Source organism: Gossypium raimondii, chromosome 11, assembly GCF_025698545.1.
Source record: "Gossypium raimondii isolate GPD5lz chromosome 11, ASM2569854v1, whole genome shotgun sequence".
NCBI classification, from domain to species: Eukaryota; Viridiplantae; Streptophyta; class Magnoliopsida; order Malvales; family Malvaceae; genus Gossypium; species Gossypium raimondii.
In genome coordinates, this window is record NC_068575.1 from 62,497,341 (window position 1) to 62,640,261 (window position 142,921).

The window sequence follows — 142,921 nt, forward strand, 5'->3', positions numbered from 1 at the left end:
GTTTTTGAGCCTCCTCGACAAGTATCCTTTGATAGTGTCCACTTAAATTGCTTCCTTGGATTTACCCATTTCTAGTAACTATATTAAGAAGCAAATATAAACAAGTAAAAGAAATTATGTATACCAATAATCAACTGAAAACATATGTAACTCACATAGAAGCTATGCATTTTGTGGAAGTGATAGTAACGTAATTTCATCCCAACAAAATAATATAAAGTGATTACGTTTTTCCCATTACGACTACAAAATCTGTTTTGAATTTTAAGTGATACAAACGAACGAAGATGTTCCATCTAATGCCGGTACACAATCATTACAAAGATAAGCCTTACATTAAGCAATCTAATGGGGAGTATCAAAACAATTCTAAAATACAAGTGAAATGTCTCAATTGATTTGAAAAAATTGCAACCTTATATTATGGCTAAGTAAGTACTTGCTCTCTACCTTCACCAACCTAGTTTATCAGTATAAAATGCTCTTATGAAAACTCTATCTTTCACATGCGTAAATTTTATACTAAATTAGCTCAACAGATAAGCCTCCATTTATTCGCATTCAATTTTCATTCTCCATCTAATTATCCGCTCGGTTTAATTAAAATATTATTACAAGATCTAAAAAAAAAAGTGAATATATATTATATAAAAATTGGTTCAATTACTAACTCGATCGATTTATGGATTGATCAAATTTTTTCTAGATTAATATATCGACCGGTTCTCAATCCAATAGACCAATCTAATCTTGTTTCAACCAACCTTGGTCTTTTTAATATATTATTATTATTTTTAATTTTTAATTAATATTAAAAATTTTCGTTTTGAGTTAGAGGTGTAGATAAGACATTAGTACTTATAAACTATTTGAGTTTGACTCGAAAAAAATTCGAGCTCAATTCGGTAATTATCGAGTCAGCTCGAGCTATTAATCAAGTTGAATTCGAGCTTAATAATAATTGACTTAAACGGCTTGTAAGCCTTATCAAGCATTTCATTTTTTTTATTATCAAACCATGTTATTACCCTGAATATATATTATTAATCGTAAGCTTAATTATCAAGTCTAATTTAAGCATGAGTACAGAAATTGGTAAAAACGTTTAATCGGGCTTGAGCTCAAGTAGCTCAATTACATCTCAAGCCGAACTCGAGCTTAAATACAAAATGTTTGGTTGAGCTTAAGCCAAATATCAAACTTCAAATTCTAAGTCAAGCTTGAGTTTGGTAGTATTTGGACTCGACTCGTCCCAATACACCCATTTAGAATTTAGTAAGTCTAATTATTAACACTATTAAAATTATACGTCTAATTTATTTATTTTTGAATTTAAAAATATAAATTTATCTGTTAAACTATAAAATTATTTTTATTCTTACATAATTATCAAATAAATATTTTAATATTCCAAGATGTGAGAATAAATAAAATTCGTTAGAGAAATAAAACACAGAACTTTTATTATAAAATAATAATAACAACAAAAAGTAAAAGAAACTAGTAACTTTAAAAGCCACTAAACACATGTTCTCTTTCGTTAAAATCAATATTTTATTTATGAACTATTTCTTTCGTTTAAAATAATATTTAAATTTTAAACTTAATCTCTAAAACTCAACATTACTTTTTAAATTTAAATTTCAGTAACATGTAATGATATGAGATTTTAATATTATATTTTAAAATTTTTATATAAAATTAAAAATATATTAATTTTCAAACCATGACAAAACACAATTTTAAAGTATTACGTCATAATATTTTAACAGAGTTTAAATTTAAAAGAATTATTAAATTTCGAGATTAATATAAACAAAAATTAAAATAAAATTAAGAAAAAGATTAAAATATGCTTACCATCTTCATAAATTTAAAATTTAATCCTTATATTTTTAATTTTAAAATTTTAGTTTATCTCCTTTTATATTTTAAAATTAACAAAATTAAAATTATTTTATTAATTTTTTAGCATAACATTTTAAAATTAAGAAATACTCATAGCAATATAATGGAAATATAATATTATAATAAATAAAAAATTAAATTTGATATATTCACATAAGAAAACCATCAACTTATTTTATCTTTTTAATTTATTAGCCGCAGTCTCAGGGTGGGCTCAGCAGTCCACCCATACTACCCCTACTTAGCTAAGTAGTAGCTCGGCTCAGCTCAGCTCAGCTATCTGTCAGCTTTTATTAATACATTTACTAGGTGGCCTATGATTTGGCCACGTGGCTTTCAGTTTGTTGATGATGTGATGGATGGTGGTCTTAGTGCCTCGGTTACCTCAACGTCTCCACCTCCCTCAAAGATAATATATATGTACCTAAAAACGGTCATTAAGATTTTATCTTTTTTCTTGAATTGTTTCGCAATGCAAGAGATAGGAACAATAATTTTAAAAAATTGTAATTATTTATATCTTTATTTTAAAATAATTATTCAATCATTGTAACAATTCAATTCAATAAAATTTGTCAAAAACGAAAGTCTGAATTACCATTATACGCAATTGATTTTTTATAAAATTAATATATATTTTTAATTTATAGAAATTAAATTTTCGAGATTTATGATTGTACTTTTTAATACTTTTCTTTAATGACAAATACTAAGGCCTCAAGTGAAAACTTTTCAATTCAACCCTTTTATAAATAATACAATTATAAGGTAATATATGATGAAATAATATTTTAATCTCTTAAAAATCACGAAATCATGAGTTAATACATAATATATTTATATTTTAACTTTTAAAAACTTCAGTCCTCTAAAAATTTATAAATTATTTATTTCCTAATTTTGTGTTCTTATTCTTTGAAAGCAGGGGACAATCTTTTATGCAGAGGGAGCTTTGGAAACAGACAAAACAGGATCAGACGGCTGGGGATATATCTTAGATTTTGAACCATAAGTCAGAAAGTGGGACCCAATCCCAATAAAGATTAAAAAAATTAATTAATATAACTAATATTTAATGGAGCATATATATATTTTTTATTTTTTAAATTAAGAATTTAATTTCGGGTTGAGTCTACTTATAAATGAAATGTTTTATGTTGGTCTAAATTTGATTTAATTTGGAATATTTAAAATTTTGTTAAAACATGTAATTGGATTTGTTTGTTTTAAGTTTTCTCATATTAATTTTTAAATATATTTTAACTTAATATTTAATATTTTAGATTGTTTTTATTTATCAAAATTTTTAATTTTGACAATTTAAATATTTGTTTAATATTTACATAGTTTTGTATTATTATATATTTATTTTTATGTGATATAAATTACAAAATATATAAAATAGATTACACAACTATAATATGGGTCAAGATTGATTTGAGTTTCACATTTTATCTCAATCCATCCATATTTTAAACAGACCTTCAACTTAAGTAAATATGCAAGCCATAAATCGTTAAAATTCAAATTCAATTATCAACCTTGTTAAAATTCTTCAATTGAATTAATATTTATTGCTACATCATTTTAATGGTTATATGAATGTCGGATGTTTTTTTTAATTTTAAAATATTACTCTAACATATATAAAAACATCAAAATCGTAAACCCTGGATGAACTCTTTAGGAAACAACATTTTATTTCACCACACGTAAATTTTATTAAATAAATAAATTGAACACTTTAAAAATAGTGATATAATGTAGAAAATTTTAAAAAGCAATTTGTTCACCATCTATTTACTCAACTAAATAAGGGAATAAGAAATGAATGGAGTCAATGTTAGGAGGGCGATAATGATAAAATATAGTGAGGACCATAATCGAATTAATGTGAACCAACAACTTCGTTGTATTATTCATCATACATAAAGTAAAATTCAGTAATTTTTGAACCCTAAATTCAATCATTGTAAAATTATTGAACTCTATTCATTTTGAAAATATAGAAGAAGGTAAAAGTCCCCCCCCCCCCTTCTTGGACCGACCTAACTTTCTTTCTTTCTTTTTTTTAGCTCATTTGTGTAGGGATCTTAAATGCACTTTCCAACATTTTATCTCTGTGTTTAGTTTCAGAATTTATTTCTTGTAAGTTGTAACATAAGACAGATTCCACATACATATTTACCCTCTAATTCATATTTTCTTGTTTTGTTTTCAGGCCAATTCGGCGTTGCATTCATGCTTCATAACGTTCCAATATTCAAATCGCATTTTATTTATATAAAATGTTCCAATATTCAAAATCAAAATTTTATATATATATAAACACAAATTTAATGTTCATGTTTGAATTGCACACTGAACCAATGTTCATATAGAAATGTGATATTTATCTTTATTTTTAAATTTTAATTATTGTTTGATAAAATAAATATTAATGGTTTGATTTTTATATCAATTTATATAAAATTGTTAGGTAAATTAGTTAAAATTAAGTACCAAATATATGTTGTTTAATGAAAACAACTATTGATATTTGAAAGTTTATTTTGTTATATGTAAGGAGTTCTATCACTATCAAATTACCTTCGCTTTGAACTATCTTTACCATTCTAGCTCCATCTAGTTTTTGGAGAGATACTATTTTACTTAGATTTAGAGAACACGTAAGTCAATTAGCCATAATAAGTAGGTTATACTGATATGATAATACTCGATTGTCATTGAGACACCTTGCGACCTAGATAATGGCGTATTATGCACCTAACATTAATGATCTTAGAAGGGACAAGTTAACCCACGTAGAGACAACCATGTGTCCCACATGATCAACTTATATATACTCTCTCACCTCAAAAAATAGCATGCCCACTCATTTCTTACTCCATACTCTCACTTAACTCATTACTTTCACGATCCTTTTTATTTCCTCTCGTCTCCTCATGGTCTAGTTATCCGTTGTTATTATCACTAATAAGATTAAAGCTATAAATTTTTTTGAGAGGTTGGAATTACATTATATGTTTTTATAATAATTAAAATGTAATTTAACTGTTGTATTAATTAATATATTTACAATTTTTCAGAGAACTAAATAAAAATTATCATTTTGGAGGCTATGTACTAACTTACAATTTAATACATTTTAAAAGTAAAAACTATATCCTAATCCTCGACCATTAATATAATACGCTTGTTGACCCTTTACCAATATCAATATATCTTTTTTATTAGTAATTTAAATATCTCAATTTTTATATAACATGATAAAAATATTATAATTAAAATAATAACATGGACTCATACACGCTCAAGCTGAGTTTGAGGTGTTGTATTTTGTGACTTCACTCATATTCAATATAATTAAAAAAGCATTATGTGTTAGTATTAAATTAAATAGCCACAATGTGATCAAAAGAAAAAGATGGTTAAAATTATATCATAAGTTTTATATTTTTTATAAATTTGAAATTTAATTTATTATTTTTTATTTTTGAATTTCAAATTTTAGGTCCAACTATTAAAATTATTTTGTTAAATTCAAGTTAATTATAATGTCATTAATATTTTTATTTGAAAATGTCGGAACAAGTTTAAATAAAAATTAACAATATTAGTAACTGAACTTAAATTTTGAAATCCGAAAAGTAAGAGGATTAAATGCATGAAAATATAAGTACCGAGATGTATTTACAAATTTTTAAAAAGTACAGGGATCAATGTTATATTTTAACCAAAAGAAATTGGTTTAATTGCCACGTACCCACGGTTAGAAGACATTATCCAAACGTCGAAAATCCAAAAAAATAATAAAAAAAACTCGGAATAAAATCCCATTCCGTTAAATCAAACTTGGTCTGAGAGACTCAGTAGTAAATTTTTATTATCAGAAGTGAAGTCGCCAAACGTCCCTTCACCGCCGTTTACAACGTCTTTTATAGTTTCTTGTGTCTGTCACAGTCTGTTTTGAGATAGACAGACACAGACAGATACAGCTTGAGATAGATAAAGAGAGAGAGAAACACAAAGTGTGTTTTGTGTATTGTACTCTGTTTTTGTTTTCTCTCTCTTAATAACATCTCTGTTTCCTTGCAGTTCACGGCTTCACGCTAAAAGCCTGTTCTTTCTTCCTTCCCTCTGTCTGCGTAATAAACCCAACCCTTTTTTTTTTAAAGCTTTTTTCTTTGGTTTGTCAAAACAAAGTACCAACCTTTCGTTTTCTTTGTCTCTTGGCTCATCGTCGTCGTTATTGGATTTTGTTTTACCGCGTTGTCGGGTGAGGTTTTGAGAAATGGAGGAAGGGGTGTTGCTGAAGAAGATAATGAGAAGGCAGGAGCTTTTAGTAATGGTGATAGCGTTTCTTCTTCTTTTTCTTCTTTGTTCTCATGCTTCTTCACTCAATGACGAAGGTACTCTTTTTTATTTTTCCTTTTCTGGGTGGTTTAGTTAGTGAATGTAGCTATTGAGCTTGTTACAATGTGTTTTTGAGCTGAAATCATTTGGGGTAATTGTTTTCCTTGTAGGAAAACATTTTTCACTGTTATAGCTTGTGTGTTTAAGCTCAAGAGCACGTAAGAAGTGCTGTAAATTAATATTCCTTGCATTTTGGAAGCATTAAGCTCGGAATTCGATTTCCTTCTTTCTTGGTCCGAGTGTTTTCTCAACTTTCATGGTCATTAACATTACCTGTTATGGGGACAGAGGAGATAGTCTGTTTTTAGCCACTAAGTCGTTTTACATTGGAGAAGTGTATTGACTTCTTTACATTTCCAGCTCTTGTTACTGTTGTGCACCAGTACTTGATATATAGAGTATAAATGGTGGGTGTAGGGAAGGCGTTGATGTCGATAAAGGCATCCTTTAGCAATGTGGCAAATGTACTGCTCGACTGGGATGATGTTAACAATTTTGACTTTTGTTCTTGGCGTGGTGTTTTCTGTGACAATTCTAGCCTTGCTGTGGTTTCCCTGTGAGTTTTTTCTTTATTTGTTATACTATTTCTGGGTTACCATGCTATGTGTTTGAACTGATGTTGATATTGGTGCTTTTTTTATGTTTGGTTTAAGGAATTTGTCAAATTTGATTCTTGGCGGGGAGATTTCACCGGCCATTGGTGATTTAAGGAGCTTGCAGTCCTTGTATGTCTTTTTTAAGTTTTTTTTTTCAATTCTAGGTGTTCATTAGCTTGTTGATAACCCTGTGTTTTTCTATCATGGCAGAGACTTGATGGGGAACAAATTGACTGGACAAGTTCCAGATGAGATTGGAAACTGTGGTTCGCTTGTTTATCTGTATGTCTTGGTTTGTTCGGTTGTGTGTTTATGGTGTTTGTTTGGTTATGTCTGATTTTTATCATATAATGCAGGGACTTATCTGACAATCTTTTGTATGGTGACATACCTTTCTCCATATCCAGGCTCAAGCGGCTAGAATTTTTGTATGTATACATTGCTGCTTGCTTGTCGGTCTTTTTTTTTTCCGGATAATGCTTTAGGTTGTTTGTAGCAATGTAATTGTGATCCTTCCGTTTAGGAATTTGAAGAACAATCAGCTAACAGGTCCTATTCCTTCGACCTTAACCCAGATTCCGAACCTGAAAACTCTGTGAGTTAATTACGTTCTATCACATTGTTCGATAATCTCGGAAGCTTTGTTAAGATGAAAGCTTGCTATAAGTTTTTTTATGTGAGTTTGAACTTTCAGTGATCTAGCAAGAAACCAGCTTAAGGGAGAGATACCGAGGCTAATCTACTGGAATGAAGTCTTGCAGTATCTGTAAGTTTTAGTTCCGTGATTATTGAGATATTTTTTTGTTGGATGCCTTACATAACTGCAAAGTCTAAATCCGAGGTTCTTTTGAACTATTGCTTGTATTCATGTGGTATTGGTTGCTTTATACAGTGGCTTGCGCGGCAATATGTTGATTGGAACTCTTTCACCTGATATATGTCAATTGACTGGCCTATGGTATTTGTAAGTACCGAACATCCATGGTCTATTTATTATTCTTTTTTTTTGTTTTTCTTGTAACTTGCAAAAGTCTAATTGCTTTCAGCGATGTTCGGGGAAACAATTTAAGCGGTAGCATCCCGGACAGCATTGGTAATTGTACAAGCTTTGAAATCTTGTAAGTTGAATGGGTACCTCTATCTTTTTGTGCTGGTTTATTATGATTTACTGGCATTATTGGTTTATTATTAAGTTACTTTAATTTTTAAACCTACATTATTGGCAACTTTAGGGACATTTCCTATAATCGGATTACCGGGGAGATACCGTACAATATTGGTTTCCTTCAAGTTGCAACTTTGTAAGTTTATTCGAGGCATATTTATTATCTTGTTCAGGGTCTTGCAAATTATGTATAGTTTATCCACACAAGTCTAATATTCTCATGATAGGTCACTTCAAGGAAATAAGCTTACTGGGAACATCCCGGAGGTCATTGGTTTAATGCAGGCCCTTGCTGTACTGTAAGTATTTTGTTTTTCCAAAATCTGAGTAGAATCTTGTTGACCAAAAATTTCCGATTTAGACATGCTATACCAAGTAGCTTATGTATGTTCTGATCTTTTCTTTTGTTCCAGGGACTTGAGTGAGAATGAACTAGTCGGGCATATTCCACCAATACTCGGAAATTTATCGTTCACTGGAAAATTGTGCGTTTCTATAGCCTAATGAACTTATTGTTTTTCTGCTTTCTGTACACTGAATTGTTGGTATCCCGAGGCAGGTACCTTCATGGAAACAAGCTGACCGGTCCAATTCCACCAGAGCTGGGCAATATGTCAAAACTTAGTTACTTGTGAGTTGCCGTACCTTGTAAATTTCAGCAGTTGTTTAAGTGGTAGCATTCACTTATCCAAGATGTTTATTGGACTTTCACAATGTTAATCGTTATGCAGACAATTAAATGACAACCAACTCGTTGGTTCTATCCCTGCCGAGCTCGGGAAGCTGGAGCAGTTGTTTGAATTGTAGGTTTTTATCACTTTACCTCATTTATTTATTTCTTGCTATTATCCATCTAATTTACCACTGCTTTCTCAGGAATCTTGCCAACAATCATTTAGAAGGACCCATTCCGCATAACATCAGCTCCTGCACTGCTCTGAATAAGTTGTAAGTTACCATTTGAATGTTCAAAGTCTTTATGTGCATTTCATTAAAATGTTAAAAACTGATTCAGCTGAACAAATTTTCATGCAGCAATGTGCATGGTAATCGCCTAAATGGGTCTATTCCACCAGGCTTCCAGAATTTAGAGAGCTTAACCTATTTGTAAGTTTTATAATTGGGTTAAATCCCAAAATATTTGTTCATTTGTCATCAAAGAATGTCTTATTAACATATTGATCATCTTTGGGTGTTTAGAAATCTATCCTTGAACAATTTCAAAGGCTGGGTACCTATCGAACTTGGACATATCATTAATCTTGATACTTTGTAAGTGAATTAGCCTTTTACCCCCGCCCCCCCAAAAAAAAAAAAAAAAGTTTAGGTTTCTGTTCTATATTGAACTTCTTTGTGGGACGGTCGTGTTTGCAGGGATCTATCCGGAAACAACTTTTCAGGCCCTCTACCTGCTTCCATAGGTGAACTGGAGCATCTTCTTACACTGTGAGCTACTCCGATGTATTATTTTTCCAATCCATGTTATTTTCTTACTAGTACGGTTCTTTAGTTTATTTTTACATTTGCAGGAACTTGAGTGATAACAAACTTGATGGACAACTACCTGCTGAGTTTGGGAATCTCAGAAGCATACAAATCATGTAAGAAGGTTTTGTGACTTTAAGACCGGTTTCACAACCTATTTGATACTCTGAATAAACTTATCCGCATTTCCCTTTGTAGTGATCTCTCATTCAATAGTATAACTGGCAACATTCCTGTAGAGTTTGGTCAGCTGCAAAATATTGTCTCTCTGTAAGTTTGTTCCTTGTGCTTGATGGAGGTATTTATGTTCAGTGTTCTAGTTTTAAAGCTAATGCCATTAAGTCATTTTCCGAAATCACAGAATACTAAAGAACAACAAGTTGCAAGGTGAAATCCCTGAGCAGCTTACGAATTGTTTCAGTCTTACTAACCTGTAAGATTGTGTTCTGTTTTTCTTCTAATTTAGTTCATTCTACGTTATTTCGGGATTGTTTCTGAATATGTTTAACTACTCCCCCAGGAATGTGTCGTACAATAACTTATCCGGCGTCGTACCTCCGACAAGGAACTTCTCCCGGTTTTCATCCGATAGGTACGCGAGTTTACTCTTTTTTTTCGTTTTAAAAGCCCTCTCAGATTAGTTTATTAATTCGTTTATATATGGCTGTCAGCTTCCTAGGAAACCCAATGCTCTGTGGAGATTGGTTGGGATCAATCTGTGGCCCATCTATGCCAAAGTCTAGAGGTATCAACTTGTGATGTCATTGAGCTCATTTGAATATCCTTAACACTTCCTCTTGCTTTATGTTCTCGAGCAGTTTTCTCCCGAGCTGCTGTTGTTTGTATGACTTTGGGCTTCATCACTTTGGTGGCTATGACCGTTCTTGCGATTTATAAGTCGAACCAACAGAAGCAAGTGATGAAGGGTCCTATGAAATCTGTTGCGCATCCGCCGAAGCTGGTTGTTCTTCACATGGATATGGCTATTCATACGTTTGATGATATAATGAGATTCACTGATAATTTGAGTGATAAGTATATCATAGGCTATGGTGCTTCTAGCACGGTATACAAATGTACTTTGAAAAATTCCCGTCCAATTGCAATTAAGAGACTCTACACCCATTTCCCAAACAACTTGAGGGAGTTCGAGACTGAACTCGAAACCATTGGCAGTATAAGACATAGGAACATTGTCAGCTTGCATGGCTACTCATTATCTCCGTACGGGAACCTTCTGTTCTATGACTATATGGAGAATGGCTCATTGTGGGATCTTTTACATGGTTTGTTGACATGCCTTTAGCTTTTCTTTGATCTTGAATATTTGTACTGTTTAGCAATTTCTGATTCATGTCAATTAATGCGCTGCAGGGCTGTCCAAAAAGGTGAAGCTTGACTGGGAAACAAGGTTGAAGATTGCTGTTGGAGCAGCACAAGGGCTTGCTTATCTTCACCATGATTGCAGCCCTCGAATTATTCACAGGGATGTCAAGTCCTCGAATATTCTTCTAGACGAGAATTTTGAGGCTCATCTGTCTGATTTTGGGATTGCCAAGTGCATACCAACAACAAAGACACACACCTCTACTTATGTTCTGGGAACCATTGGCTATATTGACCCAGAATATGCCCGTACCTCACGTCTTAATGAAAAATCAGATGTTTATAGTTTCGGCATTGTTCTTCTGGAGCTTTTGACCGGGAAAAAGGCTGTGGACAATGAATCGAATTTACATCAACTGGTGAGTTTAACTTGAAGCTTTACCCCACTGTCAAAACACGGGCCAGGGGCAAGCCTTTTAATATTTTTGGTGTTCATTGTTATTTAGATACTGTCAAAGGCTGATGATAATACGGTGATGGAAGCGGTTGATCCAGAAGTCTCAGTTACATGCATGAACTTGACTCATGTCCGAAAGACATTCCAACTTGCTTTGTTGTGCACTAAGCGACACCCGTCTGAGAGACCAACCATGCATGAGGTTGCCAGGGCTTTGGTCTCCCTTCTTCCATCGGCTCCAGCGCCTAAGCTCTGTTCAGCTCCAACAAAACCAGTCGACTATGCTCGGTTTATCATAGACAAAGGACTGCAGCGGTCACAAAAGGAGCAACAACAAAGGCAGCAAGTCCCACAGGAGACCAACTCTTCTGATGCTCAATGGTTTGCTCGTTTCCGAGAAGTCATTTCTATGAACACCCTTTAAAGCTATCTGTCTTGAGAGGATTCCCACTTTTGTTTGTTTCGAGGGGCAATTTCCGTCTCCAGATCATCTGAAAGTATATAAACATAGGGGCGACTGAGCAACTGAGTTTTGCCTTTTTGTTAGAAACCCTCTTTTGCTTTGGATGCGGCCAAATCGGAGCCAGTGATATATTATAATCAAGAAACTGGGTTAGATATTTAAATTTGTACTTAGTAACTGTATTTCAGGTATTACAATGTTCCAAGTATTTTTATAAACAAATTTAGGCAACTTTTCATCATCTATTGACATTACTCTTTTAAATTCAAGCTGATTGCATTGATCAGAAGAATATGCTGGCATGCAAGGTTGAATCTCTAACATTGACGTCTCCCATGAAGCTGTTAGAATGTTAGTTGCATGGCTGCTTGCACCATTAGTCAACGAGGAAGCTATGAGACGGTTGGCCAAGAGTAGCCATTTGGAAACCAAATGTTCTGAGATCAATTTCGAAGACCACTAGTTCATCGGTGGGAAACAATCAAATTGCATTACATTGAAGTTATATGGTTTATAAACAAAAGACGAGAGGTGGCAGGGATATTAGAAATAGTAAATTGGAATAATGTAGAGGTATTTATGTATTGAAAAGAAGAGAGGTTGAAGGGGTATTGAGCCATATTACATATCGCATTATGTTCGGATCTGGTCCATGTCATCTGTCTGAACATCCTCACCCAAATTGGACATTGATTTGTGAGTTTCCAACTCTTTTAACAGATTTTAAGAAAATAATAATATAATTAAATTCCTTCGGGTTTTTAAGAACCAAATACAGATTTGTCAAACTTTTTAACGACATTCCTCACTACCAATAGCAATGTGGTCACGATGCTAAAAACAGCTTATTTACAACTTGCCATCCCTTCTTGAAACTCTTAACCCTCTCACCCCCATGATGTGAATATTTATTTATGTTTTGTTGCGTGCATTGTATTGATTCACATATAAAAAAAATAAAAAGAATCCCTTCGTCCCACTACTTCCGGCAGGGGGCAGCCAGTGGTGGCCGTTAGCAATCAAACGTATGTCCCATAGAATTGGTCCAAAGATATATTTGCCGGTTGGCTGGTTTTTAAATTGTAGCATATGAAATCACCCCAAAAATAATTAATAAAGTAAGAAAAAAAGAAATTCATGGAATGGGAGGTGGGGGATAATGTGTATCTGCTCGTCACATCTCTCTCTTTTTTAATTAACACATAGATATTATTATAATCTAAATTATATTTGTGAAAGTACTTGAAAATGTTTGAGTTGATACAATGCTTAGAATTATCCATAATTCATCCTAATCCTTAAATAGAAGAATAAACGCACTTTAACACGCTTAAACTCACAACCAAACTAGTACTCAATCGGCATGTTTTAATTAATTTTTATCATATTCTTATTTAAAATGTTTAATTTAAATGATGAGGGGCCAAAAGGGGAGACAAAAGGTGGGAACATTTACGAGAAAACTGAATCTTAATTAGCCATATGTGAAAGTATGAGCTGTACAATCAACAAAGTACATACATATAGATTTTATATATTTGCACCAATTAAAAAAATACAAAGAGACATGAACAAAATGGTCCATGGAGATGGCAAACAGAATAATGGAGGAGTACTTTTTCTTTATAGTTTAAGCTAAGCTAGATCCTTTGTGATAATTTAAAAAATTCCAACTAGTCTTCCCCATATTTTATTGCTACATTAATAAAATAAACCCAACTAGCTTTATAAAGTACATTAGAGCTTCAATAATAATATTTATTAATCAATAACGAATTGTTCCTAAATGCTTTACCAATATTTGTGGAATTACAAATGCACAAAAAAATATAGATATATAAAGTTTGCCTAAAGTTGAAGAATCTAGCGTGTGCATATACTATTCACATTTTCAATCATTAAATATAAAGATTTTGAAAAACATATTTTTAGTATATGAAGTGCCGAAATTATAAAGAATATTTCATGATTTATCATTAATAATGAATTGAAATAGCATTATGCAGAAGAAAGCAAATGTAATAAATAGTCAAACTAGTGTACAAGGTAATGAATCTATATCGGTCCCAATAATAACAACAAAACAAAACTGAGTTAAAAATGAATGGAATATTTTCACATGCACTATAAGCCATCGATGAAAAGCCATGCAAATTTTCACTCAAATTCATCTCTATAATATTATATATTATCAATTATACCATTTACAGAGGAACCCTTAGAAAGATCTGAAAACCCCCCATTGACATAAAATTTTGCAGAAATTTTCTCAAGTTAAAATTCCCAGAAAGGGAAAATTATCAACTTTGCACATTAAAGTTGCTACATTCGAACAATGCTTTTGCTGTCATTTCCCTTTCGAATCTCCAAATGTAGTTCAAGCCGACCAGCAGCTCAGTTATGGCTGCTTCGGTCTTGTCTTTGTTGGCGAAGAACAGTGTTTGTAATAAAAGAACATTTGTTTTAGGCAACAAGTTTTGTTGTTCGAAGCTTCTTTCACTTTGCCATTTGATCATGTTGTGTGCTAATGGTGATAACCAACCCAAGATCCTTCCTAAAGCTGTTCTCCATTCTCCGGCGAGGATTGGGTCACCGGCTGAAAACCCGACTCCTTTTAACCTACCCCTTAAAGATGACCGGATGCTGTTCGGTAACATGGAGTAAAGATCATCTCTTGCATCAACGCCTACCAGTTGTGGTGACTTGATCATTTTTTCAATGATGATGATCAAGTTAGCATAGTGTAAAGCTAAAGCTGCCGCACCTAACGTGCTCGCCGGAGGCTTGAGGAGCTTTGTGTTCGACTCGAAAAACCCGAACCTCGAATCTTTGTTTTCTTCTTCGGAAGGAATTTTTAATGGACCTGACATGAATCCGTTAGGGTTTTCAGTTGGATGAACAGTTGCAGAAGCTGATAGACTTCGCGGTAATAACGAAGGACCAATCCCAAAAATAAGTTTGATCCTTGCTAAGATAGTGAAAATTGATCTCACCGCCATGGAAACAACCATATCAAAGCTTCGATTCCATAAAGATCTCTCTTTTAAATACTTAACTTCTTGTCTTTGCCAGAAAAGCTTTTGCTGCAAATCAATAATCTTTTGCTCTTTAATCGAAGAAGAAGAACAAGAAGAAGATTCGTATTCTTTTAAACACTTCCTCAAATTGTTCTCCACCGTCGATAGTTCCTCCATTTCTTTATACAAAGTGGCCGTGATCGTCACATACCTATCCATCTTCTTGTTTTTAGCTTCCATTTCTTTAGAACTCAAAACCCAACTATGGGTATCATGACCCGAGTTAGCGAACTCATCGAACCACCGATCAAAACACTGAAGACCCGAGTCTTGACACCGCTTGCTTATCCTCGAAATATACTTAGCCACCAGCCTAACATTCTCGGCGATCTCCGCACAAGCCAGCCCCAACAGGAAAGACTCGTCGTTCGACACGATCTTACGGACTCCTTCGAGAGATACCGATTCATCGCGAAGACGAATTACGTTCTTATCGGAAAGTGAATTCCAAAGGTGAAGAAGCTTCGACATAAGGCCGGCGATTTCAAAAGATAAAACTCCGACGGTGGATTTAACATGCTTTGAAGCTTTTGAGTTCTTTGGAATTGAAATCTTGGCAGTGTTAGAAATCGTTTTCTTCACTTTTATTAACCAAGTTTCAAGAGCCATGGGGATCAAATTGAAAGAAATGAAAAAAAAGCAAAGCTAAACCCTTTGAAGATAATGAAATTTTTCAAAGAGAACTAATTGAAGGAGTGGTGTTTGCAGCGAGATATAAAGGATATACTGGAAAGAGATGAAAGCTTCTTTTTTTTTCAGATATGAGGCTCGTGGGATGTTGAGGCCATTATACAAATAGCAAAAAGAGTTTAATTATTTTAATTAATAATCATAAAATAAATATGCACTGACAGGTGACAGCGCGTGATAAATGAACTAATGAGCATTTTATTTGTCTTAATAGGGTTTGAATTTCACTCGCTTTGGATGCGCGTGGAAGGATTAAACAAGACTACAAGTGTGTCAATATTTTTCTTAATATATTTATGTAAATAAATTATAATTACAAAAATAGAACTAAATTGTAAATTGATTAAATTATTTGAAAGTTTTTTATTTAAGTTATTAATTGCCAAAATTTTGATAAACGAGTTTTAAGCAATAATTCAATAATCGAGTACAAGAACATATTTTAGATTCAAGTCGATCTAATAGTCAATGTCAAATATCAAAGAAGGAATCTATCATATTCGTAATATTCAAAACTATTTCATTAAAAGAGTTGAATTGTAGATGGGAAATGAAATGAAAGGTTTTGAGTAGTGTAACAGAAAAGATCATACAATAATGATTTTAACATCTCAATGTCTTAAATAGATATTTTTTAATTTTTTAATGTAAATTTATTAATAATTTAGTGATGCGTGGATTTTGGTAAAAATTAAGAAGCATTATCTGGTGTGTTTGGAAGCAAAGAAACACTTGCTGTTGGGGTTTTAATTTAATTTTCCTTTTGGAATTCTTATAACATCGTCTTCTTCTTATTAGTGGCTTTGTTTTTGTGCACGTTACTGAGCTCATCAATCTTTCCTACTCTTTTCATCTCTCTTTTTTTAAGACACTACTTTTGAGATTTTTCTAATATTACTAATTCTTCGCTTTAATCATTTACAAACCTTTTCTTTTTCTTTGCATGGGAATGCTATGCCATGAGCATCCTAAGTGAAAAGACAAATTTTAATGAAAATAACCAAGAAAATAAGAGAGGAAATTATCTCCTCTCTTTTTGAGTTTTAACCTAAGCTAAAAGTTAACAAATTCGACTTATTGTGAATTAATTTTTAACAAATTCTTTAAAATCAATACAAAATAAAAATTGGGGCAAAAAATTAACTTGTAATTGAAATATTTTTAAAACTTCTAATTATTTAAATAATTATTATGAAATTAGTGATTGAATCAATTAAACAAAAACCAATCTTATTAACGGTCCGATTTTTAGAACATTATTTACTGCTTGAGATTGCTACCTTTTACAATGTTTTTAAGATATACACTAGAAACAAGTATAACAGTTTTAACTAAACTCTCAAAAGATCAATCACTCTTCTTGATCAATCTAATCATGTTTTTAAAAATACTTATATAATCAAATCTTTATAAAATCTCAATTTAGAGATTAAAATAGATAATTCAAATACCAAGATAACCAAAAAAAAAACTAAAATGAACTTAATTACAAAATTTAAGAGTAAAAAATTATATTATCTAATATATATAAACAAGATCCCCACTTACTCATTCAATCACATGGGATGGTGAAAATATTTTGGGTGAGTGTGGGGGTCATCACTCATCAAATACAAGCGAAGACAGCCTGAGATTTGACAATCGCCATTTCTAAAATTCGTGTGACAAGCACTTCTTTCTTTCTTTTTTACTTTGGAAGGGGGCGATCCATTGCCTTTGCTTTTGGGTACAAATGGAAAGGCAGTGAAGACTGGCCTTTGTTTAGTTGTCGGAGATGAATAGGCAACCCTCCTACATTTTCATGCCTCGTTTAATGTGCCTCTTATAACTATAACCCCATCACTTCCCACTTGCTTTTTTTCTTTCTTTATTCTATATACTAAATCAACCCTTCATCTCTCTCTATCACCTCTCACATTCCAACTTGTGCTTCTTTATTTCTATTTTACTTACCCTTTAATTAGTGCTCTAGAAATATGAATTTTTTGGCTTAATATCAAATTTAATCCTCAATATTTACATTTTTTCAGTTTGATCCTTAATATTTTTTGAGTTAAATTACTTCTTTTAATGAAACTATTGGCATCCCATATGTACTTCATGCTAAAGTGTCATTATTTGTCTTATAGAACGCATTAATAAATAATTCTAAATTTATAAAAATATTTAAAAAAATTCATAAAATTTAAAAATATAACGTGGAGTATATGTGAATTGCCATGCGAGCTGTCATGTTTAAAAATTTAACGTTTCAGTCAATATTTTCAATAAAAAACAATTCGACTAATTCTGAAAGATTAATCGTCAAATTCAACTCATTTTAAAAGGTTGAGGGTTAATTTAAGTTTAAAAATAAGAGTTAAATTTAGTTTTTAAAGGCTAAATTTGTCATTACATTTTTAAAATGATTTTGAGTAAAATTACTTTGTATTTGGGTGGAATTACCGACTTAATTTAAAATGAAAATTAATTTAATAATCCTTGTTAAATATTGATAAACATCAATTAATGGTTATGATTAATCACCACATGATGAAATTCTTTAAAAGAATCATCGATATGTGGAAGGATAATTGGGAAAGGAAGCCTCCCAATTTTATTAACATGCTAAAATACAGACATTAATGGCTAAATGCCAAAAATCCAAATCCAATGAAATTAACCAAAATCTTTCTCTATCTCGAATACACATTTTAATATGGATATTATCCAAACATCTATTTCGTTATTCTAAACTAGATTTTGTCCCCATTACATTTATGCTTGTTTCTTTAATTTTCATTAACTAAATAAATATATATTTTATGCTAAGATTGAGAGGTTTAGATTTCAAAATAAAATCAGAAAATGGAATTGATATGTCTTTTAGATGAATGCAATGAACCGAATTATCTATACTTACATTCACTACCGACTTATAATTTTGACCATGGGATTTTATGGACTGTATATAATAATACATCAGCATCTAGCTGTTGTACAATATTGACTCTATTCACATATATATTTATGTTTTGCTAATTTAAAACTGATTTTGTTATAAATATATACAATTAACACTTAATCTAAACTTATAAATTGTTTCATAATGTATATTCTTTAGAATTTTGTATTTCATGAATCAAAGAATTGTGTTTGTTTAAGTACATTCAAACTCACATTTTATGCATGTTATAATAATTATGGTATCAATTGAATTAACACTCAATTAGCATACATATATTGTAAAATTTTAATGCACAATATATCATGCACGCACATTAATTATTCCTCTATTCCTAAATGTATCATAGAAGCTTTTGTACTAAAAAAGGATAAATTAGTTCTTATAAGTTGAATCAAAGAGTAAATGAGTCTTTTGTTAAAAATTGCATCCATTTCTATTATTGAGAACTGGTTCTTGTACCAACATAAGGTACACATAACATGCTATATGTAATTGTCTAGTTATTCTGTTAATCACACTAATTTTTAACAGTAAGAATTGATGAATATTTTAACTAAACTAACTACTTTTGCCTCTCTATATTCAATATTCTAAAAATCTTTCTACATAATCTCACCTTAAACGACATCACCTAAAAGAGAAATTGCTTTAGCTATACTAAGGGTGAGTTTGGATGGGTGGTGCTTTTACCTGTGGTTAGTGTAAAAACAGCGGTGACAGTGAGATTAGATACTGTAGTGATACTGTAACGTGAGATAAAAAGTAGACTAAACGCACCGCACCCAATCGCCCATCCAAACCCACTATAAGACACAATAGACAAGACTAAAAAGGAATTTATTAGGAAAAAAATCTTGAAATATCACTTTATCGAATTGAATCCAGCTAGTACCTCATTTGTTTAATTAAAAAAACATTTTTTTTTTGGTTAAATCACATGACATGAAGCTATCGCTATATAAAGTTTTGAAGTGGAAATTGTGTGCTAAAAAAGAGTTTCCTTTTAAAAAAATTGTAAAAGCTTTATTTTATTGAACCATGCGTGCTAATGTGGAGTCACGCCATGCCATGGGCAGCAGCATGCTGGCTAAGGCCGAGCTCCCCGTGCTGCCACACGGTCCGGCTGTCGCTCAACATTAAATCATGAATGAATATATAAAAGGCTTAGACCGAGGACCTGTTGTTATGGTGTGTGACTGTGAATGTGATGCCATCAGCATCATCCATATACATGAAGCGTGGCTCATGATTCCACTTAACCCATATAATTAATGCATCATTTAATGGAGACATTGCTCTGAAAGGTAAGGTTTTAATCGATGTCTTAAGCCAATTAATAGCATGCACGAGATTAATTAATAACCAAGTTGGGTCATTGAGATTGTTAAAGGATAATTTTTTATGGAAGTTATAATAACATCAACAGTTTTAATCATAGTTAAATATTATTTTATATTAGGAGAGTTGTAATGCAGAAAAAAATTAATCCATAAATTCGAATTTGAATAATCAAAGGATTTAAAGCCGTATATTATAACTGTGGGCACAATGCATTACTAAAAATATTCCGAAAGGGAAATAACCTACTTTGCAAAAATTTAGGTAAGAAGAAACAAAGAATAATAATGTACAACTCTTGAAGCATATAGTGCCCGATTCTTGTCCAATAATTTTAAAGATGGTGTGGAAAGAGAGATTGAAAGGGATTGCACTACAATTGTTGCATCTTTTCTCATTCATTTTTATCCATGCTCACCCAAACTAAATTTTCATGCGCACAAACCCAGGAATCTCAACAATTATTTAAATGATAGGAGATAAGTCTTTAGTTCTAAATTTATAATTACCTAACATGGAAGATTTCCATATCAATGGACTCACCCAACCGGTGGAGTGGATCCAGGACCGACATGAAGACTTTCTTAATTGGAAGCAAATGAAAGGCTCTGTTTGGCTTCTTGTTTATGTGGACCAAATTAGAGGTGTGCATTTACTAAGATCCCACTATCAAATAAAATAAAGAGGAAAAATATTATGAAAAAAGAAAAAGCAAAAATAGAAAAAGGTTTTAGAGTAATAATAATATTGGGTAATGAAAAAAAACAAAGGCTTCTTATTGATCAGAAATGAAGGAGCACTGTTCCACTTTTGCTCAACATTCCTTAAAGAAAATGGTCCCATTGCCCTACAAATTTACCAACAATCTCTTTACATTAAGATGATGTTTTCTTTCTCTCTTTATTTTTTAGAATCAATGTATCTTCCATCTCTGTTCATGAAAATTAGTTTTTTTTTTCTAGATTTGTAGTTTAACAACGTTTTTCAAACAAGCATGAATTTAGAAAACTTTTAAGAGGGGTGAGAATTAAATTATAAATTTTTGAGAGGTTAAAATATAATTTTTATCATATATTAATTTATAATTTCCTTATTTTTTAAAAGGACTAAACATTTTTTTTAAGAGAACCAAAATACAAGTTTATGGTTTATAAATTTATAAGGAGAAAAATTAGAATTGCCCATTTTGAGGGCTTGACTGCCTACTTTACATTCATCCATGTATCCAAAGTCCTCACCAATGTTGTTGGAGCTGAATTGCACCGTGAACTGATGAGTGTACCGATTTGGACTAAAATATTAAATCAAGGTTTTGAGCAAAGCACTTACCTCCATTGAACCAAGAATTGGAACTAGCTAAGTTGGTAAAAAAACGATTGAACTGAACTTTTTTTTACTTTTTAGACTCAATTATTTGCTAAAATCTGATCTAAACCAATAAAACTCAAAAAAAAAAAAACCCAAATAAAAAAAACACTCTAAAAAAGTTAAATATATTAAAATTGTTATTTATTTATATTTATATTTATTTAGATTTTTATTGACTTTTTCTTTTCTTTTTTTAAATTTGGACAGTTGAATTGATGGTTCAACTAATTGAACAAATTGGATCAAGATTAGTGGTCTAACTAGTTCAATTATTGGTTCCTTTTTAAAAATATTGGTTCTACTCTTATAATATACCATGCCATTACTTCCAACACTTGTTTATTTCCAACGATTTTGAACTAGATTGATCGGTCGGATTGGTTGAGGTACTAATTGGACCAAGAATCGATTGAAATATCGATCAAGAGAATGATATTGAATTGGTTGGACTAGGAACCAATACAATTTGGTTGAACTTAATTTTTTTTTATTTTTAAAATTGATTAGAGCGATTAAACCGATGAACTGATGACATGAATGATTCAAATTCTAGGGTTTTGGTATGGATTGCCTTTGCTTTGGTTTCGCCTTAATCAATGAACTATGTGCACGTGTGTAATTATGATTGTAGGTACGTGGTAGACCTAATTATTCACCCACACGCACGTGCATGCGCCCATCTACCATCATGCTAATTTGGTAACCTAATGATGCAGTAAAATAATAGTAATAACATTAAAAAAAAGGTAGGTTATTCCAACCCTAAATTTGGTTCCATATTTCTTCTTAAAAGTAATTACTAATTATTACAAATCAATAAAAAGATGCAGTAAAATTTAAATACAGAAAATTATCATAATATTGTACAGAGACGGATTTAGGGCTGGCAGGGGCCCCGACCCCCCTAAAATGGAAAATTGTTGTTTCGAACTTTTAGAAAATTTTAAAATTTTAAATTAGTAAAGATAAAACTACACTTTAGCTCCCTTAAAATTATGAAAATTTAATTTAATCCTTTAAGAATTATAAATATATAGACTATCAAAATTTAAAATTTTATTTCGGCCCTTAAAAGAATTTTTAATTTCGCTCGTGATATTGTAGATATAATGTAATGTGTTTAGTTATGAGTGGTTAAAACAACTTAATTTAAGGTATCATAGTCATCATGTGATATATATATATATATATATGCATATGTTTCCTGTTACATAATTATTTCAGATTCTCTAAGGAAGACAACCTTTAATTATTACATCATGTCCTCGTGAATTCAAAATGAAATATACTTTTGGGGGCATTAATTAACCCAAAAATGATGTCTTTTTTTTAATCTCATTAATACATTCTTTTTATATGTTGGACTGTCCAATTAGTATTACCTTTTGTTTATGGAATGGATTTGAATCAAGAGACACCATTTTTGGATTTTTTATAGTATCATGATTTTCTAGCAAATGTTATTGGCACAATGATTGTAGCTAAGACACGACATAGACATGAAAATAAAATAAAGAATGTATAAATAATTTGAAATTTATATAAATATGATTATGATATTACATGATAAAGCATAAAAGTTAGATATGTTAAATTAAAAATGATTACAAACAAAACATAAAACTTGTGTAGATAATCGACCCAAATCTGTGGCTCAACATTTTTAGTATAATCCTTTTATAAAATATGCAAATACGATATTGGGGCAAATTAGAAAGTGAAATGCACAAATTGGACCCCATTAAAGTATATGGAAGGTAATTGGGTCATCTTGGCCTGCAAATATTGGATCATACGGCCGTAACGAGCATATGATATGGACCATAAGGCTTCATTTTATTTTAACTTTATAAACAAAAACAATAAATTTTACAGAAATTATTTTATTTTTTAATTTTTAATTTTATTAATTGATCTTAAAATGCAAATTAATGACCTATAAATTTATAAGTTTTATTAACAATTAATTTTAGGCATAATAATAAATTTATTTTGTTAATGTTTATTTTTGTGTCACTTTAGTTTTATTTTTTTATTTCAACATTTAATCTTTCAAATTTAATTAAAATATTGTATTTTTAACGAAAAGATTATTGGATCATTAACAATTTAATGACATTGACTTAATAACCCATGTGACAATATATGTGTAGTTGATACAAGTACCAAATTAGAAAAGTCTTTGTTATATGTAATATTATATATTGAAATGAAAATGAAGTAAAAACAACGTTTTCCAATCCCTTATCCCATGACTTTTTCTCACCTTATTCCCAAGGTGCAAGGTCCTCACTCCTCACCACTAGTCTTAATGGCATAATTATAATTTTAGTGCCGCCTAAGTGTAAATTGTTCAATTTAATTATTTTTAGTTTTGGTTTAAATGGAACAATTTTAATTTTGGCCCTTCTAAAAAATTTAAAATTCAATTTAAGTTATTTTAATTTTTTTTTACCTTTGGCCCCTCCAATTCTTTTAATTTTTTCTCCAAAAATGTTATTGGCATCGAAATTGGTGGTGACGCAAGCTTTCGTCCCTACAAATTGAAAAATTAAGTTCCGTTGATATAAAAAGTAATTTGCAATTTCCGTCGAAGAAAAGTCTCCACTCAAAATCTGATTTAACCTTTTTTTTGGTTAATAATACAAAAGTTTTTCTGACAAAATGTAATTCATCTCTAAAACTAAAAGAATCTTTTCTTGACTTTTGAGTAAAAAAAATATCTAAGTTGGCTGTGACAGTAGAACTATTCAAAGATTGGGTTACTCGTTTAAATTTGAAAGTTCTTTCGAAATTGGAGAAGATTTAAGTAAAAATATTAAGATTTAAAAATGGATTTGGATAAAATTTAGGCTGTTTAAAATATGAATTAAGTTTAGATTCTAATATTCAAAGCTCGGCTCGTTTTCAAGTTTATGATATATATATATATATATATTCAAATATGAAAATATATATTAAGTCATAGATTTAATAAAAGGAAAAACAAATATAATGGTAGTAAACTAAAATTGTAATTAAACAAAAGTTATAGTATGAGGAGATTTGAGCAAAATTTAAAGTTTATAGTTTGAATAGAATCGAGATGATATTTGATGTATGAACATCTCGGTAGAGAGGAAGGAAATGAATTGATTTGCGGGCTTATGATTCATACTGCAATATCTTTTGATTATTATCATTATCACAATTTGCATGTGTTGGTTGAAGGTTGGATACATACAGAATTGCCCTTATTTTAGTCAAACTTTATAATAAATCTTATTAAATAATTCTGTCTAACATATTTCTGTGATACGTGTTTTTTTCTTAATATATAAGAAATTTAAAAAATGAGAATATTTGTTAGTAATATATATGTGCAATTTGAAGGTGGATATTAGTACGATTCTCTTCATTTTATTCTTTGAATATTTTTCTTTCGTACCATAAATTCACGATAATAACCTTAAATTCTTCTTACATATCATTGTATCACTTTTGTTCCTTTTTTAGGGTAGGAAAAAATCAAAAGTTTAAGGCCGACTACAAGAAAATCTTCCAAGTTGTCTTTGATTTCCCTCAAATGGTGTTCCACCATCTCCTCTCATTTTTATCAACCTACGAAAAGTCTTGTATGAATCATTCTTAGTCTCGTGCTATTATAAATGGAAATATAACAAAATTACATATAAACTTTGATACAATTTGTAATGTTATACATCAAATTTAATTTGGAGCATTTGTATACATCAAATTTTAATTTTGATTCAATTTTCACATTTTACTAACCCCGTTATCTATGTGCTACAATTTTCCGTTAAATCATGTTAGAGTATAAGAATACATTAGTTTGTTAATAATTTGTTATACAGACTGGCATATTGTTAGTAGAGTGGTTAGCAGCAGTTAGTCACTCCCAAGTATATAAATTCTATTCTTGTACTGATCCAGGCAAGTTAATAATACGAATGTACAGTGCATTCTTTCTATATCCAAATTGTTCTCTATTATTCATCTAAATACAATTACTAATATGGTATCAGTTGCCTGATTTCCTGGAGGTCAATCTAGTTACTGATCCATGCCAATCCCACTAATTCTATCACTGCTGACCGTGGCAGTCCATCACTCTCTGGATATCGGTTGGTTCAGGCATTTCCTCGTCATGATACGGTAAAGTTAGATGAAGGAAATTTTGTGCAATGGCAACATCATATCCGATTAATAATTGAAGGGTATGAACTGCTAGGTTTTTTAGAAGGGACGTTACCTACTCCGTCTCGATTTGTCTCTTCTCTAGATAGAGTTTGGGCTTTGAATCTCGATGCTTCTTTGTTTGTTCAGCAAGATAAGCTTCTTGCTTCTTGGTTACTTTCCACGATTAGTCCTTCTTTATTATCTTGTTTTACAGTTGCCAAATCAGCATGTGAGGTTTGGAACATTACGAATCACCTCTTCGCCGCTGCCACTAGAGCCAAGCTTTCGCGTATAAAACATGAACTCCACTCGATCAAGAAATGTGTGATGTCTATCAAAGAATATGTTACTAAAATACATAATACCTGCGTGTTACTTGAGGCGTCTAGATTTATGGTGCCGAAGGTAGAGAAGGTGGAAATTATCCTTGCTGGCCTTTCGTCATATTATGATGTCGTTCTACCCTTGGTATCATTCTCGTCTAACATTCTTTCATTACAGAAGCTGATTGATGTGCTTTTAGGGTTTGAAAGTTGTTAAACTCGCACGGTGAACGACGTACCTTTTTATGCACATTTGGTAAAGGCCACTCCAATGACACCAATGGAGGACTCCATGTGTGGTGGCCGTCCTCCTTCTACTGCTCGTGGGTGCAGTTCTCATTTGCTCTGACCATGACGCCTGCATCTTCTGTTTGTGCTGGTCAAGGGTCGCGCGAAGGCGTTTTGGTGAGCCTAGCTGGTGTCTGTCGACTCGCGGTGGTCCAGACCCATTCGGTGTGCCTAGGCCATATGCTGGTTCTTCGGTGGCAACTCCAACGCATTTTTTTTATGGTTCTTTGTGGGGCAGATGGCCACACTTGCAAAATAATTTCCTCCATGTTTCCACTCAGCCGAATGCTAGGGTTTCTAGCCCTTTTGTCTCTAATTGTGATAATGGGACAGGCCATGTGTTTGGACCCGCTACTGGATCAGGCCCACATTATGACCACATTGGTGGTTCTTCCTTGCCGCAAGACTTGGGTCAGCAAGTTGGGCCAAATGATGTTGGTGCTTTAGGCCGATTGCTTCAGGCTAAGATTTTGGGTCGTATGATCATGGTAGGCCAGCCAGTGCATCCGCTAGTCTTGGACAGGGCGTTGGGCCAAATGCTAATTTTGTTGGACTTGAGACCAATAGTAATGTTTTAGTCCCAAATAATGGGACATGTGTGCCGTGGTGAACAAAACTGAGGGCGTGTGTTTATGATTTTGATTCCTTGCCGTGCGTTGGGTTGCCTCATATTCCTGATGTTCATATCTGCCGCTGCTCCTTCTGTCCACAATACTGGGCTCCAGACTCGCAATGATGGTGACGATGTTTTCGCATTATGGCACCACAGACTTGGTCATTCGTCTGCCTCGATTGTTAAACTTGTTCTCAATAAGTGTCAAGTTGTTTCAGATAAATATGCCTTGATAATATTTGTATTGCATGTCAAAAGGGAAAGTATCCTGAAATACTTTTTTTAAGTTCTTCTACTGAATATATGAATTTTTTTAATTTGGTTGTCTCTGACTTATGGAGACTGACGTCAGTTGTATGTGGTAATAATCTGTATTATGTTTCATTTATCGACATGAATAGCCGCTTTACTTGGGTTTGTCTCATTCATAGTAAATCTCAGCAGTTGAGTGCTTTCTTCAGTTTCAAAAAATGGTCAAAACTCAGTTTGGGAAAAATATTAAAAGATTTCAAAGTGATTGGGGTGGCGAGTATCATGCATTCACATCAGTTCTGGTTAGTCTTGGGATACTTTATCGCCTATCCTGCCCACATACATCTGAGCAGAACGTCATTGCTGAGTGGAAACATACATACATTGTTGAGACCAATCTTACACTCTTAGCCCAATCCAGCCTATAGATTACTGGGGTTATGCTTTTTATAGTGCCGTTCATATCATAAATCGTCTACCTACTCCAGTCTTGAAAGGTCAGTCTCCCTATCAGGTTTTTCATGGTAGTAAACCTACATATGATCATTTTAGGGTGTTTGGGTACTGTTGTTTTCTCTATCTACGTCCTTTTATGCGTCACAAGTTAGATTTTCGTTTTCAGTCATATACGTTTTTAGGGTATAGTTCGCAACATAAAGGCTATCACTGTCTCACGCTAGATGGTAATGTAATTGTCTCCCATCATGTTGTTTTTTATGAATGTCGGTTCTTATTTTCTTCACCTATTACGGACATTGTTCAATCTAGTCCATATGTTTCCACATGTTCCTCTTGTCCAGCCTGCTTCTTTTCACCCTCCTGCATCGATCGAAAGATCCGCTACTGTTTCGTCTTCTCCTCCTAACTGTAGTTTTATACAGTCTATATTGGATGGTTCGTCGGCCGAGTTAGGGTCTGCACTTGAGGTGCTTTGGGCCTTAACCTCGTGGGATGAGGGTGGCCCGTCTACTCTAAGCATAGTTCCTTTGGCTCCTCTATCTGTTCTTCTGGGGAATACTCATACTATGATTACTAGATCTGTTTGTTGAAGCTGTTGACTATGAGCCACGCACGATTGAGGAAGTGTTCGCTGATCAGGAGTGGAGACTAGCAGTCTAAGCTGAGTTTGATACTCTAATGGCTAACTCCAATTAGGAACTTATTTCACTCCCTCAAGGTTAGAAAGTGATTGGGTGTAAGTGGCTCTTCAAAGTAAAAAAAAATCCTGATGGGACTGTTGCTCGATGTAAGGATCGATTGGTGGTAAAAGGGTGTTCATAGGTTTTCGAGTGTGACTTCAAGGAGACATTTAGTCTAGTGGTCAAACCAGCTACTATTCGAACAATATTGTCGGTTGCTGTCTCTCGTGGTTGGAAACTTCGTCAAGTCAATGTCAACAATGCTTTTTTAAATAGTGATCTCACCGACGAAGTGTTCATGCAACAGCCTCTAGGTTATGTTCAGTCTGGTCTGGTTGGTGAGCACTTGGTGTGTCAGACTCGTCTGACAAAAGGTATTATACCGGTTGCAACAAGCTCCGCACGCCTGGTTTGATAAATTGAAACGTTTTCTTATTTCTACTGATTTTTTCGTGTCCAAATCCGATGCATCTCTATTTGTTCGAGTAACAACCGAGTCCGTCATTTATGTTTTGGTCTATGTAGATGATATTATTGTTGTGGAAAGTACGGTTGACAGTATAAATAATTTTATTCAGCAATTACATAACGAGCTTTCTCTTAAGGACATGGGAGACCTTCACTATTTCTTAGGCATTGAAGTCACTCGGTCTTCCACTAGAAGTCTCTACTTATGCCAGCGCAAGTACATCAAGGGTCTACTTGACAAAAGTTCCTTGACTAATGCAAAGAGTGTTCACACACTGATAATTAGTTCGTCTGCATTGTCTAAAGATGAGGAAGATCGTCTTGTTGATCCTACAGAATATTAAAGCCTTGTCGATGCACTTCAATATGTGGCCTTAACCAGGCCTGATATTGCCTATGCCGTGAATTGTGTATGTCAATTCATGCATGCACCTACTACAATTCACTTGGTTGCCTTAAAAAAAATCTTGAGGTATTTACATGGTACTATTGATCATGGGCTAATTTTTAGTCCATCCGACAGAATGTCTTTAGTTGGTTATGCTAATGCCAGCTGGGGATTAGATTTTGATGATTGTCGATCTATGACAGGATATTGTGTGTATTTTGGTAATACGCCTATTTCATGGTGTTTTAAAAAACAACAAGTTGTTTCTCAATCAACTGCTGAGGTTGAATATCGGATTCTAGCTGTAGCTACCAGTGATATTACATGGTTAGTCTCTCTACTAACGGAATTACAAATACATTCTGCCGATCCACCTGCTGTTTGGTGTAACAATTCTAGTGCAGTAGCAGTTGCTGCCAATTTGGTCTTACACACATGTTGAGCTTGATCTATTTTTTGTTTGCGAAAGGTGGTTGATGGTTCGCTCGTTGTAGGTGAGGTACCAGCCTGTGACCAGGTTGCTGACATTCTCATAAAGCCCTTATCTGTCTCTATTTTTAATCGATTTCGTAGTTTGCTTCAAGTCTTACCTATTGAGAAGCTGGGTGAATCTTAGAGTATAAGAATATGTTAGTTTGTTAATAATCTGTTTTATAGACTGGCATATTGTTAGTAGAGTGGTTAGCAGCAGTTAGTCACTCCCAAGTATATAAATTCTATTCTTGTACTGATTCAGGCAAGTTAATAATACTAGAATATTTAGTGCATTCTTTTTATATCCAAATTGTTCTCTATTATTCATCTAAATACAGTTACTAGCAAATCATGTGTAAATTATTGGCATGATATTTTATTAAATTAAAAAATTTAAATTATTTTCACCTAGGTTAAAAAAAGATTTCCTATGAAAATGAAGATCTAAGTGGAAATATTTAAATATGTTTATTTGTTCTTTGAACCTAATAAAATGTCATGATTTAACGAAAATGTGTGCCACATAGATAACATGGTTAGTGAAATATGAAAAGAGAACCAAAATTACAGTTTGATATATAGAAATGCATCACATTAAAGTTGATGTATAACATTGTACATTGTACCTAAGTTCATGTATAATTTTAGTATTTATCCGTATTATAAATTTTGTTCATATTCTCTAATTGATCATTTAGGCATTATACTTTTCAAATGTTAAAATTTTAGTCTCTAAGTGACACAATAATTGTTAAACTCATTAACTAAAATAATATTACTTTTTGTGAGTATTATGTGGAAATAGTAAATTGAAATATTAGAGTTTAATACAATTGTGGATTGTTTTCCTTAAATTAAGTTGTTGGAGATAGACTTAGACTTTTATGATGTTATTCATGTTGACATATTGTGTTTTAAGTTGAATGGTCACTCTAATTGTGTTTTTAATGTTGACTAATTTACTGTTGTGTACTAAATGTAATGACAAACGAACATAAAGTTATTATATACGTCTATTAAATAAATTATCTCTAATCTTTCTTAAGACTAAAAGGTAGATGTCACTCTCTAAATTTTAAGAGAGACTTTCAATACACTAAGTCTAGCACATGGGCAAAAAAAAAAATTAAAAATCTTATTTAACTAATAATTTTTCTAAAGAAATCTTGATTATTGATATAATTGTGATATTGAATCATGTATTTGAAAAGATTGTCCAAAACTTGAATAATAAAATAAGATGCTGAAAAAAAGCATGCAGACCCATGCGTAGAGGCTACAGTCTTTAGTAATTTTAGCAGCCTTTGTTTACTAACATAGTATTCGTACGTATAACCATATTTATACTTGAAAATTAATAAAAAGAAAAGTTGAGCGCGACATAGTATCACTGTGGATAGTTTGAATGAAACCATTGACTGGTATGCATTAAATTTGATTCAACTTTTATAATGTCATGCTGAATTTTTGTGGCTTAAGTTGAATGGCGGTTACTATAATTGTGATATTTTTCTTGACTAATTTGTTGTTATTGACTGTTTACTTTTCCTCCACTTCATTTGATGACATATACAAATTAATTGTATTGTTTAAATCAATTGAACCTTTTCATTGTTGTGATCACAACCTTTCATTACAATTGTTTCATCGGAATTCATTTTCACTATTTTAATGTGACAAATTAGAGAATAAAGTATGTTGGTGCAAGTAAAAAGATATGAAGTAAAAAATAAGGTTAATAAACTTTAGAATGCCAGTGATTTGATTTATCATGTCTGCAACAATTTTTTGAATACTAATTTTGTTTTATAAAAGTTATTCCTTAATTGTTGTAGTTTTACTTCTTGTAATTTTTATAATCGATATTAAGGATTTTTCTATTACTTTTTACATTAACATTAAAAAGTGATTTATTTTCTTTAATTTATTTATTCTATATTTACATTAATTTACTTAAAAAATAAGCTTGGTGTAACAGCCCGCCCGACGGAGACTTAATATCACGTTATTGTTTGGCGTATAAGTTGGTTAAGTCAAGAGTAGAATTGAGTAAGTAAAGTATTTATTTTGGCGGAGTAGTATACTCTATGGGATTCGCCAACTGGCGAACTCTATGTATCTGCAAACTCTAGGGTTTGGCAGAATCTTCTGTTAAGTATTCACCCACCCCAGATGTTTTGGGAGAACTTGTTAAGTTCACAATTTGATCCATTAATAACTGGCCTTTTTGATTCTTTTGAACAACTCGATGAATTTAGTACATCTTTTTAAGAGGACCCAATGACCATAGATCAAACCTATCCAATTTTTACAGTGCGATGGTTGGTTGTTCACGGACTAGCTGTACCTACTGTTTCTTTTTTGGGGTCAATATCAGCAATGCAATTCATCCAATGATAAACCTAATTCGAATTAATTATAGAGCTATGACACAATCAAACCCGAACGAACAAAATGTTGAATTGAAAAGTACCAGTCTCTACTGGGGGTTATTACTCATTTTTGTACTTGCTGTTTTATTTTCCAATTATTTCTTCAATTAAGAAAAAAAAAAGTAGTAGAATACTAAATAATAGTAGGAATTCTCTAGTTTTATTTCTATATTTAGTGCATATTATGATGACTTAGTTAGTCATTTTGGGGTTTGTTTGATTCCTTGTTAGAACTGAACTAGAATACTATAAAGGATTGGACTTAAAACTTGTTAAGTGCATTTAATGACAGGAATCAATGGTGCTAGTGAAATTATCTGATTTTCCCACTAAACCTTGTCTACGTTGCATGAGTATATAAACTTTAGTGTAGAGAGCTTCATTGAAGAGGGTTCGCAGAGTCTAGCTAACACCTACGTTTGTACCAGTTTACTGGTAATTTCTGGTACACCCTTAGGTTATGATTGAAGAAATTCACGTGTTTATTGTATTGCATGCTTAGACCTTAGAACTATTTGTGAGGAAGGAAATTTCTTGATTCTGGGTTATTTGATACTGAGTCTTGCATGCATGCATGCTCGTCCAATGGCCTTATCATAAGTGTGTTACCCTTATAAAATATCTTTAATCTCTTTGGTTCTCCCAATATGAACCTATTTTTAAAAAAAGCAATTAAACCTTTTTTTTACACATAATTGGATATTTGAACAGTTAAAATACATATAAAAACCCCTAAATATGCATAAAAAAATTTGAAGGTTTGAACTGGTTTAATTTAACTCAAAAACTCGTTTCCTTGGCCAAACCCAATTTTTAAACGACTCTAAATATGATGTTTTTTAATTTGTCATGAATGAAATTTCATTTTGATAGAGCCTAATCTTCAAACATAACTTTCAACAATTTGATAATGACATGCACATTATAAGTAAGGAATTAAAGTTAGTCGAATGAAGAAAGAAATCTAAAAAACTTAGATCCTAACCTTGATATCCCAAGTTTTAATAAAAATCTCTTTTAAATTTATTCTAATTAATTTATACACAATAACACTACAAAATCAGTAAATAAAACACAAAAGAAATCGTCTGCAAATTAGCTAACTCTTCAAAAACGAACAAGGGACAAAGTCTACAGACCCTTTTTTTTTTTTTTTGAACATAGGTCTAGAAGCCCTTGAAACCCTAATTTTTCAACATCTTATAGCAGTGTACAATGTGATTATATATATAATACTTTTTTTTGGTAGACAAATTGGACGGGAATTGGCTGAAGATCAAGGGGGATTTCAAATTTTTGTTTAAAGATAGTAAAAATGTAATTTTACTATTTTATAATTTTTAAAAGATTAAATTAAATTTTTATCATTTTTAATGGGATTAAAGTGTAATTTTAACTTTACTATTTTAAAATTTTAAAAAGTCTAAATTTTCATTTTTTTTATTTTAGGAAGACGAATCCCTGCCAGCGCCTTAGCTATGCCCATGCTAAAGAGGTTTAAGGATGCTATTATTTTAAATATAAAATATTTATTTTTATATAATAAAGATTTAAAATTAATTATAAATTAAATAAAAAATAGATTTCGAAGTAAAAGTTTTTTAACTTATATTCTCTATTAATCGTGCAATGCATCCGTTGTAAGTCTATATCCAACTTCTCAAATTTTCTTGGATCGGGTTTGGTATGGCAGAAGGAGAAAGTCAATATTAAATATTAATGAGGTTGTAGAAAACTAATTAATGTCAATTTAAATTGTATATTTTTTTATTATCTATACATGTAGTCGCTCTATATATATATCACTCCATTTTCCCTACATTTGATCATCGAAAACAAATATGTCTAACTTATACAATAACCTAGCAGTTCTTGGTTGCGAAGGCTGGTCATGGGGTTGCATCCATGCCCATGGATTTGCTCCTCTTATGGCGGCGGCGCTGGCAATTTTCTGCTGTGCATGGTGGTGGTGGTGGGTTATGAAAATTCAAAAAATAAATCCGCCTCTACCACCTGGTCCTCTAGGCTTGCCTATAATAGGAAATCTTCCCTTCATCCAACCCGAATTGCACCGTTACTTTTTAGACCTGTCTCGAATCTATGGTCCCATCTTCAAACTTCGCTTGGGGAGAATGATTGTAATAGGCATAAACTCAACTTCACTTGCCAACGAGGTCCTTAAAGACCAGGATGCCATCTTCGCTAACCGTGATAGTCCAGCAGCCGCCGTAGCCGGCACTTTTGGTGGTCTCGACATTGCATGGAGATCCAATGGCCCCGACTACAACCGACTGCGTAAGCTTGTTATGCGTGAAATCATGAGCAAACAAGGCTTAGATGCTTGCTACATGCTTCGTCGACGTGAGGTACGACGAATGGTGAAGGAGATTCACGAAAAAGTCGGTTCCATAGTTAACATTGATGAACAATTATCAGCAACTGCTCTACGAGTGATGATGAGTACGCTATGGGGTGATGATCCATCAAACTTGATTGGAGAGGAACGACAAAGCAAGGATTTGTTTGAGTTGAGGAAACGGTTGGATGAGTTTGTAAGAACATTTGCTGCACCGAATCTTTCTGATCTTTTCCCAGTTCTTGCCCCATTTGATATACAAGGAATTGAATCCAAAGCAAAGAATCTTTTGTCGTGGTTTTATGGGGTTTTTGAATCGGTGATAAATAACAGAATAAACATTGGAGATGATGGAAAAGAAAAGAAAAAAGTTAGCAAGGATTTTATGCAGCAACTGTTAGACCTACATCAGCGAGGAAATGATAAAAGCTCTTTATCCATCACCGAAGTGAAAGCTTTGCTCCTGGTAAGTAACTTTAATTAGTATCACAAAACTACCGATATTTCCATTTTACAATATTAATCTTCATATCTCATAGGATATGATGGTCGGAGGTACGGATACAATACCAACTACTGCAGAATGGGCAATGACCGAATTGTTACGTCATCCAGATAAAATGGCAAAACTCGTTGCGGAATTAGATATGGTGGTTGGAAACCAGACTGTGGTGGAAGAATGTCATATACCCAAACTGATCTATTTGGATGCTGTCATAAAGGAAACACTTCGTCTTCACCCGGTTGTTCCATTGCTATTGCCTCACGTGCCCAGTGAAACCTCCATTATTGGTGGATATACTATCCCTAAAGATTGCAGGGTTTTCATTAATGCATGGGCCATGCAAAGGGATCCTAAGTTGTGGGACGATCCTCTTCGGTTTCAGCCTGAGAGATTCTTGGAATCCGACATGAGCTATCGAGGCAACAATTTCAGGTATTTTCCATTTGGGTCAGGAAGAAGGATTTGTGTTGGGGTTTCAATGGCGGAGAAAATGGTGGCGCTGCTCGTGGGCTCTTTGGTGCACTCATTTCAATGGGGATTATTGGAGGGGACCAAGCCTGGTTTAGAAGACAAATTTGGGATTGTTTTGAAGAAAGCAGAATCCCTTGTTGCCATACCCATTGCACGACTTCCTAATTTAGAGCAATACCAATGAATGTGTTCGGTTTTACATACCCATAAACTAAATATGATATGCTATGTGACTATGTACGTGGGTGAAAAAAATGTAAGAGATAAATAAGATTTTGGTTCAAATAGTAAAGTTGAGCCATTAGACATTATATATGGTGTGTGTTAGATTTAAATTGTATCGCATGTAAAATGTTATATAAACATTTTTAAAAATAAAAATATTTTTACAATGATATTTGTTAGTTTTTTAACTTTTTAATTAGTTCATGAAATCATGGGCGGTTTGATTCAATTACTGAATGAATCAGTAGATGTATAAGATCTATTTTTATATATTTATTGAAGTATCAATTAAAGACTTAGTATGAATATGTTCTAAATGAAATATATATACTAGTGTTATGAGCCACGGATCAAAGCCTGTGACGAATGTACACGGAATGTTTCATAGAAGTTAATTGAATAAATGAGACTCATTTGATCCACTTAAACTTGCCCGATTCATGAAACTTATGCAAAAGTTAATCTACTTGCAGCCTTGATGGTCCAATGGTACGTTAGAGTTACTATAATTAATATTTATAGTTATAATAGCTACGGTTGTAGATAGGCTTAACACTAGATATGCCTTTTACAGTATCAAGATATTCTAGCAAATATTATTGTAAGCTGAAGTAATACAAGACGCAACATAATAAAAATCGTATGTACCTGAAATGAAAATAAAATAAAACAATATGAATATATAAATATTTTAAGTTTCATTATAAATATAAAATATTCTAAATACGATTATGTTACGACATGATAAAAGATTATAAATTGAACAGTATAGGCGGCTTGAAATTTCATCATTTTAATAGTCTTTATATTTATAATTTTTAAAATATTAAATCAAATTATAAAGGGCCTAAATTAAAAATCTAGCATTTTAGGGTCTCTTAGTGGCTTCGCCACTGGTACCATGTTGGCTTATAGTTTTCAAGTTCAAGTACCATTTAGGTTCGAAAAGAAAAAGTTCAGGTATCAAATAAATATAAATTGTTAAATTTAGATACATTTACATATATTAACCCTTCCTATGTGGTTGAAATGTAATTTTGTTTTTCAACCACAAAATACTCATGAAAAAATTATATTTAAATAGTAATTAAAAGGAGAGTAAATTATATTAGGCATTTTTAAGCATATACAAATTTTATTGTATCAATTTAACATTGATGAAGCATAATTAAAGAAAATAGGAATGCTGAACAATTGGAAAAATCATCACCATCAAATTTCAATTCAAAAAAGGTACAATCCTAAATTTCTTTTCTTTGACATGTCACTGTATTTACACAATGGGAGAAGAATTTTAATTGATTTGGTTGGGTTTCAACAAATCTTTGTATATTTTCTCTTAATATTGGGGTTGTATTGCGTATAATATCTGAATCATGGAAGGTAGGTAAAATGTGAGTAAATCCAGAGCAACGCCATGGATTAGTTTGGCGGCTCATCAACCGCAAAGGTCTTTCAACTTTTGATGATCACCAGATAGCTCAGCCTTTGGAAGAAAAATATAGTTTGGAAATTGATTTTTGCATTTTTTATTTTAAAAAATATTTAACGTTTTTGTCTCCTAACTCCTTATAAATAAAATGATTTTTAAATTAAAATTGGTTTTATTTGTGAAAACATGGGAGAATGAAAAAGCAAAAACTTGGTTTTAATCTCAACCTTACATCATTAATTCTTTTATTATGGATTATTATTTTAACTCTACATTAATATTTTGCTTTAAAAATCTTTAATTACGGAATAAAAATTTTACGCCAAATAATATATTTTTTAAAAATATTGGGTTGAAATGCAAATTTGGTTTTTCAACCACGTGGAAAATCTTGTACATTAAGAGCATGTTTGGTTGGGTGTATTGGATTAGCCAATACACCCCTAATCTGTGGCCCCACCGATTACTGTGTTTCGTTGGCTGTATTGCCCTAATACGGGCCTATTACGTTCCGCACGAATTCCCCGTTTTCCCTTATGCAGCGCCGATTTGTAATCCCTTCCAAAAGAAAGGATTACCTAATCGGTCCTCTTTTACCCTCCCAAGCCTCTCCCGATCTCCACCCACCCTCTCCCTCCCAGCATCGACAGAAGCTGCCAGCGAACCAAAGCTCCAGCCCGTCCCGACTTCCATCTTCGCATATTTCTCTGCTAAACAGTCTCAGATCTCCGGAGGCATTGAAGCGGCAAGCGAGTAATCTCCAGCTGGTCATCATTTCTCATTTTGGCATCTTTCCTCTCTGCATGCATTAGTGGGTGTTGTTGCAATTTTTTTTTTATAAATACGATTGCGATTGTTTCAGTTTCTTGGTAAATCGGCATAGGGTTTCTTGCTGGTTATGATTTTTTTTCATTATTTGTTTGCCTGCATTATTTGCTGGTTATGGTTTCGTTTCAACACTAACCGATTTCCCTTTTCTCATTACTGGTTCTTTGTTCTAACACTTCTTCATCGCAGTCGTCCCGATTTGCTCATTACAGGTTAGCTTTCCATTTGTATTCATGGTTTTGTTTTTATGTTTTCCCCGATTGCAGGTTTGTATTGCTGTAGCAGCTTTTGTTGTTTCTGTTTTGTATGGTTCTGTTTTGTATGTTTGTATTGCTCATCACAGCTTTTGTATGATATGAACTGAGGAATCATATTTGTATGATACATCCATTGACTTGTCTGGTGAGTGAAAGAATAGAAAACTTAAAAAATTTCCCTTTTTGAATCTGATTTGATTGGCTTGTTGGTCCTTTCTGTGGACCAAATATCGTAGTGGTACACTATTTGCATGTTAAGAAGGGCAAAGTTTTAGTGATTGGATGATGTATGGAAGATGGTTGGAGAATGGAAATAATATGAGCAATTGGATAGACTTCTGTGATTAGCAACAAAGGTCTCCTTTTCAACTACAGGATAACACTTTGAGAAAATTAATAAAGGTTTTATTGCAAGAGACATTCTACTCTAGGTCTATATATCTCTGTAAACCTCCTGGACTAAAAAGAAAAGGGGAGAAGGGGATTAGTTGGTTGGGGCTTTTCTTGTTCTATATGATATTAGATTCATGATATGTTCTATCTTGTTTTTCTCACATTTTGCACGATCTTTTAATCTAATTCATCTCGAGATTTATGGATGATGGGTCAAATGGTGGTGGCTTGTAAAAGTCTGCATTAGTTTTATTTACTTTGCCTTGATCCAAACGTATCTTTGCATCAAAAGTTCTGCATTAGTTGATGGCAAGGAAAAAATGCTGGTTGTTAGTTATTTATTTCCAAAACCGAAATTAAGCACAACCTAATTTAGGCAAAAGGAATGTTGGAAGTCTGGTGATGTTTTCTTTGGGCTCTTGGTAACCAATTTTTTGTAAACTAAGGCATCTTCAATGTAGTAGCTATTATCAGTTTCGTTTTGACTAGGTGGTCGAAGTTGGTTGATCTGGCTAAGTAGAATAGTGGCCTCTAACGCTAACTATGAGATAATTTCCTTCTTTGGGGATGAGACAACTATTCCACGAAGATTGATGCTGTACTTTGATAACGATGTATGCATAAGTTAAGTTGAAGGGATTGGAAGGAGTGAATTACAAGGTTGTCAAGATCATCGAAGATATCCAATCCATATGAGATATTTAGGATTAGTTTGGACCAAGTTAATTCATGACTAACACAAACCAAACTGAATTATGCTAGTGGATAAATCATTGGTTTTCTAAGAACTCATTGTTAATATATTCCAAGGTTCTTCATCCTAAGCATGGGTTATGAATCTTCTTAAAATAATTCCACCACTTTCGAACCACTCGTGTTGTCTGCTAATATGATGTTAAAGAAAGCTACTAATGTCTTGAATGTTGCTCTTTCTTTTAGATTTGTGGTTGCAAGCGATTCGTGTTTGCACTGTTGTTTAGGGGCTCTTGGGAGTGTCATATTGGGCATCCTTTGTCATGTCGTTTTTATTTCTATTTTTGTTTCTCTTGTTTCTCCTTATGTCCGACCTTGTTTCCATTCTTGTTTATTGATGGATATTTTCTTCCATAATGGTTGTTTCCTTTTCTGTGGTTTTCCTTGTTTCGAAAAGACCAGGTTCGTAGTCTGGAATTAGTGATTCACCTAGAGGAATTTCAGACTTCCCATCGTATTATTTCATCCTTCACCTCTTCTTCTTCTCACGGTCCCCATTCCTTATGCATTTGACTTGCTTTTCCTCGGATGATGTCCCCAAAAACAATAACGGGCCTTCATCGGCTCACGATGGATTTCTTAATGAGCTTCGTCACGTGCAATTCAAATGGCAATACCGACAACCGACTCTTGATAAAGTGTGATAATGGCGATGTGGACTTATGAAGAACTTCATGAACTTTGCACTCAAGTATGTATGTGTTCATTAGTTACGAAATCAAATGCTACTTATTTGGGCGATCGTGTTATTCGATGTAAAGCATGGTCCGCATTTGTTTATGTCATGGTCCTTGGACATGTAATTTAGATGAAAACGTTATGAAATCATCACTATATGATGTTATATTATTACTCGGAACTCTAATGTGGTGTTTTATTCTCTTTCCTTTTATGAGACAGTAGTAGGGAGGGTATTTTGTTGCTTGGACCAGTATGGATTTTGATGAATGCAAATCTCGTCTATAAATTTGAGTCATTGTTCTTTTAAGACGATCATTCATATTTGTGTTTTAGGGAGGAATGATCGCTAAAGTGAATCGAGTTGTATTGTTAATTCAAAACTTAAAGTCTGCGATGCCTTTTTACTCTTTTGTTCAACCTAAAGGTTTGACATGATGATGGGAATTGATATTTGCTTTTCTAACATCGCCTCAATTAAGCATCTAAAAGATTCATTTTTCAAATTGTAGAACAATTATGAATTGGAAAATTTTGTATGAGAGCATTATATTCAGACATGAATAATATATAAGAATATTAATTATTCTTATATAAGAATATCACAAGCAATAACAATCATTTATTATGATTTGAGTAAATTCATATAAGAATATTAATTATTAAGAATTTTATTAAATTATATATTTTAATTATAATATATTTAATAATAATTATGTTAATTTATATTTTATAGTATCATATATTATGATTTGAGTAAATTCATATAAGAATATTGATTATTAAGAATTTTATTAAATTATATCTTTTAATTATAATATATTTAATAATAATTATGTTAATTTATATTTTATAGTATCATATATTATGATTTGAGTAAATTCATATAAGAATATTGATTATTAAGAATTTTATTAAATTATATCTTTTAATTATAATATATTTAATAATAATTATGTTTAAATATGATTAAATTATTTATTATTGATATTAATAATCTTATTAAAATTTAAATAACAATAACAATAGTCATTTACCAAAACAAATTTATGCTAAGGGTATTCTAGTCATTTTAGTTTTTTCCATTATGCTATTACACCTCTATTCCATTCAACCAAACACAAGAATACTATTACGCCTCTATTCCATTACATTCAACCAAACAATTGATTTGCTATTACACATCTATTCCATTACACCTCTATTCCATTACGTCTCTATTCCAATACAGCAAACCAAACGTACTCTAAAAGTAAAAGTAGAAGCTGTTGGACAACCGGCATCTAACTACTGTACAATATTGACTCTATGAGTGTACGTTCACTGTTCTCTGCGGCACTCATTCAACCACACTACAATTACACACGGTTCAATTTACCAATTGGAGTTTTAAGAAGAGTTGAAACTCTCATTTTATCCCTTTATGTTACTTTATTTTAGTATTTATATAATTTTCATATTTCTAATTATAATTTTGATACAAAATATAAATTTAACTTAGATTTTATTATTTAATATAAATATATTTTTCATAATTCTATTTATAATATACATTTTAATTTAATATCTTTAATACTCATTTTTTATTTTCATCTTACTGCAATAGCTACGTTTATATTCAAACACATACCTTATTATGGTGTGTTTAGAGTTGTCTATGGGTCGAGTCGGACCCTAACAAAATTCTAGGCCCAATTGATAGGCTTGACCTAAAAATAGGTCTAAAATTTTGCCAAATCTTGACTCAAATAAAAATGTTAAAACCTTGGCCCGACCAGCCCGTATTAAATTTCTTTATATAAAAATGTTTTAAAAATATAATACATCAAAAACACTAAAAACATTAAAATAAATGTTTCCCAATAAATTGAAAACAAATTTTTAAAAAATCTTTATACTTAAATAGCAATAAAATATGTGCAATTTAACATTTTTTTAATATATGTATTCTTTTCTCCTTTTTCATTCATTCGGGAATCCTTTTTACAATGCTTTTCATTCCTTTTTTATAACCGAATGAAAAAACAAAATAATCATAAAAAAAACAAAAAATTCCTTCCGTTATTCGCCTGCTGTATGCTGGTTTATTTGCTGTTTGGATCCACTTTTTTCGCAGGTACGAAGGCCGTGGAGGCGAACGTGGGGGTGACGTGCGCTGGGGCGTGGCAGATGCCTAAAGACCTAGGTGCGGCGCACCTAGAGTTTTTTGTTAGAAAATTTTAGTTTGTGGGCTGCTATTATTTTGGGCTTAGGGTTAATTTGGGTTTTTGGCTGTTTGGGCCTATAGTAAATGGACTGAACTACTAACTTTTATTTTTGTTTTTGTTTTTGTTGTTTTTTTGGGTTTATTTTCTGTTTGGTTTCTTAGCGGGCCGGGAAAATTTGGGCCTCTACATATATATATCTTTTAAATTTTCATATATATCTATATATTCTTTAAAACTGTTTGTACTTATTTTTTATATATAATATTATTTATTTTAAAATGTTTTATTATTATTTATTTTAAGTTTTCCTATATATTTTTATTTGAAACTTTTATTATTTATTGTTCTTATAAATCATTTATGTTAAATTATTATTTACTTTAAATTGTTATATGTATTATCTTGTTTTATTTTCTTTTGGTTATTAATGTTGGTATTAAAATTAGATATGTTGTGTGCTCATTGTCATTGTTCTCATTGCTATTACATCATCATTTGCATTATCATAAGTGTTATCGTCTATGCGTATTAACTTTACGGTTCCTTAATATTAATGCCATGTCCATTATATTTTATTATGTAAATTATTTCGTTGTTACTTCAAATGTATATTGCAATAAAGTTTTCAAACGATTTCTTTAAAGCATAATCTAATAAACTACGCGTGTATTATTCTTAGATATTCCATCAGCTTTCACCCATTATTCAAAAAAAAGAAGAGTTTTAAGACAAGACAATGTTTCGCGATTTAGAAATTCGAGAGATCGTACATTAACTTACGGGGTTTCAATTATTCTCGACAAATTTGAGAATACGATTTCTTCTAAACATAAGTTTTTAAAACGATCTCATGAATTAGTTAAGGATCGTATTCTAACTTACGGGACATAATTTCTTTTCTAAAACCGAGATAATCGAATATCTTTCAAATAAGTAATTTTTGGCATATAATCTCGTATTGGGAATTCAATACATTGTGTCCTAACTTACGGGACATAATTCTCTTTCTCGATTAACGTGAAATATACCCTCTTTCCTCGAAAATTTTCAGCGTTTTAACAAAGGATCGTATTTTGAATCTCTTCAAAGTTTCCAATTCTCGACATTAAGACACTAATTAATCAACTAGGTACCAATTTTTGGGCGTTACGATGGTGCTAATCCTTCCTTGTACGTAATCGACTCCCGAACCTGTCTTTCTGAATTTCGTAGACCAAAAAAGCGTTGTTTTAATAAATCGAACCGTTTATTAAAAATAACTATTTTCTGAGGTGACCCGATCACACCTCATCAAAAAAAGGATTGGTGGCGACTCCCGTGTTCGTTTTCATTTTCAAAATCCAAGTCGACAACTCGTTTCCCAAAAAAAATGGTTTCGACATCATTTATTTTTCATCATATTACTGAATTCACATTTTAAAAAAATTATAATATTTAATTTAAAATTATTAGTTAAAAAAGTTAAAATAAAAAAATTATGATAATTACGGATTTAAAAGTAATTAGAATATAAATTATAACTATTAGTTTAAAATGTTGTGCTAATTTTAAAATAGATTTGTTACTTGAATAAAATTCTTAAGCATAAAATATAGAAAAAATTTGTGAAAGCTATAATTATAATTTACAATTATTAGTTAAAATTTTGACTTCAAAAAGTTGTGTTAATTTTATTTATGTAAAATAGAGTTATTACTTGAATAAAATTTTAAATATATTAATTATCACTTAATTAATATTATATTTAATTATGTTAAAAATAATTTTATTATTATTTTAAAATTTTATATTATAATATTTTAATTATTAATTAATATATTTTAATTATATTCAATAAAGATTGCTTCACGCTAATTACAATTACAATATTTTAAAACTAGTTAATATTAAACACATAAATAAAAGCATTAAATGTAATGAAATTCCATGCCACATTTCACGCATGATTCATGATCTCCACGTGATATTAAGAAACAAAAGTTTAAAATATTAAAATAAAAAAATTGAGTAAATTGTGCGTAAAATAAAATTTAAATATGTAAACAATATTCTTGTAAAGTTAATATTTTATTGACATAAATAATATGGATTTGAATTTAATCACATGCAAATTTTTTATTAAGTTTTTAAAATTAAAAATTAAAATATTTTCAAATAATATAACTTATTTTAATTATGAAAGAATATTTTCGTAATTTTTCTGACCGAGTTATTGTCTTGTGACACTAACTTATTGGGGGCTTAAATAATAATAAGTATAGATAAATATATTTTGTTGAGGTAAAATTAATGTTTTATTGAAATAAATAGCATAGGTTTAAACGTGCAAAGGTCTATACTATATTTTTAATTTAAAATTTAGCACTTGTACTTTTTATTTAAAATTTTGGTTCATCCATCTAATTTTAAAGTTAAAGCTAATAGTGTAAAAGAAAAATAACTTATTTAGCCCTCAACATTTACAATTTTTGTCGATTCGATCCTTACCTTTTAAAAGTACATAAAATTAAATGTTTTTGTGTATCATGTGAAAAAAAAAGTGACATGACTTATATATGATAACATGTTTCCTCCATAAAAGTTTAAAATGGTATAATTTAAATTATCGAAATTAATAAAGAATTGTTGAAAATTTTAAGATGCATATAAACATGATGTTATTTTTGAATCTATATACTTTAAATAAAATAATTGATGTTAACTCACTTTGAATAAATAATTGACTCAGATGATTTGTTTCCAAAATAATTAACCATAACTTACTTTATATATATATATATATATATATATATATATATATATATCATGGTATTATTAATTGATAGTGGATAAAACTCATACAGTATATTAAATATTCTCTTATAATTTTATATAAACTATTTTTTATGAATTTGTATTTATTTTTATATAATCGTAAGTATTTTCGTAAATTCAAAATCTAGAGGTTTTATCTCATCGTAATATGGGAAATTTTACTCTGACACAATGTCTAAAACTACCTATAACCCTTCCTCAACGAGGATAATGAGCTTTAGAGCACTCAAATCTTCGTCCTCCTACATTGACAACAATACTCATACTAAGCTAAGACTCGATCCGCAACAATCTTAATTAAACATTTTGGATTGTAAAAAAAAAATTTCTTACAAAACTAATACCTTGGCATTTATATATTTTGAGTTAATCATTTTTCTCTTTTAGTTAAAATAGATATAGATATTTTGAATAAAATAATTTACAAGTATGTATTAAGTTGATCAGAATCTTGGAGATAAGACCATCATTAGGGTCCAAGTATGACCAACTTATGCAACAAGCACACAATTCTTGCTTGCGAAGGCTGGTCATGGGGCTGCCATGCCCCTGAATTTGCTCCTCTTACGGCGGCGGCATTAGTAATTTTCTGCTGTGCATGGTGGTGCTGGGGTATGAAATTCACCAAAATAAACCCACATCTACCACTTGGTCTTTTAGGCTTGCCTATAATAGGAAACCTTCCCTTCATTAAAGTCGAATTGCACCGTTACTTTTCGGACCTGTCTCGGATCTATGGTCCCATCTTCAAACTTCGGATGGAGAGCGTGTTTGCAATAGTCATAAACTCGCCTTCACTTGCCAATGAGGTCCTCAAAATTCAGGATGCCATCTTTGCTAACCATGACGTTCCAGCAGCCGCTGTGGTCGGCACATTTGGTGGACTCAACATCTTATGGACACCCAACGGTCCTAGATACAACCGGCCGCGTAAGCTTGTTATTTGCGAAATCATGAGTAAACAAAGCTTGGATGCTTGCTACGTGCTTCATCGACGGGAGGTTCGACGAATGGTGAAGGAGATTTACGGAAAAGTTGGTTCCTAAGTTAACATATATCAACAATTATCAGTAACCGTTCTACGAGTGATGATGTGCACGCTATGGGGTGATGCATCGTAAGATTTGATTGAGATGAGGAAACGATTGGATGAACTTATAAGAACATTTGCAGCAGCGAACGTTTTTGATCTTTTCCCAATTCTCGCCCCATTTGATTTACAAGGAATTGAATCCAAAGCGAAGGAGCAATTGTCGTGGTTTTATGGGGTTTTTGAATCAATGATAAAGAACCGAAGAAACATTGGAGATGATGGAAAAGAAAAGGAAAAAATTAGCAAAGATTTTATGCAGCAATTGTTGGAACTGCACTACCGTGGAGATGATAAAAACTCTTTATCCATCAACGAAGTCAAAGCTTTACTTCTGGTAAATAACTTTAACATAATAACATCCACAAAACTGTTGATAGTTTCCATTTTACAATATTAATTAATCTCCATATCTCATAGGATCTGATGGTCGCCAGTATAGATACAATACCCACTACTGTAGAATGGACAATAACCGAACTATTACGCCATCCAGATAAAATGACGAAACTCATCGAGGAATTAGATACGGTGGTCGGAAACTAGAACATGATGGAAGAATCTCATATACCTTAACTTGTCTACTTGGATGCTATCATAAAGGAGACACTTCGTCTTCAACTGGTTGCTCCACTGCTAATTCCCCATATGCCCAGTAAGACCACTGTTATTGGTGGATATAACATCCCTAAGGGTTGCAAGGTTTTCATTAATGCATGGGTCATGCAAAGGGACCCTGAGTTGTGGGACGATTTGGGGATAGTTGGAATAGTGGTTTCGGGACCACAAATTTAATGAGAAAAAAATTTATTTTCATTGTGTTTTTATGGTCTACAATTTCACAAAATTATTTCATGAAAATTTCTTTCGAAATTTTTGACGTTTGGGCACTCAATTTAGTCAAAAGGACTAAATTGTAAAAAGTACAAAAGTTGAGTTCTATGTGTTAGAGGTGTCCAATTGTTATGAAATTTTAAATTAAAGGTATTTACATGGTAATTAGACCATTGGTTAAGTTGGTGGACAAAAATGGGTATGGTTAGGCATGTTTCCAAAGTTTTTCATTTAGTGCATTTTGGTTATTTAGTTATTAAAATGAATTAAAAACAAAATTAAAAGCCAATTTTTGTCCATCTTCAACCCCTAGGCCGAAAATTGCATGGAGAAACCATGGCTAGGGTTTTTCAAGCTTCCAAGCTCGATTGTAAGTCCGTTCTATCCCCATTTTTAATGATTTTTACGTTTTTGAAATCCTCGTAACAAGATTTACCTATTTTTACCATTGTTTTGAACTAGGGTTTGTGTTTAAAAATTTACCCATGAATGATATGCATGTATTTTGATGTTTGTACTAAGTAATTTTCGATGAAAATGCCTAAAAGGATTAATTTGTAAAAGTTATAAAATTCTAAAAATCTTATGGTAAGAAGATATATGAGTCTAGTTTCAGGTAAAATTTATGGATCTTAATTTGGAGTTCTGTAGCTCCGGATAAAAATAATTTAGTGACTATGATGCGAATAAACAGGTTGCTGGAACTTGAATAAAGAATGAATTTATGTGTGATTATGATTATATTATCTATGAAAATATGCTAGAAACTTGTTTATTAATTACATACTTACTTACTAAGCTATATGCTTATCTCTTTCTCTTTTCCCTTGTTTTATAATGTTACCAAGCGAGCTCGGAAATCGGAGGTTGTCAGAGATCCAGTCACACTATCAACTTCCTTTTGGATATTTTAGTCAAAAATATTATTTTGGAATTATGGCATGTATAGAGGACTTGGTCATTTTGTTATGTGTCATAAATTGTTCTTTATATACTATATAATAGTTAATTTTGTATAAGTCATCGATATGGACTAATATGAATTAAATTCCACGTGTATGAAATTTCAATGTTGTGTTGATAAATTTTAATGCAAGTATGTAAATGTTTAAATGTAAAAAGAGACTTTAAAATAAAATATGAAAAAATTAATTTTGTTAAAGTTCTGTAATGCCTCGTACACGGTCCGAGCGTCTGACACAGGTAAGGGGGTGTTACACCCAGTTGATAGATTCGTTTACCAGCAAAATTGGTATGTGTGTTGGGATTTCTATGGTGGAGAAAATGATGGCTTAATAATAAAATTTTTATTTAAATTTAACAATAAAAACAATTTTTTTAATAATTGGCCGTCAAATTTAAGTGTATGTTTGAATTTTTTTAAGTTTATATAAAATTTAAATATTTTTAATATTTTTATTAGAAAAATGAAATATTAGTCAAAGACAGAAACCATTAATGAACCAACTTAATTGAATTTTTTAATTAATAAGAAATGCTCAATAATGTGCAAATTAATTTAATTAGCTTAATTGGGTTTTTAGTTTGTTCTTAAGGATCTTTTATTTATTATAAAATCGTTTAATATGTATGAATGCCTAAATAATACGCAACTCTACAAAGTTAATATCAAGACAGCAGCGGCTCAAAATCATGAAAACAAAGAGCTTAGCCTATGAAAACAGACAAGGGCCAATTTTTTATTGTTATGATTAAATTGACACAGTATATAAATATTGATGATTAAAGTTTCTATTATGTTAATTTTAAAATTGTCACCGTTAGCTAATTACTAACAAAAATACAATATTAAATAGTTGGTGGTCATTTTGTAACTTTTCATAGTAGAATAGTCAAAAGAAAATTTACTAATTGTTGAGTGACCACTTTATAATTTTTCTTAATTGAGTGATTAAAAAAATACTACTAGTTGGATAACCACTAGTGTAGGTTACCTTACTTTTCTAATTGTGTTTGATAATTATGTTAACTTTTTATTTAATATAAAATTTAGTAATTATAAAATTCAGTACTTAACTTTTAAACGATTAATTTTTCAGTTTATCAATCACACCATTATATTTTATTAATAGTCGAATACATTTTAATAAAATAATATAATGCGTCGCTTGTGGAAACTGCATATTTAGAACACATAGATATGTTTAAAAATAGCATATAATAAATGATGAAACAAATAGTTTGAAACTAATTAATAATAAGGGAGTATTTGATATACGGCAATATATATTTTTATTCCATAAGCGGCTTTAAAAAAGTGACATGTGTTTTTTAAAGTATTTTTTAATATTTTATTATACCTCTATAGGACACTTAGACCCTCCTAACTCTGTTTGTGGAGTCTAAAAACTCCACTAACAGTATACTAATTAATTTTCCTTAATAATAACATATGAAGTATGTACAATATTAAAATAAAAATTAGATGTGATGTGATGTAAATAATATTAATATTTTATTGACGTAAATAGCACAAGTTCAAATCCAATGCATGCAAATTTTTATTGTGTTATTCTAAAATAAAAACATAAAAATACATTTAAATAATATAACTTATTTAATCACGAAAAAATATTTTTATAATTTTTTAAACAGAGTCGGTGCTCGATTGACTTGTGGCACCGACGTAGTGAGAAGTTAAATAATAGTAAATATAGATAGATAGATTTGATTGAAATAAAATTAATATTTTATTAAAATAAATAAATAGGGTATGGGTATTAATATCATGGATGCATGTTACTTTCCGTTGCTTTAATTTTTTAATTTTTATAATTTTGGGGTGGTTGTACAATTTTTTATTTATTTATTTGTTTTATGAAATGTGTGGTCCATGCCTTTTTGCCCAAAGGGTTTGAAGAAAAGCATTTTCCTTATGACATCGACTTGGTGCATTTATAAGTTGGAATGGTAATTGCTTTGACAATAATGCGTGTTGGTTTTTTTTATTATTTATAAAAATTTTATCTTATAAATAAAAATTCTAATTTTATTAAAGGAATTTATATAATAATAAATAATTCTAATATTAATTTACTTTATACTTACTAGATCATATTTAAACTATTACGTTTTCATTACCAAAAAAATAAAGAAAAATAAATATATTACCTTTTGTTTTAAATAGAAATTTTATAGTAATTTTATAAATAATACATTTATATAAGCTAATATATCATAAGTATATTAATTATACATTATCTATGAACAATTATGATGAATTTATTGAATATTAAGAAAAAAATTGAATAACAATATATTAATTTTTTATAGTTTGTACAAATAGTTTGATAATGATTAGGATTTTTTGATCAAAATATTGATATACATTAATTATGTTAATTAGTTATTATTTTGAATAATGTTACTTTATATTAATTATTCTACATTGAATTGAGTAAACATGATGTATTTATGATTTGAATTTTTTTTAATTAAATGTTTAGAACTACTCATAATCTCACCTTAACTATTCCCTTAGATAGGAGGATAAACGCCTTTGAGCGTGCTTGAATCCATCTGCACTGGTAATAATATCAATGCCAACCAAACTAAGATTTAATCGACCTATTACTATAATATCTGAATTGTTAAATAAATTAATATATTTTAATTATGTTCAACAATTTGAATAACAAATACTACTTTGCACTAATAATAGTACGTAGAAACTAATAAAAAATCACACGCGTAAAATCAAATGCAACTTAGGGTGTGTTTGATATACTATTTTAAATTTTAAACATTTAATTTTTTAATTGTGTTCGTAATAATATTAACTTTTACCCAACATAATTTTTTAACAAAAAGTGTTAAATATGATAGATAAGTAAATAGCTACTTACAACTTAAGGTGGAAACTATTAAGTTGATTTTATTTTTAAAATTCTTATTTTAATACATTTAACAGACATACTTTTACTATTTATTTTAATTAATTTTGAATATAAATTTTACCTTTGACACTTAATCAACTATTTTCTATATAAGTATAATAATTATTCAATGCGTCAAGAAATGAGTAAATATACAAATTGCATACAAATTTGACACAAAAACTCAAGTGAAATTTTAGGATTTTTATCATATATATGAATTTTAGGTTTTAGGGAAGGGCTGCGCGCAGGACACAACCACCTTTCTTTTAAATTTTAGGGTTTATTTTTATTTTTATTATATATATATATATATATATAGTAGGAGGAGGCGGCGCAGCACCTAAAAAAAACTATTGTTTTTATTTTTAATATAAATTGCCCTTTTTATTATTGTATGTTCTTGTTATTTAAATTTATGAAATAGTTTTGATATAGTTTTAGGTTGATTTTTTATCTGATTTTTGAAATCGTGAGACTCAAAGTCGTACGTAAAAACTTTCATTCCAACAGTTGTTATTTCTCTGGTTAAGGATATAGACATCATTATCTCATAAGGTTGTATTGGCATCAAATAAAAAATAATTTGTTGATTCGGTATTGTGCGGCGTACGGCTGAAAGATCTGATATGATTGGTTGTTGTATTTGATCTATCAAGGAACACATTGGTGTATCCAATTGAGTGGTTCGTTGGATCCGTCAAGAGAAATAGCAATCAAATTTAAACAACTCGCGTGGTTGAAGCCGTTGGCCTGAGTTGGGCCATTATAGGTCGCCAGGTTGCCGAAGAGCTAAATCGTGAACGTGTGTTTCGTGATTGTTTGTTTGGTAAAAGTTAGTTGTTGGACATTTCTACAATTAATTTACAAATAGAATGGCTGGTTTGAGGTGTCTCGATGTCAATTAAAGGAGAAGACTTATTATCAATGATGGTTTGATAAAATTTATTTGAATTCAAAACCCACCACTTACTTTTGAAATAAATTATTTCCTCATTTAATTAAAAATTAAATTATTCAAAATTTATCTTTAATTTTGTTTAAAACTATGCAAAATAAATTAAATAATAGATTAAAATTATGAAATAATACAATTTTTTTTTTAAAAATCAAACTTTTATCTGGAATTGGGATTATAATTATACCGAAAAAGGGGGAGTAACTGTTACCCATAGAATAACTATATTTAGTGATTAATTTAAGCATTAAAGAGGTCGTAAGAAATTAATAAATGCCAGTTTGTATTGAAATATATTTTTTCCTAGCTACACATACAGTTGCTTTATATATAGCTCCATTTCTTTTGCATTCTATCATCAAAAACAAATATGTCCAACTTATATGATAAGCTCGCAATTCTTGCCTGCGAAGGCTGGTCATGGGATTGCCAAGCCCTTGCTCCTCTTATGGCGACGGGGCTAGCAATTTTCTGCTGTGCATGGTGGTTGTGGCGGGGTATGAAATTCACCAAAATAAACCCACCTCTACCACCTGGTCCGTTAGGCTTGCCTATAATAGGAAACCTTCCTTTCATCCAACCTCAACTGCACCGTTACTTTTCAGACCTGTCTCGAATCTATGGTCCCATCATAAAACTTCGGATGGGGAGAATGATTGTAATAGTCATAAACTCGCCTTCACTTGCCAATGAGGTCCTCAAAGTCCAGGATGCCATCTTTGCTAACCGTGATATTCCAGCAGCCGCCGTGGTCGGCACCTTTGGTGGACTCAACATCGCATGGAGACCCAAGAGCCCTGGATACAACCGTTTGCGTAAGCTTGTTGTTTGTGAAATCATGAGTAAACAAAGCTTGGATGCTTGCTACGTGCTTCATCGACGTGAGGTTCGACGAATGGTGACGGAAATTCATGGAAAAGTTGGTTCATTAGTTAATATTGATGAACGATTATCAGCAACCGCTCTACGATTGATGACGAGCACGCTATGGGGTGATGATCCATCACAAGATTTGATTGAGTTGAGGAAACGATTGGATGAATTTATAATAACATTTGCAACACCGAATGTTTCTGATCTTTTCCCAATTCTCGCCCCATTTGATTTACAAGGAATTGAATCCAAAGCGAAGGAGCAATTGTCGTGGTTTTATGGGGTTTTTGAATCAATGATAAAGAACCGAAGAAACATTGGAGATGATGGAAAAAAAAAGGAAAAAATTAGCAAGGATTTTATGCAACAATTGTTGGAGCTGCACCAGCGAGGAGATGATAATAGCTCTTTATCCCTTAATGAAGTGAAGGCTTTGCTTCTGGTAAATAAATTTAACTTAACATTGTAACATATTAACATCCACAAAACTGTTGATATTTTCCATTTTACACTACTAATCTCCATATCTCAAAGGATCTGGTGGTCGCCGGTACAGATACAATACCCACTACTGTAGAGTGGACAATGACTGAACTATTACGCCATCCAGATAAAATGACGAAACTCATTGAGGAATTAAATATGGTGGTCGGAAACCAAAACACGATGGAAGAGTCTTATATACCTCAACTTGTATACTTGGATGCTGTCATAAAGGAGACACTTCGTCTTCACCCAGTTGCTCCACTTTTACTGCCTCACGTGCCCAGTGAGACCACCATAATTGGTGGATATACTATCCCTAAAGGTTGTAGGGTTTTCATTAATGCATGGGCCATGCAAAGGGACCTTGAGTTGTGGGATGATCCTCTTCGATTTCAACCTGAGAGATTCTTGGAAACCGACATTAACTATCGAGACAACAATTTCAAGTATCTTCCATTTGGGTCAGGGAGGAGGATGTGTGTTGGGATTTCTATGGCGAAGAAGATGGCAGCGCTGCTCGTAGGCTCTTTGGTCCACTCATTTGAATGGAGATTGTCAGAGGAGACCAAGCTTAATTTAGAAGATAAATTTGGACTTGTTTTGAAGAAAACGGAATCACTTGTTGCTATACCCATTGCACGACTTCCTAATTTGGAGCAATACAAATGAATATATTGGGTTTTACATATTCATAAGCTATATGATATGCATTGTTGTATCTATGGGGACTGGCAGGGCCCAGCCCCCCTTAATAGAAAATTGTCTATTTAGACGTTTAGAAATTTTAAAATTTTAAATTAGTTAAAGTAAAATTATACTTTGGCCCCTTAAAAATAATAAAATTTTAATTTGATCCTTTAAAAATTATAAAGATATAAACTATTAAAAATTAAAATTTAATTTCGGCCCACTTAAAAATTTTAAGGCTTCGCCTCTGATGATATGCTATATTAAACGACGATGAAGAGGTGGAGGATCTGAAGTGGTGGTCGTATACCCCCTGGGTGGCCTACGCTCAAACAAAATGGAAAAGAAGGGAATTTTTCTTTAGAAGGATTAAGATATGCGGCAAAGAAGACGGGGTACGAAACGCGGAGCAGTGGAAAAAGCTGGCCCTGGGCCGTGGAATCCAAGTCCAACAACGTACTCCAATTCAACGTTTCGGGCCTTTGGGTATAAATGTCTTCCTTGTTTCGTTGTTTTAAGTTTGCCATGATTGTCACTTACCCTTGGTGGTGTTTAAAAACATGTTAGTAGATCCCACTTTTTATGTCTGGTAATGTTGATGGAAATGATGGAACTTAATTTTAAAATGTTTGTAAATATATATGTTTCAGCTCATACTGTTGAACAAGAAAATATGTTTTAGCTCAGTCCATAACAATGGGCACATTTAATATGCTTATATTCATTCCTACTTTCGAAACCTCTTTTTGAAAACAAAAACGGCGTCGGCTTATTAAAAATGAAAATGGGAGTCGCCACCGATCTTTTATTAAGGTGTGACCGAATCACCTTAAAAATAATTTTGGTCCACAGATTTCAAAAAAAAATGGGTTCGGGAGTCAGTTACGTACGAAGAAGGGTTAGCACCCTTGTAACGCCCAAAATTGGTACCTAATTGATTATTTAATGTCTTAAGGTCGAATGTCGAAAAAAAGATTGAAAAGTGATTCCCCTTTTTAAAAATATTTATTGACATTTATTATTTTGCAAACTAAAAAATGGGTCATTTTGCTTCGATGAGATGAGGAAATCGAAACCCCGTAAGTTAGGGTACGATCCTTTGAAGTTCCAAAGACTACACATGAATTTGCTTTTATTTAACCACGTCTCGAGATAACAAAATGCCATATCGAATGAGTTAGGACACAACGTTTTGAATCGTCGACATAAGCTTTGATTTGGAATTTTTATGCTTTAATTGAAAAAGAAACACTCGGTTACTTAAATTCAACGAGGAAAATTGAAGTCCAGTAAGTTAGGAACTTTTAAGAATAATCATATTATTCTCAGGACATTATTATAAAACAGTTTATTTATACACACAGAAAAGAAACTGAAATAATAATGGTAACGTCTTATATTAATAAACATGATAAATCAAGTATGTTATTACAATCATCTCATTATTGATCTTTGGGCATACTCTAACGTTGCAGGAGTCAGCTGGAGGCGAGACGCACGTGGGGGAGGCTGATGCGTGAGCGGAGAGGAGCCTGGCTTGACTGCGGCGCAAATCATTCTAGAAACCCTAGGGATTTCTGGATGCTTCAAGCAAATAGGCCACTTCAAGTTGGGCTAGGATTTGGGTCTGGTGTTGGGTTATTTGGGTTTGGGAAATATATTTTGGGTAACTTAATTGGGCTTGCTGTTGTAATAAAAACTGGACATTTATTTTATTTTTATTTTTATTTGGTTTTATTATTGATTGGGCAAAATTTAGGTATTACACCTACGATTTAATTGCATTTATATTGTACAATCGTTGGCATGTGTTTGCTTGCTTATGATATTTATTCTTATGAATAGATTGAATTAAATATGACTTTGATTAATGCAATGCCTTCAAATTAATTGGATGGATGAATTCTCTACCATTTCGGGAGGAAGTTTATTGGTGCTACTAACGACGGGATGCCCTCTTTCGAGCCAAGTGAACTTAAATAATTCATCATAATAAGTAAGTTTAAATAATTTAATCTGTACAAATGATAATATTGATTAAAATTATAAAATAATTCATGTGCCTTTAATTAACTAGTTCTTATATCAGGTGCGTTGCACATGATTTTGTGTTATTTTAAATATTAAACAATATAATTTCTAATTAAATGATAATTGATTTAACTTTAAAAGTAATGAAAATGAAAAATTGGAAAATAATTTATAGTAAATATTAAGTAATTAGATAGAATTATTAATCATTAGAATATTAGTCAAATTGTCACCTACAAATAGTTATTATTTTAATATTTCATTGCTTTTAACTTAATATTACTTTTATATAATATTTCACTACTTTAATATTAGTTCATTTTTTTTAAAAAAAATTATATATAGTATAGGTATACATGTGGGCCTTGAAGTTAAAAGTTTTGGTTAAGATTACAACTATCCATGGGACGGATTGGGTTGCGACAAAGTTTCAAAAAATTTCAAGTTTCGAATTAATTTTGAATAAATTTAATCTAATCTTTTTTTTTGTTTAAACTCAATTCAGTTCAATAATTAAATTAATTATTTAATTTAGTATCTACACACGAAAACAAGAGCTGACAAAAGAGAGAGAGAGATAGCTTATGTCATTAACAGAAGCAAATACAAGAAATTAAACCAAAGTAACGATAGAAATATAATTTCTAAGGTCAAATCCTAAATAAAACATCAACTTTTAGAAACAGACAAATTGGGGAGCATCTCATAATGCATGGCAGTGAGGGAGGAAATATGAATGGATTTGGTATAACATGAATCCATGTGGGGGACATCTTGATCTGATCTACATCTCTAGTTTTTGGGGTTTGAGGGGGCAAATTGCATCAGAGTTTTAATTTTACAGTCTTTGTTCGGTCATTTATTCTTATAAAACAAAAGAAAAAAAAAGGGAAGAATCTTTGGATGGCATTAAATGGACAAATTTGCATGTTTATGATTCATATCACAATTTCCTCTTTAATATTTCGTAATCAGATTCCAAGATCTTGTTTTCGTGTTGGTTGAAGGTACATGCATTTTCTGCGAATAAACATGTATGCATGCAGAATCATTCCCAACCATCGTATTTGTTTCAAATTAATTGAATTTTAATTCGGTTAGTAGCATTATTATTACAATAATTAAAAAGTCGTGAATTTGAGTATACTTAAATACATTTTTTTTCATTTATGAATTGAAGATATATGAATAAAAATAAGTAATAATCAAGAAAATATATATGCGATATGAAGATGGATGTTTTTTTCGTTATAGTATTCGTTTTCGTTCTCAATAATATAGAAAAAAAAACAATATGAGGAAAAGTACAGCTCAAAGTACTTTATTCCTTGTTTATCAATTAAAATTTTAAAACATTTTAGATTCCACTTTCAAAAACACGTCAATGTCAAGAAACAACAATGTAGAAGTTGTCTATTAATTGTTGTTGTAATTATAAAATTTCTTAAAATAGGAGTTTTGTTGGGTTGTGAACAGAGTTAAACATGGGAGCCTTGTCTTTTTTTTTTTTTGTAAGAAATTATCAACACAATTTAATGAAAATTTAAATTGTCTCTTCATAAAGGACACAACAGCTTATCTAACATTAATTACTGACTTGTGCAGATTTCCGAATTTATTATAATAATTTCTTTGGAAAACATCAAGTTGCTTCTACGAAGCTTATATTAGATCCCTTTTATTTATGTTAATTTTTAACTAATTTGGAATTGAAAATATATATTAGAAGTTAAATACGTAAGTGATACTAATATATATAGTTGCAAAATAGTTATATACTTTAAAATCAAAACTAATTGGGTTATTATACTAATTTAGTATCTGAGTTTGGTTTTAATGTTCAATTAAGTATCTGTGGTTTTTTGTCTCAATTTGGTACTTATATTTGGTTTCAATGCTCACTTTGATACTTGGTTTTTCAATTTGAAACTTGAGTTTTTTACCTATCCCAATCAAGTACTTGAGTTTAGCTTCATTGTTTAATTTGGCACTTAGTTTTTTTATCTCAATTAATTACATTTTTGTACTAAACTACACGTGTCAAACATTCATTGGGTCACATGAAAACATTTGATCTATGTACCAAGCTGAACATTGAAACAAAACTTAAGTATCAAATTGAGACAAGAAAAACCGTAAGTATCAAATTGAACACCAAAACTAAACTCATAAACCAAATTGTATATTAGCCCAAATTGGTTTCAAGTTTAGAAATGGCAAAATTGATGTTATTAACCCAAAAAATCCACTATCTTGAAATTTAACACAATAGTTAGATTTTTTTTAAAAAAAATTAACTAATAAACATGGCCAGTTGGACTTAAATTGCACACTTCAATAGTATATCATCCTCCTTAGATTATATATATATATACATTCTCCATTAACCAACACATCTCTATCATTTGAACAAAGGCTTGTAAAACCCTTTAGTCGCTTCAATCCAAAACCTGCAACAAAAAAGAAACGAAAATGGCTTTCTGGTCTGCTGAGAATGCCACAAAAGCATACCTCAAAACCTTGAAAATGGTTAGTTTCCTTCGTACATACATACAAGTTTTGCTTTGCAATTGTCTAAGAGTTCCCTATTTTGAGTTTGGTTTCATGTATGCAGGGCCAAAACGCTAAAGAACCAAACGCAGCCGAATTCATATCCGCCCTTGCAGTGGGCAACAACGCGCAACTAATGGTCGCAGCATGTGCCGATGCTGCCGATTATACCACATTAGCTCTAGTGGCAGCCGCTCACCAAACAGGCGGCCGTGTCATTTGCATCCTCCCCGGCACCGAACAACTCCGATCATCGAAGCAAATCCTCGGTTACGACGCTTGTCGTGTCGAGTTCGTAGTCGGTGATACTCGAAATCTACTGCTAAGCCGATACACAGAAGCCGATTTCGTGCTTATTGATTGCAACCTGGAGAATCATGAAGGCATGGTTCGAGCAGTGCCGGCTGGCACGAAACGAAATGGAGCTGTCGTTGTGGGTTATAACGCATTTGCTAAAGGTTCGTGGTGGTCCGGTGGATCGAAAACTCAATTGTTGCCTATAGGAGAAGGGCTGCTGGTCACTAGGATCAAACCAAATGCTTTGGTGAAAAGAAGCCAATGGATTGTAAAGGTGGATAAATGCACTGGGGAAGAACATGTGTTTAGGGTCAGGTTTCCACAAGGGAAAGGCATCGAAGCTTAGATTTTCATTGTTCCACTGCTTTTTCCTGCAAACCAAACGGAAAAAAAAGGGGGTTAGCATAGGTTAAAATTAGTTTATGGAGAGTTTTAATTTGTATATAGCGATTAATATATAGTAAATCATTTGTCTCGAAGTGTTAATTAAAAAGATTGAACATTGCACTGTGCTTTGATTTTGATGGAGTTAATATGAGCTAATTTGTCATATGATTGAAAGATAATCAATGGATTAAATTCTAAAGATGACTATATTTTTGGCCCATTGCAAAGAATTTCTTAAAACAACACCCTTCACACATTATTATAGCAATTTTAAAGAAAGGATTCAGGTTTGAACCTTCTCAATCACATTACAAAAGAAACAATCATAAAGATTAATCTCAATTAATCATAAAATTATAATTTACCTGCCTAAAGAAATATAAAATTTTGGGTATAGAATTAAAAATTTGTGTTAAAATATCTAATTTAATTATTAATTTTCAAAGAAGTAAAAAATGAAAATTTTGCATTTAATCAAATGCTAAACAAATCTGATTTTATTTTGAGAATATCTCTTATAGCCAAAGCTCCTATATTCCCTCTGGCTACGCCCTTATTTTGGAATAAGTAGTTAAGGGCAAATAGGGTCTTTGGGCCCTTTAGTTAAGTGGAATAATATAAACTTTAGTCCCTCTTAGTTATAAAGAATACAATTTAAAACTTTTGTAAATAAATTTCTTATTTTGACCCCTTTGATTTCCCCCTTGATACTAAGCTATTATTTAAATTCAAGTGAATACCTTATGTAAATTAATATATATTTAAAGAACAATAGTTCTCAATATGAAAGACATAATTTAAGACAATGTTATTTCATGACAATGTAAAGTTAACCTATGTTTTGCTTTTACCTTAATTTAAAATCGATATCATAAACTAGAAAAAAAATATGTAAATTATATAAATTATAAAATGATGATAGAACAGGTAGATTTTGCAGAGAGCTTTAAGTTTCAATCTTTAATTAAATATAGTGGGTGAACGTGGGGGTGGTTTGCTTAATCTATCTCTAATCCAGATTAACAAAAGTAATTAATGCACTGTTGGAAGTTGTTTATTTTCAATGTCCCTCTTATTTTGGACATCACAGGTAAGTTGATAAATATTTTAGCAATAGATTAAATAAACAAGCTATACAGCTTTTAATATGTTTATAATAGTGATGAACAACAATGCTACAATTTTGCATGTTTTCAAAGAAAATAGAACAAATATCACTATTGTTTAAAATATAATAATTGGCTGGAACTAAAATTAAAGAAATATATATATATTGTTGAAGCGGCTATAACCAGCATCTAGCAACTAGTTTGGAGGCCAATATCACTGGTGCTGGCAAGACCAAGATTTGGTTTTAGAAAGCAGAGGGGCTATGATTTTTTTTTAGTATATAACTAAATTTATATTTGTATGTATTTTGATTCGTTTGTCTGAATTGAATTAATTATTCGATTTTTCGAGCTACACAAATCAATTTAATATTTCTTAAAAAGTATGAACGATTGAGCAGCTTGGTAAGACTCGATATCTTGTTCAGAATCTTGAGATTTAGAAGACCTGATATCTCGTTCAAGAGCTTGGGAAGATCCGATATTTGATTTTTCTCCACTAATTATAGAAGGTTGAGGAACTAATTAATCATTATTGCTTTCGGACACCCTTTTCTTGAAAAAAACATTCGATTTTTTGTTGACTATAATTTAATCGAAAAACTTGAAAACTATAATAATATATTAAACAAAAACATATTAGGAAAAAGAAAAATAATACTAAGTCAAATAAATAACATAATTTATGCAAAAATATTTACTGAGTGGTCTTTTGCGTAAGGAGTCGAGAGGAAGATAATTTATATTTTTTTACTCTGTGCTCTCAGTCTCCGCATCAAACTTCTTTCTTTTTCTCTCAACAATGTCAGCGCCTTACCAAAGGAAGATAATTCCTTAACAAAACATATACGTCAAAATATAATAAAGTCACTAACCTAATATGTATGGGTATGGGTCAAATCAATTAATTCTGAAATTCGGCTTTAAAGTCCATATTGGGCTTTTAAGTTTAATCTTTCAAGACTCATTATACATTAATATTTGATTATTATTATTGAAGTTATATAATTAAAACTGAAAAATACTTAATTCGTTAATATAAAGTATAACATTATGACTTAAAAGGACGAATTATATGAAATACAATTTGGCCAAGGGAGATGAACGTTATACAATGTAAACATCAAATCTAAAATATAAGATAGTTTATATATAAAATTTAAAAATCTGAAAATTTTAAAAGGGTAATTACTCATGACCCTCTGGATCCATCCTAATTTAGATTACATATAAGATATAGACAAATTTGTTGAAATAAATGTGTGTTCCTTACAATTTAGAAATTTTTATTTTTATTTTTGTTACAATAACACGTAAAATAATTTTCCATGATAATGATATTGGTGTCATTGTACAGATTAAGTTATGAATCATTGTGAAGATCTTGTATTACTTGTGGCATTTCAAAATCGAAATTCCATTTTGATTGAACAAAACAAATTGAAGTTGACAATGATATGATAAAATGTAAGCCCAAAGCACATATTTTGAATTTTCTCTTCTTTTTTTATTTGAAGATAAGATATTTATCGTTGGCAATAATGATCAATTTTTTCGTTACACATATTCTTCAAATAGATAAATGATTAATAATAGTAAGGATCAAAACCCTGACCATATGAATAAGAGATGAGATAAATAACCATCATGTCACGCCTTATTGTTAAAAAGAACAGTTCATAAATAGGGTTAATCATATATGCGACATTGATATTGTTGATTATTGTCTTGATATTGTTTTTAAGCTTTGATCAGCACCAAGAGCATAAAAAAGCTTCATCATAGCATATAAATGCTTAGTCTTAAAAGACGGGTTTAGAGTCTAGAAAGAATACACTCCAGGTGGCTACAATCCATTGGGTATGGTATTGGAGAACAGTCGATACCAGAAATTACAATTGCACTGGATACGTTAGCTATACGGAAGAGCTTTAGCTCGTGACCAACTTATACGACAACTTCGCAATTCATGCGTGCGAAGATTGGTCATGGGGCTGCTACGCTGCTCTTAAGCTGGCGGCGCTAGTAATTTTCTACTGTGCGTGGTGGTGGCGGGCTAAAAAATTCACCAAAACAAACCCACCTCTGCCACCTGGTCCTCGAGGCTTGCCTATAATAGCAAACCTTCCATTCATCAGAGTGATGATGAGCACGCTTTTTGGGTGGTTCATCGGAATGGAACGAAGAGGAAAGCAAGGATTTGATTGAGTTGAGGAAACGATTAAATGAATTTGTAAGATTATTTACAGCACCCAATGTTTGTGATCTGTTTCCAGCTCTTGCCCCGTTTGATATACAAGGAATTGTATCCAAATCGAAGAACCAATTGTCGTAGTTTTATGGGGTTTTAGAATCAGTAATGATGAACCGAATGAAGATCGGTGATGATGGAAAGAGAAGGGATGAAATTAGTGTGATTTTATGCGGCAATTGTTAGAGCTGCATCAGCGAGGAGATGATAAAGACTCTTTATCCATCACTGAAGTAAAGGCTGTGCTTTTAGAAATTAATCCTGTTTTTCTTCAGGTTTTGAGTTTAATTGTTGTAGTTTATTTTGTTGCCGGATATACAATCCCTAAAAATTCCCGGGTTTTCATTAATGCATGCCCCATGCAAAAAGACCCTGAGTTGTAGGATGATTTCCTTCGGTTTCAGCCCAAGAAATTCTTAGATTATATTGATTACGAAGGGAACAGTTTTCCGGTCTTTGCCATTTGGGTCGGTAAGAAGGATTTGTGTCGGAATTCCATTGGCAGAGATGTGCAATCGTTCGAATGGGTATGACTGGAAGGGACGAAGCCCAGTTTAGAAGAGAATTTCAGGTTTGTTTTGAAGAAAACAGAATCACTTGTTGCCATACCCTATGCACGCCTTCCTAATTTAGAGCAGTACCAATGAATATAGGTTTATGTTCATACGTATGATAGTTCATGTGTATATAAAATGAAGAGGTCAAAATGGTAATTTCATGATTTTTTTCAATGTCAAAATAATGCATAAATAGAGAATGCAACCATAATCTTTTAAATAACAAAAGAAAACAAAATCTGCAGTTGTGACACGAAAGCCCTTTGAATCAACTAAAACTAGTTAAGGTCCGAAAAAGGCAAAAGTGAGGCACACATTTAAGAATCTGCAATGGTGACCTCGACCTCAACTCCGGGTTCGATGGTGATGGAAGTAATTTGTTTGACCACGTCGGGAGAGCTGAAAAGGTCAATAACTCGCTTGTGAACACGGAGTTCAAACCGATCCCATGTGTTAGTTCCTACAAAGCACACAAATAGTATCATTACTTGTCCATACAAGTTACTCACTATACATGAAAACCTTGGAGCATACTTCACTTTATTGGCCTGCAAATCAAACCCCGGCCATAGCCAACATAGACAATCAATGGTACAAGTACTGTAGAAGCCCTTATACTAGGAGCCGGATTACATTTTGCCCCCTTCACTCAAAAAATAAGCAAATTAGTCCCTATACGTCAGATCAAAGAGGCACACCAACTTGATATACAAGGACAAATTTGCCCATTTTTTGAGTGAATGGGGGGAAAATGCAATCTTTTACCACAATCAACTGATATAATTGAGAGTTACAGTATCACATTCACTAGTAACCAATGAACATATAAACTCCATGTTATGTAGGGGAAAAAATGCACCAAGTAGCTCAAACATTAAATTCTTCCAGTACCAAGGCAAGTTCGATATGTTTAAACATGCAAGAAGGAAGTGAAGGCAGTTCTTAATGATTTTTCTAATATAAAATAATAATAGAGTACAGATGAATAATTCAGATTTGCAGTATAGAGCAGGGGAATCATAAACATACAATTTATAAGTTTTCAAAGGATGCTTTCAAGATAAGAAACAAAGTCTACATAAAAGTAAGGTACAAAATATCATAAGACCGCAACATGCAAGGCAAGTAAAATACCTTCACCGCAGGGAGACTTCCTTGTGGTGATGTGAAGAACCTTGGTGGGCATTCTCACTGGTCCCTTAACCCTCAGTCTCTTATCCTTGGCACCACGAACCAAGTCAGCACAAACTATAAATGAAAAAGAAAAATATTAGGATAACCAATGCTAAATGAATCGGTATCATCAATCTATCGAAAGAACTATCATATTGAGGAACTTCCTATACAATTTTACACCAAGGATAAGCAAATTTGAGGTCTAAATAACAAAATTATAGGGATAATAACATAATAAATGAAATGTAATAGTTTCAGCATACAAAATAGGGATAAATACCAAAATTATACATTCACCTTGATCTAATGTGCAATGTCACACATGAAATTTGATTTGCAATTTTATACATGAATTTTTAATTTGATTCAATTTTCGCAAATCACTAAAAACATTATCGAATTAGCACTATTTTACATTGATGTGTTACATACACAAAAACAATTATATAAATCCATAATGAAAATCATTGTATGTATTCATTTCTTTAAATGTGTACAATTGAATCAAAATCAAATTTTCATCCATACATATGAACCAAAATTTTATTGTACCTTTCTCGAGGTTTTTCACATTCTTGGAGGAGAGAGTGATCCTGATTTTGTGAATCTGCTCTTGGGATTCCTCCAAACCAGGCTTGGTCGGTTTCATTGCAGCATACGCCATCGTTTTCGACTCTTAGTTTCTATTCAAGAACACCCAATTCCAGTAAATTAATAAAATATCCCAATCTAAAAGCAAATCACAAAGTTGATAAAATCTTAAAGCGATGGAAACAAGTCACAACATGGGATTCATTATTCAAATAACTAAGTTCAAAAGTACAAGAGACTGAAAAAAACTTTACTATATTCCTTACAAATCCAGTAAAAGAATATAAAGCAAAAATCTTCTGGTTTATGGAATAACAATGAAAAACCAGAATAAAGAAAAAAATCTATGCCACTAATTTAATGAAAGCACTTCGTATATAAAAAAAAACACAAAGAAAAAAAAGTGAGAGAGAAACCTGAAGAAGTGAGAGATGGCGAGTTTCAAGCTATGTTCTGTGCTGCCGCTTTGCTCAAAAAATCGAATGGCGAAACGAGAAAGAAAGCTCTGTAAAAGATTTATATACGTGGAGGCGATGAGCTTGGGGTTAGGGTTTTTTTCTCAAGGGAAAAAACAATATTTAGTTCTTAAACTTAGTAATTGTTTTCAATTTAGTCTCCAAATTTAGCAAATATTCTCAATTTAATCACTGAACTTAGATTTCATTTGGGTATAATGACATAGTTCTCTAAGTTTTTCTATGTCACCACTTGAAAATTTTATATAAAATATAAAAAAAAAATTTAATGAAATGATACAATATCATAATTCCATGTCATCCTAATTTAATAAAATCTAAATTCAGAGATTAAATTGAGAAAAACTGTCAAGTTTCAAGATTATATGGACTAAAAAAGTTCATAGATCAATATGGAAGAGGTTTTCAAGTTTAGGGACTATATTTTAATTTATCCCTTTGCTCAACTTGACTGAGTTTGCGGGTCGGATGCAGATATTACTTGAACGCAACGTTTTAAATTTCACGGCCCAAAGTAGCCTTTTGGGCTCCAGGGACAAGCCCACTAAATTAGGGTGTTTAGTTTATTTTAACTTCCATTATTTTGGAAATTTATTTCAAATAAAATTTTAGTACGAATTGTCAAGCACTATGAAGTTTTTTTTTAAATTACTTTTTCCTAATATATTGAAAATCTTCAAACTTTCATTAGCATCAAACAATCTTTAATATATCTATATATTTTCATGTATAACATTACAATAATAAAATTTACATAAAACAGTGTTTAATATTTCATATATAAAATTAAAGTTTATGTATAACATTACACATTAGACCAAAATTCACGATACTTTTAAATTGTATCCCTATTTAGTAAAATTGTAAAATATTTAAAATAATTCTTCAATTAAATAAATTTTAATTTTTTTATCTATAAACTTTAAGTTATTTTCAATATTTGTATATAAATTTTATTTTTATCCTAAAACATAAAAATAATTATAATTAAAATAAAAAGTAAGCACAATTTTGAACTTATATCTCAAAAACCCTTCAAACATTTGGAGTAAGATGTTTAATTTTTCAATTTTCCTTTGTCAACAGGCAAGGCATAATGAAATTTTCAACGTGTTCTCATTGTTATGTGTCTCATTTTTCTACTCTGTGCTCGGAATTCTGACAGTGACCAAATTTTCATATTAAAAGATACTTTTTTAGAAATTTAGTTTTTTTTTTTGTAATTTAAAATTTAGGTTTTGATGGTTAGTATTGTTAAATTCAGATTTATTGTGTGATATTTTAGAATTAAAGAAAAATACCCAATTAATAGACATATAACTAAAAGATAATGTTGCAGTAAACTTAAATTTAATAAAAAAATAGAGCTTAAATTTTTAAATTTAAAAAATATTTACCAAAAAAAGAAAAGAAAAGTTTGATTTAAGAAAAATGTCACGTACCGAGATTGAAGGCAGGAATGAGCACATGAACCGTAGGTGAGAAAAAAGGACTGTGTTATGTCACATCCTGCTTTATGACCTTTTCTGAATGCCATTTTCCTTTTGATTTTATTGATCACTATTTTTATTTACTTTATATTAAAAATTAAGTGCATTCTTTATTACACTTTATGAGTCTCACCACTCTAACATAGTCAAAATCACATTTACCTATCTTCCTTTTTCTTTAAAATTAATTGCAAATTTTACACCTCTAAAATCTGAGCGATTTCATTATTACAACCATAAAATGATGTCACATATCATTTAACAGTTAGGTTAAAAATCTTGGTAGTCGAAAAATATAATTAAAATATTGAGTTATAATTTAGGAATATTTAGTACAAATTTCCTTATAATATCAGTCAGGTCAGATCAATCTCTGTCAAGTGAAATTTTTTATATTTGTTTGTTATATATGCAAAATTACTAAGGGGGAAAGCTTCCTTGATTTCTGGGTTCTTTTCTTTTCTTTTGGTCTGCAATCATTATTTGGCTTCAACATTGAAGGGATCTCCTCACGTATCAACTCTTTTTTCTTTTAGCAATACAAATTTTTATTTAATTTTTAAAAATTATATATTAATTATAGTAAAAATATATAATTTAATGTCGATGAATAAAAATAAGTTTTATCTTTGCTCGTGAATATCTATAATCTTATACTTTGCGTGATAAAAATTTTATTTTACTCATAATTTAATATATATATTATTTTAATATTGTACATATTTCATATGTTCGATTAATTAATTTCAAACTATACTTATTATATGCTATTTTTAAATTTAAATTAATATTTTAACGTAAATTTGGAATATAGTTATGTTTAAAAAGAGATACTTGCGAAAAAGACTTCCCATCATGTAAAACGTTGAAAAGGAACTAACAGTTGGAGGACGTATATATTAAGTTCAACGCGATGGTCAAATTTCCAATAGGGATAATTTCTCTCAAAAGCACCGGGAGAAATTTTATAATATTGAAAAACGACACCGTATAAATAGTGTTAACAGCAAAATGTCATTGTCAATGTTTCAGCATTGATCACCAAGAATCAATTAGCCCCACTACCATTGTAGCCTTGAAAATTTCACCTTATCTTTTTTTTTTTTACAAATTAGTGTTTGTATATTAGATCAATTAATAAATTAAATTTTTATTAAAATTTTATCTATTTTTTAGTTATTATAAATTGGTCATTCTAGGTTAAGATCAAGTACACATATCATGTTATATGTCACTACATTAATTTTAACAAAATGATCAATTTAATTTTGATTTAACACACGGAGATTTATTTACTTATTTTCTTCAAGTAGAAGAAACCAAATATAATTTACGAATAATTCTTTTATCAACAATTACAAAATCGCATTAAACTAAAGTCCCATTCACCAAAATTATCTCTTTTTTTTCTCTCTTTAATTGGGTAAAATATATTATCGGCCTTCAAAAACAAAATATCAACCTCTCCTAAGTGGGTGGCTTGGTCTCTCAAAAAAATTACGATAAAAAGCGTATCAGGAATGCCAGCTTAAAAGGGCAAGCTCCGTAGATTTGTTGCCACCTACTTCATTGACATTTCCATCTCTGACACCACTACATTTTCCTTTCTTCATGATTTAAATAATATATTTGCCTCCCTCACTATCCACATTGCTCCGTCTCCTTCCAGTTGGCTACAGTTTTATTTTCTCAAAGATTTATAGCCCATATTATTATGGCCACATTACTTGCACTCCCAGTCATGTCTGTAATTTCATTAAAATTAGAATTTTGGAATGTTTTATCTAAAAGAAAATGTGAGAGACAGATGAAAAGGAAGTAACAAAATTTGAGAAGAATTTGAAAACATTTCTCGTGAGTTACACGCTCTATACCCTTACAAATAATGTGCTGCTCATCAAGTAATCCAAGATGTATTAATTATGTGTGTATAGCATGTATCAAGTTGATTGCTTGTGTTTTTTTATATATGTTTGGATATGACTTGTACTCTAAAAATCATTTTATGATCCCATTTAAATATAATAACAATTATATAAAAATAGATTCAGGGTACTATATGTGTGTCTAAAAAATTCCGCATTAGGTCTACAATTACAAAAAAATAAAAAAAAGTACAAAATTAGTATAGAATTTAAAGTAAGATAGTGAAAGAAAAGGAGGAAGGTGGAAGGTCTCGTTGGTTCATTCGTTAATTGTGTGTTGGTTCATTCTTCACCCTAAACAATCTCACTTCCCTGTAAAAATTCTTAATGAATCAAACTCATCTAATATTACATTTTTGCGGTAGCTTTTCAAAAGTAAATTAACATAATTTCTCCCTCTATATATGCTCACCGCCACCACAAAACCCAACTACTCTCTGTCAAACCCCATTTGCTCAAAATGCACCGTCCTTCCCTACTTCTAAGCCTCCTCACTCTTCTTACACTGCTAACAGCAGCTCCGCTTCCGGCCATTGGGTATCGTCCATTGCCTCACTTAAGACCCAACAGCTCCGATTTAAGATTCGGTGACTCCAAGAAATACGAGGGTTCCTCGGAGTTCGTCCACTTAAGATACCACATGGGTCCAGTACTCACCGGTAGCATTACCGTTCACACAATCTGGTACGGCCAGTGGCAGAAATCCCAAAAGAAGATAATCCGTGAGTTCATCGGTTCGTTCTCCGCCGTCAATGCTAAGCATCCTTCGGTTGCCGGATGGTGGGATACCGTACGGCTTTACACCGACCAAACGGGAGCCAATATTTCCCGTACGGTGCGTTTAGGGGAACAGAAAAACGACCGTTTTTACTCCCACGGGAAGTCACTCACTCGCTTGTCGATACAGTCCGTTATAAAAAGCGCGGTAACCGCCAAAACCAAGCCGTTGCCGATAAATCCCAGCAATGGGCTTTACTTATTGCTCACATCAGATGACGTGTACGTCGAGGATTTTTGCGGCCAAGTTTGCGGGTTCCATTACTTCACATTTCCGTCCATCGTGGGATACACGCTCCCGTTTGCGTGGGTGGGTAACTCAGCGAAGCTTTGTCCGGGAATATGTGCTTACCCGTTCGCCATACCGGAGTACATGCAAGGGTTGAAGCCGTTAAAGTCACCCAACGGTGACGTGGGAGTGGACGGGATGATAAGTGTGATCGGACACGAGGTTGCTGAGCTGGCAACTAACCCATTGGTGAATGCTTGGTACGCGGGACAAGATCCCGTGGCTCCCGTGGAAATAGCGGATTTATGCGAGGGTATTTATGGAACTGGAGGTGGTGGTTCTTACATGGGACAGTTATTGAACGGAAAAGATGGTGCCACGTATAATATGAATGGGATCAGACGGAGGTATTTGGTTCAGTGGCTTTGGAACCATGTTGTAAGTTACTGTACTGGGCCTAATGCTCTTGATCAGTAATCTTATCTTTTTTCCTTTTGCATGGGTAAGGTTTAAGATGGTATCTTATTATGGTGGGTTACCGCGGGATGTTTTTAAAACTAATGGTTATGGTTGAAAAGAAGAAAACCATAAATTTGTAACTCACCTTTCAAATTAAAACATTGTATCCCTAATTTAGTAATTGAATATTTTGGTTCTTTTTCCACAATTATGTTTTTTTCTTTTAATGTTGTTAAAAAGGAATCTCATATTTCTTAATCTTTTTCTTATCATAATAAAATCTTAATATATGTAATTTTGTAATAATTGTTACTCATATATTTTAAAATTATTTTTCTTCAACTGTACTGAGAAGGGAAATTTAAGGCAATGTGGGAGAAGCCACATAATCTGCTGTTTCTCCTGAACTTCAGCAACCTGCCTGCCCGCACTGTGCAATTACCTACGAAGTCAACAAATCGTGTAAAGTATCACCGCCTTTTTTTTTAATATTCGCTAATGTCTTCACTTTTTGTTTTTTAAAAAAGAATTAATATATTTTTAATTAAAAATATAAATTTATCCATTAAAGTTATTAATTTTTTATTAAATTTAAATTTATTACAACATAATTTTAACAATATTAATATTACTAATTTTTTAAAAATTCAATTTTATTTTTATTACATAATTATTAAGTAGGCATTTTTATATTATATCAATAAAATTTAAAAGGAAATTATATTAATAATAAAAAAAACTTCAAATTTGCTGAGTATTCCAAATATTTAAAGAATATATCGACTCAGCAAATTTTAACTTTTTCCACCTTTGTAAGGAACTTTATTGAACATTGCGCCGCGAGGACTATGGTGATGTACATTTTCTTTTCCTTTTCTAATTTTTATTCAAAAGTTTTTTGTTTTTTTCAAATTATTGTATTACGACTATATATTAAAGGTTCCTTTCTCGAAGGTGATAATAAATAGCTAATCGAAATTTGACTTACAATGAGAAAATTTTCAAAAAAAAGATTATGATACACTTAGTAGAAATGTTATTATTTTAATATATAGATTAGTAATAAATTAATTTCAATTAATAATTTTAACCACTCAATTTATTTGAAAGAGAAAAACCTCGCTTATTTTGAAAAAATCCTATTTCTTACAAGAGGTTTTAACTCATTTCTATTTTCAATTTCAAATTTATATTAACTATTCTTTATTTTATATCTATATATTATAATATATATGTAATAAATAAATATTTTTTCGTATTTATCGATAAGTAACCAAATGAGCCATTAGTATATGATGCTTATATGTTTAATAACAAATGAAAATGCTTTTCTTTATCTAATGTGGTACCCTCTCCCGATATTATAATGATCAAAAAAAAAAAACAAACACATTATTACCATAACAAAAGACAAGGTACAAACTAATTTCACCTAAATGCCAAGTGCTCTTTAAAATTGGATTAACACAAAAGGCTAGCATCCTTACCAATATTCCAAATCACAATTAAAACCATAGTCTTGAAATCTCTTTTAATTGGGAATTTGAAAATTTCTTCAGCTAAAAGTACTACTTTGCCAAGTAAAACTAAAGAATGTGTACAAGTAATGTACATATTACAACTTGACTTACATGGCACATATCAATTACCAACTTCTAGTTCTACAACCCCCAAATAATGCTCTAATGATAATAAGAAACTAACAAAAAAACCTGGCAATTTTGCAGCAATCATGTCAATATGTTCTCCTCCATGTTTGTTATTTTTATTCTCTTTTTTCCCCCTATATTCTGGTTGAAATTCTTACTCCGGTCACTTACTTATATGCCGGTTTTTGTCATCGAGGAGTTTCATTTCTTCCAAACAACTTGTGACATCAGGAACAATCCCTCCATTATGATACCTTACGATCCCATCACCAACTAGATCGGTCAACAAATCAGCAGGTTCTTTGGCTCCTCCGTATTGCAAAAGTTTTGTTCTGAGCAATGTTCCGGTTGTCGGTGATAGAGGGTCCTCTTGGCATAGCTTTTTCCATATGGTTGCTGCGAAACATTTGGCATACAAGTAGCTGTAGTAACCTATTGAATTGAAGAAAAAAAATCATATATTAAGAGTGGTGTATGCATATTCGAAACCCGGTTAGAAGAACCACTCTTCTCCGAGGAACATGCCGAGCTTAAAGAATGCATCTAGGAAATGCAAAACATGTAACTTCATTAGAAATCCATGCGAAGACACAAATTATGGTGCCCTAGCCCCTAGTGCCTTAATTTGAGATCTAAAGTTGCTGTATTCAGCACCTTGAGCTTGAGTGAGAATATACCACTAAGGATCAAATTTATACTTTCGTGTACAAAGAACAAAACAAATGTACATCAAAAACTTATGATTAAAAATTTACCAGCACCGTAGGTGAGAAAGTGACTGAATCGGATATGCATGTGTGTCCCCTCCACATGCTTCTCATTGCTGTGTTGTCTTTTCAAATGGGCAACAATAGAATTGGTGTCTCTTGGCACAGACAATTGTTCTCCGAAAAGTGTTTGGTCAACCAAAGCATAAAATATCTAATAAATGCCAAATGGAAAACAGAAAGCTTGCTCAATTTTTTGTTCATGTCCATGCATTAGATGTGCTTTAAAACATTAAATGCTGATTCATTCAGAAGATTAGATAAACCTGACGTTGCAATTCGGTTGCGGCAAACATGTCTCTTGCACCATTTAGCGACTTTACCAACTTCTCAGGTATTACTTCTCCAGTTGAATAATGTCTAGCAAATTTTTTCAGGACTCGGTAATCCCGAGCATAGTACCTAGAAGCATTATTAAATCAGTCAGCTGGTTATAAAGGCACCGGAAACATGTTGAAAATATAAAATTGCAGTATACACGTGCATGGAGTCTCTCTCCCCCTGGAGAATATCAGTTTGGTAATAACAAACATGAGCATATAAAGCTTAAAACAGACCATATATAATATTCAACCATGAACCACAAATAGATACAACTCCCCCATGCATTCTACCAACATTCATGCAAATTTGCTATGAAGAAACTGCAGCATTGCACTCACTCGAATAGGTTTGAAGGTGTCTCAGCAAAGTCAAGAGCCACTCTTGTGCCTGCAAAATGTTGGTAATCCTACATGGATAGCCAAAATGATTATGATGAAAACAACAGGTTTATACTGATCTTGTTTAGTGGTAAAGATCTCAACAAACTACCGTTCTTGAGAGCAATGCATGAAGAGCATGTCCAAACTCATGAAACAAAGTTTCTAGTTCACTGTGATTAAGCCGCACAATTGATGAATCATGCGACCTTGAAAAATTGAAAACAAGGGCCATAACCTGCAGAACTAACAATCTAAGTGAACTTTGAAATGAAACTAAAGTTCAGACATCAAAAGAGTTTGTAAACAAACTTTAAATGAAAATTATAATAAATTATACAAACAACATTAACCAGTGTTTATTTACATACAGGGAGTTGATATTCGGTTTCAGAAATTTTTCGTCCCCCTTTAATTGCAAAAGTGGCACAACCTGGATATTTGCCTTTCCTTGAGAATAGATCAAGGTACAGAAACCCTAAGTCACCCTGAAGCAAATGCAAAATGCCTCATTATAATGCTGCAATATAAATGAAAATGAAGGGAGGTTGGCAGAACATTTCTGACATGCATAAACTTTGTAAAAGAAGCATCATGTTTCTTACATCCAGTGTATTTCTGTTAAAAAAGATAAATTGAAGCAGGTGGTGGTCTCGAATTGAAAGGTAGATTACTAAATTTAAATCTCACCATAAAACAAATGCAAGACTATTGCAGCATCAGAAATTAACTGGAATGCAACTAGTGCAAGAATGTATTCAACACAAACATCAATATAGAAAAACAAAAGTTAGGACTCAGTGCTACTGTGAAAAAACAGAATTTAAAAGTAGAGGCAAGAAAAACTTCGGGGAGAGAAAAAAAAAACAGAATTAAATATCTTAGAGGGACTATCACTATCAGTCTTCTCAGTATTCTTCACAATATGAAAATTATTTCCCAAACTACTCTAGACTACATACATACACATACCTCTTCAGGATGATGAATACACATTTTAAGCACATCAGGATGCCATGATTCACCAGGTGCCATGGGAACACTATCAAAGCTTGCACCAAAGAGTGACTTTACCAGAAGTTTCAAGCCCTCAATACACTGTGGCAGAGAGAAATATGATGCCACAACCTGCCACAATATTAGGAACAAAAAGTCTTGAGAAAACCTAGAACTTTGAGACACTAAAAAATATAAGTGAAATGGAACTTCGGCTGTGACAAATTCTATGCAAAAGATAAAAAAGTTTATAACCTACAGCGGAGTCCAAATTATAGGCAGAAGATTTCATCATTGTTGTGTAGTATGCCTCATCCCATGGTTCTAGATCTACACATCTTTGGCCACATAAATCTCTCTTCAAATTTCTGATTGTATTAAACTCCTGTAGGGAAAATCACTGATTAGTGGAGTAATGCAACAAAAATAGAATCTAGAACCACCTATGAATCAACACCTTCACATCTCACAAGTTCTAATAAGAAACACATTATACCTCATCTGCCTTTTCTTTGACCATGTTGCTCATCTCCTGCAAAAAGGACACCACCACCTCTGGTGATGAAGCCATGTTTAGTTGCATTACAAATTCAGCATAGGATTTACAACCCATTATCTGCATCATTCAGAGAGCAAAATATTAGTAACTCAAATAATAAGAATTTATTTTTTTTAAAATCCAATTCTAAAGTGATAAACTAATTTATAATCATTCAGCAACTTTTTCCCCCATACCAATCATTTCAAGATATTGGCTTTCAAAAAAAAAAAAAAGAAGAAGATATTTAAAGTTATTTGTAGACATATATCTGCAACCATTTAAAACCGGGTCCATACAAATATCCTTCTCATCAAGCACACAAGTATCCTAAAATTAGTTACAATTATGTTGCTGAAAGACTATGGCAAAATTCCAGTAGATACCAAGTAATTATATGATAACAGAAAGACTGGAACATCAAAAATCGTTTTTGAGTTACTAAAAAGAAGCCAGGAAAATGTTGGATGACTTGCCGCTACGACAAGAAAATATAATCCTGAAACATGAACGTTAACCTCATCCTAGAAGCATATCTTGATCTTGATGCTCAAAAAAATCACCTTCCCGCTTAGTTGTTGACATTTTCCTCCTAAACTAGCCTCAAATTTCCTCACGAACTTTAACCAACATAGAAAAAACTAAACAAGTTTTAGAGGCAATGTCAGAGGTTTCTTCACTTTTTAAAGTTTAGAAAAGCTTATAGTACCAATCCAACAATTGAAAATATTCACATATGCATGAAATTATTACTGTATCAAATCATCACACCATATAAAATCCAATTTCGTAGTTGCTTTTTGCCAAACTCCTACGTGATTATAAATTACCTGAGCAAGCTCATGCCTGGAATTTATAAGTTTATCAAGAACTTCATGGTTCGCATGTGGGATGGAACTCCCTTTCAAATATGCCATTTTCCTAACCTGAGAAAGTAAATGAGGTGACAGACTTGGTTAGTTCCACAAAATTAAAATTAAATGATACCTCATTCAAAACTCTACTCTGCTCTGTTAAGGTCAGTCACTGTCTTAGCTAATTAAACTTATTAGAAGAAATATATATAAATAGCAATAACAGAAAGATGTTATTTGCGCAAATACAGCAGCTGGAACACAGATGTTGCTAACTGTGCCAGTTTTAACTTCAATAAAATGCAGAAAGGAGTTGCTGACTTCTTGAATCTAAAAGATGAAAGCTACCTGTTCATCTGGTGTCAATTGTAGAACAGAGAATAGAGTACGTGGCTCTGTTATGATCCGGAAACCCTTTTCTTGTTCATCTTCATATGAGCCTAAGGACTCCTTTGACACTCCAGATGTCAGACGATAGATAGGCTTAAGGAGATGTTGTATTTGTCTTGGGATGCGTGATGCTGGAAAGATATCCACATAACCTGGGTCGTTAATAATATTTTCACCATACCTGGGAGGAAGTAATAACATATAGAAAATATAAATCAAAACACTATAGCCACCTGCTCAAACAATATATGATATGCTACTGAGACGTAGAAAAAGCACCAGAGGATTCTTACTCTCTGCATAGCTTGTGAGCGTCCATATTTAGCTGATTAACTCGGTCTAATTTTCCTGCAATAGGAAGCAGATATTTGCATGTTAGACCCTAAACAGGGAAAATTTATGCTCCTACATAATTGCAAATGAAAAGGATGTATACCAGAAGGGAGATGAATGCCACCCTTCTCAAAGTCAATACGTAAGTGGAGAGCTGCTCTACGAGCTTCCTCAGTAAGCAAATGACCATCTTGCTCTGCCTTTTTCACCGCATTATAAAGAGTATGATTTGTATTGAGAAACTGTAATGCAACAACAAAATGCAACAAAGCTGTTACCATTCAATAGCACATAAATCATCAAGCACAATGAATGTTTTAAAAAAAGGTTAATGCAAAATATGCCAGTTTAACCAAACAACTCTACAAACAAAATTATTTTCAAAATGTAGTTTTCCTCAAAATAAATCACAAACACAAGGCAAAAAAGTACTTCTATGGTTAACATCATCGGTCACCTCACATGTAGATATACATTAATTTTCATCGATGCTTTGATAGCCTCCTCGACAAATCCTCTGAAACAAAAAAAAAAAGTAATAATAATTATCTGAATAAAAGTAAAATTCTAAATCAAACATACAATCAATACATTCATTCAAGATTAAAAATAAATACCTAGCTGGATGAGTTTGTCTACAGAGTTCAGCGGAATCAACAACAGAACAGACCTACGAAATCGAAGTTTTAATAAAGGCATTTCTTAGAAGTGATATTAACTACGGAATGTGTGTGTGTGTATGTGTGTGTGTCTTATGTATGAATATTGCAATGAACCTACAGTGTCCGAAATCTCGTCCATGGCTCGGATTATTTCAGCTGAAGATGGCATGCCAGATATATAATCAATCAGCTCCGATGACCTAATAATTGATCAAAAGAATAAATTGATTATTTAAAGCTCGGTGAAGTTTTGAATCTCAAAGCAACCGAATAAGTGACGAAGCTTTGAAAATTTTTGAGGCTATACGTGAAGCAAATTGGAGCGACACTTTACCTCTCAATGGCTTCATCGACGAAGCGTTGGAAGCCTTTAGGGGACTTCAAGTGATCAAAACCGTAAAGACCGGTGGAGGATGTGTTTTGTCTATCGACGGCGCGGGTTCGAAAATGGCGGTAACTAAGGAACGGCTCAAATAGACGTTTCATATGGATATTAGGCTCACGGTTCTTGATAAAGTTCCACATTCCGTGCTGTACTAGCGGCGTTGCCCCTCCGGCCGCCACTGCTTTGTGCTGTTGTTAAAGGCGCGGAAACTGGCGCGCGTGAGTGCTGAAAATGGGTGCTTTCACGAAAGGAAAAGAAAAATGTGATTGGGCTTTGAACCTAAGCCGATCAACAAATATCAAGTAATGGCTAAAGATAGGTCCAAGCCCGGTTCAAATATTGTTTTTTTTTCATTAATTTTTTTATGGTAATTTCACTATATACAAATTTGAGCTATTGTTGGAGAAATGGTGCAATTGATTTTTTATTTAATTTATTTATTTATAAATAATTTTATTTGTAGTTGGTAGTTGTTTTGAAGTTTATTTTTAAATAATTTATTTTATTTATACTTCTAAAATCCATCTATCTCTATATATATACTTATATAAAATGTTTTAGTGAATCACAAATCAATTCGATACAAACTTAATGTAAAAAATATTATGTTGAATTTATTTTATTAAATTATAATTTAAAAATAGATATTCAAATGATTATATTTATTTTAAAGATTATCAAACACACCCTTAAATAGAAAGTTATTTGAAAGTTCTCTTCTAATAAAGAATTTAATGTTAAGATAACAATGTTTTCGTCTTTTACTATTTTTACATGAAACGTCTAGTTAATTGGAATTATAGTTTGGAGAATATGGAAACGACGAAACAACTTGCTCTTCAATGGAGAATTTGGTGAGGTTTCGATTGAGGTTGCTGGAATAATAGCCTTTTCGAAATCAATCATGTTGGCGAACAATAAGAGATATCAACAGAATGACCTGGCAAGGTCTTTACGCTCAACGACTAGTGCAAATTGAATACGGATGGATCAAGGCACCTGATAACTGGTCAAGCTTTTGCTGGAGGTTTGTTTCAGAATCATCGAGGTAAATGGGTCACTAGTTACAATCGGAATATAGGCACTTGTTCTCCACTTGATGTGGAACTATGTGCAATCATGGACAGATTGGAAATATCTTGAAAAAGAGGCATAAAACAATTATCGATGAAAAGTGATTGTTTGGTTGCGATCAATATGCTTAATGGTCCAACAGAGGAGATAGAAAGAAGTCTGGCATGAATCGTCAAAAAGTTGTTAGCAAGGGATTGGCATGTGAAGGTGATGTTTACTCCACTTACAATAAACATGACTGCAAATTCCATGGTAGCATTAGGAAGAAATGTTCCTCTTGATTTGAGAATTTACGATGTTTCTCCCAATATGATCGAGATGAACATTTTACAATATAGTGTTGGTGTTATATATAATTCCTATTATGGCTAAATGTGTTTAGCTTCTTTATCTTAAATATATATATATCAATGGTCTAATGATTAAATCCAATCCTAAAGAATGTTTAACCATAAACATTTTACCTATAACTCAATTATTGTTTTTTATAGATACAATCTTAATATCATTTTTTTCCACCCACGTCATGGGTATGGCAATATTTAGTATTATCTAAGTGTTCAGCAAAGTTGATATCACCAATCAACCGAGTCTCATCTCGATTGTGTACTTAATTATACATTAATTATAAATAATATTATTAACTCTTATGTCCAGGGTTTAGGTTATTGTGTTTAGTGCTTAGAATATTGACTTTAAGATTCAAGGTTTCGACCTGAGTTTAGGTATTTGGATTGGGGTTTAGGATTTTAGTATTTATTTACATTTAAATAAAGTTATTACTATTTATTTATAGGTCTTCCACTATTTTTTATTAACGATGATGTATCATATTATTATTCACCAATAATGCATAAAATTTATACAATTAAAGAATTAAATATCTTCCCTTAAATTAATATTTACTTAATTCATTACATGAAACTTCATTAATAAATCTAATATTTTTTATATCATGAGTAATATTATTAGTTAGAAAAAGTAGTCATAAAAATCAAGATTAAAATGAATTAGTAATAGATTCTTAAAACTATCCATTTAAATAATTTAATTAAAACAAATTATATTATTATTTGATTAAATATAAATATTTATATTTAACAAAAATATATTATCTTATAAATGACAAAAGTACCACAGAGATCTTTATATAATGAGTTGGATTACATTTTACTCTCTCTACTAAAACAATATAAAATTAGTTCGTGCATGTTAGATTAAAGAGTAAATTGATTATTTTGTTAATCTTTTTATCTATTTATATTAGTAAAAACTAATCATTTTACATTAAAGTAAGGTACATGTGACAAATCATGTGTCACTGTTTGATTATTCTGTCAATTATATGAATTTTTAACGATAAAAATAGATAAAATTTTTAATAAAAAAGCCAATATAAAATCTAATTTTCTAGAGATATAACGCAATTTGAATGTTATTACAGGGTGTGTTACCTCTTACAAACATATAAAACAGTGATACATTTTGTTATTGTCCAAAAGAAAAAAAGGTTGAAGCTAAAAGAGTTATTCAAATTGAGCCATACGAATAGCTTCCAGCGAGGTCAACCTGGCCTGGCTTGGGCTTAACAAATCGAACCATTAAGCTTCACTTACTGTTCCTAATCTCGAGCCAGCCAGCCACTTCCCTTTTTTTTACTTTTTATTTTTTTATCACAAAAAGAAATGGCATTGATTCGATATCATTACACACCAGCCGAGCCAAAAATAAAATAAATAAATAATAAAAGTGGTTGCTTTTATTAGATGTAAAAAAAGTCATCCGTGTCGTAGACTCAACTCGCTCCTCGGCTCTGTTCTTATAGTTACTGTTTTTTTTTTCTCTCTCTCTTTGGTTTCATCGGCTTAGATCCAGCTTAGATCTACGCCGATCTCTTTTATTTCCCTCCATTTCTTCCTGCTTTTCTCTTTGGCTCCTCTTATTTTTGCTTATTTCACCAATTTCAAAGCTCTGAACTATAAGTGAAGAACAAGAACCCAGATTTGATTCGGGGTTTGTTTCTAACCCAGATATTTTTTAATTTTTTTTCTTACGAAACAAACAAAACCCATTCTTTAAAACCGGCTCTAATCTCCTTTTATTTTGTTTTCAGGATTTTAATTTTAGGTTTGGATATCAAATTAAGCTGAATTTCTGCTGGTTTCAGCACTGTCTATGACTTTTGGGGTAAATTTTGATTTTATTTTCTTAAATTTTAAGCCTTTTTTTTTTGGTTAGCTGCACTTACTTCAAATTGTTTGAAATTGTATCTTTTGTAGGGAATAAAATGGAGTGGAGTGTAAACAATGCCTTCAAGAGTTACAAAGGTATCTTCTAATCCCTTTTTTTTTTTCAAGTAATTTAGCTGGATATATATATATATCAATTCACGGTGATTTCAAACTTATAAATGTGATTCAGGATAAGATATTAATTACTATTAGAACTATTGTAACTAGATTCAGTTATACAATTCAAGAATCAGTTAATCGGTTGTAAGCTCTAGCTTCTCTCATGCTAAGGTGTATATATACCCTTCTTCTATTCAATGAAATTTAAGCTAGAATCATCTCTTTCATTCATGAGTAATTGTTAGTAGTAGTTATTACCTTGTGTGAGATATTCTTTCAATTGCGGTCATCTTCTAGCTTTGTTCTTTGTGTTTACGTTACGTAATTCACTCACTTCGCGGATTTCAGCTAATTGTTTTTGGAATTCAGTTTACGAGCTGGGATTCTTCAATTAATTGTATATAATTATGAAGTCCCTCAATGGTCCATAATAATTCTACATGATATGAACCCTACAAACTGATTCTAAATATAATCATATTTAGTTGGAGGTTGCAGTGAGGTTTACTGGGATAATGAGAAATGGAATACTATTTGAGTTATTCTTTTTACAATTATGTTACCCAGACCTGGACGTGAGTATCCAATATGGGTATACGTTCAACACCAGAATGTTCAACTTTCTCTTAGTTTTTCCATGTATTTGGAAGGGTTTTGGAGGGTCTTATCTCTATTCCGATGTTCAAATACGTCTTGAACAGGTGCCAGACATGGATATTTAAAAGAAAACGAAGAGTCAAAATGATGTAGATTTACAGTGTGTGCACGCGTGTGTGTTGGGGCCTCCTTTTTTTCTTTTTATTCGATTCAACTACACCAGAGCCCTTTTTTCCTACACAGTGTTATGACTGACCTTTGAACTAGAACTATGAAGAGAAGAGGATTTGCTCCTATATTACATTGTATAAGAGACTTATTGATACCTTAGGTCAGGGAAACGGAATGTTCAAGTTATTGAAAAGGATAAAACTTAATATTCACATTTGAGCTGGATTTTTATTGATTTATTTTAAATATTAATAGCTTTTAGCTTGTTATTGGTTTATTTCGCGTTGGAATTTGGAAGTCTTGTGAACGTAAGTACTACTTCCGTTATGAGTGTATTTATACTTTTAATTGTTGCCTTTGTTGCAGATATGGAACCCAAAAGCACAATGGATATGGTGCTCATTCCTAATATGGATACAATTGATATTGTACTTGGTTCTTCAGAAAAGGGAAATGTTGTCCCCTCGGCAAAGCCTAGGAAGAAGACAATGACATCGGTTTACCTCAAGTATTTCGAGACAGCTCCTGATGGGAAAACTAGGAGATGCAAGTTTTGTGGGCAGAGCTATTCTATTGCAACTGCAACAGGTAAAGCACTCCGGAATTGCTTCGTTTTGCCCTTTGCCTTTTTATGCTTCCATTTAACAATTGTGGCTTTTTACTGTGGTTTGGGTTTATGGATATGGTATTTAGCAAGCATATTGCCTTGTTTTAGCCTATGATCATATGGCACTCATTATAGTTATCTTATTCATCTGATAACCGTAGGCACCTTGGTAATCAGATGGCTCATGGGTGTTTACCATGGTTTGAGTTAATGGATATGATAATATGGCTACTATTTATTTATATTATTATCTCATCAATCTGATGATCCACCTTCATTGTGAAGGCAATTTAGGAAGACACCTTAGTAATCGGCATCCTGGGTATGATAAGACAGGGGAGAATGTTACTAGTTCAGCACCACAGCCGTCCACCACTCCCACCGTAATCAAGAAACCTCAACAACAAGGAAGAGCACCTCAGGTCGATTATGATCATCTGAACTGGTTGCTTATTAAATGGCTTATTTTAGCTACTCTACCTCCTTCAACTTTAGAGGAAAAGTGGTTAGCGAACTCCTTTAAATTTTTGAATCCATCAATACAACTATGGCCAGGTGAGAAGTACAAGGCAGTATTCCGCGAAGTTTTCAGGAGCATGAGAGAAGATGTTAGAGCATCTTTGGAACAGGTTTCTTCCAAAGTCTCGATTGCTCTTGATTTCTGGACTTCATATGAGCAAATATTTTACATGAGCATCACATGTCAGTGGATTGACGAAAACTGGTCCTTCCGAAAGGTGCTTCTCGATATATGTCAGGTACCTTACCCTTGTTCCGACTCCGAAATATATAACTCGCTGGTAAAGGTTCTTAAGATGTACAATATTGAGAATAAAGTTCTCTCATGCACCCATGATAATAGTCAAAATGCTATCCATGCTTGCCATGCTTTAAAGGAGGACTTGGATGGTCAGAAAATGGGGCCCTTCTGTTTTATCCCTTGTGCCGCTCGTACGTTGAGTTTGATTATAGATGATGCATTAAGAACAACGAAACCTGTTATTGCCAAGGTCCGGGAATTTGTACAAGAGTTAAATGCATCCTTAGATATCTCAGAGGATTTCATTCAATTAACAACAGCTTATAAAGAAGGTAGTTGGCAATTTCCGCTTGATGCTTCAGCACGGTGGAGTGGCAGTTACCAAATGCTTGATCTTGTTCAGAAGGTACTTTTTCTTTTTGTATGGAGTTTGGTGACTAATGATAAAATTTGATTTTTAATATTTTTAAACATTGAAGCAGGCCGGGAAGTCGATGGATGCCGTTGTCAGGAAGAACGAAGAGATGTTGGGTAATCGGATGTTGCTGAATACTGCAGAGAAGAATGTTGTCAATATTGTTCACAATTACTTGGAGCCTTTCTACAAAGTCATTAGTGAGATATGTGTAAACACCCCACCTACGATCGGGATGGTTATTGTCTACATGGATCACATTTCGGATACAATCACAACACGACAACCACCAGATTGGCTAAAGAATCCCGCTGAAGACATGGCCAAAAAGCTCAGAAGTTACAACAACCAAGTTTGCAACATATTCATCTACATGACAGCCATTCTCGATCCCCGTATTAAATGTGAACTCATACCTGAGAGTCTCAACTCCGAAAACTATTTAGAAGAAGCACGAGCCCATTTTGTAAGAAATTATTACACCACCCCTTTTTCATCCATGACAAGTGGATACTCTTCTCAAGATATAGAAGATGGAGGAGCCGTTTCTTTCGCTGAGGAGATCGCTCGAAAGAAACGAAGAGCAAGCATGAGCAATGCCACTGACGAACTCACCCAGTATCTTTCCGAGTCACCAGCTCCTACAAAGACGGATGTCTTGGAATGGTGGAAGGTCAACAGTACACGTTACCCTCGGCTCTCTGCGATGGCTAGAGATTTCTTAGCTGTCCAAGCAACTTCGGTTAAACCCGATGAACTGTTTTGCAGTAAAGGTGATGAGATCGATAAGCAACGATTCTGCATGCCACATGATAGCACACAAGCTATCCTTTGTATTAAATCATGGACTCAAGGAGGTCTCAAGTTAAAATACAAGTCAACCGAGATCGACTACGAGAGATTGATGGAAATGGCAGCTGCTGCAGCTGCAGATATTAGCTCGGCTGGTATCGATAAGAAACAAAAATGATTTTGAAGTTACTTTGATTGACTTGTTTAGCAAGTAATGTAAAGGACTGTAGTTGGTAATGTAGCTTATCCCACGAGAGGGAATTGAATTTTCATTTATATTTTTCCTTCTTTATTGTTGTAATGTATGATATAAAAATTTATGTACTTATGTACAGTTTAAAATTTGTTAGAATGCTAACCTGTGAAAAAAGATGAACAAATTGATATTACATGATGATTGTAGTGTATCAGTTTTTTTTATATTTTTCTTAATATTGCAGCACATGGGAAGCTTACTTGACAGTGGCGGATTTTTGACATAAAGTTTTGGAGGGCTGAATTAAAGTTTTAAAAAGTTTGAGGGTTTTAATGAGAATTTTCAAATTTTTGATAGGTCTAATTTAAAACGTTCAAAAATTTCAGAGGTTTAATTAAAATTAACAAAATTTGTGAAGCGTTTAATTGAAAATTTTAAAGCTTTCAAAGGTTTAATGAGAACTTTCTAAAATTTTAGGGATCTAATTAAAATTTATAAGAAAATTTAAAGGTATAATTAAAATTTCAAAACTCTTAACCCCTAGGTTTTAAATCATACTAAAACTTGGATTTTTTAATAATTTCTCGATAAATTTTATTATCATATTTTAAAATTTTCAAGTGATAACTTTGTATAATCTTAAAGTACCACATCATCACACCTTAAAAAAGTCCAAGTTTATGGACCAAATTGAAAAAGATTTATCGGATTCTAAGACTAATGAAAGAAAAAAATTTTCAGGATACACATAGGGAAACGTTGACAAATTCAAGAAATCTTTTTTTTTTTTTATAATAAGAAAAACAGTATCAATTACAAATTATAAGTAGGATCCGAGAAAGCCAGGCACATCTATCAAGCCGGATGTGATCATCAAGAATTAGATCTCGTTTTATCAATATTTAAAATGGTTAAATAACTATTTAGGGTTTGAACTTGATAACTATTCTCATATTGGGTTTTGAATTTTCTTTTTCTAAATTAAACTTGACAATTATTTCTACATTGGAGCTTAAACTTTATTTTTATAAGTTCGTCCGTGACAGTTTCTTGCAAACCTTAAATTATGGACTTCAATGTGAGAACAATTACCAAGTTTAATTTATAATAAGAGAACATTGTCAAATTTAAATAGTAACTTAGACAAAAAGATTGAAGCCCAAATGTGATAACAGTAATCTAGTTCAAGCTTCCATTCAAGAACAAGTATTAAGTTCAAGGCCTAATTTAGGGGGAAAAAATTTAGGCTTTAATGTCGAAATAGTTGCCAAGTTAAGACCCCTAAATGGTGAATTAAACCATATTTTAAATTATTCCAGTGACGTGGCCTCCCGGCAAAGCTTTAGAACTCCAGAAACTACTGTCCCAATCCACGTGTATCCCTTGCATGCCACATACATATCTTCCTCACACTTGTCATCATCAGTTGCCCTATTTTTTCTCCTCACCTTCTCTTTCAACACTTAAACACTTCAACCCCCATTTCCACTTTCTCAACAACAGCCATTCCTCACCCATGGCGGAACGTAACAATCCCACCCACCAACAACAACAACAACAACGACCGTCGAGAGCCAACCGCACCGTCGTCCCATCCTCCACTTTCCTACAAAAAATCCAATCCCATGCACCCAACACCACCCACTTTCTCGGATTCTTACTCCTCTTCTTCGTTTCCGCCGCCACTCTCTTAATCCTCACTGGACTTACTCTCACCGCCACCGTCTTTGGGCTCGTTTGTTTCATGCCGGTGATCGTCGTTTCTAGCCCCGTTTGGTTCCCGATATGCACCTACCTGTTTCTCACCGCCGTTGGGTTCTTGTCGGCGTGTGGCTTCGGAGTCGCCGTCGCGGCTGGGTCGACATGGATGTACCGTTACTTTAGGGGAATGCATCCACCTGGGTCGGACCGGGTTGATTCAGCTCGGACCCGGATTTATGATACGGCTAGCCATGTTAAGGATTATGCTATGGAATATGGTGGGTATTTGCAAAGCAAGGTTAAGGATGCTGCTCCTGGTGCATGATTAGCAATGGACTCTCATCCCCTCTTTTCTTTTTTTTTTCAATATACAAAGATTATATGTATTTGTTTTTCGATTTGTGATGATGGTGATTTTGAGTGTTCGATATATTTTTTTAAATTTTGTTTCTTGTTTTTAATTAGCTGAAAATTTTGATAATGGATATACGAGATTTGTTGATTTGAAAGATCTTTTAAGATAGAATGGTGTTGTTGAAACGCTTACAAAAAATCCAAGATTGGATCTTCAAAATTCAGACAGAAAATTAGGAACTTACTATTCGAGACAGCAAAATGATACAAGAAATAGTAACTTTTGTCTCTTTTTCTTTTGTTTTCAATATGGAAACAAATTTCCTCTAATAAAAGAGGTAATGGTAAAATAACTTCCTTCATGTTTTAAATGGTGGATTTATTATTGTTATTATTATTATTATTATTATTATTATAATATTCTATTGTCGACGGTTGATTGACGTGCCATATTTTAAATTTGGATTACAAACTCGTATGGTATTCATGAACTTCCGACAAATATATAAATATTAATGCAAATGTAAGTATATTTTTTCCCAATTTTAATAAACTTTAAAACCGTAAAACGTTGGACTCAAATGTCAACTAAACAAAATTTTTATAAAAAAGAAGAAAAACTAGTGGCATATATGTTCCTTGTGAGTTAGTCGTAAATATATGGTTTGGGTACACATTTTTTCATTTCTTAATGACATGCAGTATTTTATTTGGATTCTTTATTATTATTATTGATGATAACCGGTTCATTTATGTGCTCAAAGGATCAACAAAATCCCTAATTTAATTTTGTAATGCTTTTTTGGATTCCGTTCAACCCTTGAAACAAAGAGTTTGAATGGAAATGTCAAGTAAACAAATTCAAACTTCACTTTACCCGAGGAGAAGAACAGAAACTAGAGCCAAACTTAACTCACTCAAGTAAATCCACAAGTATATTAATTTCCATATGGGCGTCCCAATTTATTGTTTTCCAATACCCATGATAACGCAATATTGAAAATTAAGGTCCAATTCAAAGAGTTGAATTTTCCACCTATAAGAACGTAACACGTACTACCTTCGAGTCTAGAAAAGGATGAACATAAACCAAAAAAAATAAAAATAAAGTTCTTGTTTACAAACTACCTTGAGCGGTGACCTAATAGCAAGTCTTCTTTGAGGTGAGGTAAGCAGGCATCGGACTAGCACGTGGGGAACGAAACGGCAACTCCTCCACTTGATTTCCTTTGCTATCGTAATAGATCACACCTGAATAATCTAGCGGCTGACATTTATCTCCCATCAGGATCGCTCTTTGCCATACTCCGCCGTCTCCGATCTCCTCCTCTTCCTTCCCGGTTTTCTCACCGGCCTTTTTCCGGTTCACCAACTTGATCGCCTTGTTGCTAAGCGTCGTCAATAGCCGCTTCGGTCCCGGAGATTTCACCGCCAAGGATCTCGGAGAATCGGAAAGTGAGCCGAACTCATTATGTTTTGGCTTCAGCTTTTTTGAAACTCGGCCGGCGTGCTTGGCCCATAGAGCCTTGAATGAAACGACGAGGCCGACAGTTAACGGCTGCTTCGGCGAGGTAGAGCCATGTTCCGATGAATCCATGCTATGCTCCTCAACTATATATATATATATATATATAGAATGAAAATTTAGCGGGTTTAGAGGGGTTTTGAAATATATATATAGGCGAAAGGGTGACGGTCGGTTGACCAGTTGATAGCCGTGGAATTACTGAAAATTTTTATTCTTATTTTATTTTTTGAATTAATTTTTTTATTCTTATAGATGGAGCCGTGGAGGGGACGTTTGAGAGATGGTTCGGTGCTTCATTGCTCATTTTATGTTTTTATTTGACATGTTTTATCATGGACGTAGACCTAATAGTTAGGTTACACGTATAATATTTCATTTTTCTTTTAACTTCTGATTATAAAATTATTTTTTTAAAATCGAGTTTCACATTTTTTCCGCCTAATATGATATCTATGTTTTGTTTTTTCAATCAACTACATATATTTAACAAAATTATAAATCACGGCAAGCTATTAATATTTAATATTTAATTTGATTTATCAAATTTCATAATTAATTGTTATAAACAACCATAAAATGTGAAATTACAAATAACTTTAAATTAATGGAACTAAAATTCAAGTGTGGTCGTAGAACATAATGAAATTTCACGTGGTAGATTAAGCTTTTAAATATAACAAATTAACGACTTTATTCACATTTTAGTCCTTCATTCGAATATTTTCTCTTCAGGTCAAGTTATTTGTATGGTGAACCTATTTTCTCTGAAATTAGTGCATGTTCATATGGCGAACCTATTTTCTTTGAAATTCCAAATCTATTTTGATTTTTGTTAGAACATTTGATTTGGGATATATAGTACACGTGTTCAATTTGGATTGGCTCTTAAATATTTCTTAACGCCGTTTGCCAAATAAATCTAAATTATTAACAGAGTCAAAGTTGAATTACCCATATAGTTTAAGGGCTAAAACGTGAATAAAGCCTAAATTAATAATGAGGGAAAAAAATCTTCTCAATTCTCCGATTCTCCTTCTCCCGACCACAAATGCAAAGTGGAGAGGGCAAAAACAGCACTAAGAATCCAAGTGGAATGATGTGATTGGCGTGGGCAGTTGAGGAAGCGAAGTAGGAGATCGAGGATTTCAACGTGTCTTTCACTCTGTTAAGGTGAGAAAAGCAAGGGGTTGAGTCAACTGATTTGGCATGAAATTGAGCATGATCAGTGCCAAGTCTCCTACTCCCAACCATACTCTCTTATTATTATAATATTTAAAATTGGGTAGTGGGGAATATCTCTCACTTGACTCACCAAGCCATCTATCTTGATAATCCAAATGCACAAATTTGTGTGCTTTGCACTTGTTTTGGACCCACCAAAATTATTATGGTATAAAGTAGTTTATTATCACAGGAATTGGAAGAAATAATAAAAATATTAATTTCAAACTTTAATATATAATTATTTAATTAATAGTTATACTTGATTAGTGATTAAAAATTGGATTAGATTGGTATTTAGGTGGACTGAATTGAAAATTGAAAAGATTATCAATTCTGTATAGTATTTTAACTTAAGCTTCCTTGGGATATATACTACAACTCCACTGCTAGTTAACTATTCGGCTTTGGTTAAATTATGTTTTTAACTTTTATTATTTTTACATTTAACTTTTAATTATTTATATATTTTAATTTAATTATGTAAAACCCAAATAAAATATAAAAAATATCAATTTTAGTTTGATTATAATTTCACTTGAACTTTTAATCATTAATCAATTGTGAAATTATTTTATTAATTAAAGTAAAAATAGTCATATTTTCTTTTGGAAATAAAATAAGAAATATAAAATGGTTTAAGTGATAATTAAGTTGAAAAATAAAGATGGTGGATAAACAATGGGATTCATGATTCACATTGTTTGCAATTTTAATTTATTATTTTGGGGGTGTTAAGTTAAGTTAAGTGTCATCATAAGTTGTGTAAGCACCCCACATATGTCGCCTCTTTCAACCATCAAAACATCTTTATTTCAATCATAAGTTTTTAATACAACAATAACCTATAACCAGTCCTTTACATTATATTACATATATATGACACCTTATGTGGGTGAAAATATATTTGTAACTTTATACAATAATAATTAAATAAAATTTTGACTCAAATCATAATTTTAAAGATTTCAAAAGCATAATATATTGCCTTCAATTCTTATTATAAATATTTATATATATTTAAAATATATTAAAAATAAAAACATTTTGTAAATATAATTTTTAAAAATTATTTTTCAATTAAGTTGATACCACTGGTATTAATTAGGTAAAAATATTAAGTATATATATTCTTACTTAGAAATTTAAAATATTGATAAAAGAGAGAGAGAGAGAGGGTTATTAAAATTGAATATAACACACTTATGATATAAGTGAAATTTTTATGTTAAAATATATTTACTAAATAAGAGTTTGATTTAAATATCGATTGAGTCTTAACTCGATTGGTATGGCCATTGTTGTCAAGTAGTTTTAAGTATTGTGCCAAAAAGTACACATATAATTAGTACCTATATAAGATTATTAAAAAATAATTTAAATAATTACGTTAATATATTGAATTTTAAATTCAAAATTCACTTTATAAAATATAAAAATCAATATTTTTGTGTCAATATTTACTACTAATTAATATTAGATTGATTTATGATATCATCTTCAAAAGTTGACGTAATTCTGAATAAAGTTTTCTTTATCCTTTCTTTTTCCTATAAATAAAAATGAAAATCCCCGAGGATTAGACCAAATGAAGAATTAATGTTCCCAAGTAAACGTGAATGTCAACTCTCTCCTGAAAAACATAGGAAAAAAAAGGCATAAGCCATAAACTACGTACTACCCTAAAACGGGTAGCTTCATGGTGGTGCCGTACAATAAAAACAATAGAAGGTCCCTGTATTATGGTAATTAGATCAAATTAGTCCCTTTATCTTTTAAATAGATCAATTTAATCCTTATACTATTAAAACGAATTAAATAAGTTCAAATTGTAACAAAGTTAACATATACTGTATAAAAAATATCTTGAAAATTATTTTTTCAGCTGTAGTTCAATTCCAAAAAAAAAAACTATTCTAATTTGAAATTATTTGATTATTTTAAAGAAATTAAATTGATCCATTTAATAATAAAGGGATCAGTTTAATCACATCACTGTAAGAAAAGGAGGTCTTAAGTATATTCACCAAATATAATATATATGTTAAGGTGAAATACGAATGTAGTTTGATGTTAAACCATAAGTAGAGTGGTAGGTTACCTTCCATTTAATTTAGAATTTTAAGTCAGATTTGAATATATATTTTTATCCTTCAACCCATATATGGAGGCACCTCGTAAAAAGGGTCGACTCATTCTCCACCCAGAGGGGTGGAAATGTTTTTCAGTTTTAGAACCTAATTGGCAAAGGCATCCCATCACCAAATTATGCATATAAGTGGATAAACATGTTGAAATCAACGCAAAGCTTTGCCGGTCCTCATTAACCTTATAAATTATACATAGAGTGGAGTTGGGCGACTTGTAGAATTTGTGGGGCAAAATTAAAATACAGTCAAACCCACAGCCCACCATCATTGACATTGCCCAAAGCAACGGCGACCAGAAAATTTGCCACTTATATTAAAATAAATTTGGAGTCTTAAGCTATTAGTTAGTCTTTTCATATTATAAATCTAAATTAAAAAAATAAAAAAAACTTAAATTTTATAAAATTTTAAATAAAAACCCAAAAGCATTAAAAAAAAGAAATTATTCAACATGTGTGTAAAAATCCTAAATTCCCACCGATATTCTTGGAACTTTGTTTTTAAATTTTCCTAAAAAAACAAAAACAAAACAACAGTTTAGAAGAAGAAGAAGAAAAGCAGGCCAATTAAAAAGCCTATAAGTTTTAGAAATAGGCCGAATGAACAAATCAATAATATGGACCAGCCTCTGTATTTGGACTTCGAGGCACGACTTACATTGTTTTGCCTCAAGTAGTGTGTATGCTTTGAGTTAATATAGATTTTTTTTACTGGTTTAATGATAAAATTAATCCTTTAATATTTATGTGGTCTATTAATTTGATATTAAATATAAAAAAATTTAACAACTTTAGCCTTCCATGTTTACAAAATTTATTATTGTAGTTCTCATTTTAAAAAATTAATAAATTTGACCATTAATATTTATAAAATTTGCCAATTTAATCCTAACCCTAAAAATATTTTTTCCCATCTCTAGAAATAATTCATAGGGATTATTTGGTTAAGGGATTAAGAAAAAAAGAAAAAAGTTACAATTAATAATTCATCTATTTATTCATTTATTTGTAAATTAAAGTATTTGGAGGTCCTTATATTATAGGAATTAGATTAAATTAGTCCCTTTATTATTAATTGAATTAATTTCATCTTTGTACCATTAAAATAATCAAATAAGTTCAAATTATATTTTGAAATTAAAAAAAAAACTCAGAACAAAATATTTCAATTATATAAAATCAATTTAAACAATAAATATTAACTTTATTCTAAATTGTCCTCGTATTGTTAATATTATAGAGGTCTCATGTATATTCACTTTTATTTCTGAGTACGTACGTGCACATGCATATTTCTTATCCGATTCTTTAAATTTTATCTTCCATCGTGGATCCCTTTGAATCGGCGAGAACCTGAGAAACAAACTTAATAAACGAGCATAATCCACCCAAAAAGTTATGATCGATAACACCATTGCCGTCCACAACATGAGCGAAATCAATAAGCTTAACTTCAGCAAATGGTGTCTTTCCTCTCAAAAACGATTCCTTATCGAACAAGAGCAGAACCGAACACGAACGAAAATGGTACATGGTTTGATCTTCAAACCATGTTTTCAGCTCCAATAAACGTTCCAAAATCCCATCACAACCACCGTATACGCTACCAGCAAAGCAACAATCCGGTTCCGGTCCAACATTCGACGAAACAAACTTCCTTAAAACCGATCTAACATCATCTGCTGTAAAGTTCCGGACTAGTTTCCTTCCCGGTTTCCAAAAACCCGATTCATTGTATATTTGTAGTCCGCATATTCTAAAACCTAGAGAGACAGTAGTGGTTGTTTTGTCTCTGTGGAAGCAGTTTTGGATATAATCATTTGATGCTTCGAGGTACCATGTTCTGGAACCGATTTTGATGTCCAAGATGGATGGGTTGAGGTGGTCGGAAGTTATGTCTTGTAAGACGAGGTGGGGACGTAAACCGGACCTGTCGGAGGCTTTTAAGAGTTGGGTGCCGTGGAAAACAGGGAAGAATCGGCGGATGTGGTGTGGAATACGGGTGTTGGATGAGAATGAGTGGTAGAAGGTTAGTTCTCTGGTGCCGCGTTCGTCGTCGTCTTGTAGAGGCTTGTAAAAATGGCCCGAATTGTCTATGAGAGGGCCGAGTTTGCCGTCGATGGCCTGTCGACCGGCGACTTGATGCTCTGGGACCTTAAGCATGGTGATAGAATAGGAGCTCGATTGTTCCGGTAACCTGAGAATAAGAAAGACGGAACTAATTACTAAATTCAAATTCCAAAAATTACGTTAACCCGAAAACCACAAACTCAGGAAAAACTTAAGTTACTTTGGTTTTCGAAAATATTGTTTTAAAAGTGAAAAAGACTTTTAATAAATAGAAAATAAAAAAAAGGTATTTTTAATAAAGGAAACATATAAATAACAACTACTTTTTCAAATAGAAAAAAATACATTAAAGTAACAAATTTAATATTAAAAATTTGTTAAAAAAATACTTTGCCTTAGGTTATAACTAGAGCCAATTCATCATTATTTTCATCTTTTCATTTTTAAAAGCATTTTTTGTGAAAATAATAAAACAAATTTTAATTGTTTTTCGAATTTTTTATTTAAAATTTCAACAAAGCACGTTTTTATGTTATTCAGTTTTTAAAAATAAAACGAAAACCACCTCTGTTTTTTGAAACTGTTATTGCCATTAAAGCAACACAAAAGAATTTTTTTTAAAAATCATTTTCTACAAACAAGGGAACTCGAGAAACAGATAAAAGGCAACGAACACCGAAAAAAAAAAGTAAAAATGAAGTCAAAGAAATAAATGAAAAATAGCAATACTTGAAAGAGATGAAGAGAAATAAAAAGAAAAAGGGAAGAAGATGAACTTACGGTTGAAACAGGTTGAAGAATGATGATTACACTTTGCAGATTTGTCTTAAAGAAACAGAGAGAATCTAAGTTGAACATAGTGTTGGGTTTGGAATTCAATGTTGGAGTACCGGACTGAAACGTTTTGAACCCAACGCAAGCTTTGCCGGTCCTCATTAACCTCCGAAAATTTTATTATACAGTTATAAAGTCAAGGTGGATGACTTTCTAAGTTCTTAGAATATTTGACCTTAATGCATGATTTTCCTATGGAAATTATAATATATAATTAATAACCAAAATAGATATAATAAATTTTTTGGTCCTTCAATTTTATAAAATATCATTTTAGCCCTCTGTTAGCTTTTTCACCTCTTTTAATAATTGAACTTTAAAAACGATGGAAACGTTAAAAAGTTACTTATTTTATAATTTACTTAACCAAGTTGATGCCAAGTTGACTCATCATATCAACTAAATAATGATATAAATTTATAATAGTTATAATTAATTAATATTTAATTATATTTAAATTAATTATAATATTTATTTATAAATCTTCTACTATTTTTGTTTTATCTTATATTATTATTCATTGACAATAATACATTAAATATTTCAACCCTTCTTAGGGGTAAATTGAAACATGGGCCTAATCCATAGCCCACCATCGTTGACATTGTTGAAAGGAATGGAGATGGCAATTAGGAGGGTGTAAAATATCGGTCAAATTAATTAAATTGAATTAAATAAAATAAAAATTTTCGGTTAATTATTTCAGTTTAAATGATTATTTCGGTTTCAATTTTAAAAACTTAAATTAAAATAACCGAATAAACTATATAATTTTATAATTATAGCAAACTTCTAATTTAATTATATTTATCAGAAAAATAATTAATTTAATTATACTTTTAAAGTTAATTTAAAAAATCCCTAAAACTATCGGGCCTTCCCTTCTTTTCTCCCAAAAACTAAAAGCAGCACCAGCCGGTAGCCACCACACCAGCCCCTCCCCGACGTTCACCCACTACCGGAGGGCCTCCAACGTCCTCCAAGCCATCAACCCACCACCGTCATTCGTTCGCCACCCCTTTATTTGTTCATTTTTGGGTTTATTCTTCAAGCGAGTCCTCCTTTGTTAAGACCAGTTTGTATTTTTAGTGTGTTTTTGTGTCACTCAATTTTAAAAAGTTACAACATGGTTATAGTACTATTCAAAATTTTTTGTTTAAATCACTAAGTTATTAAGTTTTTTTTTTTTAAGTTCGGCTAATGATCTCCAAACGACAATACGACAATTGGTAGTAGTAAATTTATGTTTTGGTCACTCAATTTTAAAAAGTTACAATATGGTCACTGCACTATTTAAAAGTTTTTGTTTAAGTCACTAGGTTGTTAAGGTTTCTTTTTTAAGTTCGACTAATGATCTCCGAACGATAATACAACAATTGGTAAGATGGATTAATACTCATCGATGAATAGTAACACACTTTAGATCCAAGTAGATTTGACGGTCAAACAGAAAATAAGAAAATTGTTTGGATTTTGGTTTGTAAATATGTGATGTTCAAAGTTATTTCATGAAAAAGAAAACTAAATTATAGAAGAGAAAGGGAATGAGAGCTTTCGATTGGTGTATGCAGTACGAATAGGGAAGACCATACGACAACTATTTTATAGCCCAGAGACTTAAATCAAAACTATAGAATAGTTTAGTCACCAATTTATAACTTTTTAAAATTAAACACTAAAACATAAACTTACTAATAATTTAATCATATTATTTGTAATTTATTCAAAAAATCGAATATAAAAAAAAAGAAAATTAGACCAAATGAAACCGAAACAAGTTTGAAAATTGGGCCAGTCTCTATATTTGGACTTTAAGGCCTGACTTACATATGTCTTCCTTCAATTAATATCTCAAAAATATATTAAATTATGATATATTTGTGAAAGCAAAATTATGTAACATATAACTTAAAAGATACTTGTTATAGTCTAAAACTTTGTTTGTGATTTTTTAGTATTAAATAATTATATGATTAAGAAGAGAAGTTTAAGATTTTAATATTAAAATTTTTTTTATCTAAACAATATTGGAAGAGTTAGATGGGATTGACGGTATTCGAGCTTGAGTCATCTGGATATCTAATCAAGCTCTAATCACTACTTTAAATACGTTTCAATATAAATTTTGTTTAAAGATTGAATAATTTGTTCATCTCGTATAAATCGAGGTTCGGGTATTACAAACTTGGATGATTTGAACTATTATAGAAAACATGTTACAAAATATATATAGTCTTAATTTGAATGGAGTAGTGATTGATGTTTTTGTCAAATTTTTGTTTTGTCATGATTTCCAATTATGTTACCTCCATCTCCTATTAGGGATGGCAAACGTGGAACTGATTTGCTTTGAATGGAGTAGATTTTTTTGCTAAAAAAGTGGATATAGGGGCAGATAATTGGTTTAGAACAGTTATGGTAATTGCTTGCCTTGCTCCACTATGTACACTTACCATTTTATTTTTGAATATATAAAACTATTAAAAGGGTAAAAATGTAATAATTGAATATAGCAAAAATCATATATTTTATGTTTAAATATTTTCTGAAGAATTATATTTGAATAATTACTTGGTTTTAAAAAGATTTTAAAAAATTTAAAATAAGTGCAACTATTAAATTAAAGCGTAACGAGGTGGGACGGAAGATGGATACATCCGACATCCATAGAGATGAAAATAAATTTCAAAATTATACATCTATACTAGAGTAGGACGGATGGTTATGAAATAATTTAGCAATATCTCCCCGCTTTATTGCCTTCCCTATCCCTTCTAATATTGTATTAAAAAGGAATTTCAATATTGTTGGTAACAATCGATTCTTTTATTTTTAGCCACTACGAACGCTTATGATGAATTTCAAAAGGTATTAAGTGTTTTTTTTGTTCATAAAATTATAAACTTTTAAGTACAACAAACACACCATATGAAATTTGACTATCTTCAGCAATAAAGTATTCTTGGAATCCAAAGTTGTGTTACTAATTCCCCTAGTTTTAAGTTTTAAGGTTAATTCATTTAGCTTGATCGGTTTGTTTGATTCGATTAAATTTTTTTTTAAAAAAATCGGTTCAACCAATTCAGTTAATTTTCTGCTTGGTTCAACTCATCTGTATCATTTCTTGTATCACCTGGTTTAATAACTTTCTTTACACCGATATCTTGGTCAATTCTCAACCCAATTGATTTGATCCGATTCAACCAGCATATATGAAATTAGCTTAGATAAAACTCAACACTTCAATTTAAAAAATAAAATGAGATTTTTTTAGTAAATTACAATAACAAGGTCAAATATGAACAACAAACACGACTAGCGCAAATTGAACCAAGCTACATTTAAGACGGTGAACATCTTTAACCATCAACCCATCACATGAGATTTAAAAAAATCAGACTTTAAGTAATTAAAAGTGAAAAACATGAAATTATCATGGTTTGGCTTCTTAATTACTAATTTATTAAAATATAAATATTTATAGATCTCAATCCAAAGTCAACCATTTATAGTAGTAGTAAAGTATTTTCAAAGCTACTATTGTAACTAATCTTAATTAATATGTAGATAATTTCTTAATGGCAGAGTCGCTAAAATTACGCTTCCCGTAATGTGCCGTGCCGTCACAGCTACTCTGCCTCCCGTTATTTCATATCAGCACAGAATAAAATGCAATAAATTATTTTGCATGCTAATCCATGAACTACCATAATTTAATTGATAAAATAAAATTGTAATTATTATACACATAATTAGTATCCCAAAATTACAAACAATAGTAATAATAAAATAAATAAACGAGAGATCCAATAATTTTCTTTTTCAGCACTATATCTGATTTATGATTTATGGAATTTTGAACAAGTATATATAAAATTCATACAAATTATAAAAAAAATAATTAAGATGATACATTGCAAAAAAAAAAAAAAAAACCATGCAATTAGAAAAACAAGAGGAGAAAAACCTCAATGGTGCAATGGGTTTGGACCCGTCGGAACAAGCCGTTTCTCGACGCCGTAACGCGGATCAATCTCGTCACCGGAAGGTTCGGGTCGGCGGATGTTGTCAACCGGAACGTGTCTCGGATGATGCCATCGATGATGATTGTGATGATGATGTAGAAATGGGGCGAAGTCGAATTTGGTAGCCGCCAAGATTTTCCGGTTGCTCGAAGTGGTGCGGCCATTATTAACGTCATCGGCGAACGAAGTGAAGCAGCCGAAGAATAAAAGCAATAAAGAGAGGGAAAGAAGGGTGGTGAAAAGGTATTGGGTGCTAACTTTGATGGCCATTGTTGAGGAGATTCATTAGGGTTGAAGAAGAAGAGGAAGGTTTTGCATAGGGTTTTTATTGGAGATTTTTTTTTTTTAAAGTGGATTTTAGCTTTGAGGTGGTGCTTCAATGGCTGTTTATTATTATTATTAAGGGGGAGGAAGAAGAAGAGAGAAAATGGAAGGTCCAGTATATGCGGACCATTTCTACATATTTCTTGTACCGATGAAGCTTCCTTTACGGTCAAGGAACACAATGCCCATTAAAAGCACAGATTGTCAAACCTTGAATTATATATGTTGGAAAATGTGAATGGCCCGGGCCGGGTCTGGATAAACTCGATAACCAATATAATTCTTTTAGAAAATAAGAATAGTTAGGGTTAACTTCAAAAGGGTCCTTGAATTGCTGCTTAAATTTTAAATTAGTCCTTATGATTGAGTCTTTGTAGTATCAACATGATATCAATCGAGTCCTTTTGTCGGCGTAGCCTTTAGTTTAGGTGTTAAGTTTAAGTTTGAATCAAGTGTAAAGTATATTTAAATTAGGTGCATTTGTATGTTTACCGTATTGTTAGTTTGAATCTAATATATTAAGAAAATAGTGCCAATAAATATTTTGAGGTGTCGACTCCTTTCGAAGAAGTCTTCGAAGTGTTGTTCATTAAGCAACCAACCGATTCCCCAACAATTGAAGGTATTGTCCCTTTGAGGGGTTTCTCTCCTATACTTGTCAAGAGCTAGTGTCCCATGAGAGGCTACCCTAAGGGTTTGGTTCACAATGTCAGGAGTTCCCCGATGTACATAGACGCACAACCACCCACTAAGGGGATGTGAGTGTCTCGCCTTTGGTGGGGTTCAAACCGTGACCTATGGCATACAGGTTACTTATTGGGGAAGATGGTACCACTTGAGCTATCATACACCCACGTATGACTGTGACGCTCTTGACCTTGTAAACCAAGCCCTTAAGGTAGCCGCTCAATTGCCCGATGACCTGTCAATTTTTCGATGGATGACACTTCAAAGATTTCTTCAGAAGAAGTCGACCCCCCTCAACAAATATATTAGATCTAAGTTGTCCATACAAGAACGTGTGTTTTGAATATGCCCAACGTTAAATTTAAGATGGGGATTGAACACTCAAAGTAATAGTTGACAAAAGAACTTTATTGATAATGATATTATGAGGACTCAGTTAGAAAATTTTAAAGGTTAGGGACCAATTTAAAGTCTAAATCATAAATAAAGGATGTTTTCTTAATTAACCCATACTAATATATTATAGAATACTTTTAATGAAAAGTATAATTCATCGTGGCCATTTAAGTTGCAAGAATAATCCTGTTGACACCCAATTGAACAACAGTCGAGTCCATCAAATCGGGCTGAATATATTTTGTATCTTTTTAATGTAAAATGGGTATGTTTTTAAGGTTTTCTGTTTTTACTTTTCTTATCTATTTTACTATTTATATTTTGAGTTCGTCACCATCATTTTTAATAAAGTTATTTTAAGATTTAAATCTCCTTTTTTAAAATATAATTTACTATTATACTGAAAAATTGTTAGTATATATTTTAAATTATTAAACTTAAATTAATTAATGGTAATTCTAAATCATTTAAATAGTATATTTTCAAGATTTGTAATCATTCTACTTTTTAAGTAATTTAATGTATTAAAATAAATGTTATGATTAATTAAGATTAAAAACATTAATAAATTTTAAAATATATATTGTTGCGAATAATTAAGTTATTATTCAAGATAATATTTTAAATATAATATTCCGAAATTAAAAGAAAAAAAGAATCCCTTTAAGGATGTTTTATCCTAAAACACGTCACGCGGCTGCTGTGGTGTATTTGTTTCAAAGCATTATTAACAGTCTGGATTTACTTCGAAAACACATTACTGAATTTTGTTTATTATAAGGATAAATTACTCTAAAGGCATCACACTATTAGTATGCTTATATTTTAGTCATTTAATTTCGAAAAATTATAAAACGGTCAATAAACTATTTGAAAGTTATCATTTGTTGACGGTCAAAAAAATATCCTTATACTTTAATATTTTCGAAAAGTATGCTTATATTTTGTTACTTATATGTCCATTTGTTGCTTTGTTTATCGACTTTAATTTAATATTGTTTTACGAAAAAATACTAATTGCTTCTATAAGATGCAACGATTATAACTTCTTTATATAAATAATAATAACTTTAGAAATCTCTAATTATGCTTGAATGTTAGTGGTAAATTTACGTATTTGTATTAAAAGTTAAATTATATTTTGTCTATTATTTAGAAAATGAGTAAATTTATCTTTATACATTAGATGAAAGAGTAAACTTATCATTCAGTTAAAAATACGTCGAATAAGATGCAAATGGCATGTCACATTAGTTTTTAACAATAAAATTTGATAAAATTTTAACAAAAATGTTTAATTTACTATTTAACATAATATATAAAGATTAATTTATTTATCTTTAAACAAAAGTGATAAAATATAATTTAACTCTTGAATTTATGGAATCGAATGAACAAAAATAATTTAAGTTTGAAATTTTCACGAGTTTAATTATCAAAAGTCTTACAATTAGACACTCCACACGTATGACACGTGAAAATAAATAAAGAGTGGAAGACAAAGATCCATCATGGTCGAGTGTGCAGTGCATACAACTGGTCACACTAACCCCGAGGCCAGTGGGCAGGTGAGGTTGAACCAACACCACCACTTCACAAAAATTACACTTCCCCAATCACGCATGGTAAAGTTAAGGTCTCAGAATTTTAGTATCAAAGAATTTTAGAATTGAGTTAATAGTAAAACTGATTAATTTTTTTAATTAAATAAATTATTAATAAAATTATAATTTTAAAAATAAAAAATATAAATAATTAGATCATCTAATTCGTATTGATTTGCAAGTCAATTGATTTAATCTTAATCGGTTCAACAGGTCAATCTAATTTTATTCTAAAAACAATGATGTTCGAGTTTCATTTTAGGTAAATATGTGGATTTCCTCTTAAATTTATTCTAGTTAGTTTGAATCGAGTTAGTTATTAAATTGGTTATTAAATTTGGTGCTTATAATAATTGTTTATATTATAATTCTTTAACTGCAAAATTAGCCTCTAACTATATCTTGTTTATCGCTTAAGTACTTGAAATTATTTTTTTATGAAAAGTGGTATCTAAACTACAAAATAGCATATGTTTGTTTGGTGTAAATTTTTTACGGAAAATGTATTAATTATTTAGAAAACTAATATTTTCTAGTGTTTGAATGATTCCGTAAAATATTTTTGTTATTTCATAAAATTTCTTGAAATCATTTTCTAACAAATATTTTAGTGAAACAAATAAATATTAATGAGAGTTATTTTTCATAATTAATCTAAGTTCTAAACTTTTGATAATATAAAAATGAAAACAAAAAGAGCAAACCGCATGAAAATATAAATCAAATTACAAGAAAATTGATAATTTAAGAAAAAAAAAGCATGAGGGGTGAAAATGGCATGAAAAATGAAAAAAGGTTACAACTTACAGGGGAAGCTTTTGTAAAATGTTTTACTCTTTACATTTTACCAATAAAAAGAAGAAGAAAATTTGGGTTGATTTGTTAAATTGACCAAATTTGTTTCCTATAATATTTTTCGTTTAAAAATATTTAAATTACTAATTTCATTTTATCTTATTTAAAATGTATAACAACCAATAAAAATATGTTACCTATCACATTCATGATATGGTGATTTAAGATAAAATGAAATGAAATTAATAATTTAAATACTACTTTTAATAAAAAGTGAGAAAATGAATATAAATGGATAAAAATAAAACTTCACCATTTCCTCTCAAAGTGCGGGATGGGCTTTGAAAAATGAGGAGCTGTGGTCGGCAAAATCCCATGGTACTCTGCTTTGAGGACTAATCTCCACTTCATGCCATGTGGGGGAGGTCTTGACTTTGCAAAACATCCATTTTATATTATTATTATTATTTTGATGTTGATGTTGACCATCCATTTTTTCTGAAGGCCAACTATTTGGAGTACAATGTAAACTCTTTTAAAGGCCGAAACAATGTCAAAATGAGTTGTTGGTGATCACCAACTCCATCAAAGTCAAACCCCCACCAAGGTTCAAGTGGGATTATATATAATCCACTACATGAAATGAAAAATTTTTCCTATAAACTATCACTTCACAAGTAAAAATATCAAGGAAAGTAAAATAAGTAAAATGATATTTTGTTCTCTTTATTTAGAAAATGAGGTAAAATAATCTATATATGTTAGGTTATAAAGAAAATTAGTCTTTTAATTTTCTTTTTTGTTAAATTTTTTATTATCTATTTTTATTGTTAAAAATTGGCGAGGTTGATGGAATAACCAGACAATTACACGTGAAATTGCCATATGTTACTTTTGTTGACATACAGTGACCAATTTTTAATAGTAGAAATAAATGAAATTTTTTTTAACCTAACGAATATAGACTAATTTATCAATTTTTTAGTAAAAGAGCAAAATGTAATTTTTCTCTTAATACAAGGGCCTCATAATACTTTGACCTAAAATTATATACTATTGAGAATTGGTCATAGTTCAAGTGATAGGCTTCCCTCTAAGCGGCGAGCCCATTTTTGGGATTTGGATAATATAGCGGCCCAAAATGATCACCATATAATCTCTAGGATAATCTATTTAAATAATTATTTTTTATTTACCTTAGGTTACATTTTAGTAACTTATATTTGAAATGTTACGTTTTAGTCACTGAGCCGTTAATTGTCACGTTAAATCATCATTTTAAACAAAAATTTTAGGTTAATTTATACAATCGGTCTCCGATGTTTTTTTTTCATTTTGAGCATTTTAATTTTTTTCTTTTATGTTCTTTTAATGGAAAACATAGAAAAATTACATTAAAAAATGAAGAAGGAGGAAAACAGAGGAGAAGTAGAAGATAATGGAAAATAAAGAAAAAAAAGAAAGTTAAAAGAATATAAAAGAAAAATAAAATGCCAAAATGAAAAATATAGAGACCAAAATTGTAGAATTTAAGCTAAAATTTTCGTTTAAAATGATAATTTAACATGCTACGTCAGCTTACATTACACGTTAACAACAATTAACATCTTAGTGATTAAAATATTACAACATGATAATATAAGTGACTAAAATGTAACTTTGAGGTAAATAAAAGTGACTATTTTGATAGTTTACCTAATTTCTAATTCAAAAGAGTTGAATGTATTTACCTCTTTTAAATAAAATCTACACAAAAATTTAAAATAAATGGAAATAAAATAAAATTAAAAGAGTATAGATCGTTTAGTTTATTTTATACGCATATTTTTTTTATAAAAAAATCATTATTATTATAAAAGAGTAGAGTGAAATATAATTGAATTCCATTAGGAAGTAAAAAGATACTCCCAAAATCTTTCATAAATCTTGAATTTGTGCGAGGAGATAAGCAAAAGCCGACTATTCACTTCTCTCTTTTCCTTAAGTTCCAAAATTATGCATCAAAAGATGGACAGAACCTAGTTTCATTATATATATATATGTATGTATAAATTACATGACAGATTTTCTCTAAGTCTTAAAGCTAGCAGGGTGGTTTAGATTTGAGGTTGTTGGAATGCAGATTTTGTGTGATTCGATTGACTCACTTGATATGATTTGCTGACCTTCTACTTAACCGCTTCATGCCTATAGTTATTGCCTCTAGGGGCAAAGTAACACATTTTACACCGAGGGGGCATGGTAAAATTATTAATAATAATTAAAGGAACAACATTTACTTTTAGCTTTTGTATTTGGTAATTTTTTTTGTTGGAATTTCATAAAATTTTATATTTAAATTTCGTTAAGATATGACAACGTGACATTCTGAGACAATGTTGGTAGTGACGGTAGGGGAAGTGGAGGGTTATTTTTTTAAAAAAATTATGACCAAATTAAGATTATATGTAAATATTGAGGGCTAAATTTGTTATTAAATCAATTTTTAAACTGCCAATTCAGAGGTGAATTTAAAATTTTTTTAGAGGGATAAAATTGAATTATAAATTTTTTATATGTAAAATATAAATTTTATCATGCATTAATTTAAGATTTTATAATTTTTTAAAGGACTAAATATTTTTTTTTTAAATTTTAGAGAGGCCAAAGTGTGATTTCCCCCATTCTAGTTCATAATGATAATGTATGAGGGGTTATAATTACAATTTTTTTTTTTGGAAAAGGGGCCACAAGGTCCTGCCTATATTATGGGTTGTGCATGGGAGCCCGCAACCATGACGCACTTGTGTGATACATCATGTTCAAGAGAGGTCATTTAGTCCAACCAGATTGACTTGTTGCTTTGAGAGATTAAAGGCCCATCTACAAAGCATGGCAAAGATGGAACGTGATCTTCGAAGATATGTAATATTAGAATATATGATTTTGTAATTTTAGAGATTTGATTTGTAAGAGCATTTACTCAAACATTCTCTCTAATGTTCTTGCTTTTTTGTGGCTTCGTTCATTTGTTGAGTTATTTTCAACTTTTGCGTTATTTTTTGCTTTGTTCTTCTTTGCTGCCTTAGAAGAATTCTATTAAATCCTCAATTGTTAGGGGTTGACTTAAGCATTTTTGAAGTGAAAAAATTACCTAAGACCGCAAGAATTACGAGAAAAAAAATCAAAGTCCATTGCTCCTACCCCTCCTTATATCCACCCTTTATTGCCATCTCATATTTCTATAAAAAAGTTAGCCTTAGTTAACGAAGTTGGATAAAAAAGATAAATGCAATTAATTAAATAATTATTTTGTAATTTTTATAGTTGAATGAAAAAAAAAAAAAACCTTAGGCCTAGTTGAGTTCCATATAATGTAGTTTACTATAAAATTAAAAGAAAAATTAGACGAGCTTAAAATAAACTTAAGCCAGTCATCTATAAATAAGATCATATTCCGACAAAATTAGTACTCTATAACTTTTAAATTTTGTGTTACAATAGAATTAAATAAACATGAAATATATTAATTTTATACATAAACTCGAGCTAGACCCGAACCAAGAGCTTCTCTACGTGCTAGCTGTAGTTTGGTTGGATTCTGCAAATCTCTGGTCTCCAAAAGGATGGTACGGACAGTCAAAAAGAAGGCTTGTCCTGTTTCAAATTGCAGGCTAGAAAGTTACGGTTGATTCTACAACTATACACAAAAGGTTGCGTAGGCTCTCAAGTTTGATGTGTCCTAACTCCTAAGCCCTACAATATATCACCCATATTTAACATTTCATCTTCCATTTATATGTATTTAATATTCTTAATCTAGAGTTTCCATCATAAATTTATTGCTAGAAAAGACTTGGTGTGCGGGAATTTGGTGGTGGGTGTCAAATTTAGGGTAAAAGCATCAAATCCCATCTTATGTATTTTTATTGGAAAAATGTATAATTTAGTTATTATACTTTAAATAAATGTTTAATATAATATTTGGTATTTAAATTTAATATTTTTTAATTTGATACTTAAACTTGAATTTTCTTTTAATTTGGCATCTAAATTTGACACTTTTTCTTAAGTTGATACTTAAACTTTTAGAGGGTCCAATTTGGTACTGAACTTGATTTTTTCTAATTTGATACCTAATCTCTTTTTTGTTCAATTTGGTACTTATCAAACATTTTGCAATATACTAACAATGTTATTTTTTATGAGGTAGCAAAATAATCAATGTATGACCGCATGTGATGAGATGATATGATATTTTTTTATATTTTATATGTTCAATTATTTTAATTAATTAATTGTAAGTAATATTTTTTTAATTTGAGTTTTAAATTTTTTCTTTTTAATGTTAATTAGTTAAGCATAGCTCAATACTTATTTTTTTAACATGGACAATATTTTTGTAGCATAACAAAAAAAGTAACATCGTTAGTGTTTTGTGTAATTTATATAACATTCAATAAATTTAGGTATCAAATTGAACTTAAAAAGCTTAGGTATCAAATTAAAAAAGTGTCAAATTTAGATACTAAATTAAGAAAAAACATTAAGTTCAAGTACCAAATATTATATCAAGCTTTAAATAAAAGAACAAATTAATTTTTTATTAAAAATTTCATCACTGACAAAATAATGGAGAATGACACAATAGCTTAAAGAAGGAAAAAACAGATGAGAAACATAAAAGGCCAGAAATGGAAGCTCAAAGCACAGGAACCCAAAAAGAAGGAAAAAAAATCCAGATCAAATCGGAAGAGGAGGCGCCGTGTACCATAGTCGGAAACACCCTACTCGTATGAAAGGATTATAAAATGTGTACCGTATCTAAGGGTAGATTTTCTCCAAGATTCTTGACTAGGGATTTTCTTAGTTTTCTAGCTAAGAACCTAAGACCATACATTTTTTCTTCATATGTCAAATCCAATAAACCATTATTCATTTATGATCCAACAGTTAAATCACTTATTTCTATATATAGTAGCAGACTACATATCCTTTGTTTTTATTTTCACGGGTTGTCTTCACAAACATTGAACCCTGGGATTTTTTTTTTTTTTTGGGTTTCATTGTTGGAGCACATACATAGATGTCACCTTCAGACATGCCATGGTTTGATGGTATCTACTTGCCTTCCATGAAGCAAAAAAAGGTAATAAAGCTTTGTTCTAATGATTTCTTTTACTCAATGATTACGATTTAATATTTAAAGTTTAATGATATTTTTATAATAATGTTTCATTAAAAAACTTTAAAAATAAGTAAAATAGTGTTATATATAGGATGAGAAATTATAAATATAACTCGTGTTACGAAATGTAATTCCTATTTTGATTTTTCTTTTTCATTTTTCTGCAATCAGACTTTGTTTGACCCCTTAAATTCAACCCTTGCTTAAAATCATAAACCCAAAATGATGTCATTTTTATATACATTTATGATAGATGAAATATGGAATGTATATGCTTATTGCTGAACTTAAAATCAGATTAACCAAGGACTTTGAAATATACGTCTGTAATTCAAATGGGCCGAGGCGGGTTTTCCAGTCGGTGAGCCACCATATTCAAATGTAAACAAAATAGATAAATTCAAATTTATACATTAATTTTGGTTTCAAGTGTAATCTTTTATAAAGTTTTTTGATTTGATCGAATTTTTATAAATTTTTAACATAATTATTGATATAATATCATTTTATGTTTATATATTGCATACACAAAGTATTATATATTCAATATAAAAATAATTTGGTGTGTTTATTTTTTAAATGTGTATAATTCAATATAAAATTTCACGTGTATAATTACATCAAATCAAAATTTATGTATCAATTTACATATTGAATCAAAATTTATATATAAATTTAAAATTTATCCTAAAAAAGATAAATGTTTGAGTAGGTGCTATGTGCTAAAAAAAAAAGAAAAACATACATTACTCCCTTATTGCAATTTAACTCTTAAAATTCAATTTAATTGTTTTAATATAAAATATTTAAGTTTAATTCTCCAATAATATATATTTTATCTTCACCCTCAATCAAAAGTTCTTGAATTCGCCATTGTTAATTTTGGAAATAATAGTTTATTAGCATTTATGATAGAATTATACTTTAATTCCCAAAATGAAGAAAATTGTGTTTAACCCGTCCGAAGATACGAAAATATAGATTAATACATCATAAAATTATTCAATTCTGACCCTCTCTCTAAAAATCTTCTAAATTCGTCCTTGAGTTGCAATAACAAATATAATAATTGTATTTAAAAAACTTACATTCAAAACTTAAAAATAATATTATTAAGATGATCAACTACGAAATTTGAAAGAATCAATCTTTGTAAACAATAAAAACATAGCTAAAACCACTTGTATTGGTGACCCATCTTCTTTTAGGGCAAGAGTCATAAAACTGAGCAAATCCTTGTGCCCTTAAATTTTTCCTAATCAAGGATATTATATAAATATAATTTACAATTATTTAGAATGGTTATTAATTATAAAAAATTATATCAAAATATTATTTTGATGGATATTTTATTCTAAAAGGGATGTTTTAATTAATCAAGCCAAACAAGCAAAATATTTTAATAAATTTGATTGTAAATTGGGATTTTGACAAATAATGCTAACTAAAAAATCTAAACCTTGAACAATTTTTGGTGCTCTTAATGGACATTATCAATGAAGAGTAATGCCATTTGGATTATGTAATGCACCGCAAATCTTTCAAAGATGGATGGATTCTATATAAATGATATTTTAATATTTTCAGATATATTAGAAAAACATAGAAAAGATTTAAATATTATTTCTCACCTCCTTAAAGACTATAGAAGTAATATCCAAATGTATTATTATTCCAATCTGTAGCTGAGTTGAAAGTTGTGTAATTTTTGCTTGTATTGCTTTTAGATGTGACTAAATTAAAAGGAACCAACCATTCGTACTTTCGACCTTTAAAATGTAACATCAAAATTCATTTTTACATGCATTAAGGGAATCATAATCCCAAAAGAAATTGCACTTGAATGTTGTCATGATAAAAAATGAAAATATCAAAGATGCTCCTTTTTCTAGCATGTGGTATCTAAGCTCGCAGCGTCATTAACCATATTCCAATGTATACAGATAACCTCAAAAAACAAGATTGGGACAGCTTGTTGAATAAGTTCATTGAATGCATAATTTGTGGCCCAAATTTAACAACTAGAACAGAGTGATAACAGGAGTTTATTATCTTTTCAAATAAGGTATCGGTTTTGTTCTTTTAAATAAAGATAATAGGTGTCCGAGAGAGATTTTCTCTTGTTTAGGGTTTGACCCAATTTGATTTTAGAATAACTGAACTCAATATGACTATCGAAATTTTTTTTTGAGGTGAGATTATAGACACAGCTTCTTGAATAAGTTCATTAAGTGCATATTTGTGGTCCTAATTTAAGTCCTTGCAAAAGCTTGTTCAACTTAGTGATCAAAAATTCGTTGTTTTTTAATTGAAGTATTGATTTTTGCTATTTTAAACAAAGATAATAAGTGTTTAGAGAATTTTTTTTCTCATTTAGGGTAGGTTTGGATGGGCGATTGGATGCGGCGCGGTGCGTTTAGTTTACTTTTTATCTCACGTTACAGTATCGCTATAGTGTTTAATCTCACTGCCGCCGCTGTTTTTTCATTAACCGCAGGTAAACGCAGCGCCCATCCAAACTCTCCCGTAGAGTTTAACCCAGATTGACTTTAAGAATAATTTTCAAAGTGACAGAATGAGGTAGAGACACTATAGGGGGATTAGGTACTTTCAAGAAGAAGAAAGGCCTAACAATACAAAGTGCAATTATTTTCCTTGCACTGATAATGGGTATACATAGTACATACACCCACACGTCCTCTTCAGAGATAAGAAAAGGAAAGAGGGTCATTGCCTTAAATTATAAAATTGAACTCTAAATATGTCGGTTTTTAAAATTGATAGTTTATGTATCATTTTTACTAAAAAAAATATTTTGGTACTTGAGATATATCCAACATTTTACCGTTTGTTATTTTATTTTTATATTTTTATAGTTGTTTTACGGCAAATAGGATTCGTGAATGCTTTTCTTAATAAGTTCTAAGGATTGTGCAAAGACGAAACTATTTTTTTTCCAAGAGGGTCAAAATTGAGTTATATATTCTTATGAGAGTTAAAATACAATTTTACCATTGTTTTGACATATATCTTTATAGTTTTTAAAAGAATTAAATCAAAATTTTATTATTTTAAAAGTTAAATAATAATTTGTTATTTATTTTTTAAAATTTTCTGAATTTTTAAAGATTAAAATCACAATTTTTATTTTAAGGAGTGAAGATCCTTACTTTCTCCTAAAACCCTTACCATTTCACCTAAAATTGTAGCAGTATTTTTTTTTTCTATATATCTTTGCTTTTCTGCAAATAAGTACAGATAATTTTTTTTTTAAAATTGGTCGGATCAGTCACTCTCTTCATTGGGGTATTGTTCTCAATCTCTCCACTACGACAATTGCTCCAACCACTCACAGACAAGTATTCCCCCCTCTTCATATTATCCCTATAGCATTTGCCACACACACACAAAAAAAAAAGTATAGCTTGTCTTTTCCTCCATTGATGATGGAACTTGAAGCTTTTTCCTCCACTTCCTGTACTGTTTTTTCTTCTTCTTTCTCTCTCTTTGGGTATTCTTTGAAATTGTTGGGTGAATCAGAATCTCCTATCTGTTATGTATCTTTTATGGCATAATTCTAGGGTTTTTGCTGTTTCTCTGTCGAGCTAGGGTTTTCAGAAACCCCAATTTGGTGAATGTGGGCATATATATATATATAATATGGGAGTGTGGGTGGGTGAGTTTTGAATTTGGAATTTAGAATTAGAATCATATTTAATCCATTTTGAATTCTTGTTTTTCTTTCTTACAAGGAGCTGCAGAAAAAAAAAACTGGGAAGTATTTGAAATTCTGAATGTATATTAAAATGCAGAAGCCAAAAAAGAAAAGAAAAAAAAAGCATCTAAAAAAAACCAGTACTTTTCCACTACCATGCCTTACGCCTTTTGTAGCAAAAGGCAAAAGAAGATGCTTCTTAGGGTTCTTTAAAAATATACCATCTTTCCTCTTCTTTGTGGGTGTGATCTGTGTTTTAGGTTTAGGGTTTTCTTTTTTTTTTGGGGGGTTTAGGTTGTCTTTTCCCTCTCTTTGGGATTTGCCAAGTTCAGTGGATCTCATCTCCTCCAAACATTTGGTCAAAGTTTCATAAAATTTTCATTGATAATTAACAGATCCATGAAAATGGTGCATTTTTTTAAATATTTGTTGAGAGCCCTAAATACAAAAAAAAGAGGCAATTTTAAGCTTTGGGTTTTAGCTGCTTTGCATAAGGAATCAATTTCTACCCCCCAAAAAAAAAAAAAAGAAAACATAAATGACCTTATAAAATCAATCAATTTATCCTACTCTTTCAATCAACTCTATACCCATTTCAATTATTATTTTTTATATGGTTCTAGCTCTTTGTCTTCCTTCAACTCACACGGGGTTTGATGTAGGTCTTTCAATTTTTTTGCTTCATTAAAGATATTTTTAGGAGAAGGTTAAAATATGTCATAGGTCCTTGTACTTTTAATAAATTTGAAATATAGTCCTTATATTTTCACCTTTAGGAATTTAGTCTCTATATTTTTAGATTTTAAAATTCAAGTCTAATTGTTAATATTGTTTTAGTTGGTGTAATATTTTGAAATAAAAAATGCATTAATACTCGTAACAATGTAACTAAAAAATAATGTTATAGCGAATTTGAATTTAACAATTGGACATAAATTTTAAAATATGAAAAAGTAGAAAAATTAATTTTTTATAAATAAAAGTATAGTGATTAAATTTAAAATTTATTAAAAATATAAGGAGTTATAGCATATTGAAAAAAAAGCAAAAGACAATTGTCTCAAGTTTGTTCTCACTGTTGCACTGCTACATAGGCCATATACCCCTTGGCCTTTGGGTCTAAATGGAGTCCTTTGCCTTTTTCTTCTTCTTTTTTAAGCGACATAGCTTTGTAGATTTCTAGCCATTTTATGTCCCTCACATAAGTTTCTTTATCGGGACTAGTTTCAAATGCTGAGATTTTTTCTGATAAGAGAACTACCTATTCGGATTTCCATTAAATTCTTGAAATCGAGCTGAAAAGTTTTTTTTTTTCTATAAACTCGAATTAGACATTAAATTATTTTTAATAAAATGAATAATTAGTAAAGTATATTATATTTATAGGAAATTGTTTGGATTTGAATTTTAAAGATACTAGTGTTGCTAAGGATAACAAGAATTACACCAACTCTAAACAAATTAACTTTTTGTTATAAAAAAGGAAGAGAGAATGCGTTGAAGTTGCCTGCTTTTGCTATTCAATTAGACACGAATTGACACTGTCTATGTGTGTCGTTTTATTAACTTTAAGATTAATTAAAATAAATAGGAATCAACTTTAATTTCGTAAGTTGTTTTTGATTTCTTGGCTTTTTCTCTTTGTCTAATATTTAGTAAAAATGAAACTCTAGTTAAAAGCTCAAATCTCATCATAAAAACTTAAAAAAAATTAAATCTCGCACAGTTAAAAAGAAAAACACCCTCATAATAATAATTATTAATTATTAATCATTTTTCAAACCCAAAAGTAAAAAATATGTAAATATTAAAATTAAAAATTAAACTATATATATGTTTGTATTTAACTCAATGGTAAATAAAGTCGTTAAGAAGTAAGAGTTGTGTATCAAATTATATGCAAACAAAAGTAAACAATGTAGTACTCCTCTGTTTGCCCTACATCAATTTTGAGGAAGAACAACAAATTTAATTCATGCGCCCCCATTCGTTGACTATAAAAGGAGACAAGATGGAGTAATGATGGTTAAAATTTGTCGACATAATATTTTAAAAACTGGGAATTTAACATATTTAAATATGTAATGTTTTTCACTATAATTAATTTAAGAATTACTTTAGTAAACTTCTCTTATCAATTTTAAAACTTGGTTTTTGGAATTTAGATACATTTGAGTAGTAAAATATTTAGGAATATAATATTTGCTATTATTTTTTTAATAATTCAAAGTATTATATATATTAATAGAGAAAAAAAGACAAATTCAAACTTTAAATATATTATTATTATAATAAATCAATGTTACCAAACATTAAGGAGCAGCATTATTCTAAATTTTGATTTTTTTTTTTGGTCAAGCTCTTTTATCTTTCACGCTTTAACAGTCTAGTCCTTTTGAACCGTTGGATGGGTGAGTTTTCCCCCATTATTTCTCAATTGGGGCTTGATTTAAGTTGTTCTTTTAATGAATTTAATAACAGATATTAAAAATCATTTAATTAATTAATTTTTCAATAAAAACACAAAATATAATAAATAAATTAAGGGCTACTAAGTACTAACCACTCAGATAGAGAATACATTCAATGAATTATTGATCCATAATATGAAACGAGTCAATAAAGCATTTCACAAATGAAATTCAAATAAAACAGGGGCGGGTGAGTGTCTAATATGTGACTACACTAAGGCAAGATCTTATTAAATTAAAATAAAAAATACTTTTAATTTATAATTTTATCTTAAAATTGAATCATAACGGATATAGAAATATATGTTTAACTTTTATGATTCTTTATTGATATTTAACTTGTTTGGATATTTTAATTTTGAAACTAATAATTTTACCTTTGTCAAACAAATTGTTTTATATTCAACACTTAATTTTCAAAATACCCAAAAAATTATATCATGCATCTTTAAAGGCTAATTTTAATCAAAATAGATAAACTCCTGGTCCTTGCTATGTATTAGTTAATTAATTTATGTGATTAAAGTACATGTCTTGCATGCTTTATATTGTATTATACATTTCTATTGCAATCCCTAAAGTTTTTATGTCTTGCTTTGTGCACCTTATCTAAGGATTGAAACATATGATTGACATGTTGAAATATATATCCTCTTAGGTTATGTATAGCCTTTGAAAAACCAACATGAATTGAAAGGGAAAGTGGATCATCCATGCATCAATTTCAATCATTTCTTAAAAGTTAAGCTGCATTTTCTTTCACTAGAAATGCACTTATGAACTCACTTCAACTTCCCACTAAAAAGAGAGAGAAAGCAAAGTTATTGGTAAATTTATCGTGGAGGTCCTATATTAAGAGTCGGTTTATATTTTCCTCTCTTTACTCAGAACATAGGCAGAGTAGTTTCTGTATATATTAGACCAAAGAGCAAATTGGTCATTTGTTAAAAATTTCATCCATTTTTATCGTTAAAAATTGGTCTCTTCATGTTAGTTCATGTGTAACTGTTTGGTTATTCCGTTAACCACGCTAAATTTTAACGGTAGAAATGGATAAAATTTATAACTGAAAAGACAATTTAGTCTTTGATATAGTGTGCAGGACTAATTTGCTTAAATTTTTAGTGAAGGAGCTAAATCCAATTTAGCTATTAATATAGGAGCCTCCATGGTGCTTTTACCAAAAATTGTGAAATAGAAACTACATAGGTTTACAAAATGTTCTAAAGATTATTTAATTACTTGTAAAACAGATACAAGAAAAAGCTTAAAACATTAAACAACAATCATTGAACAGTAAAGTCCACAAAGAAATATGTTTATAGTACATGAACAAAGCAAATACATAGCATGTTTCTAATGTTTATCCACACAAAGAAACATGTTTGTTCATAGATTTTGTTTTTATTATTGTTCATTAAGCCTCCCGTGGTTTACCAAAGGATTGAGCCTGTAAGCTGCAAACAAATATAAAGGTTTATTAACGGAATACACATGTTCGAAATATATATATATATTTGGCTAAGTGGACACTTATGGCTTACCTCTTGGTTAATTAATCCAGTGTTTTGCAGACAATTCAGGCTCCAAATCATGCGATCTCCATGGATATTTATGTTGTCCGCCTGAAAGACAGTGTTGTTGTTGTTGTGGTGATTTTGAATCCCAGGTTGTTTGGTCCAAGTTGAGCTCCAAGAAGAACTGAACCTATTTGGATCATTGTCTCTTGTTTCATTGTTTAACCTTAAAGACATGTTCTTTTCTTTGGTTCTTGCTTTAGCTCTTTCCCGTGCCTTTACCCTCATATCCCTTGCGAGAGGACGGAAACTGGTTTTACGTTGTCGTCTTTCTTTTTTCTCTTTCTTTGAAGGTGTCCCTTTAGGAATGTTTCCATCAATGGCAGCTGCTTTGTCGATCCCGGACACCACTTCGGTCTCGGATGTCGAAGATGGACTCTTAGCAAAGCCAAAGCTGTTGTTGTTGTTATTCATTAGCTTCGTGATTTCTGGTTTTGCTTGTACGAGTAGCCATTCCACGGTTCTACTGGCTTTATCGTACCCCAACATGTCTTGTAAACCAAAGAACTCTCGAGCGACATCAAGGATAACCTCATTCTCCTGTCTCTCGGTCCATTCGCCGTGTTAATCTTACTGTGCCGATCTGTTTTTGAAGCAGCTGGTCTCTTTCGTGGCATCGGCTGTTGGTGAATATCGGTTGTGGTATTATTATGACGACAATCAGGCAAGTTGACGATAGTTTCCGACACTGAATTATCAGTCAACAAGGTTGTTTGATGAAGGAACTGATCATCATCATCATCAAAGTGTTGTTGTTGGTTCCACAAAACATCATAGTCATATTCATCAAGTTGTAATAGCTCGCATTGATTGTAATTCGGAGAAGAAGGGGAATGGAAAAAGGAAAGAGGGAGAATCGAATGGTCAAGATAAGTGATTGGGTCATTGTTATTACCATTGCTGTTTGAAGGAAACATTTGAAAGTACCCCCCTTTGTTAAAAAATAAATTTGAAAACCCTAGCCTCAAAAGAGCTATTATAGATGAGTGGGACTAGGAAACTTGAGAATGACACATAGAGAAAAACAACCCTTTTAATTTGAATCTAAAAACTTCTCTTATCAATTTTTAAAAACTTGGTTTTTGGAATTTAGATACATTTGAGTAGTAAAATATTTAGGAATATAATATTTGCTATTATTTTTTAATAATTCAAAGTATTATATATATTAATAGAGAAAAAGACAAATTCAAACTTTAAATATATTATTATTATAATAAATCAATGTTACCAAACATTAAGGAGCAGCATTATTCTAAATTTTGATTTTTTTTTGGTCAAGCTCTTTTATCTTTCACGCTTTAACAGTCTAGTCCTTTTGAACCGTTGGATGGGTGAGTTTTCCCCCATTATTTCTCAATTGGGGCTTGATTTAAGTTGTTCTTTTAATGAATTTAATAACAGATATTAAAAATCATTTAATTAATTAATTTTTCAATAAAAACACAAAATATAATAAATAAATTAAGGGCTACTAAGTACTAACCACTCAGATAGAGAATACATTCAATGAATTATTGATCCATAATATGAAACGAGTCAATAAAGCATTTCACAAATGAAATTCAAATAAAACAGGGGCCGGGTGAGTGTCTAATATGTGACTACACTAAGGCAAGATCTTATTAAATTAAAATAAAAAATACTTTTAATTTATAATTTTTATCTTAAAATTGAATCATAACGGATATAGAAATATATGTTTAACTTTTATGATTCTTTATTGATATTTAACTTGTTTGGATATTTTAATTTTGAAACTAATAATTTTACCTTTGTCAAACAAATTGTTTTATATTCAACACTTAATTTTCAAAATACCCAAAAAATTATATCATGCATCTTTAAAGGCTAATTTTAATCAAAATAGATAAACTCCTGGTCCTTGCTATGTATTAGTTAATTAATTTATGTGATTAAAGTACATGTCTTGCATGCTTTATATTGTATTATACATTTCTATTGCAATCCCTAAAGTTTTTATGTCTTGCTTTGTGCACCTTATCTAAGGATTGAAACATATGATTGACATGTTGAAATATATATCCTCTTAGGTTATGTATAGCCTTTGAAAAAACCAACATGAATTGAAAGGGGAAAGTGGATCATCCATGCATCAATTTCAATCATTTCTTAAAAGTTAAGCTGCATTTTCTTTCACTAGAAATGCACTTATGAACTCACTTCAACTTCCCACTAAAAAGAGAGAGAAAGCAAAGTTATTGGTAAATTTATCGTGGAGGTCCTATATTAAGAGTCGGTTTATATTTTCCTCTCTTTACTCAGAACATAGGCAGAGTAGTTTCTGTATATATTAGACCAAAGAGCAAATTGGTCATTTGTTAAAAATTTCATCCATTTTTATCGTTAAAAATTGGTCTCTTCATGTTAGTTCATGTGTAACTGTTTGGTTATTCCGTTAACCACGCTAAATTTTAACGGTAGAAATGGATAAAATTTATAACTGAAAAGACAATTTAGTCTTTGATATAGTGTGCAGGACTAATTTGCTTAAATTTTTAGTGAAGGGAGCTAAATCCAATTTAGCTATTAATATAGGAGCCTCCATGGTGCTTTTACCAAAAATTGTGAAATAGAAACTACATAGGTTTACAAAATGTTCTAAAGATTATTTAATTACTTGTAAAACAGATACAAGAAAAAAGCTTAAAACATTAAACAACAATCATTGAACAGTAAAGTCCACAAAGAAATATGTTTATAGTACATGAACAAAGCAAATACATAGCATGTTTCTAATGTTTATCCACACAAAGAAACATGTTTGTTCATAGATTTTGTTTTTATTATTGTTCATTAAGCCTCCCGTGGTTTACCAAAGGATTGAGCCTGTAAGCTGCAAACAAATATAAAGGTTTATTAACGGAATACACATGTTCGAAATATATATATATATTTGGCTAAGTGGACACTTATGGCTTACCTCTTGGTTAATTAATCCAGTGTTTTGCAGACAATTCAGGCTCCAAATCATGCGATCTCCATGGATATTTATGTTGTCCGCCTGAAAGACAGTGTTGTTGTTGTTGTGGTGATTTTGAATCCCAGGTTGTTTGGTCCAAGTTGAGCTCCAAGAAGAACTGAACCTATTTGGATCATTGTCTCTTGTTTCATTGTTTAACCTTAAAGACATGTTCTTTTCTTTGGTTCTTGCTTTAGCTCTTTCCCGTGCCTTTACCCTCATATCCCTTGCGAGAGGACGGAAACTGGTTTTACGTTGTCGTCTTTCTTTTTTCTCTTTCTTTGAAGGTGTCCCTTTAGGAATGTTTCCATCAATGGCAGCTGCTTTGTCGATCCCGGACACCACTTCGGTCTCGGATGTCGAAGATGGACTCTTAGCAAAGCCAAAGCTGTTGTTGTTGTTATTCATTAGCTTCGTGATTTCTGGTTTTGCTTGTACGAGTAGCCATTCCACGGTTCTACTGGCTTTATCGTACCCCAACATGTCTTGTAAACCAAAGAACTCTCGAGCGACATCAAGGGATAACCTCATTCTCCTGTCTCTCGGTCCATTCGCCGTGTTAATCTTACTGTGCCGATCTGTTTTTGAAGCAGCTGGTCTCTTTCGTGGCATCGGCTGTTGGTGAATATCGGTTGTGGTATTATTATGACGACAATCAGGCAAGTTGACGATAGTTTCCGACACTGAATTATCAGTCAACAAGGTTGTTTGATGAAGGAACTGATCATCATCATCATCAAAGTGTTGTTGTTGGTTCCACAAAACATCATAGTCATATTCATCAAGTTGTAATAGCTCGCATTGATTGTAATTCGGAGAAGAAGGGGAATGGAAAAAGGAAAGAGGGAGAATCGAATGGTCAAGATAAGTGATTGGGTCATTGTTATTACCATTGCTGTTTGAAGGAAACATTTGAAAGTACCCCCCTTTGTTAAAAAATAAATTTGAAAACCCTAGCCTCAAAAGAGCTATTATAGATGAGTGGGACTAGGAAACTTGAGAATGACACATAGAGAAAAACAACCCTTTTAATTTGAATCTAAAAGACATCGTTTTTGAGAAACAGCTCTACTAGTCCCAAGTTTCAGATCAGTTTCCATATCTGAAAAAAAAAAAACTGGTGGTTTTTTAAGAAAAAATTGAACCCAAAACAAACCCAAAGCGTGTTTCAATGTCTATTTTTAGCTAGGATCTAAAAAAGGCAGCCAAATAATATGAGAGAGACACACAGAGAGCGATATTCATCATATAAGTGAGTTAGTCTATTTACCCCTTTGGAAAAACAAGGACAGCAAAGCTGATGATGTGCATGTACTCTCTATGTCTATGGGGGCTGTCTCTGTGACTGTAAGAAAAAAAAAGGAATTATTTGTGAGGAGCTAAAGAAGGGGCAAGAAAGGGGGGGAATTTATTGGGGACAAAAGAGCCATCTTTTTCTTAATCTTTTTTTAGTATAACAAGTAGCATTATCTTTACCCTGAAAATGAAAGAAAGAAGAGGGGGGGGCATGGCATTGCCGTGGGGAAGTGAGTGGAGTTGGGAGGGGGGGGGGTGAGGTGGGGATAGTTACAGTTGGGTGTAGCCATGAAAGGGCAATGGTGGTTTGACTAGCTAAGCATCTCTGAGCGAAACGTCGCTTTCGCCAAAAAGAGAAGGTACCAATTCCCCCCTCCCCCCTCTCTCTCTCTCCTTTCACTTGCTAATTTTTTGGGGGAAAATTACACCCCAAGTCACTAATTTATTAGTATTTTTATGTTTTGATCATTTAACTTTAAAAAATTATAAAATGATTTCATTTAAGTCAGGCAACTAGTGTAAATAGAGAATACCATACAATAATTATTTTAACAGTCCAATGATTAAAATGAAAAAATTTAAATAATTTAGTGATATTTTATAATTTAGTGATATTTTATAATTTTTGAAATTGAATGACTATAATGTAAATTTATTAATAATTTAGATACTTAGGGGTAGTTTTCTTTTTTTCTCTCCATCAAGTCTTTCGGTGTGAGATTGTATTTGTTGGTCTTCTCCTTCCACGCGTGCTTATCCATTTAGCTTTTTCTTCTTTAGTTCTTTGTGATTAGATTTTAACCAGAAAAAAGAATGTATTTTAATATATTTAAATTGTGTGTGTGTGTTTTTTTTTTCAATTGAGACAATGGCAAAGGTTTTGGTTTCTAAATATCTAACTTCGAGATTCACTTTATTTAATTAAAATATGGGTTTTCGAGTTCTATTATGAGTTGTTATCATATCTGTGTTTTAGCTCGATTAGTTCATAATTTTTGTTTTACTAATTTAATTATTTGTTTCCATTATTAATATTTGTTCAAGGTCAAGGCATCTATTCAAGTCCGAATGATCGTTTGAAATTTAAGAGGGTGTGAATAAAATTATTAAACTCAAATAATGAGAATGGGCAAAAAAAATTAGGCTCGATTAAAATGTAGTCTAGACTTGGAATCAAATATTTAAGACTTGAGCCCGACTTGACTTGAGCTGATCTCTAAGTTTTTAATATATTATATTATGTTATTTTTATATGTATTGTGTAATTTACAACAACATAAAATTGAATCAATAGTAATATATAATATAGTAATGTAAACATTAAAGAATTGTTAAGTTATTTATATATAAAATTTCAATACTTGATGAAATATATAAAATTATTAAATATTAAATTAAAGTAATATAAATATTTTCAAAAAAAATTAAAAATAATATGGGTGAGCCTGAAATGAGCTTGGTTTAATCATTTACAAATACGAATAAACTTGAATAAAATTTTAAACTCGTATTTCAGGTCAAGTTGAGCTTGGGTAAGTATAAACTATGTTACCATCATACTTAAGCACGATCCAATCAATAAATAACCCTAACACTAATGAAGTATTTAGTGACAAGGTTAAAGCTTTCCCAACTTTAAGATTCCGCGTTCAAGTCTCTATTGTAAATGTATGAGTTCTCTTTCAAATTTATTGCAAATAGTTTGAATGTAATAGGTTAATGAATTAGTTACGCAATTCAGTGCATGTAATTGTTGATTCTATTGAAACCGTTATAACTTGAAAAAAAATAGTTTCAAATAACAATAAATCATAATTTTCATATAGTGATACACTCGAGATCTCTAGGTGTTTGCTAACGCCACGATCTCGTTAGCATAAACTTTGAAATTCTATGGATAAAATATAAATATACAAGCATATTCCATTAGCATTGTATCATTTCTATAACAACCTCATTTATTTGTTATAAAGAGATGGTTGTTATACATCTATAACAACATTTGGATATTATAGAGCACCCTATAAAACATATATTTAAATTATTAATTATCAATTATATTGATATTTTATTAATAAATTAAATGAAGGTAGGGTAAAATTTTAAAATTATTTAAAGAAGCTTTTAATGGTAACTTATCTAAGAAATTCCTGCCCCTTTTCATGGCCATTCTTGTGCCCTTTCACTTTTCTTTTACTTTCAATGATTATTTATAATTAAATTTTTATAAAAATAAAAAAGCAAAATTTAAAACTTTTTAACGTATTAAATCAAGAGAAAATTAAGTCAATAAAATAATTTTTATCCAAAAATATTTTTCAATAAAATTTTTTTTTCCTTACTAGTAACATTCCATTGAGTTTATTTTTTTTGTAAGAATGATAATAAAAAGTGTAGATTGGGATATCTTAAAATGTTAATTGGACCAGGATATTTTAATTGCAATCTACCGTTAATTCAAACTTATCTTATTCAAAATCAAATATTCATAACCTATTTAGTTTAGTTTTGTAAATTATCGCCTCAGATTTGAATATTCATCATCTAAATTCGTTTTACTTTGGAACAATGTCAACTATTGGTTTGGGATTTCTAAATAAAAATACTACTTAATTTTTAAGTACTAAATTATGACAAAATTATTAGAGAAATGATATTAATGTCATTTAGTCTGAAAGAAACAACTCACTTACTTTATTAGTAATCTAGATTATTCTTTTATTCCCATCCAATCCAAATTATGTGCAGTCTTTATTAATTATGTTCTGTCAAATGACAGCCTAAAAGATATTTTAAGATTGTGTGCAATTAAAAATATTTTAGGATCATTTATTATTAAATATAAAATGTACAAATATAAAACAATTCACATGTAATGTCAATCTAATACATCCTAGTAATATAATAAATTTCGGCAGTTTAGCTAATATTAATGTTGTTATAATAATTCAAGCATGTTTAATTATAAGTTATAACTTTATCCATACTCATCATCAAAATTAATTACGATAAACAATGAAATTTCATAACTAATTCAACTCAAGTTGTTTTTATTTGAACATAATCGAATTGGTATATAGAGGTTGAATTGGCGACAACTCAAAATCAATAAAAAGCCAAAAAAAATTGAGTTAATAATTGATTTAACCGATTTTAAAAATATTAACTCAAATCAATTTACCTACATATAATGTAATCGATGCAGATGAGACTCAAACCTAAACTTTACGGATAATTTGAAAATAGAACAATCAAGTCTACCTAAAAAGCATCAATTAATACAATATTATTATGATTACCATTATTGTATTAGGCATGAAATTGCATAGTTAAGCGAATAGAAAGAGAGATTCTTTTGCTTCTACAGTTCTACTAGCGTTGCCACCTACAATTGAGAAGGGTGGTTGTGTCATAGAAAACCCTAGACAATCGGGAATAGCCAATGAAGTACAAAATCTGTGTCGTCCAATTGAAAGATTCTTTTTCTTATCCACTATTAAATGCAAACCCCTTTCCTGCTCTATGCCTTTTGCTTATCTTTTTATGCACTACTATCATTTATGCCTACCTTTGTTTCCACTTAGATCCATGCACCAATCACTGAGTCAGCCTACCAGGACCACATGTCATTGAACAGATGATGATCTCGGTTTTTCTTAGGTTATTTTCCAATATAACAATCAACACGTATGTGTATATATATATCTAACACAAATTGTAAACGTGGTTTATGATCATAGTTCGTAATCCAAGGGTGTAAAAAGTTGTTAAGAAGAAGATGGTTCACAATGTGAATGGTGCAGAGAATCGTTATACGCAAAGATACCCGATGAGAGGTATTTATAGATAAATTAGGATCGTTCATTGAGTTACTATCCTCTCACCCTAGATGCAATGATAGGGTGGTCTGTATTAATCTAGATCACTGTTGGAGTCGATTAAGATGAGACCAAATGAAGTGTCTACCAAATGTGATGGATTGATAGTTGTTGTCAATAACTCTTTCCAACATGGACAAAGACAAATAGAACAAATAGTAACCTCATTACCCCTCCAGATAGTAGATTTATCATTTAATCTCTTAAATATAATAGTAAAATTGTACTTTAATTTAATCTTTTGCCCTAAAGCAATTTTTTCTTTTTTACTATCTCTGCTTCCGAATATATTTTTTAGCGTGTGGTTTCCTTAAAAAAATCAATTATTTCTCCCACGTTAAAAAAACAAAAACACATAGATAATGATGGAAGTGCCTATGTATAGTTGTAGTTCAATGAATTTTACTTGGATTCTGAATTCTGGCTGCAAAAGGAAATAGTACTGTCCAGTCATCAACATTGATCTTACTATGAATATTTCAAAAATTGCCAACAAAAAAAATTAGTATGTCAATTCATGTGGTAGTTCACGTGTACTTCATATTGATATAATACTATTTATTTTATATACCATGTTAATAAATAATCTAAAATTGTAAAAATCAAAATAAATCAAAATTTAAAAAGAATTATAAAAATTCATAAATTGGCATATGTTTGAATTGAAACCATAACAAATTTAAATAACATCCGTATATATTGAGACTTAAATTCATAATAAATTTATGATTAAACTCACATATGGTTGTTATATGTGATGGGATTCGAATGTGGGTGCTTTCATTTTTAGCTGAAGTCTTATTGTCTCATGTATTGGTATGAAGAAAGATAAAAATATCATGGACGTTCTTGTATTGGAGATTATATTGTTTTTGTTCTTTTTATTAAAAAATCGAATTAGTTCCTATACGTCGGATCAAAGAGTAAATTGGTTATTCTATTAAAATTTTCATCCATTTTATTATTAAAATTGGTCTTTATATGTCAAGATGAGGTATATATGATATGCCGATGTAGTTGTCTAGTTATTCATCGGTCATGTTAGTGTTTAACCGTAGATATGAATGAAAACTTTAACTAAAAGAACTAATTTTTGTTTTATTTAATGTACAGAGATTAATTTATTTATTTATTTAGTAAATAAGGCAAAATGTAATTACCATTACAAGCTAGGCAAATTTGGCGTAATAAACTTCAAACTTATAGCTAAATATGGTAACTTTTGCTTTACCATCAAACATGTATACAAGGGATGAAACACCACCATTACTTTTGTAATTGTTACTCCATTTTTTTTCTTTGTTATTTCATAAAACTACCCCATCATAGAAGGGAGACAGTTTTGATAAATGGTTTTATTGGGTAAAGAATCATAAAATCCAGTACTAGAAGTAAAATTATATTTTGTCTCATTTACTTAAAAAATGAGTAAGTTAGTTTTTATATTTTGGATTAAAGAGTAAATTAAATTTTTTAAAATTTCATCCATTTTTACTGTTAAAAATTAATAATGCGGACGAAATAACTAAACAATTACATATGCCATGCCACGCGTATCTTATGATGACATACATGACCAATTTTTAATAGTAAAAATGGATAGAGTTGTTAATAGGAAGATTAATTTTCTCTTTGATTAACATACATTGACTAACTTGCCCATTTATAGTAGGGAGGGTAAAATGCAATTTAACTCCCAATACATGGATTAATCTAACATGCATACGTGTACCTTATTGCTCCATATTGTCTCGCAATTTAAAATTGTTATTTTTAGAATTAATTGCACCAAACATTTCTAAGCTATGCCCCTCACTCTAAGTTGGTCTTTAAACTTCAAAACATTTTAATTATATCTCTAAACTACTAATGTTATATCAATTAGGCCATTTCATTATTAAAATCATTGATTTACACGTCAAATCTCATGTAGCTAAATTTAAAACAAAGATTTTAAAGAACTAGAATGCTATCGCATAACTTTTAAAAGTAAAAACTAAAAAATAGTAAACCGAACAATAAAATTTCTATAAAAGTTTGAAAATCTCATAACTAATATTTATGAAACATCTATTTTACAATATGAATTTAAATTATTCATTTTAAGTCACGTTAAATAAGATTCTAAGTGTCATTTGACAGTTAAATTAATGTTTTAGTAACGCTAATTGATATAATCTCAATAATTTTGGGATGTAATCAGAATGATTTAAAAGTTAGGGACCAATTAAGAATAAGGGTGATAATTTAGAGAAGTTTTGTGCAATTAGCTTTCTTTATATTATCAATTCATAATATCAATCTTAGATTTGTTTCTGATAGGGTGTTATGTTGACGAAATAAAAAAAAAATGTAAAATGTAAGACGAAAAATAATTATTACAATCCCACACCACCCCATTCCATAATTACTGCCCAAACATTATTGGGGTTGGAATGATGGAAAGAAAGTTTATTAAATATACGGCCCCTTTTGTCTTTATTGTGTTCATAAAATATATCTTCTATTTTATGGTTTACCACAACGCATCGTTTTGCTTTGTTCCAAAAATGACAGCAATGTTTGTGGGCTGCCGGGAAATGGTTATCTATTTCACACCCAAAGGAGTTCCCTTGGCCCAAAATAACCAACCCAAAAAGTTTTTTGGATAAACTATATCTAAGGTTACTAAACTATTAATAAATTTATATTTTGGTCACTCCACTTCAAAAAATTACAAAATAATCACTATACTATTAGCACTACATTATTACATGGACTAAATTTAGGAAAAAATATGAATTTCGTAGACTACCATAGACAAAAAAAATTCAAAGACCAAATTTTTTTTTTGCCAATTTCGTAGGCTAATTAAGAAAAACATGCAATTAGTATTGTTACCATATTCATGGAAAGATGAAGGAGAAGGTTCTTAACCATCCAATATTCCACCACATGAAAATTCCATTGATCCCAAGATGTAACTTCTTTTAACAATATAAACTAATTTTTTTAGTATAATTAATACTTATATTTTTATCAATTTAGTATTTATTTTTTTAATTACGTTTAACTATTAATCTTCAAAAATGTATTAAATATAATCAAGACGCAAGCTCTTGAAGAATGTGAAGAGTTGGTTGCTTGAACATATCCCTAGAGAAGAAAAAGGTGAAGTTTGATCGTATTATCAAGTTGGCGTTTGACGGGGAAGAAGGTTTACAATTATTTGCTACCCTTCCATTTGATTCTTTCTATCTTATTGTAAAGTTTCTTAGTCTATTTAACATAAAAAAAGTGTCAAATAATTTTTTTAATGAAAATACTGATTAAAATAATATTTTTTTGACAATGTTGGCATGGCAACTCATGTGACAATCCACATACATTTCGTTTTGACATAACACTATTTATCATATATGTCACATAGATAAATAATTTAAATTTTATAAAAGTTCAAAATTCAAATAAATTGTAAAAAGTAAAAAAAAAAGAGCATGAAGTGTAATGTGAATTATCATGTAGGCTACCATGTTTAAATTTAATGTTTTAGTCATCATTTATGTTAAAAAGTCAACTAAACTTTTTTGAAAGATTCATAATCAAATTCGACTATTTTTAAAAGGTTGAAGTCTAAATATAATTAAAAATAAAAATTAAATTGACAAAATATATAAATATTAAATACTATATTTTTTATTTTCTTTTCCAAGTTTTTATCAATTGCTTAAGTGAAAAGCGCAATTATCCACACTCACACCCACACGCATACATACATACATACATACATAGAATAAAGACATTTAAGTGCTGAAATTTTTATTAATGAAATCTATAAATCTATAACTTTCCTCTCTAATGAAAAAAAATATTATTGTTGATTTTTATTGATAAAATCTATAATTTAAAAGATTTACTTTAATCTAAGTGCTGAAATTGTTTTAGTTATCATTATAAAATTTCTCTTATAATTATCAGTCATTAAATTAGTAGATAAAACATTTAAGAAATGCTAATTTTTATTGAAATAAGCAATGCTATTTCAATAATTCTAAAACTCCGAAAATAAAATAATTAATCTACAATATAACTGTTTTAATTTAAAAATAAATTTAATGAGATACTTTTATTTATTATTTATTTTCATATTTTTTAGAGTTTATGTTCGGATTTGTTAATTATAGATTAGAGATAAAGAGTATAATGCCTTTTGATATTTTAATTTATCTTTTTACTATAATAAATAAATAAATAAATATACTGAAAAAAAAACAGAATTTTATATGTTTTTCAAAGATCAGAGCTTGAACTTAAAGAAAATCTCAAAATTTTTCTCGATTCCCAGTGTGGGAAAAGAGCAGAAATTCGATATTGAAGAAAGAGACATTGAATTTCGCTCTAATTTATTACCGGAATTGGATTGCCTCTTTGAAACCGCCATTGCAATGTATCAGTATGTTACTAAAGTTAGGTTAATGTAATTATACATTTTTTCCCAAATTGGGAATTTTTGGTGCGATTTACGAAGCAAAAACAAAATATAAAAAAAAAGCTCATATATTTTCTTCGAATTTTCAAAAAATTAACAACTACCCATTTGTTTTTTGGCCAATTGGGAACTCGTTTCTCCTCCGATCCAGATTATTTCTTCCACAACTGGTTTTGGGTTCTTCTATTTTGGTAAGTTTCGTTTACCCATTTTTTGATCTTTTTTTAATTTTTGCTTGTTGAGTCCTTTCTTACTTTTTATTTTGTTCAATTATTTTTTTTGGATGAAATTGGTGAACATTGAAACTAACCCAATTTTATTTTAATTTAGTTGCTTTGTTTCTTCGCCATTTTTGTTTAGTGATGAGATAAACATTTACTATATAGTTCTTTTGTTTTTTTTTTTTCTTACAGGAGTTTTGAAGAAGAGAGCTGTTTTTTTTAATTGAGTAATTTTGCGTTTAATGAGTTGAATTTCATTGAAATCGTAATGGAATTGTAGCTGAAAATGAATAAGATTTAGCCTTTTTAATTACTGTTGAAAAAAGCACTAGGAAATGAGTCGATCCCCTTCTTTTTCTGTGAAGTCGGAGCTTAGTGTAAAAGCAGACCCAGATGCTATGCAACGATGGGTTCTTGCCTTTTGTATCATTAGATTTGATCTTGAACAAGGTCAGCTCATAGAAGAGTGTTATCCACCTGGTTGTCTTACACAAGAAGAGGAACTTGAGGTCGCTTTTAGTTCATTCCCGGATTCCGTTTCGCAGCACCAGAACCGTTCCAGCATCCACGATTGCATCTTCTTTTTCCGATTCCAAAGGCATAAACATTCCAAACAGGGTAATGGGACTTCATCTGAAATAAGCGAAATCGATGATAAAGAAACAAGTTCAACCCCGGACGAGGTGAAATCAATTCGGAGATCAAGAAGTACGGATATTAGTAAAAGTTCAAAATACTTGTATGGTTATGTATTCAATAGGCAAAGGCACGACGAGAGGCTAAAACGAGGTGGGGAACAAAAATCTGTAGTAATTTTGTCTCATGGACCTTACTATAGCGTGTTTAGACCTTTGTTACAAATCATGGGTCCTCTGTACTTTGATATAGGAAGAAAAGCTATTGAACATATTGCTGGTTATGTTTCGTTGTGGCCTAGTCCTGTACCTGGTAAATTAATGGAGCTTCCGATTGGGAATGCAATGCTCAAAGTTAACTTGCCACCGGCTCACAGCTTGCCTTTGGAAAGTGGAATATCTTATGAAGAATCTGCTTCTTCTATGGCCCCTTTTCTTCCCAGTAATCCATCGGTGCCACAAGGTCTATTTCACGATTCAGATATTTTCGGAACGTTCAGAGGACTTTTATTGCAACTTTGGTTATTGTGGGAGTTGTTGCTTATCGGTGAGCCAATTCTTATCATAGCACCAACTCCTCCACAATGCTGCGAGGCTGTAGCAAGTCTCGTCAGCTTAGTTGCACCTTTACTTTGTAGTGTTGACTTTAGACCATATTTTACCATCCATGATCCTGACTTTGCTCAATTGAATGCACTTCAAGAAGGGGACAAATATCCACCTATGGTTTTGGGTGTCACAAATCTCTTTTTCCTTAAAGCTCTTCGTTATATCCCACACATTGTGTCGGTTGGAAGCCCTGCACCGAGTTCAAGTAGGGTTACCATTGCAAGTAGGTCCACTGGAAGAATTCCTGCTAAACAGGAAGGATTTGGTCTTCAACAGCTTTCCTTAAAGAAGTTCTCTCCTTCAAGTTTGTTTAATGCCGTGAAGCTGAGGAGAGACGGCCCTCTCTGTCTCATGACAGAGCATAAGGAGGCAATTTGGAGCACTTATGTTGCAACTACAAAGCCCGACACTTCTATCTTGAATAGGCTTATTGATGCTGGAATGTCACCAAGGGTCGAGGAATCTATGTCTGTTGTTAATAATGAGATATTACGGCGGCACTTCTTGGAGCTCACAACCAACTTTTTGGCACCTTTTGGACCATATTTTAGGGCTACTACTCCTTCTGAAGGTTCGTCACCATACGCTGACCCCCCTCCATTACCTCCATTTAATGCTGATGATTTTCTTATGAGCTTATCAGCAAGAGGGGTGGGAAAGTTTCTCTCGAAGCGAATGAGATCTAACTGGCTGGACCTGTATAGGTAATGTGAATCTTTTCTTCGATTTCTCAGCTTTAGTAGTTGGTTTCTTTTGTATTTTTATTGCTTGTGCATGCAATCTTTGGCTATTGCAGTCTATTAATTGTTCATTTGAGCTAGAAACACATTTCTCTTTGCATTCAGGCGTTTTCTTAAAGGACCCAACTTTTTGCCATGGTTTCAAAGACGGCTTGCTATTGCGGAAAATGAACAACATAGATTGTGGAGGCAGGCAAGAATGAAGACTGATATACATCTCCTTATAACTAAAATGCCCGAATTGGAAATTGTTGACTGCTTTGACGCTATTGAGAGGCATCTTCTCGGGGAAATGCAGGTAATTTTGCCTTTTTTAGGATGATATAGATGTTTCTGAATGATTGACTGCATCATTGCTATTAAGAGAAGCAATTAGTGTGGGTTACATGCTCATGATATACATTTTGATATGTAGACCTCGTCCCCCTTTTCACTTGTTTCTATCCTTAATCTTTGCTGCCTTTTACTTTGAACATATTTGCCCCCCACAGCCCGGGGGGGTGGGGTTTACAATTAAAAAGAGTGAAATATTATGGATATATGTAAATTAAGAACACTGAAAGAGATATTCTAGAGCCAATACTAGCAATAATTAAACAGACGAGAGATAAAAATAACAGAAAAAAAAGAAAGTGGAGAACATGTCAATGCCTCGATGCAGAAATTGGAGCAAGTTATTAGATGGCATTCTACTACATTGTTTATGAAAGGTGGAGTACAGATAGCTGTCCCATGTAAACTAGGCTCGAAATTGTTCATGCACGTATTGGTTTTAAGCCTAACCAGGCCTGACAAGACAAATGTGAATGACATATTTTTAGATGTTTTTAGGTAAAAGTACCAGAGACCTTATACGAGTAGTCAGATTACATTTTGCTCTCTCTACTAAAAAATGGGCAAATTAGTCTTTGTATGTTAGATCAAAGAGCAAACTGGTTTTTCTTTTAAAAATTCCATTTGTTTTTACTGTTAAAAACTGGTCATTGTATGCCAACATGAGATACACATGACATGTCACATGTAATTGTCTAGTTATTCTGTTAGCTACACCAGTTTTTAACAGTAGAATAGATGAATTTTTAATAGAAATTATCAATTTGCACTTTAATATAACGTACAGGGACTAATTTGCCCAATTTTTTAAGTTAAGAGGGCAAAATGCAATCTGACTCCTAGTATAGGGGCCTCCATGGTACTTTTACCTATGTTTTTACTAGAGCAGTCTAATTTCGCCGCTGTTTCACATTTTTCGTTTGAGACGATTAAAATAAATTAGGTTTAGTTTGGTGCTAGACTTGATGTTATGGTTGAAGAAGCCTATGCTCAACTTTTTGATGAATTTTTCCTGTACTCCTTGGGTTTTGATTTCTGAATGATTCATTTCACCCTTTTATCTCTTCATAACTGTGTCTGCTGTCATTTGTTCCTCACTGATCAGCTATAATGTAGCACTTCCCGGGTCTTGAATGATTCATTTCTCCCTTGCTCTTGTCTTAAATATGTCGATGCGCCACGTACCGGCGTTATTATTCTTGTAATAAATCATTTAGACAAACATGCCTTTGAATCCCTCGTTTTCTTCCTCCTTATCCAGCTCTAAAATGGCATCATTGTCCTTTTGACTACTTACTATATTTTAATATGCTTAATACCTGTCTTGCTTCATTCCAATGTCTGCAAATGAATTTCTTTCGAGCACCCATTCTTGTATTAAGAACACTGTTTTAATGATTTATCATGTATTTGGGGGAAGTTATTATTTGCCCAGATATTGTCAACCATTTATATGCTGTGTCATCTATCTTGTAATGCCGGATACGTTCTAGTTATCTTCACGTCTTCCATCTCGATTAATGTGCATCCTAGCACGCATGCATGTCACATGCAGAAGCTGAAAATAACTGCCTGCGTGAGAGAGATGATTTGCCTTTGTGAAAGCACTAAATTTCTTTGATTCTGTCTTGTACGAGTATTCTTTTTTTCCCGTTCTTTTTTTATAAGTACATGTTAAGAATAACCGCAGAAAACCGAGATTTCTAGTGAAAGTGGTAACAGAGAAAATGGATCGATGCAATAATTCCGTGTCTTGTTCCTCTGCAGTCAGCATAATAATTTTGTTTGATAACTATTGGTTATGGAACAAACTTGTGTGAAAATCATAATGTACTTTTAAGTTCTCTTTTAGTATGTTCTGTATGACTTGCTTACATTACAAAATTTCATGCTTTGATGGTTAAATTCATACAAACTCAGTGTAATGATCCGCTAAATGTAATCTTCAGCTGCAGCAATCTGGAAGGGCAATATCGGACTCTGCAACAATGTGTCAGAAATTGAAGGGTGATCTACAGGCAGTGTTCAACGTACTTCCAAACGACATGCAGCAGCTTTTGCTTTTAAACCCCCAAAGAGCAGCTCTTTTACAGGGAAGTTCAAGTCCAGAACTAACGAAACTTCCTGGCCGTCCTTCGATTCAAGTCGGGGTTGTATCCTCCAACTCACCAAGATAACCTAAAAGGGAAAAGAAAAGGTATCTCTAGGAATCAGGTCGGCTCTGGTATATCCGAGGGTTGTCTTCATATCGAAAATGGCACGACCTGTGATTGTTTTTTTTTTCGGAACGGAGAATCCCCCCCCCCCTCTCCCCCGACTTTTGGCGTAATTTGTTCATATAGGTGAGACTAAAAATACACTTTGCAACTCAGTTTTTTTCTGTACAATCATGTGTCATGCAATTTCTTAGAATTTTTATATTTTATTGACTTTTGCCTCGTCTTTGAATCAACCCTGCCTTGAAACATATTTGAAATTGATTTATTTGCTAAACTTACAAAAGAATCTGAAAAAAGTTAATTGGTATTGCTATTTTTCTTGTTTTCAGGTCACTAAGTTCACAAAAGAAATTAAGTTTCCATCATTATTATTATTAATTTCCATTTTGTAAAGAAGATAACCTTTATTCACTATGATGAGAAGCTGGCTTTCTTGCAATTAATCTTTCATGCTGAATGATTAGATTAAATAATAAGATTAATATATTATTTGATATCCGAGTTTAATTTTAGTATCTAGACCAAACGATATCAAGTGGAGGTCATAAATTTTAACACGTGTGTTCAAGTAAATATATATATATATAGAGAGAGAGAGAGAGAGAGAGAGAGAGTACTTAATTAGAACAGAAAGAGTTTAAATATCAATTTGAATATTGAAATCAAATTTAAGCACTTAATTTAAAAAAATTCAAATATTAGATTAAACATTAAAATCAAACTCAAGTACTTAATTTGAAATTAATTTAGGTACAACCCAAATAATAATACTTTCAAGAATCCATCAATAAGCTAAGTTCTTCTCTTCATTATTAATTCCAAAGAGTTGCACTCATCCTTATCTTCAAAATCATCTTCACGTTTTAAGTAGAAAAGAAAATTCAACATTGTTGGGCGTAAATTAAAGGAGTTTTCTCTTACTTTTCAGCTTTGATAGTGATTCTCATTTTAATTAAAATAATTACTTTTATTACGACTTCATTCATTAAAATTTGTACATAATTTTAACGATTGAATTATCGCTTTGATCTCTATTTTTAAATTAAAATTTCAGTAACTCATTCAAATCGAATCATATTTAATTTAAAATAAATTTGAATATTTTTCGTACCATTTCTCTTTAATTAGTATTCTCTCACATCACATGCATAGATTTGTAGTCAACAAAATCTACTTTATTAAGATTATGTAATCGATCTATTAAAGATTACACTTTTGATTATATAATAATCTCACTTCCCTCTATTGGTATATTGCTCATTTTCAAGAAAAAAAGACATAATCATTTAATGATTTAATTTAATGGAAACAACACAGTAACTGCAAATTTTTAATACTAGATAAGTAAACCCTATGATTAAATTTATAATTATTTCTGGGTTTCTGTTAATCCTCCTCAATTATCAATAAAGAGAAAATTGTTTTCAATTTTGCAACTTTGCCTTGCATACATTTAATATGAGTATGCTCAAACTTTTTAAAGTCGAAGTTATCGAGCCAATTAGATCCAAATCTAAATTTTAAAAAAGCAATTTATTTGAGATGAAGAATTAGAGAAATCAAGCCTTCTTTTTATTCTAAGTTGGATCCTTAGACGCTTAAACCATGTCTTTCAAATTGTTGCAATATTAATTTTTTTGATTGTTGGTTAAATTTTGTTATTAATCCCTGTACTTTACGAAAGTTGTAGATTTAATCTCCGTGCTTTAATTTGATCAATTTTAATCACTATACTTTTTAAGATTTAAAATTTTAACCATCACCAAATGATTACTGTTAATTAGTTAAGCTATGTTATACTATTTTCAAGATCTAACGTGTCAAACATATATATTATCATATATGTTATAACATGTCAACTTATTTCCTCATAATAATCATTGAAAATCTAGTTAATGAATTAGTGACGGTCATTTGAGTCAAGACTGCAATTTCAAAATTCGAAAAACATAGACTTAGAGCGATCCAAGTAGACAATATGGATCAATTGTCCACATAGTATAGAACTAGCAATTGAGCTTAACCAACCAGATTTAAATGCTAATGTTTGGGTTATGACTAAAATTCATCAATTCGAAAAAGACTAAAATTGATCAAATTAAATTACAAAACTAAATCCAAGGGTGAATACAAGCCCCCAATGAAAAATTGCAGTTCTAATCCCTTATAAATGGTCAAATTATAAATTAATATAGAGTAAAATTATTCTTTGACCCCTCTAAAAAGAAAATCTATTTAGTCCCTTTAGAAATAATGAAAACATAAATTAATACATGAAAAACCATCTCAAACTTTTATAATTCAATTTTAGCCCCATTAAAAGAATTTTGGATTCGCCCCTGACTAAATCTTCAACTTTCGCAAATTACAGTGAGCAATAACAGAATTTAACCTAGATTGTTCTGCTATACCAAGCACAAAAGAGCATAATGAGGGCCAAGAAAAAAGATGATCCTTATATAAACATTTGATGATATAGTACATAAAATATAAACGAAAATATAAATTAAACTAGTAGCTAACTCCCTACCAGCACATATACACACATACATACATGCATACCTACATATATACATGCATGCATGCATACATGCATATATGTATGTATATATGTATGTTTCAGTCACGCCAGCATAGAAGCATGGCAATACATCTTCGTATAATGTAAAACCTACCTCTTTTTTCCTTTAGAAACCCTCCATTGCCCTTCTGCTCATACCTTCTCTTTGACCCTCTCATTGCACCATTTTTCATCTTCAATATCTGCTGCCTCTTCTTATATATATAACTTATGGGATATTTATTTTTCTTTTTCACTATCTTATTTATCCTCTTTGCTCTCCGTGGTTGCCTCTAACGGATCAAATGAGAAATGGTTTTAGCTCTTTTTTTGGGATTTGCATGGAAAGGGTAGCAAAGGGATGGGTGTGTTCTTATAGGGGATGACAGCCAGTGGTTTGGCCCGGGGGTTTCCAAGATTTAAATCAGGGTTAATTCAAATATATATTGTTAAATTATGATCTAGATTTTAAATTAGTCTATAAGGCTCATTCGGTAAAATTGAGTATCGATTTTACATCCATAATATCTTATCAACCTATTGCTTACTTATCTACTAATTAATGTTCAGATTTTGATATTGAAGATATTCAAAATGCATAGGTCAAAATTAAATTCATTTGTACCCATCATATTTAACATGTTAAATAAAATAATCCTCTTAAATTTTAATGATATTATTATCATCATTTTTTTAACACATCAAATCTAAATTAATTATACAATAAGTATATATATGTTCAAGATTTAACTCGATATTTTAAATATAATATTTAAATTGTTCAAAAATTTCAACTAATATGATCCCATACTTTTAAAGATATAACTAAAATAGGGTTAAAAGAGGGATGGTTTCAATGTCACTTTTTTCACCAGGGGGTGCAGTATGGATCCCAGCTAACAGGCAATGGCATGCCGATGAGCTGTGTAAAAGCATGCCTAAGCCCATTTTCTGTTGGTCCAATTTCTTATCCACACACGCATATGTTCTTTTCCAGTCAACTTGGAAAAGAGGCTGTGGTGAAAATTTATATTTTCAAGGTGGGGAAGAGTAACCAAATAAAATAAAATAAAATATAATAATAATAATAATAATAAAGATTTGACAGCTGGCACAGCGGAGATTCACATTGGGTGATATGGTTGAAGATTCACATTTCATTTATTACAAATAAAATAAAAATAAAAAGTACAGTGGTATAAGTTTTTGTTCATGATGAAGCGATTAGATACTTGAATAAGAAAAGGGTTCATAAATTAAGAGTACACCGGCATGTTAATTATTGTGTTCTCAATGTACTGATGTTTTATTTTAGCCTTTTTTTCTCTAATTTTATCAAGAGTTGGAATCATTATTGAAAATCAAAGTATTGGACAACAAATTCACAATGTGAGGATAGCAATTTCACTATGATAGCCTGTATTAATGTCTGGAAAAGAAAAGCACTAGAAATTGAAAAACTTGTACATGATAAAGGCAAAACCCCTAACCTTAACATATAGGTCATTAACAGTAGAATATGGTATCAACATAATGGTGATTCATTTTCACTTCCCAAATTTTGTTCCTTACTGTAGATTTGCCATTATAGATGATTGCTTGTATTTGACTATAATAATTATTAACATAAATCTTATTGTTTTTGTCTTGTTTTGTTGTCGTTGACTGTATTTGTCCTGTCTTTAATTTCACTTTAAAATGGGCATAGTTTTTTTAGAATATAAAGTACCGATAGTTTAAGTTACAGTTCCAGTTTTAGTCCTTCATAACTAAAAGGACCAATCATTTCAATTATTATGGCACTTGCCTTTTCTTTGCAATGAAATGACCACTACATTATCCCATTTTCACAACCAAAATTAAATATCAAATTTTACGATATAAGTAAAAATTTGAATTCGAATATTTATGCTAAAAATATCTCATACCCGACTTAAGATTTCGAATTTCATTAAAATATTCAGTCAAAGGAAGTGGGGACGTTCAAATAATTATTGGTAAATAAAGTGGTAATGATGATAAAAGAAAAAAAAAGAAAAGACTTTCCACTTTAATACTTTATCACAAGCGTGCTCAAAGCACAAGCTATCTAAGTTTAAACAAAAGTTAATATATTGATTTTCTCCATGTCCCACACATTCAGAGAAGCTATCTAACCATTAAGTTTATAAATTTACCACCATAAACATTTATGTACCCATTTAACTTCATGTTTAAAAACGGCCATTTGCTTATACTGGATTCCGTTTTGTTCTTTTTATTAAGAATAGATAAAATAATCTTTTGTTAGATCACTAATCCTTCAATTAAAAATTCTATCCGAAATATACATAACCCATATAACTGTCTGTTTATTCTGTCAATCATGTTAGTTTTTAACAGTAAAAATAGTTGAAATTTTAAAAAAAAATTAATTTACTTTTTAATTTAACGAACAAAAACTAATTTACCAATTTTTTAAACAAAAGAACAAATTTTAATCTGACTTTTAGTACAAACCCCACAAAACCGAGTTTTTTTTTGAGCAAGTATTGGAGTAAGAGCCAGGGTTCAGTGCAAAATCCAAAAATGGGTCTGAACAGCTTCATAATTATGTGAGATGTTTCTGTTCAAAATACAGATTATTCTCCGGAAACAAGTCAAAACATTCAGTACACGTAGGTACAGGAAATCACATGTTGGCAGGATAGCTTAACTTCAAAAAACTAGGCATCCAATGAGATCACATCACAACTATTGTATAGAGAATCTTTTATATATACCCATCAGTGAATCTTCTACATATTTCTTTTGGTTTATATTCAAGCATATAAAATGTGTAATGCGCTTCATATATATGTATGTATGTATGTATATAATGCAATGGCTCTTTCACTAATTACAATGATGTAAAAGATGTCTTTGATGATCCAACTATTCACTCACGTACAACAAAAAAGCATCTACCAAGCATCCAAAACATTCAATACAACAAGATACATGCCAAATCCAAAAGCTAAAACACATGGAAATGCATGGTTTTTGTACGTACTTGATCGATGATGGATCAATCGGAGGAGACTCCAGACCTAGCTTGCCCTGTTTTTTTCAACTTTAGAGCCTTCTTCGGACTAGACTGGAGCTTCAGATCAGGCTCCACAAGCAGCAGCCGCGACATCACGAATGCTAAGAGTTCTTCGTGGTGGGCAAATGTGAAGTCTAAGTGTCCATACTCGAATTCATTGTATGATACGTCTACACCTGAATCCTTCATCAATCTATAGTGCTTCTTAACCATCGATGAAGTGATTATCTGGTCCTTCTTCCCAGCCACTAAATCGACCGGAATATCAATAAGTGAATAATATTCCCCCAAGTCTATCGGTTCTGGTGATCCATACACCTCCATATTGACTGCTTTACTCCCGAAATCATACATTCTAAATTTCTTCGTTCTCTTTATTTGTGCAAGGTGGTGAATCACACGAAATGACAGGCCTGGCATGTCATTCATGTTATAATGAGGTAACCCCAGCACCCCAACCCAATTTGAGCTATCTCCACCGAAGCCGTAACTCAATATAGTTTGAACCAGTCCCCCAACCGCAGGGTAGTTATGGAAGTCCCTGACCAACTTGTTGAACAGCATCCGAAAGAACCTGGTGGGTATATATAAGGCAGGCACAAAAAGTGCAAGGATAGGAGCCAAAAGAAGACATATATAGTGCGCCACTGTAAATAAAAAACTAGTTTCATCATGGAAGCCTGCAGGCGAAAGCAAAACTAATCTTGAGAGCCTGTGAGGTTTCTCTTCAATCCGGCGTATTATAACATACATCAGCATAGCAGCTCCACCCATGCTGTGAGAGATTGCACAAAGTTTGTACGGCTGCTCATCATTTGTTTCTTCATTGGGATGGCCAAGTTTCAATTCAGCAGTTTTGACCTCGTGAATCTTCTCTATCATAGCTGGAATATCCTCTGTCCCGTGTTCATTTATGGAGAATCGCCAATATCTGAGTCAAAATAGTGTGTTTTAGTGACAACTAAAAGGAGGATAAACAGTTGTTGGAAGGATAAATCGCTCCTACCTAGTGGTCACATTGAACAGGAGAAATCATGTTGAAATATTTCATTCTTCAATTTCCAGTTTCAATATCTGATAAACAATAAATGAAAGATATCGACAGAGAAATCATAGTCACTTACTGCCTTAAGGAGATATTTTTATCCACATGCTCTCTAGAGACTAAGCCACGAAAATTCCCAAGGAAGACATCATAGCCTGTAATTCAAGCAATAACATCATTCACTGCAATTTTATACCAATGTACCATAAATAACAAAAATAGTTTCAAGTCTAAAATAAACCTTGATCAAATGCTGCAAAAGCTGGAGAACCAACAACGCCATTGGAAACCCAACTGCCCACATGGATCGATACATAAGAACTTACCCAAATCAAATACTTTAGTAAAAAGGGAAAAGGAACAAGTTATAATTAGTTGGGATAATAAATAATAAGGTTTTAACAAGGATAATAATAAAAGGGATTATGTTCATTGATGTTACATGCATGCATTCAAGTCTTCAATAGATTTGATATTCACATATAGATGCTGACCGAAAATGATTCGATATTAATTTAAAAATAGCTGAGATAGGTACACGGATCCTCTTCCTCAACTTATTCCAGTCTAAGGTGGCAAAATCAGACACACAAGAACTCAGTAATACTATTTATTAAGTAGTATTCAAAGCATAATGACTGAAATGATTCCTTCAATGCATAAAATCGTGGAACTATCAAGAAAGATATCTTTTTTGTTTCCTCTGAAAAAAACCATTACACTAAAAAGCAAATGTCAGAAACAGATTTCTTTCCTCACTCTTTTCCTCCAAAAAAAAAACATTGGACAAAAACCCTTGCTTAATGAATAATATTATTGTATTTACCGTGGCTAATGCCTGATACTGTTAAACAAAGTGTCAGCCATCAATTAGACTACCAGAACAAATAAGTTTACTCGATTACCAATGCAATAAAATTTGAGAACCCAATTTTCAAATACAGATAAATGTTATCATCCAAAATACTAGTGACCAATATAATGGTTCAGGGCTGTCAATTAACTATTCTCGGAAAACCACTGGAAAAATGACCAATATAATACCAGTTACAGACAAGTTATACCTGAAAAACCCACAAAGAACCGCCCTCACAAATGGGTCAAGCATGTAGCTTAATCTAGTGCATAGCAATCGACCAACAAAGGAATCAGAGAGGAGGGTAGGCAGACTGCAGGTTGTTACTTACCCCATAGACGAATCCAAAATACCATGCTGTAAAAAGACAGCCTTCCGTGCATCACGCCTGCAATATTTGACCAGAGGCATCAACAACCATAGCATCCAAACAGAAGAGATAATCTTAAAAGAAAATAAACACTTATACCTTGGTAATCTTTCTAAAAGGATAACATATCCATCAGAAGTGATGACATGAATAGCTTCATATGGATACCTAAAACAGGAACATTGGGTAAGAATCAGACATAAGTAGAATTACTGTGGCAAAAAAGGGGGAGAAAGGAAAGAAAATTTTGAAAATAACCTTGCACTTACCCAAGCTCTGTTATGACATCTCGACAAGTCCGCGCATCAGTATTAAGAGTATGGTGAAGTGTAAGATTCCTTTCTCTAGGAGAAGGATCATTAGCTCCAAGAGTAGCAGTGGGAACTGAAGCATTTGAGACATTATCGTCAATATCCTTATCACCAGCACTAGGAGATGAGAACCATTTTCCAAAGATTCTGAAAGCTGCGAACGGGGAGAACACAAAATATGCAGCCTTGTGGAACATATCAAATATGGCTTCTATGAAAATCTCAATTGCCAGATGAAGGTCCTGATTGGCATAGCATAACAGTGAGTTAAGTAAAAAGCTAAGGAAAAATCATAATAAAGGATATGGAAACAGAAAATTTCAAGAGGCAGTAAGATGTAAGTCCTTGTATAAACCTCAATGACTCCACGTCTCCTGTCAATGGTGCGCTGGACAACATGGTCCTTTGAGCTGTGTACTTTCCTAAAGGGATGGAAAGTCCTAGGACGGGGGCTTCCTGTATCTAAAGAAGCCTTCAATTCCTGACTACTTAACAAACGGAAAAGAAGAAATGGTATCCTCAGCAAAAACCTAGCAGGTAACAAAATCCAAGAAAATATATACGCCACCCAGTTTGTCCAGTGTGGATCATGATTGATGTGAGCGCTTGTCCTGCAGGTTCCTGATCCATCAGATAAAGGTGATGAAGGTGTTGAACGGTATATTTCATCAGGTTCATCTTCTGCAGAAGCATAGTCTACACTTGAAGAATCAGAATCCACAGAAAGCTCATGGATGAACTGGTTGAATGAGGAAACACCACTATGACAAATAAGAAAAGTCAAAATGTCAACCGCTAATTGGTATTACAATCAGCTAATATGGTAAAGAAGCTGTATAGAGTGACACTTGCTTATCACAGATTCAACAATTTATCTTCTTCTGTGTGTGTGCATGTGTGCATCAGTGCGTCTTTTTTTCTTTTCTTTCTTTTTTCCCCACTAGGATTGAGAAAGAGGAGCATTTTCAGATTTTAGCCCATGAACACAGATTGTCAAGCAGCAACAAAATTACCATTGCTTCTTTATGCATGCAGTAGCATCACGGATCCTATTACTTTGGTTTCATCTAAGTTTCTCAAAGAGAAAGAGAAGGGGGTGTCCCACTCCTATCTGTAGTACCTCTTCTTTCCCCCCCCCCCTTTCCTTTCTTCAAATGACAATTTCAAATAAAAGAGAAGAAACCTGAGAGTTTTCTGATTACACCACTTCCTATTTAAAACTATTGTGCTTCTGCAGTCATGCAACATATCATGACCAGCCAAATAAAAGCTGCCATATATGCGATAACATTCAATATAATCATATCATTAACAGAATAATTATAAATTTATATCCAAAACCGTCCTATTTGGAATTTAAGAAAACCAATTAGCAGAGGCTCTACAGGAGTACATTGGACCTATGGTGTAAGAGCACACTAGTGTCAGCAAGCAAAAAATAAACTTCTCCAGCAGAACATCTTGACAAGAAAATCATCAGAACCTGCTTAATCTCTCCCATTTAATCTTTTAGTTCTCCAATAAATAATTGATAGAAAGCAAAGACAAAGCCAAAACTAAGAAGCAAACTATGAACTTAAATGATGATGTCAATGAATTAAACTACGCTAGCAAAAGGTTTTACTTAAGCTTACAAGTGGCAAGTATGATACTTGAGCAATGTTTTCTCACATCAAAACTAAAAAAACATACTTTTCCATCCAGCGTGGAAACCGAGGTCCATGAAAAGTTGGCCTAAGCTCCCATCCTTGAGCACCTTCAAGAATATTCGACTTTCCAAGAAGAATGGCCAATAGAAGTGCAGACACTCCATTTATCAACCTTGCAATATTGTTCAAAGACTCATATGTAAAAGTCTTCACTGACCTGCATAAAAATTAAAACAAATCGGTTACTCATTTTCTAACATGATGAAAAAAAAAAACTAGTGAACCATTTGGGGGGCATTTTTTCTTCTCTTTTTTCAATGCAAGTAAAAAAAAAATAAAACCAAATCAAAGAACAAATAGTAAAGGAGCCAATAACCAAAGCTTTAGGAAATGAATTACAGTAACTAGCTCTTACTAAAGGGGTGGAAACAAATATACATTGTAATTGAATGACATGTTTAGAACAAGCAAAGCAAATAAATTACCACAACAATCACAAGGAGATCATCATCATACTACGTATAAACAAAAGTTAAGGAGGAGCCTCAAAGGTTAAATGGCACCAAGCTGCAAAGGGAGGAGCCTCAAGAAAGCTCCAAAACAGAACAAAAAGAAACAAAAACTACTAATGTCATCAATAACCATTCAAAGAGATGCTTTTCAACAATTTTTTTTTTAAATTCAACCAGCCCCAATATCATGTACCCATAACTAATTTTGGATAGTAATATATATTTAACATTGTAAATTATTTAAGCTTACAAACTAGGTTCTTTTTCTTCGTATTCTAAAACAAATTAAGAAATTAAATATTTTCAGTAAATTCATCTGATTATTTATTTCAGAAAAATGGTTTCCACAATTAGGTAATTAGTGTCAATTTGATTATAAAGTAATTATTTTGCTTCTTTTGACAACAATAACAATCCAGAATGCTTCAATTAAAAAGAATTCTGATATATAAAAAATAAAACACGGGAGATTCCAT

At 31.4% G+C, this 142,921-nt stretch overlaps 18 protein-coding genes and 1 pseudogene across 23 annotated transcripts in view; 9 read left to right on the forward strand and 10 right to left on the reverse strand.

Moving 5' to 3' along the window:
• Positions 1-5,824: 5,824 nt before the first annotated feature.
• On the forward strand, positions 5,825-12,085 carry LOC105801756 (LRR receptor-like serine/threonine-protein kinase ERL1). 3 transcript variants are annotated; one of them, XM_052624294.1, is made up of 26 exons: positions 5,825-6,320; positions 6,742-6,880; positions 6,978-7,049; positions 7,131-7,202; positions 7,277-7,348; positions 7,444-7,515; positions 7,615-7,686; positions 7,813-7,884; positions 7,991-8,038; positions 8,153-8,221; positions 8,313-8,384; positions 8,499-8,570; positions 8,645-8,716; positions 8,817-8,888; positions 8,962-9,033; positions 9,121-9,192; positions 9,286-9,357; positions 9,460-9,531; positions 9,615-9,686; positions 9,769-9,840; positions 9,932-10,003; positions 10,091-10,162; positions 10,242-10,315; positions 10,389-10,856; positions 10,945-11,315; positions 11,403-12,085. In XM_052624294.1, the coding sequence occupies exons 1-26, from the start codon at positions 6,203-6,205 to the stop codon at positions 11,775-11,777; spliced, it is 2,958 nt and encodes a 985-aa protein (XP_052480254.1). In that variant the 5' UTR covers positions 5,825-6,202; the 3' UTR covers positions 11,778-12,085. The 3 variants fall into 3 exon arrangements, with proteins under 3 accessions (XP_052480254.1, XP_052480256.1, XP_012488478.1); XM_052624296.1 differs by having other exon boundaries at positions 5,826-6,320; positions 6,685-6,880; positions 7,967-8,038; XM_012633024.2 differs by having other exon boundaries at positions 5,826-6,320; positions 7,967-8,038.
• A 1,865-nt stretch (positions 12,086-13,950) lies between these two features.
• LOC105801755 (hypothetical protein) lies at positions 13,951-15,639 on the reverse strand. The gene has a single exon (XM_012633023.2). The coding sequence runs from the start codon at positions 15,500-15,502 to the stop codon at positions 14,117-14,119; it is 1,386 nt and encodes a 461-aa protein (XP_012488477.1). The 5' UTR covers positions 15,503-15,639; the 3' UTR covers positions 13,951-14,116.
• A 17,994-nt stretch (positions 15,640-33,633) lies between these two features.
• Positions 33,634-35,519, forward strand: LOC105801753 (carnosic acid synthase). The gene is made up of 2 exons (XM_012633020.2): positions 33,634-34,614; positions 34,688-35,519. The coding sequence occupies exons 1-2, from the start codon at positions 33,634-33,636 to the stop codon at positions 35,306-35,308; spliced, it is 1,602 nt and encodes a 533-aa protein (XP_012488474.1). The 3' UTR covers positions 35,309-35,519.
• A 9,752-nt stretch (positions 35,520-45,271) lies between these two features.
• LOC105800878 (carnosic acid synthase-like) lies at positions 45,272-46,422 on the forward strand. The gene is made up of 2 exons (XM_052623162.1): positions 45,272-46,138; positions 46,222-46,422. Exons 1-2 carry the CDS (start codon positions 45,845-45,847, stop codon positions 46,345-46,347), a joined length of 420 nt encoding a protein of 139 aa, XP_052479122.1. The 5' UTR covers positions 45,272-45,844; the 3' UTR covers positions 46,348-46,422.
• Positions 46,423-51,859: 5,437 nt separating this feature from the next.
• Positions 51,860-53,543, forward strand: LOC105801752 (carnosic acid synthase). The gene is made up of 2 exons (XM_012633019.2): positions 51,860-52,804; positions 52,897-53,543. The coding sequence occupies exons 1-2, from the start codon at positions 51,860-51,862 to the stop codon at positions 53,515-53,517; spliced, it is 1,566 nt and encodes a 521-aa protein (XP_012488473.1). The 3' UTR covers positions 53,518-53,543.
• Positions 53,544-57,978: 4,435 nt separating this feature from the next.
• On the forward strand, positions 57,979-58,946 carry LOC105801412 (uncharacterized). The gene is made up of 2 exons (XM_012632714.2): positions 57,979-58,095; positions 58,181-58,946. Exons 1-2 carry the CDS (start codon positions 58,039-58,041, stop codon positions 58,757-58,759), a joined length of 636 nt encoding a protein of 211 aa, XP_012488168.1. The 5' UTR covers positions 57,979-58,038; the 3' UTR covers positions 58,760-58,946.
• A 3,921-nt stretch (positions 58,947-62,867) lies between these two features.
• On the reverse strand, positions 62,868-65,059 carry LOC105801751 (40S ribosomal protein S20-2). The gene is made up of 4 exons (XM_012633018.2): positions 64,901-65,059; positions 64,446-64,576; positions 63,852-63,965; positions 62,868-63,177 (listed from the first exon to the last, which is right to left on the reverse strand). Exons 2-4 carry the CDS (start codon positions 64,555-64,557, stop codon positions 63,035-63,037), a joined length of 369 nt encoding a protein of 122 aa, XP_012488472.1. The 5' UTR covers positions 64,558-64,576; positions 64,901-65,059; the 3' UTR covers positions 62,868-63,034.
• A 3,514-nt stretch (positions 65,060-68,573) lies between these two features.
• LOC105801750 (protein EXORDIUM-like 3) lies at positions 68,574-70,048 on the forward strand. Its single transcript, XM_012633017.2, has one exon. It carries the CDS (start codon positions 68,836-68,838, stop codon positions 69,856-69,858), a length of 1,023 nt encoding a protein of 340 aa, XP_012488471.1. The 5' UTR covers positions 68,574-68,835; the 3' UTR covers positions 69,859-70,048.
• A 1,239-nt stretch (positions 70,049-71,287) lies between these two features.
• LOC105801745 (mitochondrial intermediate peptidase, mitochondrial) lies at positions 71,288-77,391 on the reverse strand. Of its 4 annotated transcripts, none has more exons than XM_012633010.2 (17): positions 77,065-77,391; positions 76,849-76,930; positions 76,686-76,738; positions 76,531-76,585; positions 76,172-76,310; positions 76,029-76,083; positions 75,694-75,916; positions 75,322-75,417; positions 74,450-74,569; positions 74,213-74,338; positions 73,930-74,085; positions 73,329-73,445; positions 73,070-73,195; positions 72,919-72,986; positions 72,523-72,658; positions 72,245-72,410; positions 71,288-71,885 (listed from the first exon to the last, which is right to left on the reverse strand). In XM_012633010.2, exons 1-17 carry the CDS (start codon positions 77,253-77,255, stop codon positions 71,653-71,655), a joined length of 2,142 nt encoding a protein of 713 aa, XP_012488464.1. In that variant the 5' UTR covers positions 77,256-77,391; the 3' UTR covers positions 71,288-71,652. The 4 variants fall into 4 exon arrangements, with proteins under 4 accessions (XP_012488464.1, XP_012488463.1, XP_012488462.1 ...); XM_012633009.2 differs by having other exon boundaries at positions 71,288-71,921; positions 76,543-76,585; positions 77,065-77,388; XM_012633008.2 differs by having other exon boundaries at positions 71,288-71,921; positions 77,065-77,388.
• A 2,575-nt stretch (positions 77,392-79,966) lies between these two features.
• LOC105801746 (zinc finger BED domain-containing protein DAYSLEEPER) lies at positions 79,967-84,271 on the forward strand. The gene is made up of 6 exons (XM_012633013.2): positions 79,967-80,202; positions 80,303-80,376; positions 80,469-80,516; positions 81,675-81,896; positions 82,201-83,081; positions 83,158-84,271. Exons 3-6 carry the CDS (start codon positions 80,477-80,479, stop codon positions 84,058-84,060), a joined length of 2,046 nt encoding a protein of 681 aa, XP_012488467.1. The 5' UTR covers positions 79,967-80,202; positions 80,303-80,376; positions 80,469-80,476; the 3' UTR covers positions 84,061-84,271.
• A 1,248-nt stretch (positions 84,272-85,519) lies between these two features.
• LOC105801748 (oleosin G) lies at positions 85,520-86,288 on the forward strand. The gene has a single exon (XM_012633015.2). The coding sequence runs from the start codon at positions 85,595-85,597 to the stop codon at positions 86,102-86,104; it is 510 nt and encodes a 169-aa protein (XP_012488469.2). The 5' UTR covers positions 85,520-85,594; the 3' UTR covers positions 86,105-86,288.
• A 986-nt stretch (positions 86,289-87,274) lies between these two features.
• Positions 87,275-87,730, reverse strand: LOC105801749 (hypothetical protein). Its single transcript, XM_012633016.2, has one exon. It carries the CDS (start codon positions 87,728-87,730, stop codon positions 87,275-87,277), a length of 456 nt encoding a protein of 151 aa, XP_012488470.1.
• Positions 87,731-92,214: 4,484 nt separating this feature from the next.
• LOC105801747 (inositol polyphosphate multikinase beta) lies at positions 92,215-94,027 on the reverse strand. The gene is made up of 2 exons (XM_012633014.2): positions 93,882-94,027; positions 92,215-93,228 (listed from the first exon to the last, which is right to left on the reverse strand). The coding sequence occupies exon 2, from the start codon at positions 93,192-93,194 to the stop codon at positions 92,340-92,342; it is 855 nt and encodes a 284-aa protein (XP_012488468.1). The 5' UTR covers positions 93,195-93,228; positions 93,882-94,027; the 3' UTR covers positions 92,215-92,339.
• A 3,620-nt stretch (positions 94,028-97,647) lies between these two features.
• LOC105800877 (CLAVATA3/ESR (CLE)-related protein 13) lies at positions 97,648-98,477 on the reverse strand. Its single transcript, XM_012632248.2, has one exon. The coding sequence runs from the start codon at positions 98,228-98,230 to the stop codon at positions 97,904-97,906; it is 327 nt and encodes a 108-aa protein (XP_012487702.1). The 5' UTR covers positions 98,231-98,477; the 3' UTR covers positions 97,648-97,903.
• A 15,927-nt stretch (positions 98,478-114,404) lies between these two features.
• Positions 114,405-115,731, reverse strand: LOC128032044 (transcription factor TCP18-like; annotated as a pseudogene).
• Positions 115,732-117,305: 1,574 nt separating this feature from the next.
• Positions 117,306-119,101, reverse strand: LOC105801743 (transcription factor TCP18). The gene is made up of 2 exons (XM_012633006.2): positions 117,641-119,101; positions 117,306-117,553 (listed from the first exon to the last, which is right to left on the reverse strand). Exons 1-2 carry the CDS (start codon positions 118,589-118,591, stop codon positions 117,530-117,532), a joined length of 975 nt encoding a protein of 324 aa, XP_012488460.1. The 5' UTR covers positions 118,592-119,101; the 3' UTR covers positions 117,306-117,529.
• An 8,010-nt stretch (positions 119,102-127,111) lies between these two features.
• Positions 127,112-132,311, forward strand: LOC105801742 (uncharacterized). The gene is made up of 4 exons (XM_012633004.2): positions 127,112-127,512; positions 127,735-129,490; positions 129,632-129,824; positions 131,809-132,311. The coding sequence occupies exons 2-4, from the start codon at positions 127,878-127,880 to the stop codon at positions 132,034-132,036; spliced, it is 2,034 nt and encodes a 677-aa protein (XP_012488458.1). The 5' UTR covers positions 127,112-127,512; positions 127,735-127,877; the 3' UTR covers positions 132,037-132,311.
• Positions 132,312-134,508: 2,197 nt separating this feature from the next.
• Positions 134,509-135,062, reverse strand: LOC105801411 (small polypeptide DEVIL 4). Its single transcript, XM_012632713.2, has one exon. The coding sequence runs from the start codon at positions 134,830-134,832 to the stop codon at positions 134,698-134,700; it is 135 nt and encodes a 44-aa protein (XP_012488167.1). The 5' UTR covers positions 134,833-135,062; the 3' UTR covers positions 134,509-134,697.
• Positions 135,063-137,471: 2,409 nt separating this feature from the next.
• LOC105801741 (uncharacterized) overlaps positions 137,472-142,921 on the reverse strand; it is a 5,986-nt gene continuing 536 nt past the window's right edge. Inside the window, exons 2-9 of the mRNA XM_012633002.2 lie at positions 141,977-142,150; positions 140,640-141,045; positions 140,243-140,526; positions 140,073-140,141; positions 139,935-139,991; positions 138,989-139,041; positions 138,827-138,902; positions 137,472-138,633 (exon numbers count right to left, since the gene is read on the reverse strand). Of these exons, the coding sequence (XP_012488456.1) occupies positions 137,685-138,633; positions 138,827-138,902; positions 138,989-139,041; positions 139,935-139,991; positions 140,073-140,141; positions 140,243-140,526; positions 140,640-141,045; positions 141,977-142,150 (2,068 nt within the window). The 3' untranslated portion in view covers positions 137,472-137,684. The remainder of the gene's footprint in view (positions 138,634-138,826; positions 138,903-138,988; positions 139,042-139,934; positions 139,992-140,072; positions 140,142-140,242; positions 140,527-140,639; positions 141,046-141,976; positions 142,151-142,921) is intronic.

Bases quoted from the DNA above. Each gene is read 5' to 3' on its own strand.
- LOC105801753 (XM_012633020.2), top strand. From the start codon at position 33,634: ATGTCTAACTTATACAATAACCTAGCAGTTCTTGGTTGCGAAGGCTGG. The intron at 34,615-34,687 runs GTAAGTAACTTT...CATATCTCATAG, and splicing joins AAGTGAAAGCTTTGCTCCTG to GATATGATGGTCGGAGGTAC.
- LOC105801411 (XM_012632713.2), bottom strand. From the start codon at position 134,832: ATGAAAAATGGTGCAATGAGAGGGTCAAAGAGAAGGTATGAGCAGAAG.
- LOC105801749 (XM_012633016.2), bottom strand. From the start codon at position 87,730: ATGGATTCATCGGAACATGGCTCTACCTCGCCGAAGCAGCCGTTAACT.
- LOC105800877 (XM_012632248.2), bottom strand. From the start codon at position 98,230: ATGGCCATCAAAGTTAGCACCCAATACCTTTTCACCACCCTTCTTTCC.
- LOC105801756 (XM_012633024.2), top strand. From the start codon at position 6,203: ATGGAGGAAGGGGTGTTGCTGAAGAAGATAATGAGAAGGCAGGAGCTT. The intron at 6,321-6,741 runs GTACTCTTTTTT...TGGTGGGTGTAG, and splicing joins TTCTTCACTCAATGACGAAG to GGAAGGCGTTGATGTCGATA. The intron at 10,163-10,241 runs GTACGCGAGTTT...TATGGCTGTCAG, and splicing joins TCCCGGTTTTCATCCGATAG to CTTCCTAGGAAACCCAATGC.
- LOC105801745 (XM_012633008.2), bottom strand. From the start codon at position 77,255: ATGTGGAACTTTATCAAGAACCGTGAGCCTAATATCCATATGAAACGT. The intron at 76,311-76,530 runs GTGAGGTGACCG...GTTGCATTACAG, and splicing joins AAATTAATGTATATCTACAT to TTTCTCAATACAAATCATAC. The intron at 74,339-74,449 runs GTATAATGTGTT...TTTTCCCTACAG, and splicing joins TCAAAGAAAAGGCAGATGAG to GAGTTTAATACAATCAGAAA.
- LOC105801742 (XM_012633004.2), top strand. From the start codon at position 127,878: ATGAGTCGATCCCCTTCTTTTTCTGTGAAGTCGGAGCTTAGTGTAAAA. The intron at 129,491-129,631 runs GTAATGTGAATC...CTTTGCATTCAG, and splicing joins AACTGGCTGGACCTGTATAG to GCGTTTTCTTAAAGGACCCA. The intron at 129,825-131,808 runs GTAATTTTGCCT...TGTAATCTTCAG, and splicing joins ATCTTCTCGGGGAAATGCAG to CTGCAGCAATCTGGAAGGGC.
- LOC105801748 (XM_012633015.2), top strand. From the start codon at position 85,595: ATGGCGGAACGTAACAATCCCACCCACCAACAACAACAACAACAACGA.
- LOC105801750 (XM_012633017.2), top strand. From the start codon at position 68,836: ATGCACCGTCCTTCCCTACTTCTAAGCCTCCTCACTCTTCTTACACTG.
- LOC105801743 (XM_012633006.2), bottom strand. From the start codon at position 118,591: ATGTTTCCTTCAAACAGCAATGGTAATAACAATGACCCAATCACTTAT. The intron at 117,554-117,640 runs GTAAGCCATAAG...ATTTGTTTGCAG, and splicing joins CTGGATTAATTAACCAAGAG to CTTACAGGCTCAATCCTTTG.
- LOC105801746 (XM_012633013.2), top strand. From the start codon at position 80,477: ATGGAGTGGAGTGTAAACAATGCCTTCAAGAGTTACAAAG. The intron at 80,517-81,674 runs GTATCTTCTAAT...CCTTTGTTGCAG, and splicing joins TGCCTTCAAGAGTTACAAAG to ATATGGAACCCAAAAGCACA. The intron at 83,082-83,157 runs GTACTTTTTCTT...ACATTGAAGCAG, and splicing joins TGCTTGATCTTGTTCAGAAG to GCCGGGAAGTCGATGGATGC.
- LOC105801747 (XM_012633014.2), bottom strand. From the start codon at position 93,194: ATGCTTAAGGTCCCAGAGCATCAAGTCGCCGGTCGACAGGCCATCGAC.
- LOC105800878 (XM_052623162.1), top strand. From the start codon at position 45,845: ATGAGGAAACGATTGGATGAACTTATAAGAACATTTGCAGCAGCGAAC. The intron at 46,139-46,221 runs GTAAATAACTTT...CATATCTCATAG, and splicing joins AAGTCAAAGCTTTACTTCTG to GATCTGATGGTCGCCAGTAT.
- LOC105801751 (XM_012633018.2), bottom strand. From the start codon at position 64,557: ATGGCGTATGCTGCAATGAAACCGACCAAGCCTGGTTTGGAGGAATCC. The intron at 63,966-64,445 runs GTACAATAAAAT...TTTCATTTATAG, and splicing joins TGTGAAAAACCTCGAGAAAG to TTTGTGCTGACTTGGTTCGT. The intron at 63,178-63,851 runs GTATTTTACTTG...TGTGCTTTGTAG, and splicing joins GAAGTCTCCCTGCGGTGAAG to GAACTAACACATGGGATCGG.
- LOC105801755 (XM_012633023.2), bottom strand. From the start codon at position 15,502: ATGGCTCTTGAAACTTGGTTAATAAAAGTGAAGAAAACGATTTCTAAC.
- LOC105801752 (XM_012633019.2), top strand. From the start codon at position 51,860: ATGTCCAACTTATATGATAAGCTCGCAATTCTTGCCTGCGAAGGCTGG. The intron at 52,805-52,896 runs GTAAATAAATTT...CATATCTCAAAG, and splicing joins AAGTGAAGGCTTTGCTTCTG to GATCTGGTGGTCGCCGGTAC.
- LOC105801412 (XM_012632714.2), top strand. From the start codon at position 58,039: ATGGCTTTCTGGTCTGCTGAGAATGCCACAAAAGCATACCTCAAAACC. The intron at 58,096-58,180 runs GTTAGTTTCCTT...TCATGTATGCAG, and splicing joins ACCTCAAAACCTTGAAAATG to GGCCAAAACGCTAAAGAACC.